Here is a 144,179-nt window from a genome sequence, read left to right as displayed (position 1 = left end):
CGTCTGTAGTTTTCCACAGCCTGTAGTAACTGTATAGCCTCATTTGTTTAGCTTTTTGTTTAGTGTTATTATTCTTGTTTTTTCACCAACAGTTAACTTCTTGTTTGCCTGATGAAGCAGGCTTGACTTGCGAAACGCGTTGCATTTCCTTTGTGGGGTATCGTATAATAAATGTGTATATTTATATAATAACAGGACGTCTGTCTGTTTGTGGAGGCAAGCCCACCACTTCCTCCAAACAATTTTTAAAATTTTTATGAATTTTGTCCTGCTGGCGCCTCTGTACAACACACAAATCCATTGCAATAAACCATGTACAGTTAGTCATTAAAGGTATCACCGGAATCAATGCTTGTTGGGTTGATGTCTGCATTTCTGCTCCTCGACTAACACCGGACAGCCCTTAACTTGAATCTAGTATTTGACAACACGTCAGAAAGCTTATTCTAAAAAGAAGAAATGATTTATGCTGGGAACACACGATGCAATTTCCCGTCTGATCGGCGGTAATCGGGTGATTATTTCTGGCATGTCCAATCCTTTTCCGATCAAGAAAGGGATCGATTTTGTGTAGTTATCATAGGAAAATCAATCCCTTTATCAGTTGGGAGCAATTTGGACATGTACACATGGTGCAACTTCCTGTCCAATCACCCGTCGAAATTGCATTGTGTGTTCCCAGCATTAGGCTAGGTAAAAATAAATCACGGGAAACACTGGCAGAGCTGTTAAAGCCCCCGCCTACCTATCATTTCATAGAGAAAATTAAGGATGGAAAAAAAGATGCTTTAGGACACAATGATAGGCAATGCCTTTTCTGAACATATAGCAAACAGAACAATTTAAACTTGTCTAATTTAGAACATCCAAAAACTTTTATGGATGGTGATAATGGACAAAATAAATTAGTACTAGAGAAATGGAGGCATTAGAGACTTAGTTATTGGAAAAATTCTGGGAAGCTATTAAATAGAAAAGTAACCGAAACCATCTTCAGAAAACATCAGTGTACATTTTGGAAAAACAAATATCTCCAAAAAACATACGCACAGCACTAAATATAATATACACATGTAAAACAAAAAAAAGAGAGAGGTTGCTCTAACCATCGATGCGGAAAAAGCATTCAGACATACTAAGAAATTTCAACCTAGAAAATAACTTTATGGATAGAATTGAAAAGCTAAATGAGAATCAGACAGCAAAGGTAAAAGTGAACTTATATGTAGCAAATAAGCAAAATGTAAACTGGAGTAAGACAAAGTTATGTACTATGTGCAAGCCGATTCAATCTATGCATGGAAAAGCTGATGACAAAGATAAATATGGGTATAGGAGTAAAAAGTATCGAGATGAAGGGGGAAAATATTAAAACGTGAGCGTATGCTGATGACCTATTGGTCAATGGTCGCAACACACGATACAACAAAATGATCTGATTTCACAGCAATTCAATAAAAACTATCATTTCTACAGAAAAACTGAAAGGTTTTTTTTAATTCGAGTGAAAATTCCAATCTGATTTCCTGCCTTTTTTCTTCGATCAGGAGTGGCAGAAGTTTCTGATAAATTTTTGCAAGATTGTATGGTGTGTGGTAGATTGTCAATTTTGTACTGTAGAGACGCATGCAATTTTTTCACAGTTTTAAATAATATTTTTTCATAATTGGGTAAAGATTTAACACACCTGTGTGGTACATTGGTCAGATTTTTCAAATGTTGCAATCAAAATCTTGAATTGAAAAGAAATGTAAAAAATTGTATGGTATCCCTCTGAGAAAAGCTATATATGAAAAAAGAGGTGCTGGCTAGATTCCCCCCGCACTCATAGATAATTCAATCACTCAATTTTGATGATTTTATCCCTGGATTTGCTTCCTGGATTGGTCTCTCTTTAAACAACTCTCTTAAGTACCCCCTACCCCCCACTGTCTGTCTCTACTGTTAAACCCATAAGATATAAATATTATATTATTGTAACAGGCTGCTTTATTGTTTGTAGTTTTAGTTTTTCTGGGTTTAAATCAACTGAAAACATGTTAGGTTCACTGCTAAAAATATGTACACAATACAATAATAATTGTATGTACTTATGATCCTGTATAAGGCCCGGTTCACATTAGCGGCTGCTATCCGGAATCGCCGTGCCGGAGCCGTGCCGGAGCCGGACCGCATGCGGACCGGACGAAACGGACGCACGGCATAGCAATGAAAGTCTATGCGACCGTTCACATGCGTCCGTTTCGTCCGGACCGGAGCCGGACCGGATCCGGACTCCGGCGTCCGTTCCAACATGCGCTATTTTTTGGTCCGGCTGGTCCGGCTGACGTATCCGGACCGGAGCCGGAATGTTGCATCCGGCCAATGGAAACCAATGAGAACCGGAGAGCGCACAACACACTGGCTATAAAAACCGGATGTTGTACCACACTTCCTATGCTGACTCTATGGTATGGTGGCCATTTTGGATGGGGACCACATGGCACCAGCGTTCACAGAGTGGAGCAGCAGTGACTTCATGCTGGAGCTGTTTGGCAGCAATATGGAGCAGGATCTGTCTGATAGCGAGGGGGTGAGGCCCTACACATCAGAAGACCTCATCCTACAGGTGCAGCAGGTACCAGCCCTGTGGGACAAGGGGGATGCGGACCACAGCAACATCAAAAAATGCAGAGGCCTGTGGAAAAAAATTGCCAAGCTGTATGTGGAGGACTTTGAGAACTTGAGCAAGAGACAGCAAGGCACAGAGGGTATGTTGACTAGAAGTTTTTTTGGGGGGGGCTTGTGGTTTAAGCTTGTGATGTATTCAACTTTTGCTATGGATTTGTGTCACCCACGTGTTGCCCACCCACCCGTGGCCCACCCACCTGTTCCCCACCCACCTGTACCCCACCTGTGATGTATCCCACCCACCTGTACCCCACCTGTGATGTATCCCACCTGTGATGTATCCCACCCACCTGTACCCCACCTGTGCTGTATCCCACCCACCTGTGATGTATCACACCCACCTGTACCCCACCTGTGATGTATCCCACCTGTGATGTATCCCACCCACCAGTACCCCACCTGTGATGTATCCCACCCACCTCTACCCCACCTGTGATGTATCCCACCCACCTGTACCCCACCTGTGATGTATCCCACCTGTGATGTATCCCACCCACCAGTACCCCACCTGTGATGTATCCCACCCACCTCTACCCCACCTGTGATGTATCCCACCCACCTGTACCCCACCTGTGATGTATCCCACCTGTGATGTATCCCACCCACCAGTACCCCACCTGTGATGTATCCCACCCACCTCTACCCCACCTGTGATGTATCCCACCCACCAGTACCCCACCTGTGATGTATCCCACCCACCTGTACCCCACCTGTGATGTATCCCACCCACCTGTACCCCACCTGTGATGTATCCCACCTGTGATGTATCCCACCCACCAGTACCCCACCTGTGATGTATCCCACCCACCTCTACCCCACCTGTGATGTATTCCACCCACCTCTACCCCACCTGTGATGTATCCCACCCACCTCTACCCCACCTGTGATGTATCCCACCCACCTGTACCCCACCTGTGATGTATCCCACCTGTGATGTATCCCACCCACCTGTACCCCACCTGTGCTGTATCCCACCCACCTGTGATGTATCCCACCCACCTGTACCCCACCTGTGATGTATCCCACCTGTGATGTATCCCACCCACCTGTACCCCACCTGTGCTGTATCCCACCCACCTGTACCCCACCTGTGATGTATCCCACCCACCTGTACCCCACCTGTGATGTATCCCACCCACCTGTACCCCACCTGTGATGTATCCCACCCACCTGTACCCCACCTGTGATGTATCCCACCTGTGATGTATCCCACCCACCAGTACCCCACCTGTGATGTATCCCACCCACCTCTACCCCACCTGTGATGTATTCCACCCACCTCTACCCCACCTGTGATGTATCCCACCCACCTCTACCCCACCTGTGATGTATCCCACCCACCTGTACCCCACCTGTGATGTATCCCACCTGTGATGTATCCCACCCACCTGTACCCCACCTGTGCTGTATCCCACCCACCTGTGATGTATCCCACCCACCTGTACCCCACCTGTGATGTATCCCACCTGTGATGTATCCCACCCACCTGTACCCCACCTGTGCTGTATCCCACCCACCTGTACCCCACCTGTGATGTATCCCACCCACCTGTACCCCACCTGTGATGTATCCCACCTGTGATGTATCCCACCCACCAGTACCCCACCTGTGATGTATCCCACCCACCTCTACCCCACCTGTGATGTATTCCACCCACCTCTACCCCACCTGTGATGTATCCCACCCACCTCTACCCCACCTGTGATGTATCCCACCCACCTGTACCCCACCTGTGATGTATCCCACCTGTGATGTATCCCACACACCTGTACCCCACCTGTGCTGTATCCCACCCACCTGTGATGTATCACACCCACCTGTACCCCACCTGTGATGTATCCCACCTGTGATGTATCCCACCTGTGGTGTATCCCACCTGTGATGTATCCCACCCACCTGTGATGTATCCCACCCACCTGTACCCCACCTGTGATGTATCCCACCCACCTGTACCCCACCTGTGATGTATCCCACCCACCTGTACCCCACCTGTGATGTATCCCACCCACCTCTACCCCACCTGTGATGTATCCCACCCACCTCTACCCCACCTGTGATGTATCCCACCCACCAGTACCCCACCTGTGATGTATCCCACCCACCTCTACCCCACCTGTGATGTATTCCACCCACCTCTACCCCACCTGTGATGTATCCCACCCACCTCTACCCCACCTGTGATGTATCCCACCCACCTCTACCCCACCTGTGATGTATCCCACCTGTGATGTATCCCACCCACCTGCGATGTACCCCACCTGTGCACATAAAACATACACAATGACCAATTATTATACATCAATTTATTGTAAAAAATTAATACATTTAAAATCACTCAAACTTGAAACTCCAAAATAAACACATTCCAACAAAACATATTAAAAACCAAACATTCACCCTCGTCCAGGTGGTGTGGTCAAATAAAGTCTCAGTTGGTCCCTGTTCCGCAGTGACACTACCCTTGGCCTGGTTGCATACCTCCGCAGGGGCATTAGTGGAAGCACATTCGGGGGTTCCGGAGTCTCTCTTTCCTCCTGCCGCACAAAGTTGTGGAGGATGCATGCTGCCTTCACCACGACAACTGCGTTGCCCGGTTTCAGCAGCATGGGCGTGTGGAACACCCTCCACTTTGACACCAGGATCCCAAATGTGCACTCCACCATTCTCCTTGCACGGCTCAACCGAGCATTGAAGTGTAGCTGGCTGGCATCAAGTCCCCTGTCTGGGTACGGACGCATTACATGGTCGGACAGGGCGAAGGCCTCGTCCCCCACAAACACATAGGGGTAGGCCAGTGCCCTTGTCCCAGGCCAGGGTCTGTCACGGGGGAGACGCAGTCTGCCTTCCTCCATCAGCCGGCAAAGGGTCGTACGCTGGAAAATTCCAGAGTCATTGGAACTACCGTACGACCCCACGTCCACGTACACAAACTTGTAGTCCGCATCTGCCACTGCCATTAGAACAATGCTGAAGTATTTTTTATAGTTGAAATAATGGCTGCCACTCCCCACGGGTTTCTGAATCCGGATGTGTTTCCCATCCAGTGCGCCAACACAATTAGGAAACTTGCACTCGGTCCAGAAGCCCTGGGCGATCTCCTCCCATTTCGTGGTGTCCGGCACAGGCATGTATCTGGCCCTCAGTCGCGTCCAAAGGATCCTCGAAGTCCTCACGACGATGCCTGCCACCGTGCTCTTCCCAATACGAAATGTGACATGTAGCGATGTATATGTTTGTCCAGTTGCGATGTACCTACAAGAGAAATAATCGAAATCAATTTTTCATGTCGTTACAGGAGAAAGGTACAAGACAAGGTGGCGCAATATACGGGATGCATATGTGAAATGGCTACGGAAGAAAAAACTTGCCGAACGAAGTGGCAGTGGCGGGGGAAGGCGACAAAAAGACTACCAATTTGCCAAGCAATTGTCTTTCATCAATGCAAGCCTGGAACCTAGACTGTAAGTACCACTACTGTGGGCAGGAACTGAGAGCTCATTTACCATGACTTCGGCCATGTATTGCTATGGCCTCAATTCCCATGGCTAGCGAACTTTTCTCACAAGCTTTATCAAATGTTGGGTAGAAACGGGTGATAAAGTGATTGCTAGTGTTTGCTAGCTCTGTGAATTGACGCCACATGCTGTTTGGCACACCAATAAATATTTTTTTTATCTACAGGACTGAAGACAATTTGGAGCAAGAGGAACCGACCCAGGAGGCACGGTTCAGCAGTGAGGAGAGCTTGGTGGATGATGACGTCGCCGATGTAACCTATTGCCCCGAGGCGAGGAGTAGGAGGAGGGAGTCCTTAATCACAACTCCGTCCTTTGATGATGACTTGGCAGAAGAGAGCTTGGATGTTGAGGTTGCAGGACCGAGTGTGGAAGAAGCTGAACCTCCACAATCGACCGCTATGGAAGCTCCAGGGGAACAAGAACAAAGTGAGGAGCACCGAGAGACTGCAGCACAACCAGCGCGCAGGGCAACCCCGACACAGGCCAGAGGACGGGAAGATGCTGCCACACCACCAGTGAGGACCACCACACCAGTGAGGCGTCGAGGTACCCTCCCCCCAACAAGGAGAGAGACAGAGTCCGAGATGTCCGGGGCTGTCTCCGGACTTCTCGGGATTCTTCAGAGCCACCAAACTCTCATAACCCGGCAGTTGCAAGATGAGGACAGGGGCCATATCATGGAGCAGTACAAGTCCCACATCACTACACTGCAATGTGAGCTCGACGCTGTACATGGGCACTACAGGGACGAGCTTAAAATGATGCATGAGATGCACAGAGGAGAAATCGACCAACTGCGTGCGCAGCATCATCAGTCGGTGGGCCAGCTGCAGAACATGATGCAGCAAATGCATCAACAAAGCAAGGAACTACTGAAATTGCAGGCACACCCGTGTTTTCACACTGTGATGTCTCTAATACCATATCTTGAAAAGGTGCCTTCACAAAACCTGATGGCGTGCCATTCCAATTTGCTGGAGGTGATTAAACAGCACATGGACACGCCATTATTGCAACCACCAATTTTTAGACCCCCACAACCAACAGCGGTGCCCACCTGGCAATCATCACAGATGTACACCGGCTACAGAGGCAGTCAATATGGGCCACCGCTGTCAGGGTCCAGCTCATCCACGACCAGCACCCAAGAGAGTCCAGATTTCCAGGCAGCAACTCCCACCTTTTCTAGTAGTGGTGCCGATACAATTTGAAAAAAAAAGTCAAATTGTTCCTGGACATGCTCCTCTGAATACCTCCGATCCTCGGAGGAAGGATACCATCACAGGGCTTTTTAACTTTTGGTTTTGCTGGACTTGAACTTTAGGGCCTGGTGTCCCCGAAAGACACTACCTGGGTCACAACCTTGTGCCTGTTGCACTGCACCTGTAGTCCTGCACCTGTGCCTTTGATTCCTCTTGTTCCTTACTTTGTTGATCCTAATCACTTGCACAAGACCCTTGGAGCCATGGGTGAAGGACACCTTGACTGGTCGGTGAGAGGCCTAGCCTTTTCACTGCCCTGTGTCCTTCATCCATGGCTCAGAGGGTCATGTGCCAGTCGTTAGGTTTTAGAAGCACTAATAATTTAGGGCCTGGTGTCCCCGAAAGACACTACCTGGGTCACAACCTTGTGCCTGTTGCACAGCACCTGTAGTCCTGCACCTGTGCCTTTGATTCCTCTTGTTCCTTACTTTGTTGATCCTAATCACTTGCACAAGACCCTTGGAGCCATGGATGAAGGACACCTTGACTGGTCGGTGAGAGGCCTAGCCTTTTCACTGACCTGTGTCCTTCATCCATGGCTGAGAGGGTCATGTGCCAGTGGTTAGGTTTTTAAAGCACTTCAATTTTAGGGCCTGGTGTCCCCGAAAGACACTACCTGGGTCACAACCTTGTGCCTGTTGCAGTGCACCTGTAGTCATGCTCCTCTGCCATCGGTTCCTCTTGCTCCTCACTTTGTTCTTGTTCCTAACCACTTGCACAAGACCCTTTGAACCATGGATGAAGGACACCTTGACTGGTCGGTGAGAGGCCTAGCCTTTTCACTGACCTGTGTCCTTCATCCATGGCTCAGAGGGTCATGTGCCAGTGGTTAGGTTTTTAAAGCACTTCAATTTTAGGGCCTGGTGTCCCCGAAAGACACTACCTGGGTCACAACCTTGTGCCTGTTGCAGTGCACCTGTAGTCATGCTCCTCTGCCATCGGTTCCTCTTGCTCCTCACTTTGTTCTTGTTCCTAACCACTTGCACAAGACCCTTTGAACCATGGATGAAGGACACCTTGACTGGTCGGTGAGAGGCCTAGCCTTTTCACTGACCTGTGTCCTTCATCCATGGCTCAGAGGGTCATGTGCCAGTGGTTAGGTTTTTAAAGCACTTCAATTTTAGGGCCTGGTGTCCCCGAAAGACACTACCTGGGTCACAACCTTGTGCCTGTTGCACTGCACCTGTAGTCATGCACCTCTGCCATCGGTTCCTCTTGCTCCTCACTTTGTTCTTGTTCCTAACCACTTGCACAAGACCCTTGAAACCATGGATGAAGGACACCTACACTGGTCGGTGAGAGGCCTAGCCTTTTCACTGACCTGTGTCCTTCATCCATGGCTCAGAGGGTCCTGTGCCAGTGGTTAGGTTTTTGAAGCACTAATAATTTAGGGCCTTTTGTCCCCAAAAGACACTACCTGTAGTCCTGCTCCTCTGCCATCGGTTCCTCTTGCTCCTCACTTTGTTCTTGTTCCTAATCACTTGCACAAGACCCTTGGAGCCATGGATGAAGGACACCTTGACTGGTCGATGAGAGGCCTAGCCTTTTCACTGACCTGTGTCCTTCATCCATGGCTCAGAGGGTCATGTGCCAGTGGTTAGGTTTTTGAAGCACTTCAACTTTAGGGCCTGGTGTCCCCGAAAGACACTACCTGGGTCACAACCTTGTGCCTGTTGCACTGCACCGGTAGTCATGCACCTCTGCCATCGGTTCCTCTTGCTCCTCACTTTGTTCTTGTTCCTAACCACTTGCACAAGACCCTTGGAGCCATGGATGAAGGACACCTTGACTGGTCGGTGAGAGGCCTAGCCTTTTCACTGCCATGTGTCCTTCATCCATGGCTCAGAGGGTCATGTGCCAGTGGTTAGGTTTTTGAAGCACTTCAACTTTAGGGCCTGGTGTCCCCGAAAGACCCTACCTGGGTCACAACCTTGTGCCTGTTGCACTGCACCTGTAGTCATGCACCTCTGCCATCTGTTCCTCTTGCTCCTCACTTTGTTCTTGTTCCTAACCACTTGCACAAGACCCTTGGAGCCATGGATGAAGGACACCTTGACTGGTCGGTGAGAGGCCTAGCCTTTTCACTGCCCTGTGTCCTTCATCCATGGCTCAGAGGGTCATGTGCCAGTGGTTAGGTTTTTGAAGCACTTCAACTTTAGGGCCTGGTGTCCCCGAAAGACACTACCTGGGTCACAACCTTGTGCCTGTTGCACTGCACCTGTAGTCATGCACCTCTGCCATCGGTTCCTCTTGCTCCTCACTTTGTTCTTGTTCCTAACCACTTGCACAAGACCCTTGGAGCCATGGATGAAGGACACCTTGACTGGTCGGTGAGAGGCCTAGCCTTTTCACTGCCATGTGTCCTTCATCCATGGCTCAGAGGGTCATGTGCCAGTGGTTAGGTTTTTGAAGCACTTCAATTTTAGGGCCTGGTGTCCCCGAAAGACACTACCTGGGTCACAACCTTGTGCCTGTTGCACTGCACCTGTAGTCATGCACCTCTGCCATCGGTTCCTCTTGCTCCTCACTTTGTTCTTGTTCCTAACCACTTGCACAAGACCCTTGGAGCCATGGATGAAGGACACCTTGACTGGTCGGTGAGAGGCCTAGCCTTTTCACTGCCCTGTGTCCTTCATCCATGGCTCAGAGGGTCATGTGCCAGTGGTTAGGTTTTTGAAGCACTTCAATTTTAGGGCCTGGTGTCCCCGAAAGACACTTGGGCAGCTATGCCCTACAACTCTTCCAGCACAAAGTTGGTGGTTGGTGTTCCTTAAAACTGACCGGGCTATACCATAGATATGTTAATTTTTTGTCTTCCATGTTGGAAGAATGTTTCCATGTTGGAAAGTGGTTGTTTTTGCAATAAAAAAATTTGTTTTTACATACCTCAGTGTGATGAGTAGTTGTTCTTGTGGTGTGACTGCTCTCCTGAACGTGGTATCCTTCTTCCTAAGGTCATCCTTCACCATCTCCAAAAGGGTATCAAACCTGTCAGGAGATGTAAAGGAAGAAGCTGTAAAGTATGTTGTGGGACAAGGTGTTGGGTGGAGGATGGGGGAGGTGTGTTTACAGAGGTTTGGGAGTGTTGTGGAGGGTGGGGGTGTAGTGTATAGCTAGGTATACAGGGGTGTGGGGGTCAGGGTGGTGTGTTTAGCTAGGTATACAGGGATGAGGTGTTGTGGGGGTGAGGGTGGGGTGTTTAGGAATGGTGGGGGTTGGTGTATTTAGGCCTATATACTTACAGGGGAATAGACATCCGAGTGTAGCTGTAGAACTTCTGTGGGTGTCGTCTGAGGTCCCGGTAGAGGGCCTGGAACTCTCCCTTCCTCTGCCTCCTGGCTAGTAGAGGGTGCACCCACCATCTCCTGCGAGGAGCACGCCTTCTCCCCACATAGTAGTAGGTAAACAACAGGAAGGAGAGAATTCCCAGGTAATAAGCGTAAAAAATGACTGGATCCATGGTCCCAACTGCTGTCTCTGTATCCAAGGATGGTCTCCACACGTCCAGCTGTCTCCAACAATGACCCCAGAGCTTCTGCTGACCTCCCAGAACCCCAGGTATTTATACAGGTTGTTATCTCTTTAAGAATCCGGATCCGGACCGCAACCGTGTTCATACCGCACGGAAACCGTATGCAACCGGACCGGATCCGGACAGGAACCGTACGGTTCAGGTCCGATCCGGCTCCGGTGCGGTCCGGACATCCGGTGCGGTTTTTGCAAAACCGCAAGTGTGAACGGGGCCTTACTGATACTGTTGTAATATGTTTTTTATTATCAATAAACTTGACTTCCTTTAAAAAAAAATTGTATGGTATGTTACCACCTACACAGATCCACTAACTTCAATACAAAGTTGTAAAGAAATTCGGTGAAGTTTTAGCAAATGTTTAGACTTAAAAAAAAAATAAAAAAAAAAAGGTAAAAAAGAATGCAGGATGCAGTTACGACAATAAAGTAAAATAATGCTTTGGCCAATAATTTTTTTTCCTGTTAAAAATACTCAAATACCTGGGGATTCATTTTATTTTTTTTTTTATTTTAATTGTAATCTTGTTGTGATCTGGATGAGCTATTCTTTGCTAACTTTTCAAAATCAATAAATGATATTAAAAGAAAAAAAAAAAAGCTAAGAGTGTGACTGCTCCTATTTCAACCACCTGGTCAGGTCAGCTATTATTAAAATGTCCATGCTGCCATAAATGCTATTTATCATGCAGAGTCTGCCTAGTACCCACCCCAGGACATGGTTTAAAGAGAGGAATAAGATATTCCTTGCCTTTCCGGGGTTAGAGTGAAACAAAAAATAAGCTTTTCGGTAATCGCAAGAAGTAAATGGGATGAAGTTGGTCAGAACCAGATATGCAACTTTATTACAAAAGCATTTACCTCACAAGGGTCTTAGACTGGAAGATAGCAGCAGCAAAAAAAAAAAAAGCCCTGGAAAAGGCATGGTGGCCCCGGGCAACACGGTGGCGTAGTGGTTAGCGCTGGGTCCCCGGTTCGAGTCCCAGCCAGGTCAAAATCTGCAAGGAGTTTGTATGTTTTCCCTGTGTCTGTGTGGGTTTCCTCCGGGCATTCCGGTTTCCTCCCACATCCCAAAAATATACAGATAAGTTAATTGGCTTCCCCCTAAAATTGTCCCTAGACTACAATACATACACTACACAATACATACATAGACATAGGACTATGGTAGGGATTAGATTGTGAGCTCCTCTGAGGGAAAGTTATGTGACAAGATAATATACTCTGTACAGCGCTGCGGAAGATGTCGGCGCTATATAAATACTAAATAATAATAATAATAATAAAAGGCATAGCCACTACTTGAAGCTAATGAGGTAAACTTAAAGTGAGTCTGAAGCTATTTAAATAAAAATAAAATAAAACATATACTTACACAAGGAGAGGGAAGGCTAGGGTCCTATAGAGCGTTCCTGATCCTCTCCTGGTCTCCTCATTCTACTGCTGGCTTCCCATTAGTAGTTTTCAACCTATGGGTCAGAGAACGTTCTCTGCTGCTTCAGTAGGATTCAAAAGTCCAAGTGCTCCTGAAGACCGGCGGCTCTGTACTGCGCATGCACTAGTGCACGAGAGAGCATGCTCGCTCATGTGCAGTATGGAGTGGCACGTCTTCAGGAGCACTCGGGCTCCCGAAGACTTTTGAATCCTACTGAAGCAGCAGAGAACATTCTCTGACCCATAGGTTGGAGACTACTTATGGGAAGCCAGTGTTACAATGAGGAGACCAGGAGAGGAACGGGAAGGCTCTATAGGACCCAGACTGATTTTTTTTCATGGATTCCAGATAATATATGCAAATATGCAAAGCTATAACACACCCACTGATTAAGCCAGCCCTGAAAACTTTGCACTTAAAGCGGAATATAACCCTGCATTTCAACTTTGCTCTAAAACATTATTTACAGCATATTATATGCAACCAGCATTTTTTTTTTTACTAGACCAGCATTGGAAGGGTTACACACAGAGTTTTAAAGTTCCTGGAGAGAAATGCAGACGCATCCGAAGTTTAAATAGATACATTTTGTTTACTTAAATGTATCTAAGTGTGGAATGTGACTCACTCTCTCTGACTGTGCAGGAGCTGGAGGACAGCCAAAGAGTGTGTAACATTCACCACTTGTTACATTCTGTTTAGTTAAATGTATCTATCTGAACTTCGGATGCGTCTGCATTTCTCTCCACGGAACTTTAAACCTCTGTGTGTAACCCTTCCAATGCTGGTCTAGTAAAAAAAAAAAAATGCTGGTTGCATATAATATGCTGTAAATAATGTTTTAGAGCAAAGTTGAAATGCAGGGTTATATTCCACTTTAACTATCTGCCTCCGTCAAGAGAAATCTGGTATCTCACCCCTGACCACCCGTACAGATAATCAAATCTTTCCAGCAGCTATCTCAGAGCAATGGTTTAGGAAAAATGATCTACATAAAGATACCCAAATAATTAACTTATTAGAGGTAGGAATTAATAGCATACTAAATACTAAAGATACAAAGGGAAGTGGTAGATAAATCAGACTCAAGGCTATTTTTTCACAGTGCAAAAGAAGATATGGAAAGAGTAGAAAAAAATCAATCCATTTGGAAAAGTTCATATAACAAGAAACAAGTCCAGAAAAAACTGCATTCAGTGTTCTACAACTTTTTAAGGAATAGCGTATGGAAAGTCTCCCTACCCTTCAAAATGGAAAGAAGTTCTTGGAGGGAAGACGGTAGAAATTTAGAAAGTGATCTGGAGCATCCCAGACACACAATTAAAACTAATTCAACTCAAACTCATCACCAGATGGTATATAACACCTGCACTTAAAGTGGACCCAAATTAAAAATACAAGATTTCAGAAATAAAATCTATTTTCTAAATTATAATAATAAATAGCAGCCTTTTTTCAGCTGCATGATGACAAACATAAAATATTTTACATTTATTGGAGAAACCCCTCCCTTCCTTTCATATTGCCGGGACAGAATCTGGAAAACTGGTGAAATAGCAAAGGAGGAATTGCTAATGGCTGCCACCTGAATAACCCTAGTTATAGAAAGAGAAGGGTGAAAAGTATGCACTGAAATGCTCATAGGCTTGAAGGAGTGTTTATTTATCTTTGTATGTGTCAGAGTGGTGCAACTAAATATTTTTAATTAAAAAAATGTTTGGTTTGGGACCACTTTAAATAGAATGTTGCTACCTGCAAGTGATCTATGCTGTAAATGTAACACACATTAAGGATCAGAACTTCATATGTGTTTGAGCTGTTCAACCATTAAAACATTTTGGTCAGAAATAGACTTTGGTAATACATTTAATGAGAATAACTTTAACTTAACAACAAGGCCAGATATCTTCAGTATATTAGAAGGGGAAGAAAAAAGTACAACTAAAGTATGCAAGGAAATCGGGCGATGATAGCTAGGAGCCTGATTGCAGAGAAATGGAAAAAGACAGAGGCACCTACAGTCATGGAATGTATCAAAAATATGGCAAGTTTCTTTGAGAGTACCTCTGATGGTCGGGGACATCTGCCAATGAGAGCTACAGAGTGGAAACACGCATGGGAAGAGGTCTTAGCTAGAAGCAGAAGAGAAGGGAATAGCAGTAGAAGGAATGAAAGGGAGGTACGGCATGAAAAGATGGGTGAAATGTGGTGATTGTACGAGGAGTGGATAGGTGACAGAGGCTATAGGGTCAGTATTCTTTCGGTTTGGCACTCTTTTTCTTTGAAAAACAAAATCAATTGTTTACTACTCATACAACAATAAAGGAATCTAGATAACGACATGCCTTAATGTTAGCCATTGGTGGTGGCTACGGTCCTGCACTTCAGGTGTTTGACACCATCACAGTAGGTTTATTTAGGTATCCATAATGGCTGTTTCACACCAAAAGCATGTTTCTGTGATTTTCTGATCCCTGCCATTTTGAAAGGGGTTTGGTGAAAGGACATTCGAGGTGAAAATAAACTGATGAGAAAAACAATTTTATCTATCCTCCTTCTCCTAAAAAATACTTTTTTAGATATCCCACAGTTTTATTTTAGATTTAGATCTAGTTTTTAAGTTTTTACTGTTTCATTGTCTCTGTTCAATGACACCTTCATTGAAGTATGCCAGAGCTAAAAGCTATGAATAATTGACCCTTTTTATCTCTTTCCTGCTCCGGGTAGCCATTTACTGACAGGAAAGTATTTTATGGCTGTAATTACTAATCAGTGATGGTTATGCTATAATCTGACCCAGTCCCGACCCAGATAGAAACTGGCACTTGCATACCTGATTTTTAACTCTTTTAGCCAAAGAAAGAAAAAAAGGAGCACAGCATAGGTATTAGTGTGCTAGGCACTGTACATACACATGTCTATCTCATCATGTCACATGTCACCTCGGTTGTCCTTTAAAGAAACTGGTGGCTGGATAGTGTAATGGTTAAGGGCTCTGCCTCTGACACAGGAGACCAGGGTTTGAATCTTGGCTCTGCCTGTTCAGTAAGCCATCACCTATTCAGCAGGAGACCTTAGGCAAGTCTCCCTAACACTGCTACTGCCTATAGAGAGCGTCCTAGTGGCTGCAGCTCTGGCGCTTTGAGTCCGCCAGGAGAAAAGCGCTATACAAGTGTTTGAGTTTGTCTTTATGGTGGGGCCGGCTGCGCCCAAATCTTCCTGCGCTGAAAAAAACTGCTCTGGGAAAAAACTCTCGGGAGTGGGGAGCGTCTGGCTCCTAATGAGGCTTCCCCATCCTCCTCCGTTCTGGCAATCCAGCGCTGGAAGCCCCGAACACCGAGGAGGGCCGCGATCCAGTGCAGGCGCAGTCGAGGTTTTCCGATTGGGCTCAGGCAGAAATAGCTGCATGAGCCCGATCGTAAAGCCACTACTGCGCCTGTGCTGGAGCCAGGGAAAGGTAAATATTGTGGGCGCCGCTGCGCCTGCACCACAGCCGAGATCCTTGTTGGATGCGGTGTTGGAAGCTTTCAGTGCTGGATCGACGGGACGGAGGACAGAGGAGGAAAGAGGTAGCCTCATTAGGATCCAGAGGCTCCCCTCCTGAGGTAAGTATCCCTCAGGCCTCTTGCACACTACATGTGATTCCGATTTTTTTATGTGATCTGATTTTTGATTTTGATTAAAAAACAGCATGCTGCTACCTTTTTTAATCGGAATAAAAAAATCGGACGTATAAAAAAAATCAGAATTGCATATTGGGCTTGATTCACTAAACCGCGATAGCTCATATCACGGCCGTTTTCGCATGCATTTTCACATTTGCGTGCGATCACGAATTTTCACATGCAATCGTGAATTTTCGTGCGCAATTGCGAATTGTCATGGAAAAACTCTATCATCTTTGTGCGAAAAATAGCGCTTGCGCGCAAAAAGTCGTGATCACCGCAAACGCAAAAATGCATGCGAAAACGGCTGTGATATGAGTTATCACGGTTTAGTGAATCAAGCCTGAAGTGTGAAAGAGGCCTTACAGATTATTAAGGTAGTCATATGCACTATTTCACACTGGAATGAATCGTATTTTCAAAAATTGCGAAAGCACAGCATGTGGCATTTTTGCAGTGATTGCAATCCTGTAGTAAGTACAGAGAAGCAAAATCACTGTGAAAATTACTCTGAAATCTCTTGCTAAAAATCACTCCAAAATCCCTAATTGCAATCACTAGTGCTTTTTGGTGTCAAACAACTTTTAGGACCCCCCGCCTTGGCCAAGAGTGTGATATGTGCACAGCCTGAGGCTAGTACAAGGTAGACCTGGGAGACTTTTTCAAAACATTTGTGATAAACTTGAACAGCACCACGGAATATGTTGGCATTTTATATATCAATAAAAAAATAGACAAAATACGGAGACAGATAAACATACATACAGATATCTACATACCTGGCAGCAGGAAGAGGCAGCATGCAGTGATTATATGGCAGAGTAGTTGGGCCATCATGTATGCAGTCAGTACACAGGACAGGCCAGTGTCACATATACACACCATGTATGACAGACACTCTGTGTGTAGTCTGCGCTTGGTGTGTGCAGTGTATGAGGCAGGTTCAGGATATGACACGTTCTGGTCACATGTTGTATGGAAATAGGTATATATGGACACCTCTGCAGTGGACAGGATGCTCTGCACCTCCCACACCAGCTCTGACAGTATTTGTCATTTTGTAACTCTGTTGTGTGGTTTCTACTAAGTCTCAGAAGATGAGTGTGATGATATATACTGTACTATAAGAAACTGGCAAAGGCTAATATACAGTAGAAAGGGCTCAGCTTGTATTGGCCCACAAAACTGATAATTTCTGCTCACTACATCATAGCATGCCACAGACTGTCTGAGAGGAGGAATCCAAAGTAACAATCACAGCACTATATGTCACAGCATGTCAGCATGCCACAGACGGAGGGAAGAATCCATAGCGACAGTCATTGTACGCTATGTCACAGCATGCCACAGACTGAGAGGAGGAATCCAAAGTAACAATCGCTGCACTATATGTCCCAGCATGCCACAGACTGAGAGGAGGAATCCAAAGTAACAATCGCTGCACTATATGTCACAGCATGCCACAGACTGAGAGGAGGAATCCAAAGTAACAATCGCTGCACTATATGTCACAGCATGCCACAGACTGAGAGGAGGAATCCAAAGTAACAATCGCTGCACTATATGTCCCAGCATGCCACAGACAGAGAGAAGAATCTATAGTGACAGTCGCTGCACACTACATCACAGCATGCCACAGACTGAGAGGAAGAATCTACAGTGACAACTGCTACACACTATGGCTTCATGAAGAAAGAAGAGAGACGGGCACTGCTGCATAAATCCCTTTATTGTGGCCGGGTTACAGAGTGGTTGCAGTGGGGGGAGAGGGTTGCCTGACAGCTGTTTCGCAGGTATGCAACCTGCTTCTTCAGAGGCTAAAAGACAACTGCAGGAAATTTCATATTTATACTTTAAGCCATCACACTCACCATTCCATATGATCGTCGTAACCAGCCTGAGGCGCACGCCAGTGCCGGCCACTTCCTAGTCACGCCCCCCTCCTCGTCTGTTCAGCATGTGAGCGGCTCCAGCCAATCAGCGAGCCGCGAGTCTCCCCGCCAATCTGCTCACTGCTCAGCTCACGTCACTGGGGGACGATCCATGAAGAGGCTCATAGCGTCTAGCGGGTCACCATGGTAACCCCATCGCGGCTCACGCTGGCTGCGTATTGCGGATTTACCCCTGTGTTCCCAATGAAGGTACCTCCGTGGACCAAGTTGGATATGCGGTGTCACCGCTATTCCATACAAAATGGTCCTAGTCATCGGGACTCGTCCACTGGGGCATCAGGGGTAGTTCACATAGTATGAGTGATCATCTGGCTCTGAAAAATAAAAAGATAAAAATACAGATAGTAAATATGCATACATCTATGCTTAGCATCCTGCTACATATTGCATAAAAGTTGTTATTCCACAATTTGGAAAAAGAGAAAAGGAAGTGAGAAGGAGGACAAAAAACCTTTTGGACATTCCAACAATTATTAAACCCATAGCTAAGGGCAGGGAGATGTTATACATTGTTGCATCAATTATACTTATTTAAAAAGCAGTGCAGCTCATTCCTGTCATTCAATCCCAAAGGGCCACAAGCTTTAGTGACCGAGATTATCCTAGCTTCCTGCTGCAGCAACATTTGTTCCCGATCCCCACCCCTCCGGGGTACTTCCACAGTCATGATACCAGCAAAGCTCAGGCATGTAGCATTTCCATTGTGATTCTCCCTTACATGTCGAATGAGTCTACCTGCTCCTACACCTGTTCTTACCGAATTGACATGCTCTTGAAACCGAGTACACAGCATCCGAGTTGTTTGGCCAATGTAGAAACTGCCACACTGGCATAAAATACAATAAACAGTAAATTTGCTCCGGCAATGCAAAAACTGCTTGATAGGTAAAACTTGACCTCCCAATCTGATGCTGCGTCCCGCTATATATTGGTGGCAATGATTACAGTTGCCACATCTAAATCCTCCAGTGGGTATAGATCTCTGTAACCATCCAGGTTCCTTAGGGGCAGCATATTCACTGTTGGTTATGACATCTCCCACAGTGCGAGCCCTCCTGAAAGATATAAGTGGTCTCTGTTTAGAGATGGTGGCAAGGCAGGGCTCACCCTGCAGGACATGCCAATGTCTATACAGAATTGTTTTAATCTGGTCTGCCATTGGTGAGAAATCAAAAATACAAGTAAACCGCTCATCCACTTTCTGCTGTTGTCTAATCCCTCCTAATGCTCTTTGGCTGTGTCGCTTTCTCTGTTTATTCATGACAATATCCTCCCTATTCAGAGAGTCTGCTTTTTTGAAAGCTTTATTGAGGTCCTGCAAGGTGTATCCCCTATTGGCCAATCTGACTGCCAATTCTTGGCTTTGTTTAACAAAATCTTCATGTTTAGAGTTGTTTCTTTTCAATCTCACAAATTGGCCATAGGGGATAGACCTTATTGTATGAGCAGGATGATAACTGGTGCTTAGGAGCATGGAATTTGTGGCCGTGGCTTTCCTATGGCCCTTGGTCTGTAGACAGCCCTCCTCAACAAAGATCTCCAAATCCAAGAACTCCAAACGATCACCACCCATCACACCAGTGAATTGCATGTTGTAATCGTTGGAGTTCAAGAACCCGAGAAAGCTAGCAAATTGGTCATCAGACCCCTTCCATGTGAGGAAGACATCGTCCACATATCTGTACCAGTGGCCAATAAGGGATTTGAATGGGTTGGTGTCATTCAAGATCACCTTGCTTTCCCAACTCCAGAGAAACAGGTTGGAGAAGGTGGGGGCCACAGGTGTCCCCATCGCTACTCCAGAGCACTGACGATACCACCTGTTGTTAAACATGAATGCATTATGAGAAATGACAAAATGTAAACAGTCACAAATATACTGGACCCATGGTTCATCTTTTCCTTGTTTTTCCAGTAGTTCACCAATTACCCGGGTGCCTAGATCCTGTGGAATGCGTGTGTACAGGTTGACAACATCCACTGATGCCAACCGTACCCCCTCCCCAAGTGCCACCCCCTCCAGTCTCGACAGAGGTTCAGTTAAAGAACCCCTAGCTGACACAATCGGACGCCCCGGGGGGCGGACAGGGTCCTTGTGGACCTTGGGGAGGAAGTACCACACCGGTTTCTTGGGAAATTCAGGCAAGAGTCCCTGCCCTAACTGTTTGGACATATACCCACATTCTACACCCCTTCTAAGCAATGATTGTAAGGTAGACTTGAATTGATTGGTAGGATCCCCCTTAAGCTTAAGGTAAAACTGTTCTGGGCCTTCAAGCTGTCTAAGGGCCTCTGATACGCACAGATGCAACAAGTTGAAGCTGAGACCCCGAGTACCTCGGGAACACAAGAAGCGACAGCTACAACCAGCACTACACGCTTGTTGGCAGGTAGATCGGATTGGACTACATTTTTTACAGATACAGCAAGTGGTTCTGAATCCAGCAAGGCAGTGGGGGTGAAGGTCATCGAGCAGGACATCAGTCGGTTGTCTGAGAAGGAGGTCAAACTATTTTGGACCGTTGCTTCATTGAAGCGATATGATGACAAGCAGATAGCTTCCCGGGGGTTCCGCAAGTACACAGAAGCCAGTGAATATAGGAATGATCCCGACTTTATGAAAGAGTGGGATCAGGAACATCTGGATCACTCCCTACGTCTACAAGCCATTGTGTTGAAACGGACAGAGGTTGAATATCATACCACTGTGGGTGAAATAACCAAAAAGAAAGACGAATATCGGAAATTGGCAGATAACACACACTTGCAGAAATTGGAAACAAAAGTTGACAATCGATTGGTCACAATTCAGGACGAAATCAAAGAGAGAAAACTCCGCAAATTTAAAAGAGATCAACAGGACTTCAAAGAAGGAAAGATCTTTGACTGGGGACAACCAGCCAGGAGACATAGAAATAGAAGAAAAAAACCGAATAAGGATCCTAAAGACTACTGGACAACAGATTCAGGGTCAAACTCCAGTCAGGAAGAGGACCCTGTACAAAAAAGACCTAAGAATAAGCCCTCACCTAAACCCATCATTAAAAGTCCAAAATGTGTCGAGACCCCTTTAGACGGATCCGACGAGGACGAGGTGGAAGAGCCCACCCACAAGAAACCTTATCTGAGGAAAGTTACGTGGAGCAGGGGAACATATGGGAGGGGCTATCGAAAGAGAAAGTGAATGAGCTTTTTTTGACGGAGCAAAAACAGGAACTGCAAATCATTAATATCTCTGGAATCTCCCTACCGGATGGTTGCGCCTCTGTTTTAAAGAAGGGACTTAATTTCTCTTTGACAACGGATTTTGATAACTTCAAATTCGAAATTGACTGGTACAAGAGCATTCGGAAATTGAATATTCTAATGTGGCAGAACAAGAAACAGGAGGAAGATTGCACTGAGATACGAATTAACAAACATGTCACAATAAGTAACCTGGGCTACATGGTCCCTAAATTGGACAGTCCGACTGACTTGAAAGCTCTGACAGACTTACAACAATTATTAGCAGAGAACGATATCGTGGAACAACCAGACTCTGAGGATGCCATTAGACAGGACTTTAGGGCATGCAAGTCAGTAAGGGAGTTCTCCACGTCACCAGGATCTGTAGTTGATCTCCTCAATCAGAAAGTATTAACAGACATGCAGGCCCTCATATACCCCCAGGATAAACCCAACTTCAACCCTGACGAAAAGAAAGCACTGGACTGGTTAAAAAATAACAAAAGCTTAGTACTCAAAAAAGCCGACAAGGGTGGAAACCTAGTGGTTATGTCGGCAGAATACTACGTATCAGAGGCCCTTAGACAGCTTGAAGGCCCAGAACAGTTTTACCTTAAGCTTAAGGGGGATCCTACCAATCAATTCAAGTCTACCTTACAATCATTGCTTAGAAGGGGTGTAGAATGTGGGTATATGTCCAAACAGTTAGGGCAGGGACTCTTGCCTGAATTTCCCAAGAAACCGGTGTGGTACTTCCTCCCCAAGGTCCACAAGGACCCTGTCCGCCCCCCGGGGCGTCCGATTGTGTCAGCTAGGGGTTCTTTAACTGAACCTCTGTCGAGGTATCTTGATTACATCCTCAGACCATTTTTAAGAGTGGTCGAAACCCATCTGGCTGACACCTTGGACGTCCTGGGGAGACTGGAGGGGGTGGCACTTGGGGAGGGGGTACGGTTGGCATCAGTGGATGTTGTCAACCTGTACACACGCATTCCACAGGATCTAGGCACCCGGGTAATTGGTGAACTACTGGAAAAACAAGGAAAAGATGAACCATGGGTCCAGTATATTTGTGACTGTTTACATTTTGTCATTTCTCATAATGCATTCATGTTTAACAACAGGTGGTATCGTCAGTGCTCTGGAGTAGCGATGGGGACACCTGTGGCCCCCACCTTCTCCAACCTGTTTCTCTGGAGTTGGGAAAGCAAGGTGATCTTGAATGACACCAACCCATTCAAATCCCTTATTGGCCACTGGTACAGATATGTGGACGATGTCTTCCTCACATGGAAGGGGTCTGATGACCAATTTGCTAGCTTTCTCGGGTTCTTGAACTCCAACGATTACAACATGCAATTCACTGGTGTGATGGGTGGTGATCGTTTGGAGTTCTTGGATTTGGAGATCTTTGTTGAGGAGGGCTGTCTACAGACCAAGGGCCATAGGAAAGCCACGGCCACAAATTCCATGCTCCTAAGCACCAGTTATCATCCTGCTCATACAATAAGGTCTATCCCCTATGGCCAATTTGTGAGATTGAAAAGAAACAACTCTAAACGTGAAGATTTTGTTAAACAAAGCCAAGAATTGGCAGTCAGATTGGCCAATAGGGGATACACCTTGCAGGACCTCAATAAAGCTTTCAAAAAAGCAGACTCTCTGAATAGGGAGGATATTGTCACGAATAAACAGAGAAGGCGACATAACCAAAGAGTATCAGGGGAGACTAGACGACAGCAGAAAATGGATGAACGGTTTACCTGTATCTTTGATTTCTCACCAATGGCAGACCAGATTAAAGCAATCCTGTATAGACACTGGCATGTCCTGCAGGGTGAGCCCTGCCTTGCCACCATCTCTAAACAGAGACCACTTATATCTTTCAGGAGGGCTCGCACTGTGGGAGATGTCATAACCAACAGTGAATATGCTGCCCCTAAGGAACCTGGATGGTTACAGAGATCTATACCCACTGGAGGATTTAGATGTGGCAACTGTAATCATTGCCACCAATATATAGCGGGACGCAGCATCAGATTGGGAGGTCAAGTTTTACCTATCAAGCAGTTTTTGCATTGCCGGAGCAAATTTACTGTTTATTGTATTTTATGCCAGTGTGGCAGTTTCTACATTGGCCAAACAACTCGGATGCTGTGTACTCGGTTTCAAGAGCATGTCAATTCGGTAAGAACAGGTGTAGGAGCAGGTAGACTCATTCGACATGTAAGGGAGAATCACAATGGAAATGCTACATGCCTGAGCTTTGCTGGTATCATGACTGTGGAAGTACCCCGGAGGGGTGGGGATCGGGAACAAATGTTGCTGCAGCAGGAAGCTAGGATAATCTCGGTCACTAAAGCTTGTGGCCCTTTGGGATTGAATGACAGGAATGAGCTGCACTGCTTTTTAAATAAGTATAATTGATGCAACAATGTATAACATCTCCCTGCCCTTAGCTATGGGTTTAATAATTGTTGGAATGTCCAAAAGGTTTTTTGTCCTCCTTCTCACTTCCTTTTCTCTTTTTCCAAATTGTGGAATAACAACTTTTATGCAATATGTAGCAGGATGCTAAGCATAGATGTATGCATATTTACTATCTGTATTTTTATCTTTTTATTTTTCAGAGCCAGATGATCACTCATACTATGTGAACTACCCCTGATGCCCCAGTGGACGAGTCCCAATGACTAGGACCATTTTGTATGGAATAGCGGTGACACCGCATATCCAACTTGGTCCACGGAGGTACCTTCATTGGGAACACAGGGGTAAATCCGCAATACGCAGCCAGCGTGAGCCGCGATGGGGTTACCATGGTGACCCGCTAGACGCTATGAGCCTCTTCATGGATCGTCCCCCAGTGACGTGAGCTGAGCAGTGAGCAGATTGGCGGGGAGACTCGCGGCTCGCTGATTGGCTGGAGCCGCTCACATGCTGCACAGGCGAGGAGGGGGGCGTGACTAGGAAGTGGCCGGCACTGGCGTGCGCCTCAGGCTGGTTACGACGATCATATGGAATGGTGAGTGTGATGGCTTAAAGTATAAATATGAAATTTCCTGCAGTTGTCTTTTAGCCTCTGAAGAAGCAGGTTGCATACCTGCGAAACAGCTGTCAGGCAACCCTCTCCCCCCACTGCAACCACTCTGTAACCCGGCCACAATAAAGGGATTTATGCAGCAGTGCCCGTCTCTCTTCTTTCTTCAAGACGCTTCTGCATATCGGTGCACGTTGCAGGTAAGCCCACCTGTGGCCGTTCCATCCCTGCTGCATACTGGTGCCAGTTTTTTCTGTTTTCTTTTTCTCAACACTATGGCTTCAATTCACAAAGCATTACGCTTACAGTAATGCAAAAAACAGCTGATTTTCACAAACATTTTAGTGAAATGTCAATTCACTAAAGCTGTTACCACATGGCAAGCTGGAATTTCCAGGTAAATTACTGACTTGTGTGGTAAATACCTCAACACATGTCAGTAAATTCACAAAGATTTGTGCATGCGGTAAAGCCAAGGGAGATGTTCAGTATTTACCTCCAGCTCTGATCTGTCGAAAACCAGCAAATAGCATGCAAAAGCATCGACAGACAGCAGAGAGCAGAAAGCAGAGAGCCAATAATAAGAGCCACCCTCTCCTGCTTATCACTCCATTTGATCCGATGCACTTGCAGGCAGGACTTCAGAATGGCAGAGCAGGAGAATGAACCATTCAAATTGGCTTTTCTGCATCACTTTAGATGTGCAGATCTTTATAGTTATAAACAGAAGAAAGAACTCTAGTGGCATGGCATGTAAGCACATCTAGGGCTTGATTCACTAAACCGTGATAAGACAAATATCACACGCTATCAAAGTTATCACAAAGTTATCACACGCTATCAAAGTTATCACAAAGTTATCACACGCTATCAAAGTTATCACAAAGTTATCACACGCTATCAAAGTTATCACAAAGTTATCACACGCTATCAAAGTTATCACAAAGTTATCACACGCTATCAAAGTTAAAACGCCTTGGGCTTGATTCACAAAACCGTGATAACTGATATCACGGTTGCGCTAGAGTTTTGTGCGTTTTCGTGCGCAATTGAAGTTTCTCGCAAGAACGTCCGCATTTTTTTGTGAAACTTTGCGATTGCGCGTGAAAACATGCATGAAAACGATAGCACGGCCGTGATATCAGTTATCACGGTTTAGGGCCCGTTTCCACTTGTGCGGTGCAAATTAGTTGCAGAAAACGCGAAAACGAATTTGCATGCAGATGCAAATTTGTACGCATTGGTATGCAAATTTTACTGTGAATTCGCGTACGTTTTCGTGCATTTTCGTAAGTATGCAAATTTAACCATGTCAGTGCCTGTGTGCTTTTACATTGATTTTAGGCGAAAACGTACACAAATTTGCATGGAAAATTCGCATAGCGAAAGCGCATGCGAATTTCCTATCAATTACATTGCATGCGAATCGCACACTTTATAACTTTGTGATATTTTTGATAGCGTGTGATAACTTTGCGATAACTTCGAAAGCGAGTGATAACTTTGTGATAGACTGAGAGCAGGAATCCACAGTGACAATCTCTACACACTATGTCCCAGCATGCCACAGACTGAGAGCAGGAATCCACAGTGACAATCACTACACACTATGTCCCAGCATGCCACAGACTGAGAGCAGGAATGCACAATGACAATCACTACACACTATGTCCCAGCATGCCACAGACTGAGAGCAGGAATCCACAGTGACAATCTCTACACACTATGTCCCAGCATGCCACAGACTGAGAGCAGGAATCCACAGTGACAATCACTACACACTATGTCCCAGCATGCCACAGACTGAGAGCAGGAATCCACAGTGACAATCTCTACACACTATGTCCCAGCATGCCACAGACTGAGAGCAGGAATGCACAGTGACAATCACTACACACTATGTCCCAGCATGCCACAGACTGAGAGCAGGAATGCACAATGACAATCACTACACACTATGTCCCAGCATGCCACAGACTGAGAGCAGGAATGCACAGTGACAATCACTACACACTATGTCCCAGCATGCCACAGACTGAGAGCAGGAATGCACAATGACAATCACTACACACTATGTCCCAGCATGCCACAGACTGAGAGCAGGAATGCACAATGACAATCTCTACACACTATGTCCCAGCATGCCACAGACTGAGAGCAGGAATCCACAATGACAATCACTACACACTATGTCCCAGCATGCCACAGACTGAGAGCAGGAATGCACAATGACAATCACTACACACTATGTCCCAGCATGCCACAGACTGAGAGCAGGAATGCACAGTGACAATCACTACACACTATGTCCCAGCATGCCACAGACTGAGAGCAGGAATGCACAATGACAATCACTACACACTATATCCCAGCATGCCACAGACTGAGAGCAGGAATGCACAATGACAATCTCTACACACTATGTCCCAGCATGCCACAGACTGAGAGCAGGAATGCACAATGACAATCACTACACACTATGTCCCAGCATGCCACAGACTGAGAGCAGGAATGCACAATGACAATCACTACACACTATGTCCCAGCATGCCACAGACTGAGAGCAGGAATGCACAATGACAATCACTACACACTATGTCCCAGCATGCCACAGACTGAGAGCAGGAATGCACAATGACAATCACTACACACTATGTCCCAGCATGCCACAGACTGAGAGCAGGAATGCACAATGACAATCACTACACACTATGTCCCAGCATGCCACAGACTGAGAGCAGGAATGCACAATGACAATCACTACACACTATGTCCCAGCATGCCACAGACTGAGAGCAGGAATGCACAATGACAATCACTACACACTATGTCCCAGCATGCCACAGACTGAGAGCAGGAATCCACAGTGACAATCACTACACACTATGTCCCAGCATGCCACAGACTGAGAGCAGGAATCCACAATGACAATCACTACACACTATGTCCCAGCATGCCACAGACTGAGAGCAGGAATCCACAATGACAATCACTACACACTATGTCCCAGCATGCCACAGACTGAGAGCAGGAATCCACAGTGACAATCACTACACACTATGTCCCAGCATGCAACAGACTGAGAGCAGGAATCCACAATGACAATCACTACACACTATGTCCCAGCATGCCACAGACTGAGAGCAGGAATCCACAGTGACAATCACTACACACTATGTCCCAGCATGCCACAGACTGAGAGCAGGAATCCACAGTGACAATCACTACACACTATGTCCCAGCATGCCACAGACTGAGAGCAGGAATCCACAATGACAATCACTACACACTATGTCCCAGCATGCCACAGACTGAGAGCAGGAATCCACAGTGACACTCATTACACACTATGTCCCAGCATGCCAAAGACTGAGAGGAGGAATCCGCAGTGACAATCGCTACACACTATGTCCCAGCATGCCACAGACTGAGAGCAGGAATCCACAGTGACACTCACTACACACTATGTCCCAGCATGCCACAGACTGAGAGCAGGAAAGCACAATGACAATCACTACACACTATGTTCCAGCATGCCACAGACTGAGAGCAGGAATGCACAATGACAATCGCTACACACTATGTCCCAGCATGCCACAGACTGAGAGCAGGAATCCACAGTGATAATCGCTGCATACTATGTTACAGCATGCCATAGATTGAGAGGAGGAATCCACAGTTACAATTGTTACACACCCATCACTACCACCCCTGAACCCAGGCCATGTCCCCATCCTTTCCTTGCTTTGCCTGTATGAATGAAGGCAATGCTTCATTTTTATTTGATTTAAATTGATGATCATATGGAAATAGGTACAGGTAGATATATATAAATAAATATATGGAAATATATACATTTCACTAATATTATAAATGTGAAAGTTTGGATGTTTGTTTCTCAATCACGCAACAATGGCAAAAGGGATGTGAATGAAATTTGGCACACACATAGTACATTACCTGGAATAACACATAGGATACTTTATATCCCCATAACCAAAAACTGGGCGGAGACAAATAGAAATTTCACTGGGAAAATGTAAACAGCAGCCATTCTTACACTATTAATTGTAGGGTTCTCAAACTCCGCACAGTTTGTCACTGGGTGACTGGGATTAATATTCATAAAAGTGGGTGGGGCCTACAAAAAACAATCAAAATTCACCTATTGATTTTCAAGGGGAATATTTAATCACTGCCATTCTTGCACTGTTAATGGCACAAGCCTCAAACCTGGTACAGTTGGTCATTGGGTGACTGGGGTTCAAATTCAGAAAAGGGGGTGGGGCCACAAACAGCCAATCAGATTTGTTTTATTTCTGTCCAAATTATTGATGCCAAAGACCGCAAAGCTCATAAACTTGGTTATTGAGTAATTGTGTGTTAGGGGTAGAAAAAGGAAGGGCAGCAAACACCAGCCAAATACATACCCGGGCAACGCCGGGCAATCAGTGGGCGGAGACAAATACAAATTTCATTGGGAAAAGGTAAACTGCAGCCATTCTTAGGGCTTGTTCACACTAAGGGCGTTTTCCGCCTTTTTTCTAGAGCAGACGATTTTCAAAATTGCCCACAAAATGCTTGTGCAATGATTCTCTATAAGAAGGTTCATATCAGCGCGTTTCGTCAGCTTTGCGCTCCGCAAAGTGGTGCCTGTACCATTCTTGGGGCGATGTTGCTCTAATAGAAGGTATAGGAAGAGCTCTAAATGCTCACAAAATTGCTTTGTTCGGCAATTGCGTTCACGATTTTAAGTATAAATACATTGTATTTATTATTTTCCGGGTGAAAGAGTTCCCCTCCTGACTTGTGTCAGGGAGTGAATTAAAAAATCGCTCTGCAAAAATGCTTTAAAAAAGCGCTTAAAAAAACCGCAGCATGCAGGCAAGCTTCGGGAGGCCCTAAACAAATTGCGCACAAGTTTGCAATTTCGATTTTAGATGTGAACAAAGCCTTACACTGTTAATGGCAGGGTTCTCAAACTTTGCACAGTTGGCCACTGAGTGACTGAGATTAATATTCAGAAAAGTGGGTGGAGCCTACAAAAGCCAATCAAAATGTACCTATTGCTTTTCAAGGGGAATATTTAATTACTGCCATTCTTGCACTGTTAATGGCACAAGCCTCAAGCCTGGTACAGTTGGTCAATGGGTGACTGGGGTTCAAATTCAGACAAAGGGGTGGAGCCACAAACAGCCTATAAGATTGGTTTCATTTTAATGCAAGTTATGGATGTCAAAGACTGCAAAGCTCACAAACTAGGTCATCGAGTAATTTAGGAATTGTATGTTAGGGTTAGAAAAAGTGGGCGGATTCAACACCAGCCAAACACATACCCGGGCAACGCCAGGCCATCAGCTAGTTATAGATATAAATAGATAGACATAACCACCCACATTAGTCTGGTTTGTGTTGGCAACTCTAAATCTATTTGGTTGGCCAATAAAGCTTTTTTTGAATTTGAATTGTACAGATCGATAGATAATATATGAAAGTGGATAGATAGATAGATAGATAGATAGATAGATAGATAGATAGATAGATAGATAGATAGATAGATAGATAGAGAATAAAGGTGGCTATACACTGATAGATTTGCAGCAGATTCGACCATCAAATAGATTTCTGTCAGATGCCTGTCAGGTCAAATCTGACAGGAATCTATCTGACGTGTGCCACACACTAGGAACAGATTTCCAATAGATTTCAGAATGAAATCTACTGGAAATCTATTGAACATCGATCTAAAGGCATTACTGCACCATTAGATCCAATGCAACTCTATGGACCATCGATCTGCTGCCTGCAGCAGTTCGACCTAGATTTTCCATCCTGTCAGATAGATCAAATCCATTGAAATAGGACGAAAATTGATCGATCGCCCGTTCGATCGTGCATCGATTTGCGATCCATTGATCGAATGCTGAAATCGACCAGTGTATGGGCCCCTTAACAGATAGATAGATAGATAGATAGATAGATAGATAGATAGATAGATAGATAGATAGATAGATGGGTCAGCGTCACGTAAACACCTTATATAACAGACTCTGTCTATGTGGTCTGGACTTGGTGTCTGCACTGTATGTGGCATGTACAGGATATTATTATTATTATTATTATTATTGATTTATAAAGCGCCAACATATTCCATAGCGCTGTACAAAGTGAGAAACAAACATGGGGTACATAATACAGACAATGGTGTACACTAAAATACAAGATACATAATTAGTGACAAAATACAAAAAATGATACAGCATACAGAATACAACATACAGAAGTGGTAATGACAGTGATAAAAGTAACATGATGAATAAAATGTACAATGATTTTCAAGACACAAAAGGGGGAGAGAGCCCTGCCCTTGCGAGCTTACAATCTAAAGGGAATGGGGGGAAACAAGAGGAGGGGTAGTATACGATAAAATATATAAAGGCAGTGTGTTTTAGGATACCTAGTAGGAGTGCAATTTGGTCTTAGGACAAAGGGAAGTGACAAAGGGATATGACACATTTCAGTCACACACTGTCTAGAAATAGGAGTATATGGTCACCTCACCTCTGCAGGAGACAGGAAGCTCAGCTCCTTCCTCATTCGCTCTGACAGTATTTGTCATTTTGTAACTCTGTTGTTTGGTTTGCAGGGGTGCTCATCAGGACTCTCGAATGCGAATCTACCCGAAAATTCGGGTAGATTTTCAGTCGAAGCCGAACCCATAGGTTATGCGTCATGCGGCCAAAAGTCCTCCAGCCGAGGCCCTGGCAACCCTAGCAACCATTCAGAGGAGGGGAGCCTGGCCCTCCCCTCATCTATATAAAGCGGTGGCCATCTTGCGGAGCCCCGTCCTTGCTTTGTGACTGAGCATACTGAGAGCATCTCCAGTGCTGCTGCGTGTCTGAGCAAGTGCATTCTCGTGCTAAACCTAGCGTTTTGCTTCCTAATCACCTCCTAAACACTTACAGTGATGTGAAAAACTATTTGCCCCCTTCCTGATTTCTTATTCTTTTGCATGTTCGTCACACTTAAATGTTTCTGCTCATCAAAAACCGTTAACTATTAGTCAAAGATAACTGTCAGAATCCGTTCTGTTGGTCTTGATTCCCTGGACTGTTTGGTTTCTGGCAGAATCTGCTCTGCTGGTCTTGATTCCTTGGACTGTTTGGGTTCCTATGCTGGTTACATAGTGCAGTCCAGGGAAGGGAGACCTCTTTGTCAGCTTGCAAGGCTGACTGATTTGCATTCACTTATCTGGCAATCTGCTTGTCTGCTTCCTTTGATGGTTTCCAGTATAAATGTCACTTCCTCCCAGAATTCCTTGCTTGTCATAGCTTCTGTTTGGTAGCCTTGCCTTGAGCCTCAGTCTGTTCGAATCGTAGTGTATATATTCTAGTGTAGTTAATTCCTGGGGAGTGCACCTAGTACTCCTATTTAGTGCAGTCAGGTTGTGTATAATCTGTATTGCCTATTCTGTCTTGTCTTGTCCGTGCGATTGTACTGTCACCAGCGGTTGGCGATAGTGAATCGTTCTGTCCTGAATCTGGATCACATTCGCCCGAGCGTTAGAGGCGGTGGATCTTCCTAGTCTGAACCTGGGAGTATAACCTTAGCTGCGGTTGCTACTGGTTACTCCTTCTGTCTGTCTTGTCTGGATCTCTTGTCTGAACCTGGGAGTACAACCTTAGCTGCGGTTGCTACTGGTTACTCCTTCAGTCTGTCTTGTCTGGAATGAACGCTTGGTGTTGTCTGGTGTGAGGTAGAGTGACCAGACGTCCCGGATTGCCTGGGACGCGTCCCGGATTCGGGGTCCGCTGTCCCAGGCAGCATGAGGTCCCGGGAAACGTCCCGCTTTCAGCAGCGGGACGTCCCGGCCTCGGGACTCTGGCCACTCTCTCCTCATGAACTGGCAGCGGCGTCTATTGACGCCGTGCCAGTTCATTACCTGCAGCCCCGCTCCAGCCTCCTCTTCCGGTGTCTGTTCCGACACCGGCAGGCGAGCAGGGCTACGGCAAGATGGCTGCCGAAGCCCTGTACTGGAGACTATTTGTGTCTCCAGTACAGGGCTTCGTCAGCCATCTTGCCGTAGCCCTGTCAGCGCGGGAGACCAGAGCAGGAGGAACAAGACGGTCCCGGGACGGAGCAGCGCGCCAGAGGAGACTTCTGCCAGGTGAGTAAATGCTTGTTTTCCAGGTGAACTTTGCCCGCATTGCGTTTCTTGTCTGGTGAAATGTTTGCCCACATTACGTTTCTTGTCTGGTGAAATGTTTGCCCGCATTGCGTTTCTTGTCTGGTGAAATGTTTGCCCGCATTGCGTTTCTTGTCTGGTGAAATGTTTGCCCGCAGTGCGTTTCATGTCTGGTGAAATGTTTGCCCGCAGAGCGTTTCTTGTCTGGTGAAATGTTTGCCCGCATTGCGTTTCTTGTCTGGTGAAATGTTTGCCCGCAGTGCGTTTCTTGTCTGGTGAAATGTTTGCCCGCAGTGCGTTTCTTTTCTGGTGAAATGTTTGCCCGCATTGCGTTTCTGTTCTGGTGAAATGTTTGCCCGCATTGCGTTTCTTGTCTGGTGAAATGTTTGCCCGCATTACGTTTCTTTTCTGTTGAAATGTTTGCCCGCAGTGCGTTTCTTTTCTGGTGCAATGTTTGCCCGCATTGCGTTTATTTTCTGGTGAAATGTTTGCCCGCATTGCGTTTCTTGTCTGGTGAAATGTTTGCCCACATTACGTTTCTTGTCTGGTGAAATGTTTGCCCGCATTGCGTTTCTTGTCTGGTGAAATGTTTGCCCGCAGTGCGTTTTTTGTCTGGTGAAATGTTTGCCCGCATTGCGTTTATTTTGTACTGACATGTTGCCCGCATTGCGTTTATTTTGTACTGACATGTTGCCCGGCGCATTGCGTTTATTTTGTACTGACATGTTGCCCGCATTGCGTTTATTTTGTACTGACATGTTGCCCAGCGCATTGTGTTTATTTTGTACTGACATGTTGCCCGCATTGCGTTTATTTTGTACTGACATGTTTGCCCGCATTGTGTTTATTTTGTACTGACATGTTTGCCCGCATTGCGTTTATTTTATACTGACATGTTTGCCCGCATTGCATTTATTTTATACTGACATGTTGCCCGCATTGCGGTTATTTTGTGCTGACATGTTGCCTATTGCATTTATTTTCTGGTGTCCGGGGTAACTGTTACTGCATTTATTATTTAATGGTCATAGATGGTTTGCTGCTTTGTGGTTACGGTATACTATTAGCATCACACAGTTTCTGCACACCCATGATGCAAAGTCTCGTTTGTCCACATCATGGTGTAAGCACTGCTTTCTTATGCCTCGCTGTTACATCATTACGTTAGCTCCGCCCATACAATGTCATGGCCACGCCCATTTTTCGCCGCGGCGCAGCCCCCCCCCAGTCTTCGTCGCTGCGCCCTCCTCAGTCCTCCCACTTTTCGCCACGCGCCGCCCCGCCCCCCTCCCCGTCCCAGGTTGGACCCACAAAAATCTGGTCACTCTATGTGAGGCAACCGATTAGCAGGCGTTCCTCTCTTGTCTGAACCTTGGAGTATAACCTTAGCTGCGGTTGCTACTGGTAACTCCTACTGTCTGTCTTGTCTGGAATAAACGCTTGCTGTTGTCTGCTGTGAGGCAACCGATTAGCTAGCGTTCCCGTCATCTGTCTGTCTTTGTTCTCTGTGTTCATTTGGTTAGTCAGGGGTGGTACGCTTTGTCGCTGTTGCGCTTCTCGTGCGGTGATCGTACTGTTAACGCGCTTTGTCGCTGTTGCGCATAACATGCGGCGACCGTGTTTAGCTATTGTGTTTGTTATTTTCCTTGGCGTTCTGATTGTACTTATTTGCTGTGTCTTCCTTACTTAGTTCATGCTCTGTCTTTGCTCAGTCTTGTGTTGCTGATAGCAATTGCCTCTCTTGCGATTAGCTTTCTTTCTCTGGTCTGTTTTGATGTGATATGTCTACCGTCGCGGGGTGACGATTAGATTGGTAGACATTCACATAGTCTGTCACTGTTCTTGCTTTCTTCTGAGTTGTTACTTTGTTGTCCAGTCCTGCTTTAGTCGTGCAATCTGTGGCTGTACACAGGACTTATTCCCCTGTACTCCACAGCTCCATCTGCTGGTTGGAATTCCCCTCTACATATACTGGGTACTCTACTTCTGTGTCTGTGGGAGATTCCCATCTGCTTCAGCGCACTGGCGTGCGCTGACTAGGGAAATCGCCCGCAGATCATTACAATAACATAATTGAACACAAAATGCAGTTTTAAATGATGGTTTTTATTATGTAGTGAGAAAAAAAACTCCAAATCTACATGGCCCTGTGTGAAAAAAAAAATGCCCCCTGAACCTAATAACTGGTTGGGCCACCCTTAGCAGCAATAACTGCAATCAAGCGTTTGCGATAACTTGCAACGAGTCTTTTACAGCGCTCTGGAGGAATTTTGGCCCACTCATCTTTGCAGAATTGTTGTAATTCAGCTTTATTTGAGGGTTTTCTAGCATGAACCGCCTTTTTAAGGTCATGCCACAACATCTCAATAGGATTCAGGTCAGGACTTTGACTAGGCCACTCCAAAGTCTTCATTTTGTTTTTCTTCAGCTATTCAGAGGTGGATTTGCTGGTGTGTTTTGGGTCATTGTCCTGCTGCAGCAACCAAGATCGCTTCAGCTTGAGTTGACGAACAGATGGCCGGACATTCTCCTTCAGGATTTTTTGGTAGACAGTAGAATTCATGGTTCCATCTATCACAGCAAGCCTTCCAGGTCCTGAAGCAGAAAAACAACCCCAGACCATCACACTACCACCACCATATTTTACTGTTGGTATGATGTTCTTTTTCTGAAATGCTGTGTAACGGGACACGCACCTTCCAAAAAGTTCAACTTTTGTCTCGTCGGTCCACAAGGTATTTTCACAAAAGTCTTGGTAATCATTGAGATGTTTTTTAGCAAAATTGAGATGAGCCTTAATGTTCTTTATGCTTAAAAGTGGTTTGCGCCTTGGATATCTGCCATGCAGGCCGTTTTTGCCCAGTCTCTTATGGTGGAGTCGTGAGCTTAATTGAGGCAAGTGAGGCCTGCAGTTCTTTAGATGTTGTCCTGGGGTCTTTTGTGGCCTCTCGGATGAGTTTTCTCTGCGCTCTTGGGGTAATTTTGGTCAGCCGGCCACTCCTGGGAAGGTTCATCACTGTTCCATGTTTTTGCCATTTGTGGATAATGGCTCTCACTGTGGTTCGCTGGAGTCCCAAAGCTTTAGAAATGGCTTTATAACCTTTACCAGACTGATAGATCTCAATTACTTTTGTTCTCATTTGTTCCTGAATTTCTTTGGATCTTGGCATGATGTCTAGCTTTTGAGGTGCTTTTGGTGTACTTCTCTGTGTCAGATAGCTCCTATTTAAGTGATTTCTTGATTGAAACAGGTGTGTCAGTAATCAGGCCTGGGGGTGACTACAGAAATTGAACTCAGGTGTGATAAACCACAGTTAAGTTATTTTTAACAAGGGGGCAATCACTTTTTCACACAGGGCCATGTAGATTTGGAGTTTTTTTTCTCACTAAATAATAAAAACCTTCATTTAAAACTGCATTTTGTGTTCAATTATGTTATCTTTGACTAATAGTTAACGGTTTTTGATGAGCAGAAACATTTAAGTGTGACAAACATGCAAAAGAATAAGAAATCAGGAAGGGGGCAAATAGTTTTTCACATCATAGTATATTGTACTCTTATACAATAGTTAGCTAGTAATTTGATTGTTTGTAGTCAGCTAGTGTATAGTGTACTGTGCTAGGCTAGGGTGCAGGCTAGGCCTGCTAGCCTAGGGCAGCCTTAGCCTACTACTAGCTTAGGTAGGTTAGGGATTATAGTTAGTTGTGTACTAGTACTAGTTTAGTTAATTTGTACTGCTGTAGTCTGTTAGTTTATTAGCTTCAGTACTGTGTTAGTTAATAGTTAGTTACTGACTGTGTACAGGCCAGCATCTGTTGTGATCTGTGACAGACAGTCATCTGCCCGACCCTATTGATTGCGTCCGACCGTGTGTGACCGACTTTAATTGTCACTCACTGTCTGCCACACGACTTAGTTATTGTGTAGTACACTAGGGATTTATAGTTACTTGCGTACTACTACTACCACTACTTCTACTCGTTCAGTTAGTTTCTACTGTTAGTCTGTGTGAGTTTATTAGCTTCTGTACTGTGTAAATAATAGTTACTTCACAGGCCAGCATCCGTTGTGATCTGTGACAGTCATCTGCTCGACCCTATTGATTGATTGCGTCCGACCGTGTGTGACCGACTTTAATTGTCACCCACTGTCTGCCACACAACTTAGTTATTGTGTAGTACACTAGGGATTTATAGTTACTTGCGTACTACTACTACCACTACTCGTTCAGTTAATTTCTACTGTTAGTCTGTGAGTTTATTAGCTTCTGTACTGTATAACCAGCAAAGGACCGGCACCACACAACGTATTGTACAGCTCTTCTTAGTGCTTTATTGAAATAAGCATGATAGCAACAATAGACGCTGTTTCGGCCTCCTTAGGCCTTTTTCAAGTTGCTTAGTGATCATCAAATAACATAGTGCAATACACACACATATATACTATAACACCACTCCTCCCAATAGAATCAAATGACCATTCGGAAACGCCAAAATCTGGAGGACCTGATGGGAGACTTTGCCATAATCAAACAGGCCAATAAGATTCATACATTTCAAAACACGTCTCACCTATCAGACAACCAGGAAGGTGCCCCAGCTGTAGCCATCTATGGAGTAAGCAGTGACGGGTGCATCTTGATACAAAAAACGCCGCCTCCATCCATGGAGGCAAGCGGTATGATGTCATAGTCACATGAGGAGTCACATGACACACTCAGCTGACCGACGCCTACCAATCACTTGCGTCCATTTCTCCGCATAACAGCATGAGGCCACGCATAGAACCGGCAGGTGGTGCTAAAGCGGCCAAAAATCCGCATGACCAAACAGCCTATGCGTACATACAGAGGGCGGTACTCAAACCACGCAAAGTCCACCCCTGTAACCTAGGATACAAAACACACCACAAGAGTGTGTAAGCTGCAGCACTCATCCAACCGTTCTGAATTTAAGGGGAACTCTCCTGTTACTCCAAGTTGGCCTTTTCCATTGATCTATAAAACAAAAATGTTAAAAATAAATTAAAAACAATCCCAATGAAGCTGTAAGAAGATATACAGATACACATCAATATTGTAAAAGAGGCAACAGCAGTGACTATGTAATTTAAATGCAGAACCCCAAATCTAGCTCTCTATTAAGCCCCGCCTTCCCCATGGCGTCCATTCGCCTGATCCAACCCGCCTCTCTACGTAGCAGCTCTTTCTGCCTATTGCCTCCCTTCCACTGGGGAGACACCCCATCGATAACCATTACCCTCAGCTGAGAAACGTTATGCCCACAAGCCTTAAAGTGTTCTGCCACTGCCTGTCCTGCCGTGCCATTCCTAATAGCAGATTTATGAGCAGAAATCCTAGTCTTAAGACTCTGAGTCGTCATGCCTATATAACTGTAACTACATCTTGTGGTGTGTTTTGTATCCTAGGTTACAGGGGTGGACTTTGCGTGGTTTGAGTACCGCCCTCTGAATGTACGCATAGGCTGTTTGGTCATGCAGATTTTTGGCCGCTTTAGCACCACCTGCCGGTTCTATGCGTAGCCTCATGCTGTTATGCGGAGAAATGGACGCAAGTGATTGGTAGGCGTCGGTCAGCTGAGTGTGTCATGTGACTCCTCATGTGACTATGACGTCATACCGCTTGCCTCCGTGGATGGAGGCGGCGGTTTTTGTATCAAGATGCGCCCGTTACTGCTTACTCCATAGATGGCTACAGGTGGGGCACCTTCCTGGTTGTCTGATAGGTGAGACATGTTTTGAAATGTATGTATCTTATTGGCCTGTTTGATTATGGCAAAGTCTCCCATCAGGTCCTCCAGATTTTGGCTTTTCCGATTGGTCACTTGATTCTATTGGGAGGAGTGGTGTTATAGTATATATGTGTGTGTATTGCACTATGTTATTTGATGATCACTAAGCAACTTGAAAAAGGCCTAAGGAGGCCGAAACAGCGTCTGTTGTTGCTATCATGCTTATTTCAATAAAGCACTAAGAAGAGCTGTACAATACGTTGTGTGGTGCCGGTCCTTTGCTGGTTATACTGTTGTGACCCCTTGGTACCGGGGTGAGGACCACGGCACACCGTTTTATCTATTTGAGCCTGCAGTGTTGCTCTTGGGCGCTTGGAGAAGAAGCTTCTGTACTGTGTAATAAATAATAGTTACTTCACAGGCCAGCATCCGTTGTGATCTGTGACCCTATTGATTGATTACGTCTGACCATGTGTGACTGACTTTAATTGTCACTGTCCATCACACAAGTTAGTTAGTACAGTAGACTACACTACTGTTACTAGTACTACTATTTAAATAAAAATAAAAAAACTTTCATTTTTTGTTGTCACTCAACACCAGTCACCACCAACCCAGACTTTATTAAAGTTTACACCCTTTCCCGCCCTTTTCTACGCATATATATTTTTATTGTATTTCTATATTATTGCACAATGACTGGCAGAGGTAGAGGGCGAGGCACCACCAGGAGTGGCAGCGCCATTGCAGCAGCCACTGCCAGCAGCAGCAGGTCTGGGACTGGTCCACCGCCAGCCACTGACCGCAGAGTTGAGGAGGAGGGAGCAGAGGCGCAATAGCAGCGTGTTGCACCCATCTTTGAGACGGGTCGTCGCCCCCGGCCCATTGCGGAGAGTCAGGCACAAGCTGTGGTGGAAATGATGGCGGAGCAGCAAGCCACCGTTTCCAGCCAGACCTCCAGTGCCAGTGAGACCAATGCCACCACCACCAGTGCTCCGATCCACAGCAGGCCTCCACCACCGCTTGAGGTCACAGTCACAGTGACCCCAGCGACCAGCCTGCCCTTACTGAGCTCGCTCTTCACCCCAGGGACTGCGAGCGTTTACAGGGATGTGGTTGCCCAGTTTGAGGAGGAGATGACGGGGGCATGCGAGGAGGAGGGAGGAGGAGTATGAGGTGGAGAAGTTTGTTGTTGGCGCTGAGGAGAAGGAGCGTGATGCAGGGGATCCCCCCTTTGAAAAGCCTGGGTTTGCCCCTGGGGGTAGAGGAGTTGGTTGAGGCAGGCTCAGAGGAGATGTTTGGGGATGATGATGATGATGTGCAGCTGGATCCTTCCTATGTGCCACCAGTACCATCAGCACACTTGCTTGAAGGCAGCTCGTCATCAGAGGAGGAGGCGTCTCTGGTGCAGAGGCGCGGCAGCAGCAAGGCGGCCAGCACAGGGTGTGGAAGGCAGAAGCCACAGCCTGCTGCTTCAACCGCTACCACCACCTGCAGCAAACCTCCAACCAAACAGAAAAAAGCACAACCCTCCAAGGGCCAAAAAAATCCCCAGCCCTCAAGCTCGAAGGGCAAGTTGAAGTCCTCAGTCTGGCGGTTCTTCACTAAGAGCATAGTGGACAAGACCTGTGCAATTTTCAACAGTTGCGGTGTCAGTCTCAGGACAGGAAGCTGAAGGACAGTGGCAGAGGCAGTGGTCAGAGCCAGACAGCCACTGCACAGACTTCAGCAGCAGCAGCAGCATCCCACCCTTCTGCCCATCCAGCAGCAGCAGGAGCTCAGCACAGCAGCAGCAGCAACTCACTGTTCCCCCCCCCCCCCCCCCCGGGCAGCCAGTCCTCAGTGGCCTCATCAGCTCCCTCCACAGTGGCCTCCTCATCCTGCCAGGCAGGCAAATGCCGCCAGACCCTGCTCAGCGAGTCATTCCCTGGTGTGACCAAGGTGCTGCCTCCCACCAACAGGCGCATCCGGGTGCTGAACGGGTTGCTTGCCCGGGCCATGTGCTCCCAGCTCCTGCCATATTCCTTTGTGCAGGAGGGGAGTGACATGAGAGCACTGCTGCAGTTTGGGATCCCGGAGTGGCAAGTCCCCAGCCGCCACTATTTCTCGCGCACGGCGATCCCAACACTGCACCGATTTGCAATAGCGAACGTGGGCCGCGCGCTCGATCACGGCGTGAGTGCGTGGATCCACGTCACCATGGATTCGTGGAGCAGCCGTTTTGGTACAGACCGCTATCAGTCCTTTACGGCCCACTGGGTCAGCCTGGTGGGATGCCCGAGCAAGGAAGCAGCAGGTCCATCCTCGGGTGCATCAGCGGCAGCAGCGGCACCAGTCGCCCACTATGTGGTGCCACCGCGCTGGGTCAGGGTAGAAGCAACAGCTCCCGCCAGCAAGCGAACCCATCTCAACAGCAGCGTGAAGGCCCCCCACTGCCAAGCGCTGCTGGAGATGAAAAGCCTTGGGAAGACCCAACTGACGGCAGCCAACATCCTTCTCAAACTCAGGGAGCAGGAGAAGATGTGGCTGACCCCCAGAGTCGGAATGGTGGTGTCCGACAATGCCGCCAACCTGCTAGCTGCCATCAGAAGGGGAGACTTGGCCCATGTCCCCTGTTTGGCCCACGTCCTGAACCTAGTGGTGCAAAAGTTCATGCGCACCTACCAGGGGATGGAGGAGCTGTTAGAAGCGGCGCAGAAAATTGTGCGCACTTTCCGCCGCTCATCTGCTGCCGCAGCAAAACTGGCAGACATCCAGCAGTGTGAGGGCCTGCCACCACACCGCCTAGTCATCGATGTGCCAACTCGCTGGAACTCCACCCTGGCGATGTTGAAGCAGCTGCTTGAGCAGAGGAGGGCTGTCAACCGCTACACCAAACTCCAGATCCTCACCAATGCACGGGGTGGAGATGCTGCAGGCCTGCTTGGAGTTGGCTCCCTTCCTGCAGGGAACCAACCTGGTGAGCGAGGAGCGGGCATCCCTCTGCCAGTGGGTACCCTTTGTTTGTCTGCTGGACAGGGCACTTGGCGATTTGGTGGATTTGGGAGAGGAGGCCCTGAACCAGCTGGAGCAGCAGCCGCCTGCGCAGTCCACTGCTGCGCAGGTATTTGAGTCCCTGGAGGAGGATGAGGAGGAGTTGGAGGTGCTGGACGTTGCTGCTGAGGGGGAACAGCGGAGCGCAGCAGCAGTGGTGCGAGGGTGGAGAGAGGAGGAAGAGGCTCAGGGGCCAGAGGAGGAGGAGAACGCTGACCCTGATGTCTCTGCTGGACTGACCACCCTGTTCCTCATGGCAGCGCGCGTGCTGCGCTGCCTGCGCACAGACCCCGGGGTCAAGCAGATACAAGCGAGGGAAGACGCCTGCATAAGCATGATCCTGGACCCATGGCTGAGGGGGAGGTGGGCTCAGTTTCTGAGTTTCTGCCTGCTAGAGACCGTGAGCAGCGAACAAGGGAGTTGCAGGAGATCCTTGTTCGGCGATTGGAGGAAGCCTTCCCCCAGCCTTCCACCCCCTCTGTCCCTGTCCAGCCAGCACAGCGGCCGGTGCCTGCAGCCAGCAGCAGCGACAGGCGCCCAGGAGACCTGCTGTCATTGACTAAGGCGCTCTACATGACGGTAGAGCTGCCGAGAGAGGAGGTGCGTGCAGCAGCCACCTCCTCTCAAAGTCACAGCCAGCACATGACCAAGATGGTGGCCGACTACATGGGGTCCTTCAGCGGGCTTGACACCGGCAGCGTGGACCCCATGGAGTACTGGGTGGAGCGCTTGCACATCTGGAGTGAGCTAGCACAGTACGCCCTGGAATTTCTGTCTTGCCCCCCTTCCAGTGTGCTGTCCGAGAGGTGCTTCAGTGCGGCCGGTGCCGTGGTCACCGAGAAACGCTCTCGTCTGTCCACAGAGGGCGTGGACAGACTCACATTCCTTAAGATAAACCAGGCCTGGATTGAAGGCACATTCCAGGCACCTGTTGTTGGCGAGAGGAGGACATGAGGTGCCTGGGAATTATTGTTTGACATCAACCTTCAGTCCCTGGGTCCTGATAATTTGGCCTGGTTTTTCTTTAGTTGCTGTGGTACTAACGCTAGGTACCATGGCCCGTGACATGCCTGCTGCTGCCACATGTCACTCCTCCTCCTGCTGCTGCTGTATTTATTTATTTATGTATTTATTTATTTATGTATTTATTTATTTATTGTATTTATAAAGCGCCAACATATTACTCGGCGCTGATTTTCATCCTCCTGCTGTCTGTGTTCTGCTGCTGTATTTATCCTCCTGCTGTCAGTGTTCCACCGCTAGGGTCCACAGAATGCATTGCCTGCTGCCAAACATCACTCCTCCTCCTGCTGCTGCTGTATTTATCCTCCTGCTGTCTGTGTTCCACCGCTAGGGTCCACAGAATACATTGCCTGCTGCCATACGTCACTCCTCCTCCTGCTGCTGTTGCTGATGTATTTATTTATTTATGAATGTATTTATTTATTAATGAATTTATTTATTTATTGTATTTATAAAGCGCCAACATACATGCTTGGTAGGTAACTCTCTTAACCACTATACCACCACCAACACTACATATTGAAGCCAGCCTAGCATGTACCATTATGATATATCCAAGAGAAAAATGAGCTTGCTTAAAGATTTGTAGTATGTCAAAAGTCAGCTTACATACCTTAGCCAGGAATTGAACCCAGGTCTTGGCCGGGAATTGAACCCAGGTCTGAGTGCTTGGTAGGTAACTCTCTTAACCACTATACCACCACCAACACTACATGCTGAAGCCAGCCTAGAATGTACCATTATGATATATCCAAGAGAAAAATGAGCTTGCTTAAAGACTTGTAGAATGTCAAAAGCCAGCTTACATACCTTGGTCGGGAATTGAACCCAGGTCTGAGGGCTTGGTAGGTAACTCTCATAACCACTATACCATCACCAACACAATATGCTGAAGCCAGCCTAGCATGTACCATTATGCTATATCCAAGAGAAAAATGAGCATGCTTAAAGATTTGTAGTATGTCAAAAGCCAGCTTACATACCTTGGCCGGGAATTGAACCCAGGTCTGAATGCGAGGTAGGTAGCTCACCTCACCACTATATCACCACCAACACTACATGCTGAAGCCAGCCTAGCATGTACCATTATGATATATCCAAGAGAAAAATGAGCTTGCTTAGGGAATTGTAGGATTTCAAAAGCCAACTCACATTGGCCAGGAATCGAACCCAGGCCTACCGCGTGGTAGGCTGCTATCCTAACCATTATAACACCAACACAACACACTACAATGCTACATGCTGAAGCCAGCCTAGCATGTACCATTGTGATATACCCAAGAGAAAAATGAGCTCTCTCTCTCTCTCTCTCTAGGACTTGATGCCATTGAAGTGAATTTTCAGCTTAAAACCATCAACGGATACCAGCAGAACTTTATGGGGATGTATGTGTGTCTTTTGGAGGGAGGAAGTAAATCTGCTCCAAGAAGTTTCAGCATGTAGTATTGGTGGTGGTATAGTGGTGAAGTGAGCTACCTACCACACATTCAGACCTGGGTTCAATTCCCGGCCAAGGTATGTAAGCTGGCTTTTGACATACAACAAATCTTTAAGCAAGCTCATTTTTCTCTTGGATATATCATAATGGTAAATGCTAGGCTGGCTTCAGCATGTAGTGTTGGTGGTGGTATAGTGGTTAAGAGAGTTACCTACCAAGCACTCAGACCTGGGTTCAATTCCCAGCCAAGACCTGGGTTCAATTCCCGGCTAAGGTATGTAAGCTGGCTTTTGACATACTACAAATCTTTAAGCAAGCTCATTTTTCTCTTGGATATATCATAATGGTACATGCTAGGCTGGATTCATCATGTAGTGTTGGTGGTGGTATAGTGGTTACGAGAGTTACCTACCAAGCACTCAGACCTGGGTTCAATTCCTGGCTAAGGTATGGAAGCTGTCTTTTGACATACTACAAATCTTTAAGCAAGCTCATTTTTCTCTTGGATATATCATAATGGCACATGCTAGGCTGGCTTCAGCATGTAGTGTTGGTGGTGGTACAGTGGTTAAGAGAGTTACCTACCAAGCACTCAGACCTGGGTTCAATTCCCGGCCAAGACCTGGGTTCAATTCCTGGCCAAGGTATGTAAGCTGGCTTTTGAAATACTACAATTCCCTGGAAGACAAGACCCTCCTCCCTCCGGGAGAAGGGAGGAAGGGGGGATTACACTTCCTGATGTTGTAAAGCAGTGTAGGCCTGCAATTGAACATTCAATGAGATTTCTGACCTTAAAATACTGCTTTGTGTTGAATTCAGATTTTTTTCTGGGACTTTTGATGTGTATTTCACTTAATCATGTCTTCCTCCAGGTATTAGACCCCTTAAAACATGTTTTCTATCATTTTTCTAGTCAGCAGGAGTTTAAGAAAATTTTAAAGTTCGCCTCCCCATTGAAGTCTATTGTGGTTCGCGAACGTTTGCGCGAACCGAACCTTTCGCGAACGTTCGCGAACTGGGCTCGCGAACCGAAAATCGGAGGTTCACTACATCTCTATTTAGCTATGCTGGTGTTGAAGATAAAATTTTACAACAGTAGAGTTCTGTAAGGGGAAAAACATTAAGTTGGGTTCAAGAGGAATAATGAGAACGCAAAACAGAAAAAAAAAAGATGGTGGTGGTGAAGAAGAAGAAGAAGAAGAATCAGGTGAAGAAGAAGAGGTGAAGAAGAAGAACCAGGTGAAGAAGAAGAAGAACCAGGTGAAGAAGAAGAAGAACCAGGTGAAGAAGAAGAAGGAGAAGAACCAGGTGAAGAAGAAGAAGAACCAGGTGAAGAAGAAGAAGGAGAAGAACCAGGTGAAGAAAAAACAAGTGAATGTAACGATCGGTGAAGCACAGAGAGAATCTGATTACCGGTGATCTGCAGTATCACGGGGAATACAGATGTATACCAGATTATAAGTGATCTGCAGTATCACCGATAATCCGATATACTAGCTAACCTCTGTTCACTTGAGTAGAGTGTAGTGTTTGGTGCAACAATAACACTTAGAGGACAAAGCCTCAGTGCAGCAAGGAGTACTGCACTAATTCCTTCCGCAGACCTGAGCTCTCCAAGACGGGAGGAGTCAGACTGACAGTAGGAAGGACAGACTGAAAGTAACCTTCAGGAGGAAGGATCACTAACAGAGCGAGGAACCGCCTCTAACAGTAAGGTCGGTTCTCGAGGTCGGACAAGCCAGGTCGTACACACACAGGCAGATAAGGTACAAGATCAGGAGGCAAAGGCGGAGTCAAAGTACAGGCCGGGTTCAGCAACGGGGTATCAGATATATTGAGGCACAAAATCAGGAGGCGGAAAACAGAGTCTAGAGACGAGCCGGGGTTCGGCAACAGAGTATCAGAAATATCGAAGTACAAGGTCAGAGTTCAGGAGAATGGTCAGGCAGGCAATAGGTCATAACAGATAATCACAATCAAACTAGTACTTTAGCTATCAACAGAATCTAGCTAAGTGTAGGATTACAGCTCCAGCTGGTCCCGGCACACTTGCGGATCTGACTACGGATCTGGGTGCTCCCACATATGTGATCGCAACGCCAGACACCCGAGAAATGACCAGCCAGCAGTATATATACACATCTCTCCCCCCAGCACCTCCCACAGTGCTGGACCAATGGGGAGTGAAGCCAGAGTCAGCTGACCAGCCTGGTCAGCTGACTACCTCTGGCTGCCATATAGGCCCTGCCTGAGTGCGCGCGCGCGCGTCACTCTAAATCTCGGGGGACTACATGTCCCAGCCACAGCAGCCCCGCTCTGCGTCTCTGCAGCGGGAGTATGCGCGCTAACCGCCACGTCCAACGCGGCGGTTTCTCTGCGCTCCGCAACCCTCTGCACGGAGACAGCTGCCTCATGTTGAGAGGAAGCGGCTGCCTCTCCGTGTGTGTGGCCAGAGTGCGCGGAAAGAGCCGCCTGCCGCTGGCTCATGGCGGCGGCTCTTCCGCGTTTTCTCACAGTACCCCCCCCCCCGAGGAGTGGACTCCGGACAGCTCCTTCCAGGTTTTTCTGGGTGCAAAGTGTGAAACTCCCTCTTTAACTCGTCTGCATGCATGCGTGTCCCAGGTACCCATTGTCTCTCCTCAATGCCGTACCCTTTCCAATGTACGAGGTATTGTACCGAGTTTTGTACAGTGCGTGAATCTAAAATCTTTTCCACCTCGTATTCAGGTTGGTCATCTACCAACACAGGAGGAGGAGGAGGAGTGGGACCCACATGGACTGCTGGTTTAAGCAGTGACACGTGGAACGACCTTACGCCTCTCATGCTGGCAGGAAGATCAATGGCGTAAGTGACGATATTAATTCTTTTGGTCACGGAAAATGGGCCCACAAATCTGGGACCCAGTTTGGCAGATGGCTGCTTCAGGGTCAAGTGACGTGTGGAGACCCAGACTAAATCCCCTGGCTGAAACTTCCATTCCACGGACCGTCTCTTATCTGCTTGACCCTTCTGACTCTGGAATGCCTTCTGCAAATTCCCCTTAACAATTCCCCAATTGTCCCTGAGTGACCTCTGCCAATCTTCCAGTGCAGGAAATGGAGACGAGACAACTGGAAAAGGGGAGAACTTGGGTGACCTCCCTGTCACTATCTGGAATGGAGAAAACCCAGACGAGGAATTCTTTAAATTATTTTGGGCGAATTCCGCGAAAGGCAAAAATTTCACCCAGTCACTCTGTGCCTCCACAACGTAACATCTCAGGAATTGCTCCAGAGATTGGTTAATGCGTTCTGTCTGCCCATTAGTCTGTGGGTGGTAGCCTGACGAGAAAGATAATTTCATGCCCATTTGGTGGCAAAATGCCCTCCAGAATCCAGACACAAACTGGACTCCCCTGTCAGACACAATGTCTTCCGGAATGCCATGCAGCCGGAAGACGTGAATGATAAACAATTCGGCCAGTTCCTGAGCCGAGGGGAGTCCTTTCAGGGGCACAAAATGGGCCATTTTGCTAAACCGGTCGACTACCACCCAAATAACCGACATACCTTCAGACCTGGGCAATTCCCCCACAAAATCCATGGACAAGTGGGTCCATGGCTCACTCGGGGTGGGCAAAGGCTGCAACCTTCCTACAGGTGCCAGCCGGGAGGGTTTACTCTTGGCACATACCGCACACTCCCTGACATACTCCTTGCAATCTGTTGCCAAGGAAGGCCACCAAGCACACCTGGCAATCAGATCCTGCGTTCTGGCAGCTCCAGGATGACCAGCATTTTTATGGGCGTGGAAGAGTTGCAGAACTTGTAACCGGAATGGCAGTGGGATAAACAAGACCCCTTCGGGTTTCCCTTCAGGAATATCCCGCTGAAAGGGACCCACTATCTCTGTCAAATCCTCCCAAGTCTCCGTGGCGGCTAACACTAGTTTCTGCGGGATGATGGATTGAGGAGCGGGGGGCTGTGCTGTCTCTGGTTCAAAACACCTGGAGAGGGCATCAGCTTTGACGTTTTTGCTGCCTGGAGTGTACGTGATTATGAACCTGAACCTCGTAAAAAATAAGGACCACCGGGCCTGACGGGGACTCAGCCTCTTAGCCCCCTCGATGTATTCCAAGTTCTTGTGGTCGGTGTAAACAGTGATCGTGTGCTCTGCCCCCTCTAACCAGTGACGCCACTCCTCAAATGCCAACTTAATGGCCAGAAGTTCTCGGTTGCCTATATCATAATTTTTTTCTGCAGGTGAAAACCTGCGGGAAAAATAAGCACACGGGTATAATCTGCCCTGCAACCCAGACCGTTGAGACAGCACCGCCCCCACCCCAACTTCTGAGGCATCAACCTCCACAATAAAGGGAAAGGACGTGTCAACATGCCTCAAAATTGGTGCTGAGCAAAATAATTTCTTCAATTGAGCAAATGCCGCCACGGCTTCAGGAGACCAGTGGTTGGTATCCGCCCCTTTTTTCGTGAGACTGGTAAGGGGGGCAACTAACGTGGAGTACCCCTTAATGAACCTCCTGTAATAGTTTGCGAACCCTAGAAATCTCTGTAGGGCCTTCAACCCCACTGGCTGCGGCCACTCCAACACGGCTGTGACCTTGGCAGGATCCATTGAGAGGCCCGAGGTGGAAATTACGTATCCCAGGAACGTGACCGTGGTCACTTCAAAAATACACTTTTCCACCTTAGCGTAGAGCCTATTTTGTCTTAACTTGTTCAGGACAAATTTCACGTGGTCCCTGTGTTCGGAGAGGTTATTGGAATAAATTAGTATATCATCGAGGTATACCAGTACGAATCTACCCAATACCTCCCGGAATACCTCATTGATTAGTTCCTGGAAGACGGCTGGCGCATTGCACAACCCGAAGGGCATCACCAAGTACTCGTAATGCCCATCGGGTGTGTTAAAGGCCATCTTCCATACATCGCCCCTTCTAATGCGGATAAGGTTGTATGCCCCCCTCAGATCCAACTTAGAAAAGATCTTTGCAGTAGTGACCTGCGTGAATAAGTCGTCTATCAATGGTAACGGATAGCGATTCTTCACCGTGATTTTATTGAGACCTTGGTAATCGATACAAGGTCGAAGACCCCCGTCTTTTTTCTTAACGAAAAAGAAACCGGCCCCAGCAGGTGACCGGGAGGGCCGAATGAACCCCTTGGCCAAGTTGTCACGAATATATTCCTGCATAGCCATCTTCTCGGGACCGGACAAGTTATACAGGTGACCCCTAGGGGGCATACAACCAGCACGGAGATCAATGGGGCAATCGAACGGGCGATGAGGAGGTAATTGATCAGCAGACTTGGGACAAAATACATCAGAAAAATCGGAATATACCTCGGGAACACCCTCCACGTAAATCTTGGTCTGACCCAATGTCACCTTCCCCAAACACTGTTGGTGACAATGATCGGACCATCTGGTTACCTGACCCGTAGCCCAGTCTATTTGTGGAGAGTGGGCTTGTAACCATGGCATGCCTAGGATAATAGTGGAGGTTAACATATGCAAAACGAAAAACTGCAGTTGTTCCCCATGCAGTACCCCTATCGTGACCTTCACCTGCGGGGTCTGTGACAGGGGACGATCCCATTGCAGAGGGGAATCGTCTACTGCCGTGACCTGAATGGGGGGACTTACTGGAGTGAGAGGAATACCCAACTCCTGAGCAAATTCAACGTTCATAAAATTGGCCGCTGAGCCAGAATCAATAAAAGCCTCAGTGGCTACAGACTTATTATCCCATGTAATCGTACAGGGGAGAAGTAACTTCTTCTCTTTTTGGGGTGAGAATGAAGTGCCTAGGGTGTCACCCCCCACTACTCCTAGGCAGACCCATTTCCCGACTTGTTAGGGCAGTTTCGCACCCTATGCCCTGCTTCTGCACAATACAGGCACAGTTGTTCTGTTATTCTCCGCCTACGTTCCACCTGGGTCAGTTTTGATCGACCAATTTGCATTGGCTCGGGTGGAGGTAAGGCCGGAGAGGGTGAGACAGGCGGAGATGCCGTTACTGAGGATGCAGCAGAAGGTGCCGCGTACGAAGTCACCCTGACACGGTGACTGCCCCTAGTCTGCCTCTGATGGCGTAGTCGACGATCGACTCGGATGGCTGATGATATGGCCTCATCGACTGTCTTGGGCTCGGGTAAGGTTAACATCAAGTCAGAGACCTCCTTCGACAACCCAGACAGGAAATAATCCATCAGAGCAAAATTGTCAAATCTGGCGGTAACAGACCACCTACGAAATTCTGCCGCGTAATCCTCGACCGACCCTCTGCCTTGCCGCAAAAGTTTGAGCTTCCGCTCAGAGGTTGCCGCAAGGTCAGGGTCATCGTATATCACGGCCATGGCCTTAAAAAATTCCTCTACTGAGGTCAGATCTGTATCTGTGGAAGGCAGGTTGTATGCCCAGGACTGGGACCCACCAGTTAACAGTGTTTTAATGAAAATGACCCGTTGGGTCTCAGTCCCCGAGGATCGGGGTCTCAACTCGAAGTATGACAACACTCTACTCTTGAAATTCCGGAAGTCAGACTTGTGGCCGGAAAATTTGTCTGGTACAGGCATACGTATGTAATCGCTAGGAGGGGATCGCACTGAATCAACTGACGTCTGGAGGGTTCGCACAGAGCCTGATAGGGAATCAATTAAAGCTTTGTGCTGGCCCAGTGCTTGATGAATGCTATCCACCGAAGTGGCAAGCACAGTTAGAGGGTCAGTGCGTGCGTCCATCTGTTTATTGGTCTGGCGTTCTGTAACGATCTGTGAAGCACAGAGAGAATCTGATTACCGGTGATCTGCAGTATCACTGGGAATACAGATGTATACCAGATTATAAGTGATCTGCAGTATCACCGATAATCCGATATACTAGCTAACCTCTGTTCACCTGAGTAGAGTGTAGTGTTTGGTGTAACAGTAACACTTAGAGGACTAGGCCTCAGTGCAGCAAGGAGTACTGCACTAATTCCTTCCGCAGGTCTGAACTCTCCAAGACGGGAGGAGTCAGGCTGACAGTAGGAAGGGTAGTCTGAAAGTAACCCTCAGGAGGAAGGGTCACTAACAGTGCGAGGAACCGCCTCTAACAGCAAGGTCGGTTCTCGAGGTCGGACAAGCCAGGTCGTACACACACAGGCAGATAAGGTACAAGATCAGGAGGCAAAGGCGGAGTCAAAGTACAGGCCGGGTTCAGCAACGGGGTATCAGATATATTGAGGCACAAAATCAGGAGGCGGAAAACAGAGTCTAGAGACGAGCCGGGGTTCGGCAACAGAGTATCAGAAATATCGAAGTACAAGGTCAGAGTTCAGGAGAATGGTCAGGCAGGCAATAGGTCATAACAGATAATCACAATCAAACTAGTACTTTAGCTATCAACAGAATCTAGCTAAGTGTAGGATTACAGCTCCAGCTGGTCCCGGCACACTTGCGGATCTGACTACGGATCTGGGTGCTCCCACATATGTGATCGCAACGCCAGACACCCGAGAAATGACCAGCCAGCAGTATATATACACATCTCTCCCCCCAGCACCTCCCACAGTGCTGGACCAATGGGGAGTGAAGCCAGAGTCAGCTGACCAGCCTGGTCAGCTGACTACCTCTGGCTGCCATATAGGCCCTGCCTGAGTGCGCGCGCGCGCGTCACTCTAAATCTCGGGGGACTACATGTCCCAGCCACAGCAGCCCCGCTCTGCGTCTCTGCAGCGGGAGTATGCGCGCTAACCGCCGCGTCCAACGCGGCGGTTTCTCCGCGCTCTGCAACCCTCTGCACGGAGACAGCCGCCTCATGTTGAGAGGAGGCGGCTGCCTCTCCGTGTGTGTGGCCAGAGTGCGCGGAAAGAGCCGCCTGCCGCTGGCTCATGGCGGCGGCTCTTCCGCGTTTTCTCACAGTGAGGAAGAAGAAGAAGAAGAACAAGGTGAAGAAGAACTAGATGATGACAAAGAAAAAGAAGAACTACAGTGGTGTGAAAAACTATTTGCCCCCTTCCTGATTTCTTATTCTTTTGCATGTTTGTCACACTTAAATGTTTATGCTCATCAAAAACCATTAACTATTAGTCAAAGATAACATAATTGAACACAAAATGCAGTTTTAAATGATGGTTGTTATTATTTGGTGAGGAAAAAAACCTTAAAATATACATAGCCCTGTGTGAAAAAGTGATTGCCCCCCTTGTTAAAAAATAACTTAACTGTGGTTTATCACACCTGAGTTAAATTTCTGTAGTCGCCCCCAGGCCTGATTACTGCCACCCCTGTTTCAATCAAGAAATCACTTAAATAGGAGCTATATGACACAGAGAAGTAGACCAAAAGCACCTCAAAAGCTAGACATTATGCCAAGATCCAAAGAAATTCAGGAACAAATGAGAACAAAAGTACTGTAATTGAGATCTATCATTCTGGTAAAGGTTATAAAGCCATTTCTAAAGCTTTGGGACTCCAGCGAACCACAGTGAGAGCCATTATCCACAAATAGCAAAAACAGGGAACAGTGATGAACCTTCCCAGGAGTGGCCGGCCGACCAAAATTACCCCAAGAGCGCAGAGAAAACTCATCCGAGAGGCCACAAAAGACCCCAGGACAACATCTAAAGAACTGCAGGCCTCACTTGCCTCAATTAAGGTCAGTGTTCATGATTCCACCATAAGAAAGAGACTGGGCAAAAACGGCCTGCATGGCAGATATCCAAGGCGCAAACCACTTTTAAGCAAAAAGAACATTAAGGCTCGTCTAAATTTTGCTAAAAAAAACATCTCAATGATTGCCAAGACTTTTGGGAAAATACCTTGTGGACCGACGAGACAAAAGTTGAACATTTTGGAAGGTGCGTGTCCCGTTACATCTGTAGTAGAAGTACCACAGCATTTCAGCAAACGAACATCATACCAACAGTAAAATATGGTGGTGGTAGTGTGATGGTCTGGGGTTGTTTTGTTGCTTCAGGACCTGGAAGGCTTGCTGTGATAGATGGAACCATGAATTCTACTGTCTACCAAAAAATCCTGAAGGAGAATGTCCGGCCATCTGTTCGTCAACTCAAGCTGAAGCGATCTTGGGTGCTGCAGCAGGACAATGACCCAAAACACACCAGAAAATCCACCTCTGAATGGCTGAAGAAAAACAAAATGAAGACTTTGGAGTGGCCTAGTCAAAGTCCTGACCTGAATCCTATTGAGATGATGTGGCATGACTTTAAAAAGGCGGTTCATGCTAGAAAACCTCAAATAAAGCTGAATTACAACAATTCTGCAAAGATGAGTGGGCCAAAATTCCTCCAGAGCACTGTAAAAGACTCGTTGCAAGTTATCGCAAACGCTTGATTGCAGTTATTGCTGCTAAGGGTGGCCCAACCAGTTATTAGGTTCAGGGGGCAATTTCTTTTTCACACAGGGCCATGTAGGTTTTGAGTTTTTTTTCTCACTAAATAATAACAACCATCATTTAAAACTGCATTTTGTGTTCAATTATGTTATCTTTGACTAATAGTTAACGGTTTTTGATGAGCAGAAACATTTAAGTGTGACAAGCATGCAAAAGAATAAGAAATCAGGAAGGGGGCAAATAGTTTTTCACACCACTGTAGATGATTGAAGAAGAAGAACCAGATGATGAAGAAGAAGAACCAGATGATGATGATGAAGAAGGAGAAGAAGGAGACGAAGAAGAACCAGGTGAAGAAGAAGATGAAAAACCAATTGAAGATGAACCAGGTGAAGAAGAAGAACTTGAAGAACCAGATGCCAGTGAAGAAGAAGATGATGAAGATGATAGTAATGATTGATGACAAGAAAGAAGATGGTAAAACAGAAAAAGAAGACGGTGAAGAAAAAGATGGAGAGAACAAAAAGAAGAAGGTGAAGACGGTGAAGAAGAATAAACAAGAAATGCAGAAAAAAAGTTTTCCATTAAATTTTTTTTTAATTACACCTATTTAAATGTGATTTCCCTTTAAAAAAAAAAACACCCGAATTCGCGTACACAAATTTTTTTTGCGAATTTTGTTACCAATCATGAATCGAATTCGAATTGAATTCGGTGATCGCAATCGAATTTGAATCCAAATTTGCCCCGACCCGAATTCGAATGTACTCAAATCGAATTTGGGTACATTCGAGCATGCCTGGTGGTTTGTACTAAGATGCAGAATATGAATGTTATGATATATACTATAGGAAACTGGCAAAGGCTAATATGGAAAGGGTTCAAGTGTTTTATTATCCCACAAAACTACTGGGATTTGTGCAACTGTGATGTTCCAGCAAAAGAAAATGTCAATCTCAGATAAGCATGAAAGTGAAATGTCTCTGCTAACTTCCCCACCAGTCTGGCTTCCGCTCTCCCCAATTCACAGAAATAACACCCCTGTCCCCTTGAGGGTGGGGGGACTGCACATAGATTTTCCAGTATGTGGGACCACAATCTGTATGCCAACTAGATGAGGTGCAGGTTAAACAGTAGGGATGGTCGCTGCATTCCGCGGAATTATAAATTCCGCGATTCCGGACGGAATTTGGTGATTCCGGTTCCGAAGCGACGGAACGGATTTGCTATAGCCCTATTTCGGAATTTCCACGGAACAAAATGAAATTCCACGGAATTTTAATGTTTTCCCCCCTAACTGATTTCTACCTAATAGGAAGTATTTCTACTCAATAGACTCCCTTTCTCTCTCCTCCCAGAGGGAGGAGGGTCTCATCTTCCAGGGGATTGTAGGATTTCAAAAGCCAGCTTACATACCTTGGCCGGGAATTGAACCCAGGTCTAGTGCTCGGTAGGTAGCCCTCTCCACCACTATACCACCACCAACACTACTTGCTGAAGCCAGCCTAGCATATACCATTATGATATATCCAAGAGAAAAATGAGCTTACTTAGGGAATTGTAGGATTTCAAAAGCCAACTCACATACATTGGCCAGGCCCAGGAATTGAACCCAGGCCTACCACTCTGTAGGCTGCTATCCTAACCATTATACCACCAACACAACACACTGAAATTTTACATGCTGAAGCCAGCCTAGCATGTACCATTGTGATATATCCAAGAGAAAAATGAGCTTGTTTAGGGAATTGTAGGATTTCAAAAGCCAGCTTACATACATTGGCCGGGAATTGAACCTAGGTCTAGTGCTCGGTAGGCTGCTATCCTAACCATTATACCACAAACACTACATGCTGAAACTTCTTGGAGCAGACTTATTTCCTCCCTCCAAAAGACACACATACATCCCCATAAAATCATTCAACAGCAACTGCATGCACAGTCTTTGCGGTACACAGTCTCTGTGGCACAAACTGGTTAGTGCGTTTGGCTGTTAACTGCAAGGGGTGAGGGAAGGAGGAGAGAGAAAAAGGACTAAGGGAATAGTTAAAGTGGACCCAAACCAAACTTTTTTTAATTCAAAATATTTAGTTGCACCACTCTGACACATACAAAGATAAATAAACACTCCATTCAAGCCTATGAGCATTTCAATGCATGCTTTTCACCCTTCTCTTTTCATAACTAGGGTTATACAGGTGGCAGCCATTAGCAATTCCTCCTTTGCCGGACACCTGCTATTCCACCAGTTTGCCGGTTTCTGTTCCGGCAATATGAAAGGAAGGGAGGGGTTCCTCCAATAAAAGTAAAATATTTTATATTTGTCATCATGCAGGGGAAAAAAGGCTGCTATTTATTACTATAATTTAGAAAATAGATTTTATTTCTTTTTATAGGGTTTTATAGGGTCCACTTTAATAGGGTCTATGGGCTACAATATAGCATAAAAAAGTCAGTGATGACTCGCGCCGCTCGAATTGGCTGATTGCTGAGGAGCGTGGCGGTGAGCTCTCCTCGGCTTCTTAAGCCTGCGCTGGTCATTGGCAATTTGTCTGCTGTTGAGAATACATCTCGTGTCAGCACTCAGACCTTAGACTAGTATCCAGGTGTTGAAACCAAGGACTTCACACCAGACTAGGAATTGTTATATTGTATTTGATTACCTGTGTATGATTCTGGCTATACTCTGACTTTGCTATTGCTTACCGATTCTGTACTTTTGCCTATCTGACTAGTTGCTGAACTTCTGCCTGAAACTCACTATTCTTCTGCCTCCTGATTCTGTACTGAACTCGCCTCTCTGTTGCCGAACCTTGCCTGTCTGACCACTCCACTCACCGGTGAGCCCTTGTCACTGGTGAGGTTTGTCTATAGTACCCACCAGCTCCTCTGGTGAGGTTCAGTTCAGTTATTGTGTACTTATAGTGCCCACCAGCTCCTCTGGTGAGGCCTTGCTATTTCTCTGTTACTGTTGCACCAAACACTACATACCTTGTACTCTGTCAGCAATACTTGTATTATTGGTGATACTGCAGATCACCACATAATCCGGTATAGCGTCTGTATTATTGGTGATTCTGCAGATCACAAATAATCAGACGTCTGAGTTGCAACACCCAATCATTACATCCAGTTGTTAAATGTTCTTCTGTGACCTGGCAGATCAACTGGATTAAGATGATAAAGTTTATTTTCTGGCATGTCCTTATTTTTATTTATTTTTTCTTATAGCTAAAACCGGTTGTTCTCAAACTTGGCACACTTGGTCACTGGGTAAATGAGATTAAGATTCAAAAAAGTGGGTGGAGCCTACAACAGCCAATCAAAATTCACCTACTGATTTTCAAGGGGAATATTTAGGCAGGTTTTACAGTGGGACGTTAAAGTCTCACGTTACAGCAGCCTGTAACGCAGCCTAACTCACAGCAAGGATAAATCAATGGGCTGTTCACAGTGCCCACATTGCGTTACATAGTAACGCTGCACGTTCTGGGAAAGTGCAACATGCAGTACGTTATACTGGGCTTTAGCTAGGCTGACCAGATGTCCTTGTAACGATCGGTGAAGCACAGAGAGGATCTGATTACCGGTGATCTGCAGTATCACTGGGAATACAGATGTATACCAGATTATAAGTGATCTGCAGTATCACCGATAATCCGATATACCAACTAACCTCTGTTCACCTGAGTAGAGTGTAGTGTTTTGGTGTAACCGTAACACTTAGAGGGCAAAGCCTCAGTGCAGTCAGGAGTACTGCACGGATTCCTTCCGCAGACCCGGACTCTTCAAGACGGGAGCAGTCGGGCTGACAGCAGGAAGGATAGTCTGAAAGTAACCCTCAGGAGGAAGGGTCACTAACAGAGCGAGGAACCGCCTCTAACAGCAAGGTCGGTTCTCGAGGTCGGACAAGCCAGGTCGTACACACACGGACAGATAAAGTACAAGATCAGGAGGCAAAAGGCGGAGTCTAAGTACAGGCAGAGTTCGGCAACAGGGTATCAGATATATCGAGGTACAGAGTCAGGAGGCAGGAACAGAGTCTAAGGACAAGCCGGGGTTCAGTAACAGAGTAGCAGAAATATTGAGGTACAAGATCAAAGTTCAAGAGGAGAGTCAGGCAGGCAAAAGGGTCATAACAGATAATCACAATCAAACTAGTACTTTAGCTATCAACAGAATCTAGCTAAGTGTAGGATTACAGCTCCAGCTGGTCCCGGCACACTTGCGGATCTGACTACGGATCTGGGTGCTCCCACATATGTGAACGCAACGCCAGACAAAGAGCAAGTGAACAACCAGCAGTATATATACACACTTGCCTCTCCAGCACCTCCCTAAGTGTTGGACCAATGAGGAGAGGAGCCAGAGTCAGCTGACCAGCCTGGTCAGCTGACTACCCCTGGCTAGCCCAAAAACCCTGCCTGAGTGCGCGCGCGTGCGTCACTCGAAATCTAGAGGGACTACATGTCCCAGCCACACCAGCCCCGCTCTGTGGTACCTCTGCGGCGGGGGCATGCGCGCTAACCGCCGCGTCTGACGAGGCGGTTTCTCCGCGCTCCGTATATCCCTGCATGGAGACAGCCGCCTCATACTGAGAGGGGGCGGCTGCCTCTCCGTGTGTGGAGCCAGTATGCGCGGAAGGAGCCGCCTGCCGCTGGCTCATGGCGGCGGCTCTTCCGCGTTTTCTCACAGTACCCCCCCCCCCCCGAGGAGTGGACTCCGGACAGCTCGTTCCAGGTTTTTCTGGGTGCAAAGTGTGAAACTCTCTTTTTAACTCATCGGCGTGCATGCGCGTCCCTGGTATCCATTGTCTTTCCTCAATGCCGTACCCTTTCCAATGCACGAGATACTGTACTGAATTTTGTACTACCCGAGAGTCTAAGACCTTCTCGACTTCATATTCAGGTCGATCATCTATCATCACAGGAGGAGGAAGACCTACATGAACTGCAGGTTTAAGTAGGGATACATGGAAGGATCTTACACCACGCATGCTAGCAGGGAGATCAATGGTATACGTGACATTGTTGATCTTCCTTGATACCCGAAATGGACCCACGAACCTGGGTCCTAGCTTGGCTGAAGGCTGTCTCAAGGTCAAGTGGCGGGTGGACACCCAGACCAAATCTCCTGGTTGAAATCTCCACTCTAAAGAGCGTCTTTTGTCAGCTTGACCTTTCTGATTCTGAAATGCTTTTACCAGGTTATCCTTTATGGTCCACCACATGTCCTTGAATGACCTTTGCCAGGCCTCCAAGGCAGGAAATGGAGTGGACGCAATCGGCAAGGGCGAGAATTTAGGCAGTTTCCCGGTTACTATCTGAAAAGAACAGAAACCCGAGGAAGAACTCTTTAAGTTATTGTGCGCAAATTCTGCGTAAGGTAAGAATTTAACCCAATCATTCTGCGCTTCGGCAACCTAACATCTTAAAAATTGCTCTAGCGATTGGTTGACCCTCTCAGTCTGACCATTCGTCTGTGGATGATAGCCAGACGAAAATGACAGACTCATGCCCATTAGATGACAGAATGCCTTCCAAAACTTTGAGACAAACTGGACTCCCCGATCGGATACTATGTCTTCCGGAATGCCATGCAAACGGAAGATATGGGTGATGAATAAATCAGCCAGTTCTTGGGCCGAGGGGAGTCCCTTCAGGGGCACGAAATGGGCCATTTTACTGAAGCGGTCAACCACCACCCAGATGACTGACATGCCCTCAGACCTAGGAAGCTCACCCACAAAATCCATGGACAAGTGGGTCCATGGCTCACTCGGGGTGGGCAACGGCTGCAGTGTACCTACAGGTGCCAGCCGGGAGGGCTTGCTTTTTGCGCACACGGCACATTCCCTGACGAACTCTTTGCAGTCAGCTGCTAGAGAGGGCCACCATGCACACCTGGCCACGAGATCTTGCGTTCTAGACGCCCCAGGATGTCCCGCATTCTTGTGTGCGTGGACCATCTCCAGGATCTGGAGACGGAATGGTAACGGGATAAACAAAACCCCATCTGGTTTCCCTTCCGGGATATCCTGCTGGAAGGGACTCAAGGTCTCCTTCCAGTCCTCCCAAGTCTTGGTAGCGGCTAACACCAATCTTCGTGGAACAATGGTCTCGGGGACAGAGGGCTGTGCTGTCTCCGGCTCAAAATACCTAGAGAGTGCATCCGCCTTAGTATTCTTACTACCTGGAGTGTACGTAATCAAGAATGTGAACCTCGAGAAAGATAGAGACCATCGAGCCTGCCGAGGGCTTAACCTTTTAGCCCCCTCGATGTATTCCAGATTCTTGTGGTCGGTATAAACCGTGATCGTGTGCTCTGCTTCTTCTAGCCAATGACGCCATTCTTCGAAGGCCAATTTGATGGCTAAGAGCTCCCTGTTGCCTATATCATAGTTTCTCTCCGCCGGAGAGAACCTCCGGGAAAAATAGGCGCACGGGTGTAATCTACCCTGAAGACCTGAACGTTGAGACAGCACAGCCCCCACCCCAACCTCTGAGGCGTCTACCTCAACTATAAACGGGAAAGAAGTGTCCACGTGTCTCAGTATGGGCGCCGAGCAGAACAACCCCTTTAAAGTAGAAAATGCCTGTAAGGCCTCGGGAGGCCAATGAGTGGTGTCTGCCCCTTTCTTTGTAAGACTGGTGAGAGGTGCGACTACTGTGGAGTACCCCTTAATAAACCTTCTATAATAATTTGCAAAACCCAAGAACCGTTGTAAAGACTTCAACCCTACCGGCTGCGGCCACTCCAGGACCGCGGAGACCTTAGCAGGGTCCATAGACAGGCCCGAGGTGGAGATTATATATCCCAGAAAGGCAACCGACCAGACGCGGAGCTAGGGGTGGTCGGGGTAGGACAAGTGCCCCCGGGCGCTAGGTCACCTAGGGCGCCCCCAGCTCAGCTGCAGTGTTTTTTTTTTTTTTAATTCATTTATTGTATTGATACGCTGCTACGCAGCGCTCACCGCCGGGCCGGATCTCCTCATCCCCACTCAGCGAGTGACGTCACTGACGTCACACGTCATGATCGGCGCACCGCCGCGCAGCGTCCATACAGAAGTGGAACGCTGCGCAGAGCGGCAGAAGAGGCGCCGCCAGCCAGCCAGCCCAGCCCACTGGCCCCTGAGCCCCAGACCAGCCCAGCCAGCCCCATCCCTCTCTAGAGGCTAAACAGTCAGGCAGACAGCGTGGAGGATGTTCCGTGCGTGCGTGGAGCTGGAGCCCAAGGTCAGGTAGGGGCCATTTGTGGCTGCCCAATTCACCCCAGGGAACCTAAGTCTGCTGGAGGGGACAGTGAGGGAGGGAGAGCAGCTTTCCCTCTTCTCTGAGCTGCTCCCCTCCTGCTGGGGAGGGGGACATCTGGCTACCTACTCTGGGCACATATACCCCTGCCTACATATACTGGGCATATATACCCCTGGCTACATATACTGGGCATATATACCCCTGGCTACATATACTGGGCATATATACCACTGGCTACATATACTGGGCATATATACCACTGGCTACATATACTGGGCATATATACCACTGGCTACATATACTGGGCATATATACCACTGGCTACATATACTGTGCATATATACCCCTGGCTACATATACTGAGCACATATACCCCTGACTATATATACTGGGGACATATACCCCCCACTACATATACTGGGCACATATACACCTGGCTACATATACTGGGGACATATACCCCTGACTATATATACTGGGGACATATACCCCTGACTACATATACTGGGGACATATACCCATGGCTATATATACTGAGAACATATACAACTGCCTACATATACTGGGCATATATATCCCTGGCTACATATACTGGGCACATATACCTCTGGCTACATATACTGGGGACATATACCCCTGCCTACATATACGGGGCACATATACCCCTGGCTACCTGTTCTTTGGACATCTCTACCCCTGACTACCTGTTCTGGGGACATCTATACCGCTGGCCACTTATTCTGGGGACATCTATACTGCTGGCCACCTATTCTGGGGACACCTATAGAACTGGGGATACCTATTTTTGGGCAACCACTGCTGTCAATTGAGTGTATTTTGGGGAACTGCTGCCAGGTGAGATGTGTCTACCATATTAAGGGGGCATTCTGCCTATTTATGTCAAATGCTGTCTATTTATGTGCCTCATGACTGCTGAATTTGTTTTGTTTGGGGCCTCATGGTTACTGAATTTGTCTTGTTGGGGGCCTCATTATTTGTTGGGGGCCTCAAGATCACTGAATTTGTCTCGTTGGGGGCCTCATGATTGCTGAATTTGTCTTGTTGGGGGCCTCATGATTGCTAAATTTGTCTTGTTGGGGGCCTCATGATTGCTGAGTTGGTCATGTTGGGGGCCTCATGTTTGCTCGTGATTGCTGAATTTGTCTTGATGGGGGGGGGGCTCATGATTGCTGAATTTGTCTTGGAACATGCTGGAATGTACATACTGAGGGAGGGTGGGTGAGCGTGAGCCTGCAAACCTCCATGTACATTTGGCTCCACCCATAACCGCAACCTTCACCTTGGGGGGGCGCATTAATAGTCTTTGTCCCCGGGCGCTGAAAACCCTAGCTACGCCTCTGCAACCGACGTAACCTTGAAAATGCATTTCTCAAGTTTAGCATATAACAAATTCTGCCTGAGTTTGTCCAATACCATTCTGACATGGGTTCTGTGTTCAGCGAGGTTATTAGAAAAGATAAGAATGTCGTCTAAGTAGACTAAAACGAACTTCCCTAACACCTCCCGAAAGACCTCATTAATGAGTTCCTGGAAAACGGCCGGGGCATTACATAACCCGAAGGGCATGACCAGGTACTCGTAATGCCCATCAGGTGTATTGAAGGCCGTTTTCCATTCATCGCCCCTTCTTATACGCACCAGATTGTATACCCCCGTAAATCTAGTTTCGAGAATATCCTAGCATCCGTGACCTGTGTGAATAAATCGTCTATTAATGGCAACGGGTAGCGATTCTTCACTGTGATTTTATTAAGGCCCCGGTAATCAATACATGGCCGTAAGCCCCCGTCTTTCTTCTTAACAAAAAAGAAACCCGCCCCAGCCGGTGACCTGGACGGGCGAATGAAGCCCTTGGCCAAGTTTTCACGGATATACTCCTGCATGGCTAGTTTTTCAGGGTCAGATAAATTATACAGATGGCCTCGAGGAGGCATACAACCAGAACGGAGGTCAATAGGGCAGTCGAAGGGGCGATGCGGGGGTGTAACGATCGGTGTCAGCAACAAGAGAGAGAATCTGATCCTTGGCGATCCGCAGTATCCCCAAGAATACAGATATACCCGATTATTGAGGATCTGCGGAATCGTCAATAATCAGATATGTCTAACCTCTAGACACCAGGGAGGTGTAAGTGTTTGGTGCAACAGTAACAACTCTGAGTAAAGACCACCAGAGGAGCTGGCGGCCTATACTCCCGAGGAATTCACCCCTGAGCGGTGGGTGATATTCCTGTAGCCTGTGGACCCCTGAGCGAGGGACCAAGGCTGGGACGCAGGAAACCCTGCTGCTAATATGTAAGGCTTTGCCCTGAACTGGGCTAACATAACACAGTAATAACACAACCTAGTCTGGGTGTGAGGTCCGTATTCATAACACCCTGGAACTAGTCTGGAGCATAACATAAATGATAATACAGTTCCCTAGTCTTGGGTGTGCGGTCCGTATTCACAACACCCTGGAACTAGTCTGGAGAATACACAGAAGATACACAGTATTCCTAGTCTGGGGTGTGAGGGCCTTGATCTCAACACCCTGGAACTGGTCTAACAAATAATACCATACAATTAGTACTTTAAGCTATCAAGAATCTGACTCAGTGTGGATTCCCAGCTCCAGCCGGTTCTGGCACACTGTCGGGTCTAGCTAAGGTCTGAGTGCCTTCACGCAAGTGTTAGCAATGGCAGACAACCAGCAACTGACAAGCAGCAGAATATATAGTTGCTGGACTCTGCTGCCCCGCCCGAACCATTCAGCCAATCATGAGTCCTACAGGAGTCAGCTGACCTTCCTGATCAGCTGACACTTCCCCTGCTTGTATAAAGGTCCTACATTCAGGCCCGCGCGTGCATAGCTCTCCATCTGTCTAGGTGCACTAACAGACCCAGCCACACCAAGCACACGCCGCCGCATGCAAGCAGCCGCTTTGCTGTCAGGACATGCGGCGGCTTTTCCACATTCCACCATACTACCAGACGCGTGTCCATGCGTGCAAACCGCCGCTTTGGACGCGGAATCAGCCGCCTCGTTCTTGGCATATGCGGCGGCTTTTCCGCGTTTTCTCACAGGGGGCAATTTATCCGCAGCCTTAGGACAAAACACATCGGCATAATCCGAGTACTGTTCAGGTACACCTTTCACCTGTACCTTGGTTTGACCTAGCGTCAGCCTCCCCAAACACTGCTGGAAACAATGAGGTGACCATGCTGTTAACTGCCCAGTGGCCCAATCTATCTGCGGTGAATGAATTTGTAACCATGGCATGCCCAGGATGATAGTGGAGGTGGACATGTGTAAAACAAAAAACTGCAATAGTTCCCCATGAAGTACCCCATTAGTGACCTTCATCTCTGGAGTCTGTGACAGAGAACGATTCCGTTGCAAGGGAGAATCGTCCACTGCCGTGACTTGGATGGGAGGTTTCACTGGGGTGAGGGGAATACCCATTCTTTTAGCGAATTCCAAACTCATAAAATTAGCCGCTGAGCCGGAATCCACAAAAGCTTCAGTGGCTATAGAATTGTTCTCCCATGTAATAGCACAAGGGAGAAGCAACTTTTTCTCTTTAAGGGGTGAGAATAGAGTGCCTAGGGTGTCACCCCCCACTACTCCTAGGCATGCCCGTTTCCCGGCTTCTTGGAGCCATATCCTGGTTTGTTGGGGCAATTACGTACTCTATGACCCTGCTCCGCACAATATAAACATAACTGTTCTGTCATTCTGCGTCTCCACTCAACCTGAGATAGTTTTGACCGACCTATCTGCATAGGTTCCGGTGGAGGTAAAACAGGCGTAGGTGGCGTCTCAGGAGGAGCTGCGTAAGAGACAAGTTTAACCTGGTCTTTACCCCGGTTTTGTCGCTGATAACGCAATCTGCGATCAATCCTGATGGCCGCCGAGATGGCGCCATCAAGTGTCGTGGGCTCTGGCTGACTCAACATGAGGCTGGAGACCTCGTCCGACAACCCAGATAGGAAACGGTCCAACAGGGCGAAGTTGTCCCACCTGGTTGTCACTGACCACCTCCTAAATTCAGAGGCGTAATCCTCGACTGGACCCTTGCCTTGGCGTAATAACTTGAGCTGCTGCTCTGATGTTGAGGCAATATCTGGGTCATCGTAGATTACCGCCATTGCTTTGAAAAATTCGTCAGCAGACGTTAAGGCTAAGTCACCCTCAGATAAACTGTACGCCCAGGTCTGAGAGTTGCCAGTCAATAATGTTTTAATAAATGTGACCCTTTGGGCCATCGTGCCTGAGGATTGGGGTCTCAACTCGAAATACGACAACACTCTACTCCTAAAATTGCGAAAGTCAGATCTGTGGCCGGAAAATCTCTCGGGTACTGGCATACGTATATCAGTACTAGGAGGGGATCGGACCTCGTCTATAGCCGTCCGGAGGGTTTGTAATGACCCGGACAACGAATCAATCAGTGTCTGGTGCCCTCCCAGCATTCGATTGATCTCGTCCATTGAGGAGGCCATTGCTCCCAGACGGTCAGAGTGTCCGTCCATATAGGTTTAGGTCTGGCGTTCTGTAACGATCGGTGAAGCACAGAGAGGATCTGATTACCGGTGATCTGCAGTATCACTGGGAATACAGATGTATACCAGATTATAAGTGATCTGCAGTATCACCGATAATCCAATATACCAACTAACCTCTGTTCACCTGAGTAGAGTGTAGTGTTTTGGTGTAACAGTAACACTTAGAGGGCAAAGCCTCAGTGCAGTCAGGAGTACTGCACGGATTCCTTCCGCAGACCCGGACTCTCCAAGACGGGAGCAGTCGGGCTGACAGCAGGAAGGATAGTCTGAAAGTAACCCTCAGGAGGAAGGGTCACTAACAGAGCGAGGAACCGCCTCTAACAGCAAGGTCGGTTCTCGAGGTCGGACAAGCCAGGTCGTACACACACGGACAGATAAAGTACAAGATCAGGAGGCAAAAGGCGGAGTCTAAGTACAGGCAGAGTTCGGCAACAGGATATCAGATATATCGAGGTACAGAGTCAGGAGGCAGGAACAGAGACTAAGGACAAGCCGGGGTTCGGTAACAGAGTAGCAGAAATATCGAGGTACAAGATCTAGCTAAGTGTAGGATTACAGCTCCAGCTGGTCCCGGCACACTTGCGGATCTGACTACGGATCTGGGTGCTCCCACATATGTGAACGCAACGCCAGACAAAGAGCAAGTTAACAACCAGCAGTATATATACACACTTGCCTCTCCAGCACCTCCCTAAGTGTTGGACCAATGAGGAGAGGAGCCAGAGTCAGCTGACCAGCCTGGTCAGCTGACTACCCCTGGCTAGCCCAAAAACCCTGCCTGAGTGCGCGCGCGCGCGCGTCACTCGAAATCTAGAGGGACTACGTGTCCCAGCCACACCAGCCCCGCTCTGTGGTACCTCTGCGGCGGGGGCATGCGCGCTAACCGCCGCGTCTGACACGGCGGTTTCTCCGCGCTCCGTAGATCCCTGCATGGAGACAGCCGCCTCATACTGAGAGGGGGCGGCTGCCTCTCCGTGTGTGGAGCCAGTATGCGCAGAAGGAGCCGCCTGCCGCTGGCTCATGGCGGCGGCTCTTCCGCGTTTTCTCACAGTCCTCTTTTCCCCGGACAGGTCCTCCCAGGTTTTTGAAATGTCCCGGGTTGATCCGGATCTTTTTTGTGAGTCGAATCATCCGGATCATTCTGTTCATTGTAATGATCCGGATGATTCGACTCACAAAAAAGATCCGGATCAAAGATCCGAATCATTCATGATCCAGACAACACTACTGCCCAGCTGATAGGCTCTGGGGAAAACACTGGACTGAGTCTTGGCTGTTTGGCTCTCTGTCTCTTCAATCGGCTCTTCTGACTCGCTCTGTGTTTGGCTCTCTTCATCCAAGACATTTCAAAAACCTGGGAGGACCTGTCTGGGGAAAAGAGGACATCTGGTCAGCCTACTTTAGCTGCATTACACTGTGTGCACATGCTCAGTAATGTTGGAGGAGGAGGTCTCCCTTCCTCCTCCGAGGCCAGCCACATGGCTAATTAATATTCACTGCACTGTGGTGACTCCTGGTAGGACTGTAGTATTGTCCGGATCATGAACGAATCGTTCATTTGATCCGGATCTTTTTTGTGAGTCGAATCATCCGGATCACCACAATGAATGATTCGGTTCACAGTGGATGTCTGTCTGGAAAAAAAAGGAACATACAGAATGTACAGTGCAGGGAAAGTCCTGTCCTGCTAGTCATTTCACCCAGTCTGCTTCCCTAGTAAAATGATTCAAATGATTCGGTTCAAAGATCCGGATCTTTTCAATGATCCGATTCAAATGATCCGAATCCTTAAAAAGATCCGGACTTCCTATCACTAACCTGGAGCGGCTGCTTTGAGAGCTGTATAACGCAGCTCAATCTGACGTCCAACTTCAACACCACCATGCGTTGCGTTAGGGGCACGTTATGCGACCTTAACGTCCCCTAAAACGCAATGTCTTGGTGGGAAAGTAGCCTTAAACTGCTGCCATTCTTACACTACTTGTGGCAGAGGCTTCAAACTTGCTACAGTCGGGCAATGGGTGACTGGGGTCCAAATTCACAAAAAGGGCGGGGCCACAAACAGCCAATCAGATTTCCTTGGTGGATAACCTGCTTCTCTTCACACATTTTTGATGTCAGCAACCCGAAAGCTCACAAACGTGGTCATTGAGTCGCTGTGTGTCCAGGTTATAAAAAGTGGGCAGAGCAAAAAATACAAATTTCACTGGGAAAATATAAACTGCAGCCATTCTTACACTGTTAATGGCAGGGTTCTCAAACTTTGCACAGTTGGTCACTGGGTGACTGCAATTAATATTTAGGAAAATGGGTGGAGCCTTCAACAGCTAATCAAAATTCACCTGTTGATTTTCAAGGGGAATATTTAAATTGCTGCCATTCTTACACTGTTAATAGCAGATGCCTCAAACCTGGTAGAGTTGGTCACTGGGTGACTGGGGTTCAAATTCAGAAAGGGGTGGCGCCACAAACAGCCAATCTGATTTTTTTTTTAATTTTAATGGGAATATGCAAATTATTGATACCAAGGAGCCCAACGCTCATAAATTTGGTTATTGAGCGACTAACTGAATGTCAAGGTTAGAAAAAGTGGTCCCAACTAAATTTTTTACATGGGAAAATATAAACTGCAGCCATTCTTACACTGTTATTGGCAGGGTTCTCAAACTTGACACAGTTGATCACTGGGTGACTGGGATTAATATTCAGAAATGTGGGTGGAGCGTACAACAGCCAATCAAAATTCACCTATTGATTTTCAAGGGGAATATTTACATTGCTGCCATTCTTACACTCTAAATGGCAGAGGCCTCAAACCTGGTACAGTCATTCACTGGGTGACTGTGGTTTTGTAAGGGCTAGCGGACCCGCTGCCAGTATGCATGTGGCAGCGGGCTCCGCTTCCCAGGCTCGCACCTCTGGTGTCCCGCCGAGTGGGGCAGTGCGGACGGCGGAGTCCGCATGCTCGGCGGACTCCGCCGCGCAGTTGCTTCCTGTGGGGTCCCCTTCACCGGCCCTCAGTCTCCGCATTACGCGCGCACGCGCGAGGAGGCAAGATCTTTATGCCTCTAGACGGGGAGTCAGCTGACCAGGCCGGTCAGCTGACTCAGGCTGCTCAGTTGATTGGCTGGGACTCTGGGGCGGCGCTGGGCAGCTCTCTGGCTACATATAGGACTTGCTTGTCAGTAGCAAGTTGTCTGCTGTCGTGAATACATCCGTGTTAGCGCTCAGACCTTAGTTCTGTTCCCTGATGTTGATGCTAAGGATTTCACACCTTAGTTTAGGATTGTATTTGATATTGTACCTGTGTTTTGACTCTGGCTATCCCTGACTGTTCTCTGTGCTAATCGCTATTGTACCTCTGCCTATCTGATTCTTGTTGCCGATCCTGCCTGTTTACCGACTCTGCTCTTACCTTCCGTTCCTGTACTGCTGCCGCCTTCTCTGTTGCCGAACCTTTGCTTGTCTGACCTTTCTCCCTTCAGTGGAACGTCTCCCACTGGAGGGTTATCTCTGAGGCTTGCCTCTCCGAGACGCCTGCCCTAGCAGACGAATACTGCTAGTGGCTGAGATTCCTCGATTCTGCCTGGTTTGAGGATCTCACGCTCGGGGTTCCCATTCAGAGGTAACCACATCTCTGAGGAATCGCCAGGTGGTGGATATTTCCACGGTCTTGTAATTACTCACTGTATTTATTGTCTTTATTGCTTAGGTGTCCAGAGGTTAGTCACACTTGTATTATTGGTGATTCTGCAGATCATCAATAATCAGGTTACATCTGTATTCTTGGTGATACTGCAGATCACCAATAATCAGATTCTCTCTGTTCGCTGACACCAATCCTGACAGGTTTAAATTTACTAAAGGGGGTGGAGCCACAAACAGCCAATCAGATTTGTTAGATTTATTTCAGCCATTCTGTTATTGACATGGTTCTCAAACTTGACACAGTTGGTAACTGGGTGACTGGGATTAATATTCAGGAAAGTGGGCAGAGAAAACAACAGCCAATCAAAATTCACTTATTGATTTTCAAGAGGAATATTTAAATTGCTGCCATTCTTACACTCTTAATGGCAGAGGCCCCAAATCTGGTACAGTCAGTCACTGGGAGACTGGGGTTTAAATTCAGAAAAGGGGGTGGGCCACAAACAGCCAAACAGCCAATCAGACTTGTTTAATTTCAATGGGAAAATGCAACTTATTGATGCCAAGGACCTCAAAGCTCATAAACTTGGTCATTGAGTGACTGTATGTCAAGGTTAGAAACAGTCGGCGGAGCGAAAAACAACTAACTTTTTACATGGGAAAATATAAACTGCAGTCATTCTTACACTGTTAATGGCAGGGTTCTCAAACTTCACACAGTTGGTCAATAGGTGACTGGGATTAAAGAGAAACTCCGACCAAAAATTGAACTTTATCCCATTCAGTAGCTGATACCCCCTTTTACATGAGAAATCTATTCCTTTTCCCAAACAGACCATCAAGGGGCACTGTATGACTGATATTGTGATGAAACCCCTCCCACAAGTAACCCCTCCCACAAGAAAAGTTCGAACTTTTGTGGGAAATAGCTGTTTACAGCTGTTTCCAACTGCCAAAAACCATGCAGCAGCTACATCACCTGCCAACAGTAAAATGTTCACTGGAGTTCCTCTTTAATATTCTGAAAAGTGGGTGGAGCCTACAGCAGCCAATCAAAATTCACCTATTGATTTTCAAGGGGAATATTGAAACTGCTGCCATTCTTACACTGTTAATGGCAGAGGCCTCAAATCTGCTACAGTCATTAAAGAGGAACTCCAGTGAACATTTTTACTGTTGGCAGGTGATGTAGCTGCTGCATGGTTTTGGCAGTTGGAAACAGCTGTAACAGCTATTTTCCACAATGCAACAAGGTTCACAGACAGGAAACTGACAAAAAAAGTACGTATTTTTCTTGTGGGGGCGGTTTCTTGTGGGAGGGGTTTCACCACAATATCAGTCATACAGCACCCCCTGATGGTCTGTTTGTGAAAAGGAATAGATTTCTCATATAAAAGGGGGTATCAGCTACTGATTGGGATAAAGTTCAATTTTTGGTCGGAGTTTCTCTTTAAGTGACTGGGGTTCAAATTCACTAAAGGGGTGGGGCCACAAACAGCCAATAAGATTTATTTGCTGGATAAACTGCTTCCATTCACACAATTTTGATGCCAGGAACCCGAAAGTTCACAAACTTGATCATTGAGTGACTGTGTGTCAAGGTTACAAAACGTAGGTGGAGTCAAAAGAAGATTTCCCTGGGAAAATGTAAACTTCAGCCCTTCTTCACTGTTAATGGCAGCATTCTCTAATTTTGCACAGCTGGTTACTGGGTGACTGGGATTAATATTCAGAAACGTGGGTGAAGCCTAAAAAAGCCAATCAGAATTCGCCTGTTGATTTTCAAAGGGAATATTAAAATTGCTGCCATTCTTGCACTGTTTATGGAACAAGTCTCAAACCTGGTACAGTTGGTCATTGGGTCACTGGGGTTCAAATTCAAAAAAAGGGCATAGCAACAAACAGCCAATCAGATTTGTTTCATTTCACTGGGAAAGTCCAAATTATTGATGCCAAGGACCCCAAAGCTCACAAAATTGTTCATTGAGTGTTTGTGTGGTGGTAGGGTTAGGAAAAGTGGGCAGAGTCAACAGCAGCCAAATATATCCGGGCTTGCATGCATTAAAGGAATACTGTAGGGGATCGGGGGAAAATGAGACATCCTGTGCCCGCGCAGCCACTCACCAATGCTCCAGCCCTGCCTCCGGTTCACTTCTGGAATTTCAGACTTTAATGTCTGAAAACCACTGTGCCTGCATTGCCGTGTCCTCGCTCCCGCTGATGTCACCAGGAGTGTATTGCGCAAGCCCAGTATGGTCTGTGTCTGCACAGTACACTCCTGGTGACATCAGCGGGAGCGAGGACACGGCAATGATGGCGCAGTGGTTTTCAGACTTTAAAGTCAGAAATTCCAGACGTAAACCGGAGGCGGGGCCGGAGCATCGGTGAGTGGCTGCGCGGGCACAGGATGTCTCATTTTCCCCCGATCCCCTACAGTATTCCTTTAATATGAAGGCATACGCTATGATTATTGTAGCAACAATGTATGGGGTAAAACCCATGAGATCTGATAGGGTGTTGCAAATATTATTGTTATTTTATAAGTCTGCATATATTTTTAATGAACATGTAAAATTTTATTTGTAAAGTCCGTCCACGGATGGAAGAGGGCGGCACTCGGTGGGTTAAATGTAGCGTCAGCTCAGCGTGCTACCAGCCCCTGAATGAGTCACTTATGACGAAACACGTAGGAGGGAGCCGGGAACACGCTGATGCTGCGAGCAGGAAGGAGGCAAGCCTGAGTGGACACATTACCCTGTGTTCTGTGGCCAGGGTGTACGGTCTGTGATGTATCAGCTTGAGGTGCAATAAAGTTTTTTACCGGATTCCTGCGCCTGCCTGGAATGCTTTACAGATTCATATCTGTTATATGCAGAGTTACAACAACCACTCTGGTGAGTTTATTCACAAAGGGGGAGAGCTGCTCAGTGCATCTGATCGGTGGGGGCACGTCCCTGCGGAGTGCAGCACACGGTGTGATCTGTGTCTTTTAACATACAGTATTGAGCACTATGTGCGCTATTTTGTTTGTATTTTAGGATGCTGTCCATATTACATATAGTAAGAAGGACTGTTGGAAGTGCAGTTATCCTTGGATTTGTATAAAAACAAGAGAAAAACTGATCACAGATGATAATTACCCCCCAAATTAATGGTGTCACATAAACCACTAAGTGTAAAGAGAACATATTCACTTTAATTTTCATACATAAAATGGCACAAAGATATTATGACAAAACAACTAGAGAAAAATGAGCAGAGTCAAATCAACCAACACAAATCCATAGCTATGGAAGTAAAGTCAAACAAACAATCTCCGAGGAAGCCCTAGGCGTGCGAAACGCGTGAGTAGTGGTACATCCTTGGGTAAGTGGTCTTTTCCCTGCCAGGGCCAGTTTAAGCAACAATGGGGCCCCAGGGCAAAATAAACCTGGGGGCCCCCCCCAACAGATACCCCGGAACAAAAATCGGCATTAAGGGACCTTTTTTGCAGCTGGTATAGTCAGGGTGTGAAGGCTCAATCGGTCGGAGCTCCACATTCTGGCTACCCCAGCCTGCATGGGGTACAAGGGGTTAAAAAGTCTTAGGAGGGGGGACCCCACATAATTTTTTTTTTAAATTCCCACACATTAAACATAAAAAAAAAAAAAAAAAAAATGGGAAAATAGGAAAAAATGCCAGGGTTCTTCATACAGCCATATTGCGGCTGTATAGCGATCCCTGGCCAAAGCGCTGCGGCTGCGTATAGACCCCCTGGAAACCCCGTCAGGAAATGTATTGCTCTTTCTTTTGATGCATGTAAAATTACACTACCGTTAGGTTTGCTACTAAAAGTGACATTTACCGTATTTAAAAGTATACTTTTTTCCTTCGTAACTTTAAAATCGATTTTCTCAAAAACTATAAGGTCTTTTTGAAAAATAGTTTTTTCTTATTCCCAATGATCTCCTTAACATATCCTGCAAATTTAGGGTTTCTAGAATTTAAGGGGGATTTGCTATTAGCCATTAAAGTCGGCGGGTTTTTAAATGTGTATTTTTTTTCCTTTGAAACTTTAAAATCGATTTTCTCAAAAACTATAAGGTCGTTTTGAAATTTTTTTTTTCCTCTTGTAGCCACTGGGGGCCCCTACAAGCTCTGAGGCCCTGGGGCAACTGCCCCCCTTTGCCTCTATGGTAGCGCCGGCCCTGTTCCCTGCATGCATCTTTTATATTTGTATACTCTTTGCTATTGTTCTACATGATGCCCATACTGCAGGCTACCACTACTGGCCGTTCTATTGAGTGTGTATATGTACTTTGCTGATTATTACTGCTATCCAGATAGCCACTACCAGGTTGACCTATGCATTATTATATATTTGGATCATGATTATATGCCATAGTGTCTGACCGCTTGCTGCCCTTGTTTTTAATTGTTTTTACTTATGGGATAACTCCCTAATAAAGGTATTACATTACATTGTGGATACTAGCCAGTGCAATTTTTGCTATGTTTAGCCATGGTTGTCTTATTTACATTATGACAAAACAACCCTTTCATTAAGAATTCCATTAAAAGTCCCAAGTACATCAATTAAAATTACTTTGGGGCTAATTACTGACAGACAATTAATAATAATAATAATTAATACTCAGTGTTTGTGCTGTTGCATGTTTCACGACCAAATGCCTACTACTTCTATGTTATACACATTGTAGTTTGTCAGCATCAGTTATGTTCTTGCCTTGAGGCCTACTCTGCTGAAGGACCGATCTCAGATATGACTTGTATTACGGAATTCCCTTTTAGAAAGAAGCTAGTGGCTTATAAAGAAGTTCCTGCTCAATCAGAAAGATTTATATACAGGATCTTCTCAAAAAATTAGCATATTGTGATAAAGTTCATTATTTTCTGTAATGTACTGATAAACATTATACTTTTTTTATATTTTAGATTCAAATACACACAACTGAAGTAGTTCAAGCCTTTTATTGTTTTAATATTGATGATTTTGGCATACAGCTCATGAAAACCCAAATTTCCTATCTCAAAAAATTAGCATATTTCATCCGACCAATAAAAGAAAAGTATTTTTAAAACAAAAAAAGTCAACATTCAAATAATTATGTTCAGTTATGCACTCAATACTTGGTCGGGAATCCTTTTGCAGAAATGACTGCTTCAATGCGGCGTGGCATGGAGGCAATCAGCCTGTGGCACTGCTCAGGTGTTATGGAGGCCCAGGATGCTTCGATAGCGGCCTTAAGCTCATCCAGAGTGTTGGGTCTTGCGTCTCTCAACTTTCTCTTCACAATATCCCACAGATTCTCTATGGGGTTCAGGTCAGGAGAGTTGAGCACAGTAATACCATGGTCAGTAACCCATTTACCAGTGGTTTTGGCACTGTGAGCAGGTGCCAGGTCGTGCTGAAAAATAAAATCTTCATCTCCATAAAGCTTTTCAACAGATGGAAGCATGAAGTGCCCCAAAATCTCCTGATAGCTAGCTGCATTGACCCTGCCCTTGATAAAACACAGTGGACCAACACCAGCAGCTCAAACTTTAGTGAATTGAGGGTAGGCACACCAATTAATCACTTGTGTCGGGTGCTTGGTATTATGGCATAGGCAGCCAACCACAATCGATAACATCCAAGTATACCAGCACACCGTCTTCTTAAATAAACAAGCTCTTTTATTGAGCCATCATATCCACATATACACCGACAATTGTTTCGGGGGCCTCGCAGGGTCCCCCTTCATCAAGGCTTGTGGTTAGTGGATGTCAACACCAGCAGCTGACATGGCACCCCAGACCATCACTGACTGTGGGTACTTGACACTGGACTTCAGGCATTTTGGCATTTCCCTCTCCCCAGTCCTCCTCCAGACTCTGGCACCTTGATTTCCAAATGACATGTAAAAGTTGCTTTCATCCGAAAAAAGTACTTTGGACCACTAAGCAACAGTCCAGTGCTGCTTCTCTGTAGCCCAGGTCAGGCGCTTCTGCCGCTGTTTCTGGTTCAAAAGTGGGTTCATGCTTCCATCTGCTGAAAAGCTTTATGGAGATGAAGATTTCATTTTTCAGCACGACCTGGCACCTGCTCACAGTGCCAAAACCACTGGTAAATGGTTTACTGACCATGGTATTACTGTGCTCAGTTGGCCTGCCAACTCTCCTGACCTGCACCCCATAGAGAATCTGGGGGATATTGTGAAGAGAAAGTTGAGAGACGCAAAACCGAACACTCTGGATGAGCTTAAGGCCGCTATTGAAGCATCCTGGGCCTCCATAACACCTGAGCAGTGCCACAGGCTGATTGCCTCCATGCCACGCCGCATTGAAGCAGTCATTTCTGCAAAAGGATTCCCGACCAAGTATTGAGTGCATAACTGAACATAATTATTTGAAGGTTGACTTTTTTTGTTTTAAAAACACTTTTCTTTTATTGGTCGGATGAAATATGCTAATTGTTTGAGATAGGAAATTTGGGTTTTCATGAGCTGTATGCCAAAATCATCAATATTAAAACAATAAAAGGCTTGAACTACTTCAGTTGTGTGTAATGAATCTAAAATATGTGAAAGTCTAATGTTTATCAGTACATTACAGAAAATAATGAACTTTATCACAATATGCAAATTTTTTGAGAAGATCCTGTATTTTCAGTGGACTTTGACTTCCATGCAGTCAGCCGAAACTCAGATAATATCGTGGTTTTGGCCTTTTAGGGTGACTCAGGTGTATTGAGAAGCAAAACAATGGATATGTTAATTTCCATTGGGTTGAACCAATGATTCAAACCAATCAGTGTTATGGTGCCCATACACAGTACAATAAAAACATTTGATTTTCCTGTTTATTTGACTAAATCGATCAAATCGAATGAAAGTAAAAAATAATCTTTTTTTTGATCAAGAAAAACAAACGATTATCCCGTTTTTTCAATAAACAGCTGATTGGACATGTTATGGTACTCATACACGGTACAATTAAAATGTTAGATTTTCCCATTTTTTTGACCAAAACAATCGAATCGAATGAAAGTTGAAAAGAATCTTTTTATTTATCAAGAAAAATGAACGATTATCCCGTTTTTTTCTATAAAAATCCAATCAGACATGTTGGAAAAATCTTTATATTCGATCTAACGGGATAATCAAACTAAATTATCTAATAAAAAAAAATGAAAAAATTGTACCACGTATGGGCACCTTTGGAAAAATCTTTATATTTGATTTAATGGAATAATCGAACAAAAATTTTCTAATCGAAAAAAAAATGAAAAAAATTGTACCATGTATGGGAACCAATATCCAGTATAATGTCTCCACCTATAAGTGGTATGTATTCTGTAAATATTCTGTAAATAAGTAATTAATATATGGTATGAAAATGAATGCTGTATAATTCTGTAGGAGATATTGAATGTTTGTCAGACCGTTCCATCAGCAACCAGCAATGCATGTCTGTCCGCAATGCTGCTAAGAATGAAAGGATTTTATAAAAGACTTCCTGTTCTCTGGCTGATCAACCGAATATTCTGATCCAACACTATGATTTCCTGACATATGCTATAGTAGCTTCTTATGCTACGGGTTTACTGTATATCAGGAATGGGAGACAATATTATTTGGCTGATTTACGAGATAATATCCACACAGTAGAAGAGATAATAAAAAGCGTTGATGCAATTATCCATCGTATCCATCTCCAGACTTTCCAGGCTTCAGCATACAAGGGAGGCCTTTCTGAAAATACAAAGAGAGAGAAGTGAGAGAGTATTGTGGAAGGTGGGTGAGGCGGGACTGGATTTAAACATTAGGAGTCTAGGCAGTGTTCCCCAACCCTGTCCTCAGGGCCCACCAACAGTGCATGTTTTGTATAAATCCATAGAGGTAATTAATCAGCTCTGCTGCGACATTAATTACCCCACCTGTGAATGTGTGTTTTCCTGCAAAATATGGGTGGGCCCTGAGGACAGGTTTGGGGAATTCTGGTCTAGAGGCACTAAACATTCCAGAACCTTAAAGAGGAACTCCAGTGAAAATATTGTAGTAAAAAAAGTGCTTCATTTTTTACCATAATTATGTATAAATGATTTAGTCAGTGTTTGCTCATTGTAAAATCTTTCCTCTCCTGATTTACATTCTGACATTTATTACATGGTGACATTTTTACTGTGGGCAGGTTATGTAGCTGCTCCTAGCTGTTTTGGCTGTTACAGACAGCTGTGAACAGCTATTTCCTGTCTGTGAACATTGTTCCATTGTGGCAGTTTGCCAGAGTACCGCGGTACTCAGAGCTTCTTGTGGGAGGGGTTTCAGCACAAAATCAGCCATACAGCGCCCCCTGATGGTCTGTTTGTGAAAATCATTATATTTCTCATGTAAAAGGGGTATCAGCTACTGATTGGGATAAAGTTCAATTCTAGGTTGGAGTTTCTCTTTAAACCCTGCCCATCAATACACATCCTGCCCCAACCTGCTTCCTCGTTACACAACTGGCAAACTCATCCTGACTCAGGCCTGGTGCACACCAAAACCCGCTAGCAGATCCGCAAAATGCTAGCAGATTTTGAAACGCTTTTTGTTATTTTTCTGTAGCGTTTCAGGTAGCATTTTGCGGTTTTGTGAAGCGTTTTTTGGTGTAGTAGATTTCATGTATTGTTACAGTAAAGCTGTTACTGAACAGCTTCTGTAACAAAAACGCCTGCAAAACCGCTCTGAACTGCCGTTTTTCAGAGCGGTTTGCGCTTTTCCTATACTTTACATTGCAGGCAGAAACGCCTCCACAATCCAAAAAATGCCTCACCCCGGGAGTATGCGTTTCTGCAAAACGCCTCCCGCTCTGGTGTGAACCACCCCATTGAGATGCATTGACCAAGCGGATCCGCAGCCGCAAGCGGCTGCAGAAACGCTGAAAAAGCCGCTCGGTGTGCACTAGCCCTGAGTTAGTAAAATGTCTAGCTTATATGCGACACAAATCGAAAGGATGGGAGCACCGAATGGCAAAAAGTGAAAAATGGTGTGCCCAGACCCAAACCCCAGTGCCTCCTGGGGAGCAGCTAAGTATCAAAAACAGAAGGGTCGGCACCACCTGTATTATTAAAGCTCTTTTATTCCATCAAGTGTATCGGCAGCAGTGACAGACCGCTGTTTCAGGGCAAACTCCCTTTCTCAAACTGCACAAGCCTAAACTGACAGTGAAAACCACACCCCTGAAATACCCCCAGACCAGACCTGATGGGAGACTGCAAAATAGTAAAAAAACATTCACCTAGCCGTTATGCTTTCAGGTTTAAATGGTGGACAAATGATGAATAACCAATCTACACTGTAGTGCCGTACAAGCCACGCCCACAGTGTCCACATGGTGCTCGGCATGCCAATCGCACATCTTGCCACTATTGTAGAAGCGTCACCTCTATCCGCCCAGCGTGTGCAAAAGACACACGCCCCCTTGCTGGAACGCAAAACGCACCCTCCTGAAATGCAGCATTCAGAGTAACGTCATTGGAAGAGGAGACCAATCAGCTACACAAGGGCGGCACCATCACGCGGAAGGAAAACATCCCACCGTCATAGACGTGTTCAGGGCCGGATTTACTATAAGGCACTGTAGGCATGTGTCTACAGGCGCCTGATGATGGAAAGGCGGCTTCCTCTCTCCTTCCCTATTTAGAGTCCCGAGTGGAGTGTAAATGAGAGGTTACTCACCCAGCTCTCAGCATTCCACTGACTCCCTCCAGCCTGGGGGCACCTCCAGCTGCCAAATACTTGGGGGTACCACTAGCTACTCAATACCGAGGGTACCTCTGGCTACCTAATGCTAAGGGACACCTGTAGCTACCTATGAGGGGCAAAAGAACTAAGGGAGAGGTGAAAGCCAGCACGCTTGCCATGCAGTTTGGTGAGGGTTTGTAGGTTCATGGAGGGCGGAGTCTAGGGTGCCAGGACATCTGTGCCTATAGGCTTCTGTGATGTAAATCCGGGCCTGCATGTGTTAACGCGCCAGCCTATCGGAAAGCTCATAAAATTTAAAGGAGAAAACTGAAGGAAAAAGTGCATAACTTTAAAAATAAGCGCATAGCTTAAAAAGAACCGAGATGGCATAAAGTAATCCTAATAGGACTCAGAGGCATGTCGTGTGCACAATGACATGCCTCTAGGTCATTGCATCGCCGCGCAGGGTGGGCTGGTAGCGGCGGTACAATGACCCAGAGGCATGTCACTGTGCACACGACATGCCTCTGAGTCCTATTAGGATTAATATTTGCCACCTTGGGTTCTCTTTAAGGTAAATACCAGAACAATTTATTAACAAAGCACAATGCAGTCAATGTCTCCTACCTGGTCCGCTGACTGTTATACATCATTTGTCCACCATTTAAAGAGGAACTCCAGTGAAAATAATGTAATAAAAAAAAAGTGCTTCATTTTTACAATAATTATGTATAAATGATTTAGTCAGCGTTTGCCCATTGTAAAATCTTTTAAATCCCTGATTTACATTCTGACATTTATTACATGGTGACATTTTTACTGTTGGCAGGTGATGTAGCTGCTGCATGCTTTTTTGGCAGTTAGAAACAGCTATTTCCCACAATGCAACAAGGTTTACAGACAGGAAACTGCCAGGAGTACCACGGTCCTCAGAGTTTCTTGTGGCAGGGGTTTCATCACAATATCAGTCATATAGCGCCCCCTGATGGTCTGTTTGTGAAAAGGAATAGATTTCTCATGTAAAAGGGGTATCAGCTACTGATTGGGATAAAGTTCAATTATTGGTCGGAGTTTCTCTTTAAACCTGAAAACATAACGGCTAGGTGAGTGTTTTTTTTACTTTTTACTATTTGGCAGTCTCTCATCAGGTCCGCTTTGGGAGTATTTAAGGTGTGTGGTTTTCGCTGTAATTTTAGGCTTGCGCAGTTTGAGAAAAGGAGTTTGTCCCGAAATACTGAAGAATATTTCACTGTCATTTATATATCTTTGTGATGTTCTCAATTTTTTTTTTTAGCTTCAGGGGTAGGGATGGATGAACTAGTTCTGCAACAGTAAGTTCCTGGCAAACAGCGGCCATTCGCCATTTTCTTTTCACCATGAATTTTCATGTCCAACATTTGCATTCTCATTTAACATTGAAGTCAATGACTGCCGTACATGCTATGCTAGAATCATTGCAGAACGGGGGCATTTTTACCATTGGGCGCGGGGGGAGGGGGGGGGGCGTGTCACCACAACCCCCCACAGCAGCAGAGCAGGAGGGGAAGCAACGCTAGAAGGAGGGGCAGCAGGGACAGCGGCGGAGAGGGGGGCCAGAACCCCCCTCCCTTACCTGGGTCCCCTCCTTCTGCTCTTTCCCCTTCTATGCGGGCGGCAAGCAGGTGTGGCGGGCGGAGAATTACTCACCTGACTTCCGCATTCCAGGCGCTGGAGATCAGGGTTACAGTTGCCACAGCTCTATGCCTTCAATGCCGCCCACTGTGCTTCCTGATTAGCGGAAGGTATAGGTGTATAGGTATAGGTAGCCAGGTATAAGTGCCAAGATAGGTATCTAAATATAGGTCCCCCAGTATAGGTAGCCAAGTATAGGTGCCACCAATATAGATATCCAGGTATAGGCCCTTCCAGTATAGGTAGCCTTGTATAGGTGCCACCAATATAGGTATCCAATATAGCCCCCCCCCCCCAGTATAAGTAGCCCCCCCCCAGTATAAGTAGCCAGATATATGTGCCACCAGTATAGGTATCCCTGTACGGGTCCCCCCAGTATAGGTAGCCAGGTATAGGTGCTCCAGTATAGGTAACGAAGTATATGTAGCCAGGTATAGGTCCCCGCAAAATAGGTAGGCAGGTATAGGTTAGCAAGGTATATGGTGCGCTTAGTAAAGATAGCCATTATAGTTGTCCCTAGAATAGGTATGCAAGGAACAGGGGACCCCATTAAATTTATCTACCTAGATCAGGTAGTATGGGTGCCTCCCAGCCCCTGATACAACACCCCCCCCCCCCCGGTGATCCCTGGTGCCATTATTCACCAAGCGCTGATCGCAGCAGCTCCAATCACAGCTGCTGCTGCCGCACACAGCCCATTCTTCTGTGCGGGGAGCATCGGCAGTCGGCATCATGACATCACAGGCTCCGCACAGAGAAGAAGGGGTTGTGTTTACGGCGTCAGCAGCTGTGATCGTATCAGTGTGGGTGAAAGGCTTGGTGAGTAATGGCGCCAGGGATCATTGCGGGGGGGGGGGGGGGGGGGATCAGGGGCTAGGGGGGACCTATACTACCTGATCTATAGATAGATACATTTAGTGGGGACCCCTATTCCTTGCTAATCTATTCTGGGGGAGAAAAAATCATTAGAAATCCTCCTGAGTGGCATGCCCAACACTGCGTCGGGCATATCGCTTTTAGATTTTTTTTTCTTGCCCGACACAGTGGCGAGCATACCAATGAGGAGGTCTTTTTTTGTGGTTTCGGTTTGCAAGTGGTGACTGCTGCTGGCAAATGGCAGCTGCTGCCAGGGAGTGGCTTCTGTTGCTGGCGCGTGGTGGCTGGCCAGTGGTGGCTGCTGCTGCTGGGGAGTTGCAGCTGCTAGCGAATGGCGGCTCCTGCTGGTGAGTGACCGCTGCTGCTGGGGAGTCGCATTTGCTGCTGGCAAGTGGTGGCTGGCCATTGGTGGCTGGGGAGTACACAGAAAATCACGTTGGTGGAGGCGCCCAAGATGTGTATTTTTTATCAGAGTTACATAGGTGTAAAACAAAAAAATTAAAACTATAATAAATAAAGGAGGTCTCTTACCTCCAAAGAAGACTCACTGGGTGGAAAAAGGAGTCTTTATTATAATACTGTATACAACGCGGGAGGTGGTGGCTACTGCTGGTGAGCGAGGGCTTCAGCTGGCGAGTGGCAGGTGCTGCTGGGGAGTGGCTGCTGCTGCTAGTGAGTAGCAGTTGGTGAGTTTCTGCTGCTGGGGCTTCTGCTGGCAAGTGGAGGCTTCTGCTGGTGAATGGGGGCTACTGCTGGGGAGTGGCTGCTGCTGCTAGCGAGTGGGGGCTGGTGATCATCAGTGGTGTAGCTAAGGAGCTGTGGGCCCCGATACAAGTTTTACAATGGGGCCCCCCAAGCTCTTTATACATAACAATTGCAAGCACGCTATGTATAACAATTAATATGGAGCACCAAAACTTCCTAATGGCAACTGCAGTGTCAAAGGTGCAAGAAGGGGATGGGGAACAGCTAGTTAATGATCACTACTATTCAAAGTATCTATAGAAGTGATTATTATGAGCATAGGACCAATATAGAGCTTATACTGTAGTTGCGGAAGGGCCCTTCGGGACCCCTCTGGCCCAAGGGCCCCGATGCAATCGCAACCTCTGCAACCCCTATTGCTACGCCCCTGCTGGTGAGTGGTGGCTCCTGCTGGCGAGTGGTGGCTCCTGCTGGCGAGTGGTGGCTCCTGCTGGTGAGTGGCAGCTGCTTCTGAGGAATGGTGGCTGCTGGTGAGCAGCTGCTGGTAGTGAGTGGCTACTCCTGCTGGCACAGTGGTAGTTGCTGCTGGCTGCCCCTTCACCCACCCTTTACTCACTATTTCCCACCCTTTACTCACTATTTTTTATTTTGTGTTTTCTGTTCTCTCTTCCTCCCTCTGTAGAGCCGTGGGAAAGAGAGGAGGGATGGGGTGGGGGGTAGGTCAGACAGCAAGGCCCCCTTCCAACTTGTGCACTACACCCACTGCTCTGCTTCCCCCTCTGCTCCTATGTACTGTTGTCCGATAGAAATTGCTATATGACAACAGAAAAATGGCTGCCGGAGTCCACATTTGCAGACATGTTTTTCTCCAACGGCTATTTTTCTGTAGATCTATAGTAGTTGTGACTACCATACATGCAAGTGGAGGAGGAGGCAGAGCAGATGCCTTGTGGTACAAGCCCCGCTCTCAGACCCGCCTTCTTCAACAACTCATCCAATCCTGGAATGGCTCTGGAGGGAGAGGAAGACAAAAAAAAATTGCTGTGCAAAGGGGGCCTGTTTGCCGGTCCCCAGTCACACTTGGGCCCCATACACCAACCCCTCCCGTGATGCCCTGATGGTAGCCATGATAGCCGTTAAATAATTTTTGGTCATTTATTAAAAAGCGCATATAGATTACAGTGTATATGTTATAATTAACAAAATGAGCAATGTAGCAATAGATCAAAATAAAAAGAGGATAAAAATCGTGAGAAAAAGGGTACTTAAGTTCAGGTAAGCATCCTTTGTAGGAGTACAATCTTAGGTGATTAGGAATCCCCAGCATATAGTGAGGCGGTGGGGTGTCCGGTACACCCTAGGGAGAACAATGACACAGAGACAACAGGGGCCCAGATAGTGTAGTAAGTTAATGGCTTAGATGTGATATAAAGAGTGAGCAAACACTACTCAACAAGGTGGGTTGCAGGGGGGAGGGGAAGGGGGGATGGCAAGCAACCACTTGGGACAGGTGGAGAAATAAACCAGACTCCATTCAGGGTGTTCCAGTGGGGACAGGATACAGTCACTCTCTAGATAAGGGGTCAGGAACCTTTTTGGCTGAGAGAGCCATAAACGCCACATATTTTAAAATGTAATTCCGTGAGAGCCATATAATATGTTTCAAAGTGAGACAGTAGGGCTCATGATCCTGTTGCCATGGTGATGTGCACACAGTTGATACTCTGGGCAGCGGAAGTGTCATACACGTCTTCAGCTTCTCTTGGGTTTCAGCAACATCAGCAATTTTCCCAAGAACCAGACAGGAGAAATACGGACTAACAGCTTGTACAATTAGCTAGCTGACTTGGGGGTCGATTCACTCTGTAGGACAAGATCACTGCACTTTGGCCCAATAGGCTGCTCATCAAGTGATAGGCAGCCTATTGGGCCAATCAAAGTGCGGGGATCTCGTCCTACAAAGTCACTGAACCTGACAGGATCCAGAGTGGGACAATTGGAGCAGCTGTTCGTTTTGGGGTAGCGCGAGTACGTTAGTAGTGCATGCTACAACAGTAGCGTGCCTACTCTGAAAATGTTACTTGTGCTGCCACACTAAGCTGTCCTTTAAGAGTGCATTGAGGCAGCCCTTGAAACTGGATAGTATACTAGTGGCTGGATAGTGTACTCGTTAAGAACTCTGCCTCTGATGCTGGAAATACACGGTACGTTTTAGTACCGTGTATCGAGCCGCTGATGGCTCGATTGATAATTTCCGACGTGTCCGATCACCCGCCGGATCGATTCCCCGCTCGATACCGCGGGCGGGACAATAGGAAAAAACGAGCAGAAGATAAAAAGTGCCCGCGGGGACCAGCGGGAATCGATTCGGGCAGCCGCGGGGACGAGCGGGGACCAGTGTTGCCAACTTTTCATTTTATTTTTTACTGACAAAGGATTTCTTTTACTGACAAAATCCCCTGAAAAATGGGCGTGGTCACGCAACAGAATGTGGGCATGGTCATGGGTGGAGCCGAATATACATGATTTTAGTAGTGCTGTAAAAGGTCTGCCAGGGAAGTTTGAGCTCTGCCATAGTGTTCCCCCCCCCCCTTCCCCCAAAATACATGTAATCTTACAGCATTTCACCAAAAATCCACGTAATCTGGCAGAGGTTCTTCCAAAATACAGATAATATGGCAGTGGTTCCCTAAAAATAGATGTAATCTGGCAGCAGCAATTACCCCAACACACACATAATCTGGCTGCAGTTCCCCAAAATACACTTAATCTGACAGCAGTGGTTCCCCAAAAATAGGTAGCCAGGTGTCCCCAGAATAGGTGGCCAGGCGCTTAGATGTCCGCCAGAACAGGTAGCCAGGGGTAGAGATGTCCCCCAGAACAGGTAGCCAGGGGTAGAGATGTCCCCAGAACAGGTAGCCAGGGGTAGAGATGTCCCTAGAACAGGTAGCCAGGGGTAGAGATGTCCCTAGGACAGGTAGCCAGGTGTAGAGATGTCCCTAGAACAGGTAGCCAGGGGTAGAGATGTCCCCAGAACAGGTAGCCAGGGGCTTAGATGTCCCCCAGAGCAGGTAGCCAGGGGTAGAGATGTCCCCAGAACAGGTAGCCAGAGGTAGAGATGTCTCCAGAACAGTAAACCAGAGGCAGAGATGTCTCCAGAACAGGTAGCCAGGGGTAGAGATGTCCCCAGAACAGGTAGCCAGGTGTCTCCTCCCCCCCCCCCCCCCAGCAGGAGGGGAGCAGCGCAGAGAAGAGGGAGCGATCATGGGCACAGCTGTGCGGAAGGAGGGACGTCCCCCCCCCTCACCTTAGGGCTCCCGCTCGCTCGCTCTTCCCTCCAGAACTAGTCTTGTGTGGCGGCTGGCAGCGGGCAGAACTTACCTCTGTCTTGTTGCAGGCGCGGGATGGTCTCTCTGCATTTGCCGCTAGTCTGGTCTGGTCTAGAGCAGAGCAGCGGCACCAGAACTTCCGCCGCTTGGAGCGAGATGGAGGTAAGTTCCGCCCGCTGCCAGCCGCCACACAAGACTAGTTCTGGAGGGGAGAGCGAGGGAGAGAGAGCCCTAAGGTGAGGGAAGGGGGGGGTGAGCGTCCCCTCTTTCCCACAGCTGTGCCCACCGCTCTCCCTCTTCTCTGCGCTGCTCTCCTCCTGCTCACAGGGCGGCTGATTGGCTGTGCTTACGGACGCTGCTGAATTCCTTACGGAATTCACGGGCAGCTAAATTTGTAACAAAATTTACGGTATGCAAGTAAATTTACGGACGGTTGGCAACACTGCACATATACAGCCCAGGGATTCTGTGGCAGGAGGATAATGGAGGAGACTTCAAGCAATAGCATTTTACCTGATTTCTGGGTATATGTGATGCATGCCAGACCTTCCAGGAAGCATCAGCCTGGGAAGGAGGAGAGGCTGGGCACTGATGCGAGGAGAGGCTGGGCACTGATGCGAGGAGAGGACTTGGAAATACAGTCACAAAGCAGTGTCTGCAATATAGACAAGTAAATGCCAGTCTAGGTGGGGATGATGAGGAACCAAGCAGAGGAGAGACACTTTCAGACAGGGAGAGACAGTTCTCCCTGCTAGCAGCACATGGGGTCACTCAGAGATTCAAGAAGGGGCTGGGGAAGGTGCATATAACAAACACAAAACAAAGCAGCTTAGCACAGATAAGAGGGGAGAGGAGTCCTCTCCAGTTACTGAGGAGAGCACAAACCTCTCTGTGCTCGGGTGTGTTGCTCATGTATCTCTCTTGCTGTGTGCCACTGTTTTCTCTTCAATGCATTGCTGGGCATACACGGCTCGTTCATGCGCCGGTATCGAGCTAGCGGCTCAAGGCCGTCGCGTCACCGTTCGTCCGCGCGGATCGATTCCCGCTCGTCCCCGCGGGCGCTTCTTATCAGCGCTTCGTTTTTTTCTATTGTCTGCCCGCAGGGATCGAGCGCGGTATCGATCCGCCGCGGTGATCGGACAGGTTGGATCTTATCAATCGAGCCATCAGCGGCTCGATTGATAAGAACTATCTAACCGTGTATGCCCAGCATAACTCCGAAGTCCATATGATACTGGGGGTGGAGCCCAGCCCACGGAAGAAAGGAGAGGCTGGGAGGGACAAAAGCTGGGCTGCTGTTGGATGGCTGAGGGGCGGGACTGGAGTCTCTCTACCTCTCGGCCAGCTCTGTATCTCTGTCAGCTGTGTGGCTGGCGGCCCCGCCCTCCCCCCGCTGGGATGTATTTTTACGGATGCCACCCTGACCCTTACGGACTTCACGGGCAGGCAAAATTACCTTTATATTTACAGCCAGCCCGTAAATTAATGGACGGTTGGCAACACTGGCGGGGACGCGCCAGAATCGAGCCACGTACCGTGTATTCCCAGCATAACACAGAAGATCTGCGTACAAATCTTGTCTCTTCCTGTTTGGTTAGCCAGCACCTATTCATTAGGAGACCTTGGGCAAGACTCCCTAGTGGCTGCAGCTCTACCACTTTGAGCCTGCCAGGAGGAAACCACAATACTGTATAAATGTTATTTGTCTTTGGAAAAATCCATAGTGTTCCTACATGGGCCAACTGATTTGCAATTTCTCAGTTCTGCCATGGCAACTACTGCTTTCCAAGCCTCTGCCTGAGCCCAGCTCTGTTGTTCATCTGTTTATGCTAAGATAGATAGAAAGATCCTAGATAGATTGATAGATAGAGAGTCATGATGGATGGAAATAATATAGAAGACATACTGCCTAATTTTGTTATTTGGGATAAATGGCTTCCTAATCTAGTCACATGATGATCAGTGAGTTGCAAATAACTGCAGCTTACATGCATATGTGATGCAGGCCAGACTGCATGCAGCTGGGAATTGGGACATTCATAATATAATTTGCATTACGTTTTGCAAAGTTAAAGTCATGCAAGGCAGAATTTTAAGCATTTCTCTGATTATCTCCATATGGGGAACATGGTTTGCGCTTTATAAATCCACATTAATAATAATAATAATTCTGTTATTTGGGGATGTGCTGTTTAATTGGGATCTAAGATTTAGAAATAAGAAGAGTTTATTGTGGATTCGGAACACACTGTGCAACTTATAAAGGGGTTGATTCATTAATGGAGTTATCACGCAATAATACATAAAATAAGGGCTACTTACCCGGGGCTTCGTCCAGCCCCAAGCTCCCAGCATGTCCCTCACCGCAGCTCTCCCCGCAGCCGTTCGCCGCATCTGCCTCCCGGTCCGCGGTGATGACGTCAGGCCGACCTCCTGGTTGGCCTGTACTGCGCCTGAGCGAGCAGCACTGTCAATCACCGCCACATGGAGATCATTGCCTCGCGCTGCTGTCGTTAAGCTGCGTTGCTGTAGCAGTGCAGCTTAATGAATCAACCCCTATACGTCCTATGGGTAGCACGGTGGCGTAGTTTTTAGCGCTCTAGCCTTGCAGCGCTGGGTCCCCGGTTCAAATCCCAGCCAGGTCACTATCTGCAAGGAGTTTGTATGTTCTCCCCGAGTCTGTGTGGGTTTCCTCCGGGCACTCCAGTTTCCTCCCACATCCCAAAAACATACAGATAAGTTAATTGGCTCCCCCCTAAATTGGCCCTAGACTACGATACATACACTAGACGATATAGACATATGACAATGGTAGGAATTAGATTGTGAGCTCCTCTGAGGGGCAGTTAGTGACAAGACAATATATATACTGTACAGCGCTGCGTAAGATGTTGGCGTTATATAAATACTAAATAATGATAATGACTGTTTACATTGTAGTTGGGAGGCATACAGCTTTCTTTGTTATAGGGGATCAAAATATTTTAGTTGGCAGCCCTGCTCTTTCCATTTCTATTCTTGGAGCTAGAACTAGAATACCTCCCCCCACATACAGTCACCAGTGTTACTGGCCTCTATGACATGCGGTATAACGTCAGCTCTCCCTATAGAGTACAATGGAGGTTAGAGGGAAGTGTGATGCAGGATATGGGCTCTTACCCAGCACACGGATGGCTGTAGGACAGGACTTTATCTCCAGCACCGCGATCCCGGACCTCATACACACAGGAGTCTCCCCTCCCAGCCTGGGGGAGGGTCCAGCAGCCCCTCCCCCACATACAGTCACCAGTGTTACTGGCCTCTATGACATGCGGTATAACGTCAGCTCTCCCTATAGAGTACAATGGAGGTTAGAGGGAAGTGTGATGCAGGATATGGACTCTTACCCAGCACACGGATGGATGTAGGACAGGACTTTATCTCCAGCACCGCGATCCCGGACCTCATACACACAGGAGTCTCCCCTCCCAGCCTGGGGGAGGGTCCAGCAGCCCCTCCCCCACATACAGTCACCAGTGTTACTGGCCTGTATGACATGCGGTATAACGTCAGCTCTCCCTATAGAGTACAATGGAGGTTAGAGGGAAGTGTGATGCAGGATATGGACTCTTACCCAGCACACGGATGTATGTAGAGGACAGGACTTTATCTCCAGCCCCCCGATCCCGGACCTCATACACACAGGAGTCTCCCCTCCCAGCCTGGGGGAGGGTCCAGCAGCCCCTCCCCCACATACAGTCACCAGTGTTACTGGCCTCTATGACATGCGGTATAACGTCAGCTCCCCCCATAGAGTATAATGTAGAGATGGGAAGTTCGGATCTTTTCAATGATCCGGATGATTCGAATCGGATCATTGAAGAGATCCGGATCTTTGATCCGAATCTCGGATCATTTTACTACCGGAAGCATTCGGGGGTGAAATGAACAGCAGGACAGGTCTGTGGACAGAAGAAGGGGAGGGAGTGGACACACAGAGAAGGGGAGAAGATGAACAGAGGGCAGGGAGTGGACAGAGAAGGGAGGAGGGACGAGCAGAGAGCAGAAATGTTTGCACGTAATACCCACATGCTGCAATCATATGCTTTACATATATTTCACCTACATGTTCATCTGTATACCTTGAATGCAAATGTCGCACAGTGAAAGAAACCATTCCCAGAAGATAAGTGCAGCTGTTTAGTGCCGAGAGCAGAGGAGGATTATATTGCCTTTCAATCACACTGTCTGCAAAGTTACTGAGCTGTGCTGTGCTGAGCCAAAAGCTTCCCATGTGTTCACTGTGTACAACTACGGAACAGCCAGCCTATAATGGGCAGCACGTTATAGCCAGTATGTGTGCTCTACACATATCTGGCAGTGGCACCCATGTCCCCTCTCTCTTATCTACCTGCTGTCCCTGCAAGGCTGCCTCCCATACAACAGAGCGATCCATCTCTGCTCTGCTTCCAAGACCCCGCTGCCCGCTGAGAGGGGGCGTGTCGCTCCTGGCCCCGCCCCTTTTGCGATCCGAATCACTCATTTTGATGATTCGGATGATCGACTCATAAAATAGATTCGGATCAAAGATCCGAATCGTTCATGATCCGGACAACACTAGTATAATGGAGGTTAGAGGGAAGTGTGATGCAGGATATGGGCTCTTACCCAGCACACGGATGGCTGTAGAGGACAGGACTCCTTTACTCCAATCCCAGACCACATACACACAGGAGTCTCCCCTCCCAGCCTGGGGGAGGGTCCAGCAGCCGCTGTCTGTGTCCAGGTGGAGTCTGGTCTTCATATGATTTATCAGAGAGTTGTTATGGCAGAGATATTCCATCATCAGCATCTCCTTCTCCCTTCCACATTGCCTGGAGAGGTGCAGGATGGCGATGTCATCAGGGCATATCATACCACAAGCAGTGATGTCTGATCCAATCTGTACATCCTTCATTTCTGGTGTTAGGAAAAATAACAGTTAGTGCTGAGAAAGAGAAGTTTATGACTCATGTGTCATCAGCACTGATATGTGAAATAGATTGCTAGCTCCTGTGCCCACACTGCCCATGTGATCTGTAGCCCATCCCCCACATACACTCCCTATCAGTCATGTGACACCAGCACAGAGACATGGCATAAATTGCTAGCTCTTGTACCCACAATGATCATGTGATTTGTAGCCCCTCCCCCCATACACTCCCCATCAGTTATGTGACACCAGCACAGAGACATGGGATAGATTGCTAGCTCTTGTACCCACACTGATCATGTGATCTGCAGCCCCTCCCCCACATACACTCACCATCAGTCATATGTCACCAGCAGAGAGACATGGGATAGATTGCTAGCTCTTGTACCCACACTGATCATGTGCATACCTCCCAACTTTTTGAGATGAGAAAAAGGGACACTTGAGCCACGCCCCTGCCACACCCCTGGTCACGCCCTCACCGCGTCTCTAGTCACGCATACCATAAAGATTTCATAAAAAACATATGTTGTTTTATAATTCAAACCACACTGGTCCTTTCTATCCTGGTTCATTTTCCTTCATAGTAACATTTTAAAATTAGTAATATATCAATTTAAAGGTTGGGAATAAAGTTTAGAGTCAAACACGCACATTTTTTAGTAGATAAATATATATATTTACATAGAAAGAGAGACAAATGAGAGTGAAAGAGGGACAGAGGGACAGGGCTCCCAAAAAGGGACTGTCCCTCCGAAAAAGGGACAGTTGGGAGCTATGATCATGTGATCTGCAGCCCCTCCCCCCACATACATTACCCATTAGTCATGTGACACCAGCACAGAGACATGGCATAGATTGCTAGCTCTTGTACCCACACTGATCATGTGATCTGCATCCCCTCCCCCACACACACTCCCCATCAGTCATGTGACACCAGCACAGAGGCATGGGATAGATTGCTAGCTCTTGTACCTACACTGATCATGTGATCTGCAGCCCCTCCCCCATATACACTCCCCATCAGTCATGTGACACCAACACAGAGACATGGGATAGATTGCTAGCTCCTGTACCCACACTGATCATGTGATCTGCAGCCCCTCCCCACATACACTCACCATCAGTCATGTGTCGTCAGCACTGAGACATGGCATAGATTGCTAGCTCTTGTACCCACACTGATCATGTGATCTGCAGCCCCTCCCCCACATACACGCCCCATCAGTTATGTGACACCAGCACAGAGACATGGGATAGATTGCTAGCTCTTGTACCCACACTGATCATGTGATCTGCAGCCCCTCCCCCACATACACGCCCCATCAGTCATGTGACACCAGCACAGAGACATGGCATAGATTGCTAGCTCTTGTACCCACACTGATCATGTGATCTGCAGCCCCTCCCTCACATACACTCCCCATCAGTCATGTGTCACCACCAGCACAGAGACATGGCATAGAGTGCTAGCTCTTGTACCCACACTGATCATGTGATCTGCAGCCCCTCCCCCACATACACTCCCCATCAGTCATGTGTCACCAGCACAGAGACATGGGATAGATTGCTAGCTCTTGTACCCACACTGATCATGTGATCTGCAGCCCCTCCCCCACATACAGTCACCAGTGTTACTGGCCCCTATGACATGCTGTGTAATGTCAGTTCCCCCATAGAGTACAATGGAGGTTAGAGGGAAGTGTGATGCAGGATATGGGCTCTTACCCAGCACACGGATGGATGTAGAGGATATTTCATCTTCATGAACCCGATCCCGGACCTCATACTCACAGGAGTCTCCCCTCCCAGCCTGGGGGAGGGTCCAGCAGCCACTGTCTGTGTCCAGGAGGAGTCTGGTCTTCATATGATTTATCAGAGAGTTGTTATGGCAGAGATATTCCATCATCAGCATCTCCTCCCATCCACATTGCCTGAACAGCTGCAGGATGGCGATGTCATCAGGGCATATCATACCACAAGCAGTGATGTCTGATCCAATCTGTACATCCTTTATTTCTGGTGTTAGGAAAAAATAACACAGTTAGTGCTGAGAAAGATAAGTTTATGACTCGTGTCACCAGCACAGAGACATGGCATAGATTGCTAGCTCTTGTACCCACACTGATTGTCCCTACGGCACGCCAGCAGAGACAGGTTCTGAAGGGGTTTGACCAAATCGAGAGGGGGAGCAGCCTTAGCTGTCACCCGAGGCAGAGAAACACTGTGTGTCTTATCTATGTTACAGAAAGCATTCCTAAAGACTTTGTTTTTAATGGACCATAAAGAGTTACATGAACATGGGCAATAAATGTTTTTTGGGGCCACGGGGCCCTTGACCTTTTACTAGATCAAAGCAACTGCCTCTGTTGCCCGGTGGATAATCTGGCTCTGCCTCAACCACACTTTACAAGACTCAGCCACCACTAGCAGTCATCTGCGACGATACTGCTAGACACCATACACACACAGATTCCTGTACTGAAGGAGATCTGTCCCTGTCTATGGCAATTAGGATAATTTTATGCACTGCTGTTGAGCTGTATGCACTCAGACTGGTGTTCGTGTATCCTGGGTCAGCCACGGGCTTTAGGCTAAAACTACGGGAATGACACACACACACACACACACACACACACACACACACTGTACACACACTGTACACACACACACACACACACACACAGTACACACACACTGTACACACACACTGTACACACACACTGTACACACACACTGTACACACACACTGTACACACACACTGTACACACACACACACACACTACAGAGTACTAACACATACACTGTACACACACACACACACACACACACACACACACACACACTGTACACACACACACACACGAACACACACACACACACACACACACACACCAGTCCGAGCATACAATACGGCACTGAACTGTTACACAATTACACTGTAATCTCTCTCTAATGGTGCCCATACATGGTACAATAAAAACGTTACATTTTCCCGTTTATGCGACCAAAACGATCGAAACAAATGGAAGTTTACAAGAATCTTTTTTTTTCGATCAAGAAAAAAGAATCGATTATTCAGATTTTTCAATAAAAATCCGATCTGACATGTTGGAAAAATCTTTATATTCATCTAACGGAATAATCGAATAAAATTATCTAATAGAAAAAAGAAGGAAAAAGTTGTACCATGTATGGGCCCATAGGAGATGTCAATTCTCTGCTTAGTACACAGAAGACGGACTTATTAAATAAGGATTTAACCCTCTGGGCGATACAATTATATCGCCCAGGAGGTGGCGCAGCACTATTTTTTATTTTTTTTTATTTTTTAAATCATGTAGCGAGCCCAGGGCTCACTACATGATAGCCGCAGCGCAGCGGCATCCCCCCACCCACTCCGATCGCATTCGGCGATCAGAGTAAGCAGGAAATCCCGTTCAGAACGGGATTTCCTGCTGGGCTTACCCGGTCGCCATGGCGACGGGGCGGGATGACGTCACCGACGTCATGGACGTCGTGACGTCAGAGGGAGTTCCGATCCACCCCTCAGCGCCTTATCTGAGGTTAGTGTGCCTTATCTGAGGTTAGTGTGCCTTATCTGAGGTTAGTGTGCCTTATCTGAGGTTAGTGTGCCTTATCTGAGGTTAGTGTGCCTTATCAGCAGTGTGCGATTTAGCTTTGTGCATCTTTTAGTGTGCACAAAGCTATTTAGTGTGCACAAAGCTACTTAAGGTGCACTAAGTTAAGATAAGGCACACTAACTCAGATAAGGCACACTAACCTCAGATAAGGCACACTAACCTTAGATAAGGCACACTAACCTCAGATAAGGCACACTAACTCAGATAAGGCACACTAACCTCAGATAAGGCACACTAACTCAGATAAGGCACACTAACCTCAGATAAGGCACATTAACTCAGATAAGGCACACTAACCTCAGATAAGGCACACTAACTCAGATAAGGCACACTAACCTCAGATAAGGCACACTAACCTCAGATAAGGCACACTAACCTCAGATACTAAGGCACACTAACTCAGATAAGGCACACTAACCTCAGATACGGCACACTAACCTCAGATACGGCACACTAACCTCAGATAAGGCACACTAACCTCAGATAAGGCACACTAACCTCAGATACTAAGGCACACTAACTCAGATAAGGCACACTAACCTCAGATATGGCACACTAACCTCAGATAAGGCACACTAACCTCAGATAAGGCACACTGACCTCAGATAAGGCACACTAACTCAGATAAGGCACACTGACCTCAGATAAGGCACACTGACCTCAGATAAGGCACACTGACCTCAGATAAGGCACACTAACCTCAGATAAGGCACACTAACTCAGATAAGGCACACTAACCTCAGATAAGGCACACTAATTTAGATAAGGCACACTAACTCAGATAAGGCACACTAACCTCAGATAAGGCACACTAACCTCAGATAAGGCACACTAACTCAGATAAGGCACACTAACTCAGATAAGGCACACTAACTCAGATAAGGCACGCTAACCGCAGATAAGGCACACTAACCGGCTTAGGCCCGGTTCACATTAGCGGTGGCCATCTGGAATCGCCTTGCCGGAGCCGGACCGCTTGCAGAAAGGACGGAACGGACGCATGGCATAGCAATGAAAGCCTATGCGTCCGTTCACATGCGTCTGTTCTGCCGGACCGGAGCCGGACCGGATCCGGGGCGGATCCGGACTCCGGCGTCCGTTCCAACATGCGCTATTTTTTGGTCCGGCTCCTCCGGCAGCCGTATCCGGGGCGGAGCCGGACTGCACCATCCGGCCAATACAAAGCTATGAGAACCGGAGAGCGCACAACACACTGGCTAAAAATCCGGATGTTCTACCCCACTTCCTATGCGTATTGAAGCGGCGATTTTGGATGAGGACACATGGGCAAGCATTTTGGAGTGGAGCAGCAGTGATTTTAAACGTGCTGGAGATGTTGGCAGTATGTCGGAGGTGGAGGTGAGTGCTAAACAGCGGAGGGCCTGATTCCACAGGTCCACCTTCTGCTGACCTCCCAGACCCCAACATTTTTATTCCTTTTCTACTATCTTTTGTCAAACGGATCCGGATCGCATCCTGATGAACACCTGATGCAAACTGACCGGATCCGGATCCGGATCAGAACCGTACGGTTCCGATCCGGATCCGGTCAGGTCATCCGGTCCGTTTGGCAGAGAACCGCAAGTGTGAACCGGCCCTTAGCGCCAGAAAACTCTTTTTTACTCCGGCGCTAACACTTAGCGCCGGTTAGTGAATCAAGCCCTTGATTACAAAATTAATTGATTGATTACAGCGTATGATCCAAACCCTGGTGCGGGAGATCGCAATTCTGATGATAGATCAGGGCATTCCTAGCGTAGCACTATCTCTGGGGAAATACACCTACTCATCCTATGAGCATCTATTTTATAGCCCAGAATGTAGCTCTAGGCTAGAAAAACAATTTCTTGTGGAAATGCTTTTAAGTTATTGAATTACAGCCTAGTAACTAACTACAAGCACCCGGTCAGGCCCGGACTGGCCTGGGGGGAAGGGAGGTGTTTTCCCCCCAGGCCACCGGGAGAGCTGAATGATGGCTCTTAAGCTGCCACTAAACTCCCCGGTGGCTTTAAATACTATTCCCCCACAAGTCATTGCAACTTGGAGGGAGGTGTAATTTGGGGTACGGCGATCACCAGAGCCCCGAATTACCCTTACCTGCCCCGCGCAGCATATTTTTTGCTGCTATGGGGCTCCTGGTTTGGGTAACCGGTGCTGGCACTGTGCACCAAAACCACCTGCTTTGCCTTCTCTCTCCTCTCTCCAATCATAATGACTTATTGCCCGCTTCCTCATTTCTAGTGGGCTATTAAATGGTGTCTGGCTAGGTGTTATGTTTACATGTCATTGTAGGCAAACTTCAAAGGAGATGTAAACATTTACTCTCTGCATAGTAGATGAATGTCCAGCGCTCTCTCCAAATGAAATATAGGGATGGCGGACAGTTCCCAGTGATTATCGGCCGTTCGCCTGTTCGCTTTAATGCAAATCTTTTTGTTAAAAATTTGCGTTCGGATTTATCATTAAAGGAATCATCAGCCATAAAATGGAGCCCCCTGATATACTTACCTGGGGCTTCCTCCAGCACCTTGCAGCCAACATGCCCCACGTGGCATCTCAGCTTGTAGCCGCTGACCCGGGGTCCCCGCCAGTGCAGAGGGTGACCTCGAGGTCATCTCTACTGTGCCCTCCAGAGCGCCGCTGTCAATCAAGCCCACGTTGTCTGCAGTTTACTGTGCAGGTGCATAACTACTACATCTGCACAGTACACTGGACAATGTGGACTTGATTGACAGCGGCACTCACGCAGGCGCACAAGAGAAGGTCAGCTTCTACACCAGCGGGGGCCCCGGGCTGGTGGCTGCGAGTGGAGGTGCAGTGTGAGACTAAAGGTTCATACACACGTCAGATTTTTTTAAACGACCCATCGTTTGGACGTCCCGTTGGTCAGTCGTCCGGACATCAAATCGGGCGTGTGTACAGTCCGTCGTTCAGCTGATAAGACTGGTCTTGAGCGATCCGCCAGGCGGATGAAAAGAAAGAAAGAAATATAAAATTACATAATTATATAAATAATATAATAAAATGGTACTTTAGAGAAACTGAGCTAGTAATCAAGTATTTAGCACCATCTAGTGGTCACTTAGAAAATGACATGCATATATAAGCACAATAAGAGAAAATGTGCAGAATATTTTATGGGGGGTGTGTAATCATGTAACAAATCGCAAAATCATAGTTGCAATTATGATCTTGCGATTTGTTACATGATTACACACCCCCATAAAATATTCTGCACATTTTCTCTTATTGAGCTTATAAATGCATGTCATTTTCTAAGTAACCACAAAAATCAATTAACCCTTCGCACTCTCACATGCAAATGTTCAAACAAATGCATTCACAGATTCACTCATCCAGGCACAACTGTTATCCCTACAGCTAAATTAAAAGCCGGGGTTTTAGTTCACAGAAGAATGCATTCTTATGCTTAGTCACCTATACTGCGTAGAAGTACCCAGGTAAACATAGGTGTCCTAACTCTGGCCCTGTAACATGCATAGTGCAGACATGCAAACACATTCATTGCATCAAACCTATCAATGGATTAGGAGCGTGCGAAGGGTTAATTGATTTTTGCTGTTTCTAGCCACACCCCCTTCAGCACCTCCCTTTCCCTAATAATTTATTAGGTACTTATCCGTTAGCCGGGCGCATCCGGCAGGTGGCGCTAATTACTATTCCCCCTCCAGGCCGACATGGATAGTAGGGAAAGATGTAACTCTGATGGAGTTTTGTCGCCACCTAGAGGATGCGCCCGGCTAACGGATAAGTACCATTTATTTAATGTTAATTTAATGTCCTAACTAGAGGCGATGTGCCTGGATATATGTATTTTTATTCTTATCATTGACCCCTGTGGCTAGGGTCCAATTCGGTGCACTCCCTCCTTCCCCTGTATGTGTTTGTCAGCATGCACACAGCTTATGCTGATGTATGTGCATGGTGCCTATGGATATATAACGTTAGCTCCCTTGTGCGATTGGTAAGATGCGCTATCTGTCCCAGGAGAGGACGTCAGGATGTATGCTCCTAATCCATTGATAGGTTTGATGCAATGAATGTGTTTGCATGTCTGCACTATGCATGTTGCAGGGCTAGAGTTAGGACACCTATGTTTACCTGGGTACTTCTACGCAGTATAGGTGACTAAGCATAAGAATGCATTCTTCTGTGAACTAAAACCCCGGCTTTTAACTTAGCTGTAGGGATAACAGTTGTGCCTGGATGAGTGAATCTGTGAATGCATTTGTTTGAACATTTGCATGTGAGAGTGCGAAGGGTTAATTGATTTTTGCTGTTTCTAGTCACACCCCCTTCAGCACCTCCCTTTCCCTAATAATTTATTTAATGTCCTAACTAGAGGTGATGTGCCGGGATATATGTATTTTTTTTTCTAAGTAACCACTGGATGGTGCTAAATACTTGATTTATATATTGCTGTATTTCTCAGATAGCATACTTGTGATACTTTATCTTGAGATTGCCTTATGGATGGCTTTTCTTCTCTTTATGTATGGTCAGTTGTTACATCCTAGGCGATGTTTATTATTTGGCTCATTTGTTGTGTTGAGCAGCGTGGGGCATGTCGGCTGCAAGGTGCTGGAGGAAGCCCCGGGTAAGTATATCAGGAAGCAGCATTTTATGGCTGATGATTCCTTTAAAGTCAATGCCCACCAACTTTAGCGGTTAATAGAAAAGCCCCATACATGCTAAAAACACCAAATATACAGGGTATATTAAGGAGGAGAGTGGGAAAATTTTTTTCTAAAAGACCTTGTAGTTTAACCACTTGCCGACCGCCCAGAGTCAGGACAAGGTCTTCCAGCCCCCATGGCTGACACACCAAAGTGCGCCCCTCCATCCCTCCTACCCATCACACACTGATTGCTATTGGACTAAGAGGCACCCCAGGGCTCCAACACTTTAATCTCTAGTTATCTGGCTTGCAGTCCCTGCTATGTAACCACTTTTCTTATTTATCTTTGCTGCAAACCCAAAAGGGGAATGATATAGCTGAGTGAGTTGTGCGCCCCCTCCTAAACTGCGCCCTGAGGCTGGAGCCTCTCTTGCCTCTGCCTCGGCACAGCCCTGCGACCACCCACTGCCTATGGGCGTCGGCAAAGTGGCATGCCTAGGACCACGGAACGCCGATGGGCGTCGGGTCCTGGGACTGTATCTGGCTGGGGATCACGCTCATCCACCGGCAATAGGCTCCGCCCACCCGCGACGTCAACCCGCCGGCTGTTGTTAACCCCTCGATCGCCACGTTAGAAGCGTATAATACACTTTGTAATGTATACAAAGCGTATTATACAGGCTGCCTCCTGCCCTGGTGGTCCCAGTGATCGAAGGACCACCAGGGCAGGCTGCAGTCCTCCCTGTCTGCACCCAAACACACTGATCTGCCCCCTGATCGCCCACAGCACCCCTCAGACCCCCCCCCCTGCCCACCCCCCAGACCCCTGTTTGCACCCAATCACCCCCCTAATCACCCATCAATCACTCCCTGTCACTATCTGTCAACGCTATTTTTTAGATCAGGTCCTAAACTGCCCCCTGGGGGCTCCTGATCACCTCCCACCCCCTCAGATCCTCCCCAGACCCCCCCCCCCGTGTACTGTATACATCTATTCTCCCCTGTAATCACCTGTCAATCACCTGTTATTCACAAATCAATCACCCCCTGTCACTGCCACCCATCAGCTCAGACCATAACCTGCCCCTTGTGGGGACCTGATCACCCGCCCACACCCTCAGATTGCCCGCAGACCCACCCTCAGATCACCTCCGAAAGTGCATTGTTTACATCTGCTCTCCCCTCTAATCACCCAGTGAACACTCATCAATCACCCATCAAACACCCCGTCACCACCTGTCACTGCTACCCATCAGATCAGACCCTAATCTGCCCCTTGCGGGCACCCAATCACCCGCCACACCCTCAAATAGCCCCCCAGACCCCCTCTGATCAACTTGCCTGTGCACTGCTTGCATATATTCTCCCCTGTAATCACCTACTGATCACCTATCAATCACCCCGTCACCACCTGTCACTGCTACCCATCAGATCAGACCCTAATCTGCCTCTTGCGGGCAACCAATCACCCGCCCACACCCTCCGATAGCCCCCCAGACCCGCTCTGATCAACTCACCAGTGCATTGCTTGCATATATTCTCCCCTGTAATCACCTACTGATCACATATCAATCACCCCGTCACCCCCTGTCACTGCTACCCATCAGATTAGACCCTAATCTGCCCCTTGCGGACACCCAATCACCTGCCCACACCCTCAGATAGCCCCCCAGACTCCCTCTGATCAACTCGCCAGTGCATTATTTACATCTGTTCTCCCCTCTAATCACCCCCTGTCACCACCTGTCACTGCTACCCATCATACCCATCAGATCAGACCCTCATCTGCCCCTTGCGGGCACCCAATGACCGGTCCACACCCTCAGATCACCCTCAGATACCCACGATCACCTCCCCAGTGCATTGCTTGCCTCTATTGCCCCCTCTATTCACACCCATCAATCACCTCATGTCACCCCCCCTAGCACACCTACCCATCAAATCAGGCCCTAATTTGCCCCGTGTGGGCTCCTGATCACTCGGCCAAACCCTCAGATCCCCCTCAGACCCCTTTCCGATCACCTCCCCAGTGCATTTATTGCATCTATTCTCCCCTCTAATCATCCACTGAGACACCCATCAATCACCTCCTGTCACCACTTGTCACCCCCTAGCACTCCTATCCATCAGACCAGGCCCTAATCTGCCCCCCTGCAGGCTTCTGATCACCCGGCCAAACCCTCACCCGCCCCACTGCAGTGACAGAATTTTTTTTTTCTGACCACTGCTGGTATGACTTAATTGTGGCGAGACCAACCGTTATGCCACACAATACGCAACTGCCAATCCAAGAAGCTACTATGCCCAGCCTTTTCGGTGGAAGCCACTCCAAGATTCCGAATGTAACATTTTTTGGGGCCTTCTCCTTAACATGGGTCTAGTCAAAAATAATGTATTGCGGTTAGAGTTGGGCCGAACGGTTCGCCGGCGAACGTGGTTCGCGCGAACTTAGGTGGTTCGCGTGCGGGTACCGCACGCGAACGTTTTGCGGAAGAAGTTCGGTTCGCCCCATAATGCACCTGAGGGTCAACTTTGACCCTCTACATCACAGTCAGCAGGCCCAGTGTAGCCAATTAGGCTACACTAGCCCCTGGAGCCCCACCCCCCTTATATAAGGCAGGCAGCGGCGGCCATTACGGCCACTCGTGTGCCTGCATTAGTGAGAGTAGGGCGAGCTGCTGCAGTCTCTCATATAGGGAAAGATTAGTTAGGCTTAACTTCTTCCTGGCTGCATACCTGTTCTGTTCAGTGAGCCCTCAGCCCACTGCATACCTGTACGGTGATCCTGCCACTGCATACCTGTTCAGTGATCCTGCCACTGCATACCTGTTCTGTGAACCCACCCACCACCACTGCATACCTGTTCAGTGATCCTGCCACTGCATACCTGTTCTGTGAACCCACCCACCACTGCATACCTGTTCAGTGATCCTGCTGCCACTGCATACCTGTTCTGTGAACCCACCCACCACTGCATACCTGTTCAGTGATCCTGCCACTGCATACCTGTTCTGTGAACCCACCACTGCATACCTGTTCTGTGAACCCACCCACCACTGCATACCTGTTCAGTGATCCTGCTGCCACTGCATACCTGTTCTGTGAACCCACCACTGCATACCTGTTCTGTGAACCCACCACTGCATACCTGTTCAGTGAACCCGCCACTGCATACCTGTTCTGTTCAGTGGAGTTTGGTGTGTCAGTGTGAAGCAGTACCTTAATTACACTACCTGATTGATGTATACACATGCAAGATGTTTTAAAGCACTTTAGGCCTGTCATTTAGCATTCAATGTGATTTCTGCCCTTAAAACGCTGCTTTTCGTCAAATCCAGATTTTTCCCGGGGACTTTTGGCGTGTATCCCACTCCGCCATGCCCCCCTCCAGGTGTCAGACCCCTTGAAACATCTTTTCCATCACTTTTGTGGCCAGCATAATTATTTTTTTTTTTCAAAGTTCGCATCCCCATTGAAGTCTATTGCGGTTCGCGAACTTTAACGCGAACCGAACCTTCCGCGGAAGTTCGCGAACCCGGTTCGCGAACCTAAAATCGGAGGTTCGGCCCAACTCTAATTGCGGTCTTATTGGTCTACGCACCCAATACATCACATGCCTATGTTCTCTGCTGCCATGTCCAGGTCATGATTTGAGAACATCCTGCGCTTCCTGCACTTCAGTGCCAATACAACCTGTCATCTAAGAGGCCAACCTGCTTATGACTGGTTCCACAAAATTTAGCCCCTCATAGACCACCTGTCATCAAAATTTGCGGATGCTTATACCCCTGAACAGTCATTTTGAGGCATTTGGTTTCTAGACTACTCCTCACGGTTTTGGGCCCCTAAAATGCCAGGGCCGTATAGGAACCCCACAAGTGACCCCATTTTAGAAAGCAGACTCCCCAAGGTATTCCGTTAGGTGTATGATGAGTTCATAGAAGATTTTATTTTTTTGTCAAAAGTTAGCTGAAATTGATTTTCATTGGGTTTTTTTCCCTGGCATTTTAGGGGCCCTAAACCGTGAGGAGTAGTCTAGAAACCAAATGCCTCAAAATGACCTGTGAATAGGACGTTGGGCCCCTTAGCGCACCTAGGCTGCAAAAAAGTGTCACACATGTGGTATTGCCGTACTCAGGAGAAGTAGTATAATGTGTTTTGGGGTGTATTTTTACACATACCCATGCTGGGTGGGAGAAATATCTCTGTAAATGACAATTTTTTTGATTTTTTTACACACAATTGTCCATTTACAGAGATATTTCTCCCACCCAGCATGGGTATGTGTAAAAATACACCCCAAAGCACATTATACTACTTCTCCTGAGTACAGCGGTACCACATGTGTGACACGTTTTTGCAGCCCAGGTGCGCTAAGGGGCCTAACGTCCAATGAGTACCTTTAGGATTTCACAGGTCATTTTGAGACATTTGGTTTCAAGACTACTCCTTACGGTTTAGGGTCCCTAAAATGCCAGGGCAGTATAGGAACCCCACAAATGACCCCATTTTAGAAAGAAGACACCCCAAGGTATTCTGTTAGGAGTATGGTAAGTTCATAGAGGATTTTTTTTTTGTCACAAGTTAGCGGAAATTGATTTTTATTGTTTTTTTCACAAAGTGTCATTTTCCGCTAACTTGTGACAAAAAATAAAATCTTCTATGAACTCACCATACTCCTAACGGAATACCTTGGGGTGTCTTCTTTCTAAAATGGGGTCATTTGTGGGGTTCCTATACTGTCCTGGCATTTTAGGGGCCCTAAACCGTGAGGAGTAGTCTTGAAACCAAATGTCTCAAAATGACCTGTGAAATTCTAAAGATACTCATTGGACTTTGGGCCCCTTAGCGCAGTTAGGGTGCAAAAAAAGTGCCACACGTGGTATCTCTATATTCGGGAGAAGTAGTATAATGTGTTTTGGGGTGTATTTTTACACATACCCATGCTGGGTGGGAGAAATATCTCTGTAAATGGACAATTGTGTGTAAAAAAAAATCAAAAAAATCTAATTTACAGATATATTTTGTCCCACCCAGCATGGGTATGTGTAAAAATACACCCCAAAACACATTATACTATTTCTCCTGAGTACGGCGATGCCACATGTGTGACACTTTTTTGCAGCCTAGGTGCGCTAAGGGGCCCAAAGTCCTATGAGCACCTTTAGGCTTTACAGGGGTGCTTACAATTTAGCACCCCCCAAAATGCCAGAACAGTAAACACACCCCACAAATGACCCCATTTTGGAAAGTAGACACCCAAAGTATTCAGAGAGGGGCATGGTGAGTCCGTGGCAGATTTCTTTTTTTTTTTTTGTAACAAGTTAGCAGAAATGGAAACTTTTATTATTTATTTTTTTCGTCAAAAAGTGTAATTTTCCGCTAACCTGTGACAAAAAATAAAATCTTCTATGAACTCACCATGCCTCTTAGTGAATACTTTGGGATGTCTTCTTTCCAAAATGGGGTCATTTGGGGGGTATTTGTACTATCCTGGAATTCTAGCACCTCATGAAACATGACAGGTGCTCAGAAAAGTCAGAGATGCTTCAAAAAGGGAAAATTCACTTTTGGCACCATAGTTTGTAAACGCTATAACTTCTACCCAAACCAATAAATATACACTTATTGGATTTTTTTTATCAAAGACATGTAACACAATAAATTTGGACAAAAATGTATATAGAAATTTTACTTTATTTGAAAAATATCAGCACAGAAATTCATTTTTTTGACAAAATTCATGTCTTTTTTGATGAATATATGGTAATAAAAACTAAAAATCGCAGCAGCAATCAAATAGCATCAAAAGAAAGCTGTATTAGGGACAAGAAAAGGAGGTAAAATTCATTTAGGTGGTAGGTTGTATGACCGAGCAATAAACCGTTAAAGCTGCAGTGGTCTGAATGGAAAAAAAGTGTCTGGTTCTTAAAGAGAACCAGAGATAAAGCACCCTCATGTATTTTATTACATTTATCAGTGGGAACATGACAGTAAACACCTACCCTGCTTTTAGTTTTATTCTTCTCAGTCTAATCTATCTGTTATCAACTGTGATAAGAATCCACCGACTATTCAGTCGAGGTTTGACCTGGAATCATTATACCTGAGTCACTCTTCTGTGAAGTCTTTTCAAGCCCAAGCCTGCCACCTCCTGGATCAGATTTCATACTCAGAGCTGTTGACATGGGAGGGGCTGCTGCTGCCGAGAAAGAAGCTCTGAAACAGTGTATCTGTGTGCAGTGTGCAGCCAGTCATTATCTACTACTGTATGCAGTTTCATTCCTATGAGAGACACTTCCTACAGGCAGCCACACAGCATACCAGAATAATAAAGTTGAAAGCAGACAGATGAAAGGCTGCAGCATCCCTGCTTGTCTAGAGTCTCATATAGCCTAGACCGCACATCCAGAACAGCTTATAACCTGGAAACAGAAGGCATATGAGCCGGCAGCCATATTGGATATTTCCTGGAGCAATAATGGATAAAAAACACTCAAAAAGGCACACCAGAGTGGCGAAATTATCAGGTAGAGCATTTATTCTTTACAAGCTATCAACTGATATGTTTATTTTGTGTGAATCGTTCATCTCTGGTTCCCTTTAAGGGGTTTTATGACCGCAGTCCTTAAGTGGTTAAGAGAAAATCAATTTTAAAGTTAGTGGAAAAAAGATGACAGATAATGTATTAACATGCATAGAAATGGCTCAAACCTCCGATTCTCAGTTCGTGAACCTCTAAACCGAACCACCGCAAAAAGTTCGGTTCGCGCAAACTTTTCGAACCACAATAGACTTTAATGGGGATGCGAACTTTAAAAACTAGAAACACTTATGCTGGCCACAAAAGTGATGGAAAAGATGTTTCAAGGGGTCTAACACCTGAGTTTTTTCATGGTGGAGTGGGATACACGCCAAAAGTCCCGGGGAAAAATCTGGATTTGACGCACAGCAGCGTTTTAAGGGCAGAAATCACATTGCAATGCTAAATTGCAGGCATAAAGTGCTTTAAAACATCTTGCATGTGTATACATCAATCAGGTAGTGTAATTAGTGTACTGCTTCACACTGACACACCAAACTCACCATGTAACGCACCGCAAACAGCTGTTTGTGTAGTACCGGCCGTGCTGAACTGGTGCGCACCATGGTGAGAGTGCAAGCCCATATGGTCGCCGGGCTGTGGTAGCTCAATGATGGACCAACAGTGACTGTCCAGCTGATCAAATTTGGTCTGTCCACAATGAAGCAACAACCTTATTATCTTGGGTCAGGTGTGCCCCCCAACACTTTCATATAGCCAGCGGTCATTGCTTCATTGTGATACGCAAGCCCCTTCACCGCAGCAAGGTAACGATCATGAAGGGGAATTGACACATGTACATGCCTTTAGTTTTGTTGTTGCAGCTGCAGTGCAGCCAGAAAAATTAGGCAGGCATGTACACACACCCAAAAAATTACTATAGCAACCGCTGCTAGCAGCGGCCTTAAAAATTCAGGAATCCGCCTGGAGTCCTGGACCCTGTTGGTGGTGGCGGAGAAGGCAGTCAAGTGGCCTGCAGACAGAGATGCTGTGTGGGGAGCGACTTCGTCTTGGGGCAGGCAGTCACACGGCGTGCAGGCAGAGATGCTGTGTGTGGGGACTGACTTAGTCTTGGGGCAGGCAGTAGCCCTCCGGGATCCAGGCCTCATTTATTTTGATAAAGGTGAGGTACTGAACACTTTTGTGACCTAGGCGACTTCTCTTCTCAGTGACAATGCCTCCAGCTGCACTGAAGGTCCTTTCTGACAGGACGCTTGAGGCAGGGCAAGACAGAAGTTGGATGGTAAATTGGGACAGCTCTGGCCACAGGTCAAGCCTGCGCACCCAGTAGTCCAGGGGTTCATCACTGCTCAGAGTGTCTACATCCGCAGTTAAGGCCAGGTAGTCGGCTACCTGCCGGTCTAGGCTTTGGTGGAGGGTGGATCTGGAAGGGCTAAGGCGTTGGACTAAAGAATGTTCGCATGTCCGACATAACCATGAGATCGCTAGAGCGTCCTGTCCTTGCCTGCGTGGACATGGGAGAAGGATTACTGGCAGTGGTACCTTTATTGCGTTGTGCTGTGACATCACCCTTAAACGCATTGTAAAGCATAGTTGCCAGCTTGTTCTGCAAGTGCTGCATCCTTTCTTCCTTCTGGTGATTTGGAAACATCCCCTCCACTTTGTGCTTATACCGAGGGTCTAGTATCGTGGCCACCCAGTACAGTTCATTCCCCTTGAGTTTTTTTATACGGGGGTCCCTGAACAGGCTGGACAGCATGAAAGACGCCATCTGCACAAATTTGGATGCAGACGTACTATCCATCTCCTCTTGCTCTTCCTCAGTGACATTAGGTAAGTTCTCCTCCTCCCCCCAGCCACGAACAATACCACGGGAAAGTTGAGCAGCACAAGCCCCCTGCGACGCCTGCTGCAGTTGTTCTTCCGCCTCCTCCTCCTCCAAAAAACGACCTTCCTCATCATCTGACTCCTCTTCCTCACACGACTCTTCCTCCTCCCCCCTCCTGTGTGCAGGTGTTGAGGAAACATCTGGTTCGGAGAATTGATCGCACAACTCTTCCTCTTGTTCCTGTAACTGTTCCTGTTCACGCTCCTCCACAGCTTGATCCACCACTCTACGCACGGCACACTCCAGGAAGAAAGCATATGGGATCAAGTCGCTGATGGCGCCTTTACTGCGACTCACCAGGTTGGTCACCTCCTCAAACGGCCGCATGAGCCTGCAGGCGTTTCGCATGAGTGTCCAGTACTTCGGCCAGAACATCCCCATCTCCCCACAGTGGGTCCTTCTACTGTAGTTGTAGAGATACTGGTTGACGGCTTTATTCTGTTGTAGCAGGCGGCTAAACATAAGGAAGGTTGAATTCCAGCGATTCGGGCTATCGCAAATCAAGCGTCTCACCGGCAAGTTCTTTCTCCGCTGAATATCGGCCAAGCATGCCATGGCCGTGTAAGACCGGCTGAAATGCCCACACAACTCCCTGAACTACTTCAGGGCGTCCTGTAAGCCTGGGTACTTACACACACATCTCTGAATTATTAGATTGAGCACATGGGCCATGCAGGGCACATGTGTCAACTTTCCCTAATTGAAAGCCGAAATTTGATTGCTGCGATTGTCACACACCACGTTGTGGATCTCTAGTTGGTGCGGGGTCAGCCACTGATCCACCTGTTTGTTAAGAGCAGCCAGGAGAGCTGCTCCAGTGTGACTCTCCGCTTTGAGGCAAGACATGTCTAAGATGGCGTGACACCGTTGTACCTGGCATGCAGCATAGGCCCTGGGGAACCGGGGAGTGTGTAGCTGGAGAGGAGATCGCAGCACCAGTAGAGTTGTACAGCCACTCAGCCAAGGAGGAGGAGGACGACGACAGTGAAGAGGATGTAGCAGGAGGAGTAGGAGGAGAAAGAGAGAAGGTGGCAGGAGGCCTGCCTGCAAGCCGTGGAGGTGTCACAAGTTGGTCCGCTGCACAGCCACGTACTCCCTGTTTGCCAGCGGTCACCAGGTTGACCCAATGGGCTGTGTAAGTAATGTACCTGCCCTGACCATGCTTGGCAGACCAGGCATCCGTGGTCAGATGGACCCTTGACCCAACGCTGTGTGCCAGAGATGACACCACTTGCCTCTCAACTTCATGGTACAGTTTGGGTATCGCCTTTTTAGAGAAATAATTGCGGCCTGGTATCTTCCACTGCGGTGTCCCAATGGCCAGAAATTTACAGAAAGCCTCAGAGTCCACCAGCTGGTATGGTAACAGCTGGCGTGCTAACAGTTCCGCCAAGCCAGCTGTCAGACACCGGGCAAGAGGGTGACTGGCAGACATTGGCTTCTTCCACTCAAAGATTCCCCCCCCCCCCCCCGGACACCTGGCTGCTGCTGTGGGCAGAGAAACATGAACCGCTCAAGGTGAAAGGTGGAGTGGAGGAGGGTGGCTGTGATTGTGAAGGTGCAAGGGAGAAAGAGGCTGAAGATGATGCACCTGAAGGAGAAGGAGGATGGCTTTGCTTTTGTGTGCTGCTTTTCCTCAGGTGGTCTTGCCATTGCAGTTTGTGCCTTTTCTCCATGTGCCTTCGTAAGGCAGTTGTCCCTATGCGGGTGTTGGCCTTTCCACGGCTCAATTTTTGGCGGCAGAGAGAACAGATGGCATTGCTCTGATCTGAGGCAGACGCATGAAAAAAATTCCACAAAGCTGAACCCTCCTGGGGTGTTGGCACTATGGTGGCATCAGCAGCTGACGTTGAAGGGCATGTTGGCTGGCTGTCCATAGGTGGCGATACATGGCGCCGGACACTGCCACCAGCTGTTTCTGACAACGAGCTCCCTCTGCTTCTTTCAGCAACTTATCTCCTCCTACTCCTGTCTTACTCCCCCTCTGAACTGTCTCCCTGGTCATGATGTCTATTAGGATCCCACGTGACATCTATGCCAGCCAGTATCATAATCATAATCATTGTCATAATCATGCTCCACAGCTTTGCTTGTAACAGACACCTCCAAAACTGCACCAACAGCAGGTACTTCATCATCCTCCTCCTCACACCTTACGTCCATAGTGACGCCTAACTCAGATATATGAGGTGGTGTAACTTGCTTAGCGCCTTACTCTTGTTGTAACAATAGTGGCTGTGAATCAGTTAATTCCCCACCAAATAACTCCTGCGAAGTGACAAATGAAACGGATGTGGTGCTAGTAGTAGCGCTGGTGGCTGCGGAAGATGAGGTGTTCTGTGTTAAATAGTCAACTACGTCCTGACAATCTTGGGAGTTGATGGGACGTGCCTTCTTCTGAGCACTATACTTTGGTCCAGGACTGCACAAAATCACGTCAGCACGACCTCGAACAGACCTGCTGGGTGGCCTGCCTCTGGGTCTGCCTCTGCCTTTTTTGTTCATATCGGGGGGGGGGGGGATGAAGTGAAAGGTATGCACTGACTTGACTAATACAATGTGCAGTCACACAGGTGCAGTGAAAGGTATGCAGTGATTAGTATTACAATACAATGTGCAGCTGTCACACAGGTGCAGTTAACAGATATGCAGTGACTGGTATATTAAACAGCGAGCGCTCACGTAGGTACTGTGAACAATTATGCAATGACTAGTATTACAAATGTGCAGCTGTCACACATATACACACACACACACAACAGGTACCATGAACAGGTACAGTGACTGGTGGTATTAAATATCACACTGCGTGCGCTCACGTAAGTAGGTGGGTGCACTGAACAACAGGTAGGTATATGCAGTGATGGGGGTAGGTATATGCAGTGATCGGTATTACAAATGTGGAGCTGTCACACACACACAGGTACCGTGAACTGGTGGTATTAAATATCACACTGCGTGCGCTCACGTAGGTAGGTGGGTGCACTGAACAACAGGTAGGCATATGCAGTGATGAGTATTACAAATGTGCAGCTGTCAGACACAAACACACAGGTACTGTGAACAGGTACAGTGACTGCACTCACGTAGGTAGGTGGGTGCACTGAACAACAGGTAGGTATGCAGTGATGGGTATTACAAATGTGGAGCTGTCACACACACACACACAGGTACCGTGAACAGGTACAGTGACTGGTGGTATTAAATATCACACTGCGTGTGCTCACCTAGGTAGGTGGGTGCACTGAACAACAGGTAGGTATGCAGTGATGGGTATTACAAATGTGCAGCTGTCTCACACACACACAGGTACCGTGAACAGGTACAGTGACTAGTGGTATTAAATATCACACTGCGTGCACTCATGTAAGTAGGTGTGAACAACAGGTAGGTATATGCAGTGATTGGTATTAAAAATGTGCAGCTGTCACACACACACACACAGGTACCGTGAACAGGTACAGTGACTGGTGGTATTAAATATCACACTGCGTGCGCTCACGTAGGTAACAGGGTGCACTGAACAACAGGTAGATATGCAGTGATGGGTATTACAAATGTGTAGCTGTCACACACACACAGAGGTACCGTGAACAGGTACAGTGACTGGTGGTATTAAATATCACACGGCGTGTGCTCACGTAGGTAGATGGGTGCACTGAACAACAGGTAGGTATGCATTGATGGGTATTACAAATGTGCAGCTGTCACACACACAGGTACCGTGAACAGGTACAGTGACTAGTTGTCACGGAACAGCCGTGAGAAACGCAGGCGAATTGGAAGGAGCAGCGTAGTCCAATTTCTGATCGCTGTCTGGCTAAATTTGTGCAGCCATTACAGGAAGCAGAACGGACATTCCTGGTTTTTTTTAAAGTACAAGTTTTTCTCCTCTGCCCTGGACGTAGATGCAGGATGTCTTTTGATGTGTTAATTAGCTTAGAATGTTTATCTTTCATTACCTCTCTAGTCACCAGCTGGGGACTCTATTTAGAGAAGGCTTCCCTCCCCAGCAGGGGGCTACTCCACACCTACGTTCCCCCCAGACTTCTTGGCACCGATGAATGGCCAATCTGAAAGCCTGGGTGGTATGATTTCCTGTCGGTATACGAAAACCGAATGTCGCACAGCTATGAAATTCATATAGTCTTATTCGGTAAAATCTGGCCATCATGCTGATATTCATTGTGATGGCCCGTCCGGTTATTGAGGTATGACCCTTCTCAAGAACTGGGTCCGCTGCACTAGCCATGTCTGATGTCATATTAATCTGTATTTTCCGACAAGTATGAATCTGTTATCCCCCTAAATATAACGTGAATCGTTCATGAGTTACAGCATTTTATAAGTTTAGCCCTAAAATCTCTCAGAGGGAATAAACTGTCATTGGTTGGTAATTCAGAGGGGGCTGGCATTGCCACACCCCCAAACCAGCTTCAGCAAAAGTATCTGCGAGGGGCCCTCCCCTCAGTCCTCCAAATTTCATCTTCACAAAAGCATACTGCCAGCCAGAGGACACATGGTTGGCGGCCATCTTGCTGAACTTTGAGTTTAGCTCTGGAACAAAGAACTTTGCGGAACTTGAAACCAAGGACTTTATGATTCTTCCCACAAAAGGACATCTTTCCAGGAACTAAGTATTTTTTCTCCCTTTCTTTTATTTTTCATACCAGCTATTAATTTCTCAATAATTGTTGATTTTAATAATTGTCTGTATATATTAATTATTTATATTGCTTTCAATAAACCGATGCTATCGTCAGTTGATGTTCTAGCTACCCTATTATTCAGCATACACAGAAACTGATCCCAGGTCTCTGAGGAGACGCTACTATTGTATTGTGGTTAACTAGACAGAATAGAGTGTGTTTAACCGTTTTATTTGTAGATCTGGGCTCAGACAGGCAGCGGGCTCCTCTGTCCCATGGTAACAGAGGTGGTGGCAGTTATACCCTGAAATCGTGTGTAAGTTGTAATTACCGTACCTCACAGGCTCCCTTCTGGTTGGTCTGCGGCCAATTCCCAACGGTTCCTGCGCATTGACTGTGACCAGAGTTCGCACGAACCGTGCGCTGGCACCGTTTGGAAGGCAATTTGCGGTCTGACCACTAGGGCTCCTGTGACACTAGTGGTATTAAATATCACTCTGCGTGCACTCACATAGGTAGGTGGGTGCACTGAACAACAGGTAGGTATATGCAGTGATTGGTATTAAAAATGTGCAGCTGTTACACACACACAGGAACCGTGAACAGGTACAGTGACTGGTGGTATTAAATATCACACTGCGTGCGCTCACGTAGGTAGGAGGGTGCACTGAACAACAGGTAGGTATGCAGTGATGGGTATTACAAATGTGCAGCTGTCACACACACAGGTAGTCACTGAATGTGCTGGGCATGGCTGGCAGTGGCACAGTAGGAATTACCAAGGGGCCAAGGTCCAGCAGCTGCGACTGACTGACAGAGCTGTATATGCAACACAAGTGTCAGTGGGACACACACAAAAAATAGATCACAAGGACAACATTAGCTCTCAAAAGAGCTGTTGGGGATGAGGAGTGATTTTTAGCAATAAGTAGCATGAAGGAGCAGCCTAACAAGCCTAACTTTAGCCTAACTAAGCTTTCCCTAATGTCTCTGCAGCACCTCTCCCTTCTCTAATTACTACAGCCACATGAGTGAGTGAAATGGCTGAAGCTGCCTGCTTTTTATAAGGGGTTGGCTGATTGGCTACCCTGTGTCTGCTGACTGTGATGTACAGGGTCAAAGTTGACCCTAATGATGTAGTATAGGAGGCGGGTCGAACTCGCATAAAGGTTCGCGGTTCACCCCGAACGCGAACCACCGAAGTTTGCAAGAATTCATTCGCGGTCGAACCGTTCGGGCCATCTCTAAACATGTATATAAATGTATTTATTTATTTTAGATATTTTCAGAGTGTGGGAAATAAATAAATGATGTGGGATCCCCTCTCTGGAGCCTCTTTAACCCCTTGTTCCCCATGCAGACTGGGATAGCCAGAATGGAGAGCCCCAGCCATGTGGTGCTTTGCACACTGAGTTATACCAGCCCGAGGAGGAGAGGAGCGGCCAAGCCTTCCCCTCCCCCCCGGAGCTCTTGTTCAATCCTTGGACAAGGGGCTCTTCCTAACCTACGGTGCTCTAGGAGGAGGTGGGGGTCGGCGATGCCCTAAGGGGGTTTCATGGTGGCTTCTGGGAATTCCATTTTAGGAAGGGGACCCCCAGATGCCAGCCCCCTCCCTAGGAGAAATGAGTATAGAGATACAGAGTAGATCTCTGCCGGTCACCACACACAACTGCTTCCTGCCGCACTGCACCTCTCAGCTATACTTAGTATAGCTGAGAGCCACGTCCCTCTTGTGGCACGGCAGAGAGTGGCTGTGTGTAGCGGCGGCCGATAGAGATCTTGAAGCTACCAAACATGAACACATGCTAAAAAAAAAGTGACAGCAAAAAAAAGATGCAAATAGTTACCTTAGGGTCTGAACTTTTTTTAATCTGTATGTAATGAGAGTACATTACTTATTATTTTAGCAAATGAATACTTAATTATTGCAAGGGTACAAAAGACACAAAACAGAAAAAAAACACCTTCTTTTCCAAATAACATAGTCGCCATACACTGTACAAGGAACTATGTGATAGCTGGGACAAATGGTCAAATAAAATGTGTGGGTTTTATCTATAGTAGCATTGATTATTTTAAAACCATAGAAAATGGAATTGGTGAATTGGTGTATTTCTTTTATTTTTTTCCTTGTATTTCCCTATAAAATGCATAGAAAAAAAAGTAAGTATTGAAAACAAGTATCACTCCCAAAAAGCCTAATTTGTGGCATAGATAAAACATAAACTATATACATAATTTAAATGGGATAAGTAGTGATAGGTCAGCATCTTCTGCGCCTGCGTGTGTGGCACTCACGCTCACGTGGTCTGGAGTGTTCTGCACAGATGCAGAACACTCCAAACCACAGGAGTGCAATCACGAGCGGTGGTCATGCAGGTGCAGTAGATGCCAGTCAGCATATGCAACAAAGAGGACTCTGGGACACCAGCTGGAAGTGGAGCTGCAGTGAGGGACATATCGGCTGCCAGGGGCTGGAAGAAGTTCCGGGTAAGTACATCTCATTTTTTTAAATGCAGCTTGGATCTATCCTTTAAAGGGACCCTGAGCAGTGAAAAAAAACGAAATCGGAACTTACCTGGGGCTTTCTCCAACCCACCGTAGATCGGGAGGTCCCCCGGCGTCCTCCTGGCTCCTCTCCCGGTCCCGCTGCACAATCCATCACCGGCGACACCCGGGCTGAGTGTCAGGCTAGTCGTCATCACAACGGTCGGCATGACAGTACTGTACATGCGCAGTTTTCTAACTCTAAACCACACATGTGCAGTACTGTCACTCCGGCCGCTGTGACAGTAGGCAGTGGGCTGGAGAAAGTCCCAGGTAAGTTCCGATTTTGGTTTTTTTTCACCGCTCAGGGTCCCTTTAAGGTGAAAACAACCTGTGGGCTGTAGTGGTTACAACATGGCAGCTGAGCATACATTTCTATATGTGGGGGAATAGTGAATAAACACAGCTGGATACAGAGAGCAGCTTACCATATAATCTATATGCGTTGTGACCGGAGGAACAGATGGTTGACGTGACCTCACAGGAGTATTTCCCGGCGTCACTCCACTGAGTGTCTCTTATCTGCAGGGTGAGCGGATCCCGGAAGGAGAATCTGGAGTCGGAGAAGTTGGAGAAGACCCCATATCGTGTATCGCTACTAAATAGCAGAAAGTGAGAGTGATTGTGTTTCCTCCATGTGATCTGTGATATACTGTCTCTGGGAATTGTGGGATCACATCTCTCCAGGCAGCGGATGGTCACTGTGTCCCCTGCAGAATATCCCCGAAAAACACCGTAGACACGCTCCGGATCTGAAATCATACAGAATTGTTTTCACTTCAGTATCAGTAATACAGAATGTTGTTCATATTTTTATACTATGATAGATAGATGGATGGATGGATGGATGGGTGGGTAGGTAGATAGATAGATAGATAGATAGATAGATAGAACCTGCTGTAGATAGAGACAGAACCTAGATAGAGTGATAGACAGTCTATAGAAAATAATTTGTGCTGGAGGAAATAGAAAGGGGCGGGAAGACACCGGGAGCCCAATCTGGTGCAGTATCACACAACTAGATTTTTCTTTAGTAAGTAAGAGATCGTATATACTCACAAGGCTTGGTTGCATATAAAGCAACCACTGTATCAAGCGTGTGGGGAAGTACCGTCCCCACTCGGCCTTGTGACGGGATGTTGTCGGTCGCAGCTCCTTAGAAAAAATACCACCTGCCAAGGTGGTGGCCCCTGGTCCCAGGGGAGGTAGTCAACACGGGAGGGTAGGAGGCGCCCTTGGAGGTACTTCGGATCGCACTTTGGGTTTAGTACATCTATTTATGCATATAACAATTCTATAGGTTTAGATGAGAGTTAGATTCATATATTCCAATTTTGGAACTGCCAGTTTCTCTAATTGTTGTTTCAGAAATATGGAAAGATCCTACCTTAATAAGTAGTCACTCTCATATGATTGGGTAAAATGAGAATTTATTGTAGCACTTTAAAATGACAACGCGTTTCGCGGTATACAACCGCTTCATCAGGTCGTGCACGAAACACGACCTGATGAAGCGGTTGTATACCGCGAAACGCTTTGTCATTTTAAAGTGCTACAATAAATTCTCATTTTACCCAATCATATGAGAGTGACTACTTATTAAGGTAGGATCTTTCCATATTTCTGAAACAACAATTAGAGAAACTGGCAGTTCCAAAATTGGAATATATGAATCTAACTCTCATCTAAACCTATAGAATTGTTATATGCATAAATAGATGTACTAAACCCAAAGTGCGATCCGAAGTACCTCCAAGGGCGCCTCCTACCCTCCCGTATAGAAAATAATTGTTATTTAGGGTACATGGCTGCTTGTTTTTGTTACATAGAGGTAGAGATGGTCGATACGTTGCAAATAATTGCAGCTTATATGCAAATGTGATGCACAGGGCCGGATTTGTACATTCCATCACCCTAGGCCCATTGTTACCAGCAGCCGCCCCACGGCCAATCGCTATCTGTGTGGTCACGGTGGAGTAGTGGGTTAGCACACTGGCACACTTGCAGCACTGTGTCCCTGGTTCATATCCCAGCCAGGGCACTATCTGCAAGGAGTTTGTATGTTCTTCCCTGTGTCTGCATGGGGTTCCTCCATGCACTCTGGTTTCCTCCCACATCCCAAAAACATACAGATAAGTTAATTGGCTTCCCCCTAAATTGGCCCTAGACTATGATACATACAATACATACGTATACTTTGACTATGGTATAGATTAGATTGTGAGCCTCTCTGAGGGACAGTTAGTGACAAGACAATATACCCTGTACAACCCTACAGAAGATGTCAGAGCTATATAAATAATAAAGATTTGATTTTCATATAACCAATAAATGGTTAATTTAAATTGTAGCAGTTCAATGCTAAAGAAAAGCTTGTGGCAGCAGTCAGTATCAGAGCTGGGACAAGGTCCTCCAGCACCCAAGGCTGAGACACCAAAGTGTGCCCCTCCCACCTGTCACACACTGATTGCTAAGAGGCACCCCAGGGCCTACAACACCCCTAACACCTTAAGCTCTAGTTATCTGTCTTGCAGTCACTGCCATGTATCTCCTTTTCTTATTTCTCTCTGCTTTAAACACAATAGGGGAATGATAGGTGAGAGTTGTGCGCCCCTCCTACACTGCGCCCTGAGGCTGGAGCCTCTCTTGCCTCTGCCTCGGCATGGCCCTGGTCAGTATCTCCTGTCCTGGGAATAAATACAACACACACTCCAAGTCCTGTTGGCATACTATACCCCAATCCACAGGTCCTACATGATCTGGTATCCCTTTGATGTCAGAAGTGCAATTTCCAGCACGTAGGCAAAGTGGCCAGTGGGTTTGTAGAGCAGCGCTTGAAGATCTGGGCAGCATGGCATGGCTGTTTCTGAAAGTCAGGATCTCCGTGTAGGCAGCGCGAGAAAAGAAATCCTGCAGCTGAAAATGTGAGTCTGCTGCCAATCACAGTGGCGATGCTGGGCTGGAGTTGCAGATGTGGGTGGGCAGCGATGCGGTGAATGCAGAGCCAGCATGTCAAGAAGCCAAGCTGGGAACACCGGGCTTTGTTTGCAGTAGACTTTTAATCATAGTCACACTTGGCGCCTGACCCATCAGCCCCAGCAGCGCAGCATGACCACCCTTCATGCAGAGCACAGTTCAAATACCGAAATCCTGCTCTGCACCAATAGGCTGGAGAAAGAGGAAGGGAGGAAAGTGGGTAGTGATTGGCTGCTGCCCGCTGACTATTGTGACACAAGCCTCCCTGTTTGTCATGCTGCCACTGTTGTATTTGCTTCCGTCTTGTCACAGACTGTGCAATGTACAGCGGCAGCACAGCAATTGAGAAGCGTGGCGAGTGGCAACTCTAACTGCCTGCTTGGCAAGCGCCCCAGCCCTCCTTCCGCCCTAGGCCATGGCCTAGATGGCCTGTGCTTAAATCTGGCCATGGTGATGCAGGCTACATGCAGTCTGGAACTGGGACAATCGAAAGCACTTAGGGCTTGATTCACTAAAGTCTGATAACTGCTATCACGGCAGTTAAAACACAATCTGGCACGCGCAAAGGTTTGCGGCGCGTGTAAAGGATTACGTTCGCGTGATCAATGAAGGTTTGAGCACGATCACGCGTGCTTTCACGAGCAAACCTTTGTTTACACGCGAGCGTAATCCTTTACGCGCACAAAGCTTTGCACGCGGCAGATCGTGTGATAAATGCCGTGATAACAGTTATCACACTAGTGTTAAAGGAATACTTAAGTTTAGAAAAAAAAATGACATTTACTCACCTGGGGCATCCCTCAGCCCCCCGAAGCTGGATGGTGCCCTCGCAGCCCCGCTCCGATCCTCCTGTCCCCGCCGGCGGCTACTTCCGGTTCGGCGACAGCCGCCGACAGGCTGGGAACGCGGCTGATTTTCCGCGTTCCCAGCCGCTGCTATCACTCTCTATGCTGCTAAAGCATATATATATATACGCTATAGCAGCATAGAGAGTGATAGCAGCGGCTGGGAACGCGGAAAATCAGCCACGTTCCCAGCCTGTCGGCGGCTGTCGCCGAACCGGAAGTAGCCGCCGGCAGGGACAAGACGATCGGAGCGGGGCTGCGAGGGCACCATCCAGCTTCGGGGGGCTGAGGGATGCCCCAGGTGAGTAAATGTCATTTTTTTTTCTAGACTTAAGTATTCCTTTAAATCTCATTGACCTAATTCCAGTCTGCATAGTATTTACATTAAGTTTTCATGCAAGTTAGAATTTTTTGGTTTTGTATTTATTTCCCCCTGATTTTTTTTCCCTCTAAACCCAGGTGCGTCATACAGTCCGGAAGGTCTCATAGTCCAGAAAATACGGTACTATATTCAGGAATGGTGACACAGCTGGATACAGAGAGCAACTCACTTACCTGGCGCATGAAGGGTGTGATGGGAAATACAGGTGCCTATCAGTGATGTGACCTCACAGGTGTAATTCCCAGAATCACACCGCTGAGCATCTCTTATCTTCAGGGTGAGCGGATCCTGGAGGGAGAATCTGGAGCCATAGAAGTTGGAGAAGGTCTCACCCCGTGTATCAGTACTGAATAGGAGAACATGAGTTGTGTTGTATCTCCTCCATGTGATCTGTGTTATATTGTCTCTGGGTATTGTTTCATCACATCTCTCCAGGCAGCGGAGGGTCACTGTGTCCCCCACAGAATATCCCACATGAAGGATATCAGGCACCTGATCTGAAATCACAAAGCATTATTTCCACTTCAGTTTTACACAATTCTGTTCATATACTTAAAGGGGAACTTCAGCCTAAACAAACATACTGTCATTGAGTTACATTAGTTATGTTAATTAAAATACATAGGTAATATGATCTCTTACCCACCCCATTTTAAAAGAACAGGCAAATGTTTGTGATTTCATGGGGGCAGCCATCTTTTTGGTTGAAAGGAGGTGACAGGGAGCATGAGACACAGTTCCAACTGTCCTGTGTCCCAGCTGCGCGCGCTAGGCTTCAAATCTCAAATTCAAAAAAAAATTTGCACCAAAACAGCAGAACGAGAACAACAACATCAGAAATCCCATCATGCTTTGCACAGCATCAGGGGAAAAATGCCCGGGCAGTTTTCTTCTGTGCAGCTAAAAATGAGGCTTGGGTAAGAAAAACAAAGTTCTGATGCTGTGAAACTGTTAAAGAAACACCAAGCCTTTTCAGTTCTGCTGAGTCGATTTTTAGTCTGGAGGTCCACTTTAACTGGGTCGATCGAAAGCTCTTCCTGCTGAATCTCATTGACCCAATTCCAGCCTGCATACAATGTGCATTAAGTTTTCATGCAAGTTAGAATTTTTAGCATATCACAGATTATTTGGGGGGCATGGCTGCCTAATTTTGTTATATGAGGGATGTGCTGCCTAATTTGGATTTAAGTACTTGTTATGGAAACAGGACACACAACCTACAACTTATTATGTGTCATATGATTGTTTGGATGGTGGTTGAGGAACATACAGTACATTTTTCCTTGCTATAGAGGGGTCCAAATATTTCAGATGTTAACCCTGCTCCATTTCCATTCTTGTAACTAGAATACCCACCTCCTCCCTACATACAGTCACCAGTGTTACTGGCCTCTATGACATGCGGCGTCAGCTCTCCCCATAGAGTACAATGGAGTATAGAGGGAAGTGTGATGCAGGATATGGACTCTTACCCAGCACACGGATGAATGTAGAGGACAGGACTTTATCTCCAGCACCCCGATCCCGGACCTTATACACACAGGAGTCTCCCCTCCCAGCCTGGGGGAGGGTCCAGCAGCCCCTCCCCCACATACAGTCACCAGTGTTACTGGCCTCTATGACATGCGGTATAACGTCAGCTCTCCCATAGAGTACAATGGAGGTTAGAGGGAAGTGTGATGCAGGATATGGACTCTTACCCAGCACACGGATGGATGTAGAGGACAGGACTTTATCTCCAGCACCCCGATCCCGGACCTCATACACACAGGAGTCTCCCCTCCCAGCCTGGGGGAGGGTCCAGCAGCCGCTGTCTGTGTCCAGGTGAAATCTGGGGTGGAATCGGTCAGTGTAGCGGATGTGACAGATGAGCTGCAGCAGCCTCTCCCTCTCCTCCCCTCCACATCGCCTGGAAAGCAGCAGAGTGGGAAGGCCATCAGGACACTTCATATTACACCGAGTGATGTCCGATCCAGTCTGTACATATTCCAGTCCTGATGACACTGTTGGGATAATATAACATTCTGAGTTCTGTGGTAGGTAATATGATGAATATAATAATGTGAAAACATCAGTTACTACCAAACCAAGAGTCGAAAAAGATGTCTGAAATGGTGCATTTTTTTCCATATCTGCATCCAGCCTTTCCCAGACAATATACAGTTGTCTATACAGGGTTACCCACTCTGCTATGTGATGCTATTAATCAAACCAGACCTCCCTTTAGAGCACACCTGAAGCGAGAGATTTAAAGAATGACATATTTTATTTCAAATTGCCTGACTGTCCTGCTGGCGTACAGCCAAAAGTGGTGCCGAGAAAAAATGGCGCACGGTGCCACCGATAAAGTGCATAAGATGCTATTTAGCATTTTCATTATATTACCGTTTTTTATATAGCGTTTTAGTGCAGTATCACAATATATGACTTTAAAGGTCATAGGCGCAATGACATAAAAATGCAAAATAGCATTTTAAGCACTTTTTCAGCGGCACCGTGCGCCATTTGTTTCTATTCTATACTATATTCTATACTATATTTGTTTATATATGTATTTTTCTCCCCCACTTGCTAGGCTGCAGCAGCAGCATCTACTCCCGTCCTCCTTGTAGTGCACAGTGTATACCTTATGTCAGGTCAGGAAAATATGGCGTGGGGAAAAAATGGCGCACAGTGATAAATCTTTTAAAACAGTATTTATAGTTTTAAAGATGTGCAGTAACTTTAAAACGTTATTTATCGTTGGTCTGGGGTCCGCCCCTCATGTCCTGCGGTGTCCCCCGATTCCTGTCTTCTGCCTACCCCCGCACGTCCAATTTTGTCTCCCAGTGATTTCATCTCTGCCCCGGACTGGAGTGTAATGCTACAACAGTCCTACCTAAGCAGATCTTACGAACAGCTGGTGGATGTATCTGCTCGCTGCCGCTGAAGACTTTCTGATCCACCAATCACGCGGGGGGGCGCTGCTCCAGAACTGCCAATCACCGCTGCTCATTTCTCTGCTCCGTCTGCTAATTGGACCTAATGCTCCCGCCTCCGAGACCATCGCGTCCAATTAGCAGACAGAGCAGAGAAATGAGCAGCGGTGATTGGCAGTTCTGGAGCAGCGCCCCCCCGCGTGATTGGTGGATCAGAAAGTCTCCAGCGGCAGCGCGCAGATACATCCACCAGCTGTTCGTAAGATCTGCTTAGGTTGGACTGTTGTAGCATTACACTCCAGGCCAGGGCAGAGATGAAATCACTGGGGGACAAAATTGGACGTGCGAGGGGGCGGGGGAGGCAGAAGAAAGTAACCGGGGGATACAGCAGGACAGCTGAAGTGAGGAGAGTAGCACAACGCTGGACAAGGAAGTTACAGTGTGCTCTGCAGGGGAGCAGGAAAAAATGTATTGTACCGGCAGTGCGCCCTAATTTCCTCCCTGTACTTCAACAGCGGCAGTGCGCCAGAATGTCATACTTTAAAACAGTAAATTATATATATCCATGCTTTTTAATGGCACGCCGGAAAGTTTCTATTGACGTATGTGCCATTTTTTCCTTCTCCGGTCCTGCCGAGCTAGCATGCAGATCAGAGGTTTCTGACTCAAGTCTGGTGGGATTAGCCACATTCTTTTTTTTAGGTGTGTGATTCAGAAAGTACTGTAGCCAAAGAGATCAGCAGGACTGGCAGGCAACTGGTATTGCTTAAAAGGAAATAAACATGGCAGCCACCATGTGCTTCTCATTTCAGGTGTACTTTAAAATGATTGTACAGTATGTCTACCTACTCCAATTTAAAAAAAAATCCATCACCAAAAGCCATGTGCAGCCACCTAGATCAGAGGCAGAGCTAGACCCTCACCATCCTTACCTTATTATGCAGAACTCCTTGGGCACTAAAGATATGTAGTTTAGTCACTACTAGCTGGTTGCCCGGGTATGTATTTGGCTGGTGTTGGCTCCGCCTACTTTTTCTAACCCTAACACACAAACACTCAATGACCAAGTTTGTGAGCTTTGGGGTCCTTGGCATCAATAATTTGTATATTCCCATAGAAATGAAACAAATCTGATGGGCTGTTTGTGGCTCCGCCCCTCTCCAGCATTGAAAACCCCAGTCACCCAATGACCAACTGTAGCAGGTTTGAGGCATCTGCTATTAACAGTGTACAAATGGCAGCACTTTAAAGAGGAACTCCAGTGAAAATAATGTAATAAGAAAAGTGCTTCATTTTTACAATAATTATGTATAAATGATTTAGTCAGTGTTTGCTCATTGTAAAATCTTTCCTCTCCCAGATTCACATTCTGACATTTATTACATGGTGACATTGCTACTGTGGGCAGGTTATTTAGCTGTGTCTAGCTGTTCTGTCTGTTACAGACAGCTAATAACAGCTATTTCCTGTCTGTGAACATTGTTACATTGTAGCAGTTTGCCAGCAGTACCGCGGTATTCAGAGGTTCTTGTGGGAGGGGTTTCAGCACAAAATCAGTCACACAGCGCCCCCTGATGGTCTGTTTGTGAAAATCATTGTCTTTCTCATGTAAAATGGGGTATCAGCTACTGATTGGGAAAAAGTTCAATTCTTGGTTGGAGTTTCTCTTTAAATATTCCACTTGAAAATCAACAGGTGAATTTTGATTGGCTATTATAGGCTCCACCCACTTCCCTTAATATTAATCTCAGTCACTCAGTGACCATCTGGGCAAAGTTTGGGAACCCTGCCATAAACAGTGTAAGAAGGGCTGCAGTTTACGCTTTCCCATTGAAATTTGTTTTTGGCTCCGCCCACGTTTTGTAACCTGGACACATAGGCCTGGTGCACACCAAAACCCGCTAGCAGATCCGCAAAATGCTAGCAGATTTTGAAACGCTTTTTCTTATTTTTCAGTAGCGTTTCTCCTAGCATTTTGCGGTTTTGTGAAGTGTTTTTTTTTGTGTAGTAGATTTCATGTATTGTTACAGTAAAGCTGTTACTGAACAGCTACTGTAACAAAAACGCCTGCAAAACCGCTCTGAAGTAGCGTTTTTCAGAGCGGTTTGCGTTTTTCCTATACTTAACATTGGAGGCAGAAACGCCTCCGCAATCCAAAATCTGCAGCAGCCCGGGAGTTTGCGTTTCTGCAAAACGCCTCCCGCTCTGGTGTGCACCAGCCCATTGAAATACATTACCCAAGTGTTTCCGCAGCCACAAGCGGATCGAAAAACGCTGCCGAACCTCTCTGATGTGCACTAGGCCAAAGTCACTACTCAATGCCTAAGTTTGTGAGCTTTGGGGTCCTTGGCATCAATAATTTGTATTTTCCCATGAAATGAAACAAATCTGATTGACTGTTTGTGGCTCTGTCCCCTTTTCTGAATTTGAACCCCAGTGACCCAATGACCAACTGTACCAGGTTTGAGGCTTGTGCCACTAACAGTGCAAGAATGGCAGCAATTTTAATATTCTCCTTGAAAAGTGACATGTGATTTTTGATTGGCATATTAGGCTCCACCCAGTTTTCTGAATATTAATCCCAGTCACCCACTAACCAGCTATACTAAGTTTGAGAACCCTGGGCCTGCCATTAAAAGTGAAGAAGGGCTGCAGTTTACAAACCCAGAAAAATCTGTTTTTAACTCCACATACTTTTTGTAACCTGGACACACAGTCACTACTTAATGACCAAGTTTGTGAGCTTTTGGGTTCCTGGCATCAAAATTGTGCTAATGGAAGCAGTTTATCCAGCAAATAAATCTGGCTGTTTTTGGCTCTGCCCCTTTACTGAATTTGAACCCCAGACACTTAACGACCGACTGTAGCAGGTTTGAGGCCTCTGCTATTAATAGTGTGAGAATGGCTGCAGTTTCAATATTCCCTTTGAAAATCAATAGGTGAATTTTGATTGGCTCTTGTAGGCTACACCTACTTTTCCAAATATTTATCCTAGTCACCCAGTGACCAACTGTGTGAAGTTTGAGAACCTTGCCATTAACAGTGTAAGAAAAGCTGCAGTTTACATTTTCCCATGTAAAAAGTTAGTTGTTTTTGGCTCCGCTTACTATTTCTAATCTTGACATACAGTCACTTAATGACCAAGTTTATGAGCTTTGGGGCTGTTTGTGGCTCCACCCCTTTAGTGAATTTGGACCCCAGTCACCCAATGACTGACTGTATTAGGTTTGAGGCCTCTGCCACTAACAGTGTAAGAATGGTAGCAATGTGAATATTCCCCTTGAAAATCAATAGGTACATTTTGATTGGCTGTTGTAGGCTCAACCCACATTTCTGAATATTCATCCCAGTCACCCAGTGGCCAATTGTGTAAAGTTTGGGAACCCTGCCATGTGAAAAATGTTATTGTTGGCACCGCCCACTTTTTCTAACCTTGACATACAGTCACTCAATTATCAAGATTATCAGCTTTGGGGTCCTTGGTATCAATACTTTGTATATTCCCATTGAAAAATAAACAAATCTGGCTGTATGTGGCTCCGCCCCTTTCTGAATTTGGACCCTAGTCACCCAGTGACCAACTGTACCAGGTTTGAGGCATCTGCTTTTAATAGTATAAGAGAATGGTAGCAGATGAAATATTCTCTTTGAAAATCAAAAGGTGAATTTTTATTGGCTGTTGTAGGCTCCATCCAACTGTGTCAAGTTTGAGAACCCTGCGATTAACAGTCTAAGAATGGCTGCAGTTTACATTTTCCCATGTAAAATGAACGGCTGAAATTTGATTGGCTGTTTTATGCTCCGCCCACTTTTCCTGGATTTGTAACCTCGGTCACCAAGTGACCAACTGTGCCAAGTGTGGGGACTCTGGCTTGATTACTCTGAGAATGGCAGCCTTTTATATTTTTTCCATTGACTTGAATGGGTGAAATCTGATTTGCTGTTTGTAGCTCCGCCCAGGTGTGCAGGGAGGACGCGAGACCCCCAGAACATATCATCCCAGGTAGTAAGGGATCTGTATACCAAGTTTTGTTCAAATCGGTCAAGCCGTTTTCGCGTAATCGCGACACACACACACACACACACACACACACAACACACACACAACACACACACACACACGCTACCATGATACTATGTAGCCATCTCATTCTCAGCCGCCCCCTCCTCCTTTTGCCCTTGACCTTTCCCAGGATTAGGGTCTTCTCCAAGCCGTGCAGGGCCGGTTCTAGACTTTTTGCCGCATGAGGCAACCTTGTGAGAATGCCCCCCCGATAGGTAGTATAATTGCCCCCAGTATAGATAACCTGGAGGGAGTAGCAGGAAGGAAGGAGGGCAGCGGTACAGTGGTGGGGAGGGGATTGGACCCCTCCTCCCTCACATGGGTCCCCCATCCCCTCTCCCCTCCATCTATGAGCGTGTAGGCAGCCAATATAAAACTTGCATCGGGGCCCACAGCTCCTTAGCTACACCACTGTTTCTACTCTGCACTTTCCATCAGGTGACACTGAATATGGTTAGATGGATATGTGGAATGACATCGTTCCAACTTGACTCACAATATTTGTGACCTGCTCAAAGTGTGCTGGGACTTTGGACAGTGTTTCTCTGCAGACACTGTCTGTATTTATAAAACCAGTTTGTATTATCATATTTGCATCAATCAGTGACATCTGTGGGGAGGAGTCGCTTAATTTGGTGGTAACACACCTTTGGTCATTTTTTTTAAAAAGTTAGGTGTTTAATATTATCGGGTGACAGCCACGATCTATTATCAGTGACCACACTGCCAGAGGCGTAGCTAGGGCTTTCAGCGCCTGGGGACAAAGACAATTAATGCGCCCTCTAAGAAGGGGTGGCACCAAAAATGGGGCGTGGCCATGCAACAGAATGTGGGTGTGGTAATGGGTGGGGCCAAATTTACATGACCTTAGCAGTGGTGTAAAAGGTCTGCCAGGGAAGTTTGAGCTCTTCCATAGTGTTTCCCCCCAAAATACATGTAATCTGACAGCATTTCACCAAAAATCCATGTAATGTGGCGGAGGTTCTTCCAAAATACAGATAATATGGCAGTGGTTCCCCTAAAATAGACATAATCTGGCAGCAGCAATTACCCCAACACACACATAATCCAGCAGCGGTTCCCCAAAAGTACAGTTAATCTGGCAGCAGTTCCCCCAAAATAGGTGCCCCCAGTATAGGTAACCAGGCCTATAGGCGTCCCCAGAATAGGTATCTAGGTGTATATGTGTCCTCAGTATATGTAGCCAGGTGTATATGTCCCCAGTATATGTAGCCAGGGGTAAAGGTGGCCCTGGAATAAGTAGGCAGATTCCTGGTGCCGGGTCCCCGCCTCTTGACTCAGATGGTCCACTGTGGCCTCTTTTCTCGGCATTGCACTTAAAGCCTCAGCTTGGTCACAAATGACCATTCACTTTCACGAACTAGCTCACTGAAGGTGCTCCTCTGAGCTTTACCACACTCCTACCATTCTCAGGTCCCAGGTCCCGAGTCTGCCTCCTGTCAGGCTATGCGCAGCTCTCCCAACACCTCCAGCTATGCAGTCGCTGTACTGCCTGTCACTTGTTGCCTATCTTGCCTGTCCTGTCTGCAAGCAGCCTGTCTCTTGTCAGTCTCTGCCAGACACAATGTACACAATCCTCATTCCTTCTACACAACTGCGACCAGCACAGCCTGCAGAACAACATGCACAACCATGTGCTGTCCCCAAGCCACAGGCAAGTAATCTATGCTTGGATAAAAGTGAGCTCATTATTTTTCCGTCCCCGTGCTGCACTACCCCTTCCGGATATTCAACAGCACTTCCATTCACCCTAACTCCCAGGCCCACTGCCTGGGTGTCACCCTAGACCAGGCATGGGCAAACTTGGCCCTCCAGCTGTTAAGGAAATACTAGTCCCACAATGCATTTGCCTTTATGAGTCATGACTGTGGCTGTCAGACTCCTGCAATGCACTGTGGGACTTATAGTTCCTTAACAACTGGAGGGCCAAGTTTGCCCATGCCTGCCCTAGACTCTGATCTCTCCTTCAGCCCCACAATCCAAATGTTACCAGAGACTAGAATTTCCACCTTTGCAACATCTCCAAGGTCCTCCCCTTTCTGATCCCTGACACTACCAAGTAGTGTTGGGCAAACAGTGTCCGCCACTGTTCGGGTTCTGCAGAACATCACCCTGTTCGGGTGATGTTCGAGTTCGGCCGAACACCTGATGGTGCTCGGCCAAACCGTTCGGCCACATGGCCGAACTAAGAGCGCATGGCCGAACGTTCCCCGAACGTTCGGCTAGCGCTGTGATTGGCCGAACGGGTCACGTGGTTCGGACCCCGAACGCGCTCTGATTGGCCGAACGGGTCACGTGGTTCGGCCCGAACGCGCTCTGATTGGCCGAACGGTCACGTGGTTCGGGTAAATAAATACCCGAACCACGTCATATCTCCGCCATTTGTCTGTGGGTTTAGCTTTGGGTAGGCAGGCAGGGTAGTTCGCGCTCCAGCCACGCTAGCCAGGGTCCCCCCAGTCATTGTGTGTCGCTGCTGGGAACAGTAGTACACCGCTCGCTCAGCCACACTATATAGCATTGTGTGTACTGCCACTGTGTACCTCGCTCAGCCACGCTATATATAGCATTGTTTACTGCCACTGTGTGTACACGGCTCAGCCAGACTATATAGCATTGTGTGTACTGCCACTCTGTGTACACCGCTCAGCCAGACTATATAGCATTGTTTACTGCCACTGTGTGTACACCGCTCAGCCAGACTATATAGCATTGTGTGTACTGCCACTCTGTGTACACCGCTCAGCCAGACTATATAGCATTGTGTGTACTGCCACTGTGTGTACACCGCTCAGCCAGACTATATAGCATTGTTTACTGCCACTCTGTGTACACCGCTCAGCCAGACTATATAGCATTGTTTACTGCCACTCTGTATACACCGCTCAGCCAGACTATATAGCATTGTGTGTACTGCCACTCTGTGTACACCGCTCAGCCAGACTGTATAGCATTGTGTACTGCCACTGTGTGTACACCGCTCAGCCAGACTATATAGCATTGTTTACTGCCACTGTGTGTACACGGCTCAGCCAGACTATATAGCATTGTTTACTGCCACTCTGTGTACACCGCTCAGCCAGACTATATAGCATTGTTCACTGCCACTCTGTATACACCGCTCAGCCAGACTATATAGCATTGTTTACTGCCACTGTGTATACACCGCTCAGCCAGACTATATAGCATTGTGTGTACTGCCACTCTGTGTACACCGCTCAGCCAGACTATATAGCATTGTTTACTGCCACTGTGTGTACACGGCTCAGCCACACTATATAGCATTGTGTTTACTGCCACTCTGTGTCTGCTGGGAACAGTAGTACACCGCTCACCCGCCACTGTATAGCATTGTGCTCTGTGTCGCTGCTGGCAATAGTGGTACACCGCTCACCCACCACTGTATAGCATTTCTGTACTGCCACTGTACTGCTGCCAGTCAGCGTGTACTTTAAGGATAAGTGAAATGAGGAAGAAATCCGGTGAAAGAGGGAGGGGCAAGGGAAGAGGTGTTTCCCCTGACGGTTCACGTACAGGCCCAAGAAAACCCACTCAATACCGCCCATGTTGTCCAGGACAACAACCCTCACAGATCCAAAAGAACAGGACCAGATAATTACTTGGATGACCTCTCAAGCGTCCAGCAGTGGGTTAAGCAGCACCAGCACATCACGCACGAGGTCCGAGTCCTCAGCCAGTTACAAGGAGCCAGTGGGCACAAAGCTGACACAACCGGCAGCGACACCACGCACACAACTGCCAGATAACCAGTCCGATGAATTACCTCAGGACACAATGGGGTATTCGCAGGAGCTATTCCCAGGCCAACAAACTTCCACCTTTGAAAGGTCAATGGAGGAACAGCCAGAAATGTTGTGCCCGGATTCACAACCATTAACTGTGGGAAATGCACCGCGCACTGAAATACAACAAGGCGAGTCCGAGGACTTTGAAACCCAAATCCCAGAGCAAGTTGGGCAGGAGGGGTTGCAATTGCAGGAGGTCGGCCGAGAAGCTCTGGAAGACGGCGTTGGAGTGAGCTGCGCAGAGGTTGTTCTGGGGAGCTCTACTCCACGGCGGCGGCCCCCCACAATGGCATATGACGAGTTTGAGGAGATGGAAGAGGAGGGTATGGACAATGTGGACATAGACCCAGATTTTGTTTGTGAACGAGAACATCGCTGTCGTAGCAGCAGCACAGATGAGTCTGTTGAAGAACCCACTGCTGCACGAGTTCGCCTTGTGCCACAAGGTAGGCGGCGCGCAATTTCAGGCACCACAAGCGTGGAAGTTCAAGTGAGAGGCAAAAGAGGCGCAAACAGAAATCGACAGCAAGGCAGGTGCTCCAAAGTCTGGGCTTTCTTTGAAGACTGCACTGAGGATGTTACCATGGCGATTTGCAAGGTGTGCAAGACCCGCCTGAGCAGGGGGAAAAGTATTAACAACCTCTCCACCACCAGCATGAGCCGCCACATGCTATCCAAACATCCCACTCTGTGGGCAAACTAGACAGGACAGGGTACCAGCAACACTGCCTCCCTTGGGTTCACCAGACTCACCTCCAGACCCGCTTCAGCAGCAGCAGTAGCCCAGCCATTGCGTGGTTCACAACATTCACAAACATCAGACGACGCTGACACTGTCACTTTCCGGAGTAGTGCTCTTGAGGTCTCCCAGTCTTCATCAAACACAACAACCAACAGCCCTTCAGTGTGCAGCCCTACGGTTCAGTTGTCTGTCTCGGAGATGTTTATTGGTAGGTGAACAGAGGCGCCAGAAGGATAAAAGTACATAAAAATTTTAAAAAATTGCTGGGAGGAAGTGGTGGACTCGCCTCCGTTAAAGCAGACACCAAGGACTGTAAATATATTGATATACACATTTATTGAAAATACCCCAAAGATGCAACGCGTTTCGCGGGCACAGCCCACTTCTTCAGGCAATAAGCAGGGGATAAACAACAGCAATTCAGTTATAGCAAGCAGAGCACCTCTGAGAGGTGCTCTGCTTGCTATAACTGAATTGCTGTTGTTTATCCCCTGCTTATTGCCTGAAGAAGTGGGCTGTGCCCGCGAAACGCGTTGCATCTTTGGGGTATTTTCAATAAATGTGTATATCTATATATTTACAGTCCTTGGTGTCTGCTTTAACGGAGGAGAGTCCACCACTTCCTCCCAGCAATTTTTTAAAAATGTTATGTACTTTTATCCTTCTGGCGCCTCTGTTCACCTACCAATATATTTGAGTCCACCCCAGGTGGAGGGGTGATCTACCCCCTTTCTTCCTATCTACAGAGAGCGACTTCTTAATCCTGAGTGAGGACAGGTCTAATCTCCTCACCTGCCTAATGAGTGGTTACCTAGGTGGTAACCCGTGTCGGAGATGTTTGAGCGCAAGAGGAAATTGCCAGCAAAGGACCCCCGGGCCGTGGCACTAACAGCCAGCATAGCCAAGCTTCTGGCCTGCGAAATGCTGCCATATCGAGTGGTGGAGACAAACAGCTTCAAGGGCATGATGTCAGTGGCCATCCCACGTTACGTGGTTCCCAGCCGCTACCACTTTGCGCGCTCTGCAGTGCCTGAGTTGCATGAGCACGTGGTCAGCAAAATAACCCGAAGCTTGAAGAATGCCGTTGCCTGCAAGGTTCACCTCACCACTGACACCTGGACGAGTGCGTTCGGCCAGGGTCGATACATCTCCCTTACCGCGCACTGGGTGAACCTTGTGGAGCCTGGCAGCGATTCCTCACCTGCTACGGCGCGGGTGTTGCCCACGCCGCAAACAGCTGCACCGCCGTCCCTCCCACTGGATAACAACAGCAGCACCTACCTCTCTGACTCCTTCTCCTCCAACGCATCTCAAAGCTGTACCTCATCCGGAAACGCGAACCCAGCACCAGCAGCAGTAGGATCGTGGAAGCAGTGCAGCACAGCTGTTGGCATGCGTCAGCAAGCGTTGCTGAAGCTGATCTGCCTTGGGGATAAGCAGCACACAGGGGAGGAAATTTGGAGGGGAATAAAGGAACAGACGGATTTGTGGCTGGCACCGCTGGACCTGAAACCGGGCATGGTTGTGTGTGATAATGGGAGTAATCTCATTCGCGCTTTAAGGTTGGCTAAGCTGACACACATCCCTTGCCTGGCGCACGTGATGAACCTAGTAGTTCAGCGGTTCCTAAAGACATACCCAGGCGTGGCCGATCTTCTGTTGAAGGTGCGACGAGTGGCCAAACATTGTAGAAATTCAAGTACTGCTTCGGGGGCACTCGCCAAGATGCAGGAGCGCTTCAATCTCCCCACCATCGCTTGCTGTGTGATGTCCCTACGCGCTGGAATTCTACGCTGCACATGCTAGCCCGCTTTTGCGAGCAGAAGAGTGCAGTGGTCCAGTACATGACGGCGCAGTACCGAGGCGCATCCGGCCAGCTGCCAAGCTTCTGTGGATCCGATTGGGCCAACATGTTGGACCTCTGCCAAGTCCTCCAAAATTTTGAGCAATCCACGTTGCTTGTGAGCAGTGACAACTCTTCAGTCAGCATTACCATACCACTGCTGTGTTTACTGAAGAGGTCAATGTTGAAAATCAAGGAAACAGCTGTCATGATGCAACTGGGGGAATCTGAAGGAGAAAACGATCAGCGTGATGGTACCAACATCAGGCCATCCGCCTCAGGAAACGCTGGCCCCAGCAGCTATGACGAAGAAGAGGAGGAGGAACAGCTGGAGTTGGAGCAGGAATTTCCTGCCACCACTGACGAGGGCCAGAGCGGTGCACGTTGGACTTGCACAATTCAGCGCGAATGGTCAGCAGAAGCAGACCAGGAAGAAGGTGACGACTATGATGCATCACAACAACTATCACAACGCTCACAAGAGGATGATGAGGATTCTGGTAGGACTCTGGCACACATGGCTCAATTCATGCTAGACTGCATTGAACGCGACCCACGCATTGTGCGCATTCTGGACAACACCAATTACTGGGTTTATACCCTTCTGGATCCACGGTACAAACACAATGTTCCAAAACTGCTTGAAGAAAGAGTCAGACAGGTCAAAATGGAAGAATACCAGCAGGCCCTTGTGGAGACTTTAGAGAGGAGATTGACATCCTCCCCCTCCTCTAGCCAGTTGTACGCCGACAGACTGACTTCCGCAAACCCAGGACGACCAGGAGGGCAGCAAACAACACAAGCCGCAGCTAGTGCCCAAAGGGGAATGGTATCGGCAGTGTCCTTGGAGTGGGAAAATTTTCTGACACCCATGCAGCAGCAGCCCACTGAACAGCAAGTGTGCAGATCCACCTCCAACACCGATCGCCTGGAGAAGATGGTCAAGGACTACATGTCAGATGGCGTAGCTGTGTCGAACAATCCATCTGCACCCTTCAACTATTGGGTATCGAAGCTAGACACCTGGCACGAACTGGCAATGTACGCAATAGAGGTGCTGGCTTGCCCGGCAGCCAGCGTTATGTCGGAACGCTGTTTCAGTGCTGCCGGAGGCATCGTCACAGATCGGCGTATCCGCCTCTCCACAGAAAATGCAGACCGTCTGACTCAAATTAAAATGAATCAATCCTGGATTGGAAACGACTACGCAACACTCCAGGACCCCAACCAAGTAACATGACCAATGAACATCTGGGATGGTTTAGCGTTTCCGGTCCCTGTTTATTGAACCTCTCATCTGTATTACATTTATGACTGCATGGCGGCAAAAAGCATTGCTGCTATATCCGCACGCTTTTTGTCCTCATGCAAGGCCTGGGTTGTTGTGTCTCAAAAAGCATGGCCTTCTCCTCCTGCGCCTGCTCCTGTTCCATCACGTGTGCTGCTGCTGCTGGGTTAGCGTTGCCGGTCCCTGTTTATGGAACCTCTCATCTGTATTACACTTATGACTGCATGGCGGCAAAAAGCATTGCTATATCCGCACGCTTCTTGTCCTCATGCAAGGCCTGTGTTGTTGTGTCTCAAAAAGCTTGGCCTTCTCCTCCTGCGCCTGCTCCTGTTCCATCACGTCTGCTGCTGCTGGGTTAGCGTTGCCGCGTGGTCCCTGTTTATTGAACCTCTTATCTTTATTACATTTATGACTGCATGGCGGTACAAAGCATGCTATCCGCACGCTTCTTGTCCTCATGCAAGGCCTGGGTTGTTGTGTCTCAAAAAGCGTGGCCTTCTCCTCCTGCGCCTCCTCCTGTTCCATCACGTGTGCTGCTGCTGCTGCTGGGTTAGCGTTACCGGTCCCTGTTTATGGAACCTCTTCTCTTTATTACATTTAGGACTGCATGGCGGTAAAAAGCATGCTATCCGCACGCTTCTTGTCCTCATGCAAGGCCTGGGTTGTTGTGTCTCAAAGCGTGGCCTTCTCGTCCTGCGCCTCCTCCTGTTCCATCACGTGTGCTGCTGGCTGCTGCTGGGTTAGCGTTGCCGGTCCCTGTTTATGGAACCTCTTCTCTTTATTACATTTAGGACTGCATGGCGGTAAAAAGCATGCTATCCGCACGCTTCTTGTCCTCATGCAAGGCCTGGGTTGTTGTGTCTCAAAGCGTGGCCTTCTCCTCCTGCGCCTCCTCCTGTTCCATCACGTGTGCTGCTGCTGCTGCTGGGTTAGCGTTACCGGTCCCTGTTTATGGAACCTCTTCTCTTTATTACATTTATGACTGCATGGCGGTAAAAAGCATGCTATCCGCACGCTTCTTGTCCTCATGCAAGGCCTGGGTTGTTGTGTCTCAAAAAGCGTGGCCTTCTCCTCCTGCGCCTCCTCCTGTTCCATCACGTGTGCTGCTGCTGGTGCTGGGTTAGCGTTACCGGTCCCTTTTCCTGGAACCTCTTCTCTGTATTACATTTATGACTGCATGGTGACAAAAAGCATGTTACCTGTGCAAAGAAACATGACATTTTCCACATTTAAAAGACAGTTTTTCCTTCGAAACTTTACAATCAATTTTCTCAAAAACTATAAGCTCTTTTTCAAATATTTTTTTTCCTCTTGTACCCACTCCCAAGGTGCACATACCCTGCTAATTTGGGGTATGTAGCATGTAAGGAAGCTTTACAAAGCACGAAAGTTCGGGTCCCCATTGACTTCCATTATGTTCGGAGTTCGGCGCGAACACCCGAACATCGCGGCGATGTTCGGCGAACGTTCTCGAACCCGAACATCTAGGTGTTCGCCCAACACTACTACCAAGCTTCTAATCCATGCCCTTGTCATCTCCCGCCTTGACTACTGCAATGCCCAACTGTCTGGCCTCCCCTTGAAATGCATTGCATGAATGCAGCAGCTAGACTCATCCATTCTTCACACCGCTCTGCTTCCACTTCTCCCCTCTGCAAAGCCCTACACTGGCTCCCTATCTGCTTCAGGATTAGTGTTAAGATTCTGTTCCTGGTCTACAAATCTGTGCACAAGACCTGCCCAACCTACATCTCTGAGCTCATCCCCAGATATATACCTGCCTGCACCCTCCGGTCTTCCAATGATCTCCGTCTGACCGCCCTACTCATTTCTCGCTCCCTTGCATGCCCACAGGACTTCTCAAGACCCACCCTCACCCTGTGGGACTCCCTTCCACCCCTCCCCCCCAGACTTGCCCCTTCCTTCAACACTTTCAAGCATGCCCTCAAAACACATTTCTTTTAAATGGCCTACCCCCCCCCCCCCCCCATCTACCACACTTTAGCTCTCCCCACTGAGCACCTTTTCCACAGCCCTACCTTATGTGTCCCTCCCCCACACTTTAGATTGTAAGCATTTGGCCCCTGCCTACTTCCAACCCCCCTTCCCCCCTTCGTGTGTACTTCTTGATCTTGCAACCACAGCTATGGCACCCTTTTCATGGACTATCTCAGACTTGAATTTCTGGGTCTCTTTAAAGAGACACTGAAGCGAGAATAATTCTCGCTTCAGAGCTCATAGTTAGCAGGGGCACGTGTGCCCCTGCTAAAACGCCGCTATCCCGCGGCTAAACGGGGGTCCCTTCACCCCCAAACCCCCCCCCCCCCCTGCAAAATCATCGACCAACTTGGTCGTAGATTTTGCTCTTCCTGGAGGCAGGGCTAACGGCTGCAGCCCTGCCTCACAGCGCGTCTATCAGACGCGCATCGTCGCCTCTCCCCCGCCCCTCTCAGCGAAGGAAGACTGAGAGGGGCGGGGGAGAGGCGGAGGTACGCGTTTGGCACCACTGGTGGGGGGTTAAGGAGGGTTAGGCACCACTGGGGGGTGGTTAGAGTTAGTCACCACTGGGGGGGGGTGGTTAGGTACCACAGGGGGGATTAAAGCCAGGCACCACCGGGGGGGGGGAAGTGGTTAGGGTTAGGCACCACCAGAGGGTTAGGGTTAGGCACCACTGGGGGGTGGTTAGAGTTAGGCACCACCGGGGGATGGTTAGGGTTAGGCACCAGGGGGGGGGGAGTTAGGGTTAGGCACCACCAGGGGAGAAAAAGATTGATGAGTAGACTACACAGGAGGTAAGTATGTTTATTTTGACTTTTAATTTTCAGTCCAGGTTATCTTGAATGGTATGTGGCCTTTACTGTCACTAACTGGCACTTGTAGAAACATAGAAACAATCCGTGACCTGTTATCAGTTACATGAGCATCACCTGATATCATCAATACTTATTGCAAATTAGCTGTAACACACAGAGGCGGAGCTTCTTTATTTGCTCTGGCACACAGACACCCAACCCCTTGGATACAATCAATTTGCCGGACCGCTGAGATTGGGCCTAACAGTCAAATGGGGGGAGGGGGGGGGGGTATTCTAAACACATAAAGCAATGCAAAATTATTTTAGATAAAAATGACCATAGCTTGGAACAACAATCAGTGGCAGATGCTCTAAAATGTAAGAACAGTCGAGAGAAAGAGTCAAAAAAGTGTAGACTGGAATAGATAATAAAATGAGAGCAGTATTTACAAAAAAAAAAAAAATTTCAGTAGCAAAAACAGTACAAAACACCAGGGCCCCTATGCAATTCATTTTTCTCCTGAGTTTTCTCCAGGGTGATATTTTTAAACTTGTCAATAAAATGCATTTTCAGCCACCAGAAAGCAAAAAAATACTCAAAATAAGTTTGGTAGTACTTTTTCACCTACTTTTAGGTACCTTTTTAGTTGAAAAGTGCTGGAAAATATTTTAAATCAAAGATGAAAAATTATCTCCTGGGAGAAAACCTGGGAGAATACCCAATAAATAAAATGAATAATAGAGGCAACTAGCTGATTGCCCGGCGTTGCCCGGGTATGTATTTGGCTGCTGTTGGCTCTGCCCACTTTTTCTAACCCTAACACACAAACATTCAATGACTCAATTACCTAGTTTGTGAGCTTTGGGGTCCTTGGCATCAATAAATTGCATTTTCCCAGTGAAATGAAACAAATCTGATTCACTGTTTATGGCCCTGACCCCTTTTCTGAATTTGAACCCCAGTGACCCAATCACTGTACCAGGTTTGTGGCTTGTGCCATTAAGGCTGCTTTCACAGTGGGACGTTAGACTTCCACGTTACAGCAGCCTGTAATGCAGCCCAACTCACAGCAATGATAAATCAATGGTCTGTTCACAGTGCACACGTTGCATTGGAGAGTAACGTTATCTGTGCGTTATCCTCGTATTTGGCTGCGTTAGACTGCTTGCACATGCTCAGTAATGTTGTTGTTTTTTAAAATGTGCCGCATGCGCCGTTTTCGTTTGATCCGTATGCGTCAAAGTACTCATCACGTACGCATCAAGAGACGCATAACGCAGTGCAATGTAACGTCCAACTTCAAAGCTAACATGCGTTGCGTTGGGGGCACGTTATGCGACCTTAACGTCGCATCAAACGCAACATCTTAGTGTGAAAGAGCGCTTACAGTGTAAGAATGGAAGCAATTTAAATGTTACCCTCGAAAATCAACAGGCACATTTTTATTGGCTTTTTTTAGGCTTCACCCACTTTTCTGAATATTAATCCCAGTCACCCAGTGACCAACTGTGCAAAGTTTGAAAACCCCGACCATTATCAGTGAAGAAGAGCTGCAGTTTACATTTTCCCAGGGACATTTGTTTTTGACTCCACCCACGTTTTGTAACCTTGACACACAGTCACTACACAATGACCAAATTTGTGAGCTTTCGGGTTCCTGGCATCAAAATTGTGTGAATGGAAGCAGTTTATCCAGCAAAGAAATCTGATTGGTTGTTTGTGGCTCCGCCCCTTTAGTGAATTTGGACCCCAGTCACCCAATGACCAACTGTACCTGGTTTGTGGCTTATGCCATTAACAGTGTAAGAATGGCAGCAATGTAAATATTCCCTTTGAAAATCAATAGGTGAATTTTAAATGGCTGTTGTATGCTCCACCCACATTTCTGAATATTAATCCCAGTCACTTAGTAACCAACAGTGTCAAGTTTGGGAACCCTGCCATTAACAATGTAAGAATGGCTGCAGTTTATATTTTTTGTCAGTGAAATTAGTTTTTGGCTCCGCCCACTTTTTGTAACCTTGACACACAGTCAGTGGCCCAGCATGTGAGCTTTCGGGTTCCTGGCCTCAAAAATGTGTGAATGGATGCAGTTTATCCACCAAGGAAATCTGATTGGCTGTTTGTGGCCCCACCCCTTTAGTGAATTTGAACCCCAGTCACCCATGAAAAAGCAAAGGGGATGATTGTAATAGGGGAGGCTTTAACTGATGCTCAAAGCACAATATGATTCCTGAAAAGGAATTAGTCGGATAACAACGTAGGAAATAATTAATCTAAAGACATGACTGAATCTATATTCATTGGTGAACATTTGGCAAATTAAGAACATCTGTGATTAGTGAAAGGGATTTCACTCTTTTTCACAATTTCCCAATTCATGCTCAAAGTTACACATTTTTCTTGATCCCCCAAAAACAAATTCTAGTGGTAGAAGAAGCCAACATTGGAACTTGCGTCTTTTCTGATCATGCACTAGTGCAAATTACAATGAAATCAAGGAATAATGGGGTCAAATAGTGGAAATGGAAGAAAGCACGCAAATGAAGCAAGCGTGTTAAAAAATGAAGATAATAGAAAGATTGCAATCCAGAGACTAGAGGAATTCATTATAGTAGCTATAACACATTTGTACCACCTTTTAAAGCTAATGGGAACCCATTTAAATAAAAAAAAAGTCAAATACTCACCTAAGGAGAGGGAAGGCTCGGTCTTAATGAGCCTCCCCTCTCCTCTCCCGATGCCCCCGTTGCTGTGCTGGCTCCCCCGTTCAATTCCCCCGCCGAGGGGACTTCGGAAGTCTTCGGGAGCCGAGTCCTCCCGAAGACAGGAGGCTCCGCACTGCGTATGCGTGAGTGCGTCATAGAGGGCGCTCAGGTGTGCGCAGTGTAGAGCGGCCCGTCTTCGGGAGCACTTGGGCTCCCAAAGCATTTCCGAAGCCTCCCTTCGGCCGGGAGACAGCGGTATTTGACCGAAACGGTCGAATACTGCTACGGGGGAGCCAGGACAACAGCAGGGACCGGGAGAGGAGAGGGAGTGCTCTATGAAACCCAGAGCCTCCCTCTCCTTAGGTGAGTATCTGACTTTTTTATTTATATATGGGTTTCCATTCTCTTTGAATGTAAAAATACTTCTTCAGTGTTGTATTGAACTCTACTGGGTAGGAATGGTAGAACACTGAGGAAGTTTGCACCTCTTTGCACCTGCCCAGAATAGCGGATCGATCGGGTTTGGCTATCTCCGCTTTAACCCGAATGAAGAGCTGCTAGTGCGCCTGTGCAGGATTGCGGTGGGTAAATATTTACCTCGCCTCAGTTCGGGGGGTCACTGCGCTGGATTGATGAGACACCGAAGGATGGGGGAAGCCTCGTTAAGATCCAGATGCTTCCCCCTCCCGAATCCTGAGGTAAGTACTCCCCAGAGGTTTTTTTTTATTACAAATTTGTTTTTTTTTTTACGTTTGGAAAGCTTGCAATAAACCATGTACAAGTCATTAAAGGTATCACCGGAATCAACGCTTGTTGGGTTGATGTCTGCATTTTTGCTCCTCGACTAACACTGGACAGCCCTTAACTTGAATCTAGTATTTGACAACACACGTCAGAAAGCTTATTCTAAAAAGAAGAAATGATTTATGCTGGGAACACACGATGCAATTTCCCGTCTGATCGGCGGTGATTATTTCCGGCATGTCCAATCCTTTTCCGATTGAGAAAGGGGTCGATTTTGTGTAGTTATCATAGGAAAATCAATCCCTTTATCAATTGGGAGCAATTTGGACATGTATACATGGTGCAACTTCCTGTCCAATCACCCGTCGAAATTGCATCATGTGTTCCCAGCATTAGGCTAGGTAAAAATAAATCACGGGAAACACTGGCAGAGCTGTTAAAGCCCCCACCTACCTATCATTTCATAGAGAAAATTAAGGATGGAAAAAATATGCTTTAGGATACAATGGGGATAGGCAATGCCTTTTCTGAACACTATAGCAAACAGAACAATTTAAACTTGTCTAATTTAGAACATCCACAAATTTTATAGATGTTGATATGGGACAAAATAAATTAGTACTAGAGAAATGGAGGAATTAGAGACTTAGTTATTGGAAAAATTCTGGAAAGCTATTAAATAGAAAAGTAACAGAATTTACAGAAACCATCTTCAGAAAACATCAGTGTACATTTTGGAAAAACAAATATCTCCAAAAAACATACGCACAGCACTAAATATAATATACACATCTAAAACAAAAAAAGGTATAGGAGTAAAAAGTATTGAGATGAAGGGGGAAAATATTAAAACGTGAGCGTATGCTGATGACCTATTGGTCAATGGTCGCAACACACGATACAACAAAATCTGATTTCACAGCAATTCAATAAAAACTATCATTTCTACAGAAAAATTTAAAGTTTTTTTTAATTCGAGTGAAAATTCCGATTCGATTTCCTGCTTTTTTTCTTCGATAAGGAGTGGCAGAAGTTTCTGATACATTTTTGCAAGATTGTATGGTGTGTGGTAGATTGACAATTTTGGGGAAAGATTTAACACACCTGTCTGGTACATTGGTCAGATTTTTCAGATGTTGCAATCAATCAAAATATTGATTGTAAATCTTGAATTGAAAAGAAATGTAAAAAATTGTATGGTATCCCTCTGAGAAAAGCTATATATGAAAAAAGAGGTACTATTACTAAATTTAATAGAATCTGGAAGACCTGGCTAGATTCCCCCCACATTCATAGATGATTCAATCACTCAATTTTGATGAATTTTTTTATCCCTGGATTTGCTTCCTGATTGGTCTCTCTTTAAACAACTCTATTGAGTACCCGCTACCCCCACTGTCTCTACTGTTAAACCCATAAGATATAATTATTATATTATTGTAACAGGCTGTGTTATTGTTTGTAGTTTTAGTTTTTCTGGGTTTAAAGAGAACCCGAGGAGGGGTTCTGAGAATAAAATCCCCATACAGAGGCTGGGTCTGTCTATAGAGCCCAGCCTCTGTTGCTATATAGTTCGCCCCTAAGCCCACCCTGCGCTCTGCAATACCCCCCCCTAAACACAGCCGCGTTGGCGACACGCAGCGTGTCGCAGCGAGCTGTTTTCCTCTCTCCTGTCAGTCTCGCCGCACCCCCGCCTCCTGCATCGCTCCGGTCCCGCCCGCGCCCCTTCCCTCGCCGCTGATTGGAGGGAAGGGACACGGACGGGACCGGAGCGATGCAGGAGGCGGGGGGAGCGGCGAGAGTGACAGGAGTGAGGTAAACACAGCGTGCATAGCGCGGCTGTGATTTATGGGGTATTGTAGAGTGCAGGGGGCGATTAGGAGCGATCTATATAGCAACAGAGGCTGGGCTCTATAGACAGACCCAGCCTCTGTATGGGGATTTTATTCACAGAACCCCTCCTCGGGTTCTCTTTAAATCAACTGAAAACATGTCAGGTTCACTGCAAAAATATGTACACAATACAACTATAATTCTATGTACTTATGATCCTGTATTACTGATACTGTTGTAATATGTTTTTTATTATCAATAAACTCGACTTCCTTCAAAAAAATTGTATGGTATGTTACCACCTACACTAACCTCAATACAAAGTTGTAAAGAAATTCGGTGACGTTTTAGCAAATGTTTAGACTTAAAGAAAAAAAAAAGGAAAAAAAAGAGTGCAGGATGCAATTACGACAAAGTAAATTAATGCTTTGGCCAATCATTTTTTTTTTATGTGCGCTAACTACTCATACAACAATAAAGGAATCTAAATAACGACATGCCTTAATGTTAGCCATTGGTGGTGGCTACGGTCCTGCACTTTAGGTGTTTGACACCATCGCAGTAGGTTTATTTAGGTATCCATAATGGCTGTTTCACACCAAAAGCATGTTTCTGTGATTTTCTGATCCCTGCCATTTTGAAAAGGGTTTGGTTAAAGGACATTCAAGGTGAAAATAAACTGATGAGAAAAACAATTGTATCTATCCTCCTTCTAAAAAATACTTTTTTAGATATCCCACCGTTTTATTTTAGATTTAAATCTAGTTTTTACTGTTTCATTGTCTCTGTTCAATGACCTTCATTGAAGTATGCCAAAGCTAAAAGCTATGAATTACAGACTAACCAGCAAGCTCATGGTGACCCAGAACTCATTGGGGTGTGTAAGGGACTACAATGGTCCTAAAAGCCCCCTTACTAAGATGTTAAGAAAAACAAAAATTTGCTTTCCTAAAACAGAAAGAATTTGCGATAATTCAGGTTGAAGTGTGCTCGAGATGTCTCCCCGAGCACCACTGCTGAATATATGCAAATTAACCATTGTACCCTTAGAAGCTAAACACCAGGGCCGGGCCGAGGCATAGGCTGGAGAGGCTCCAGCCTCAGGGCGCAGTGTAGGAGGGGGCGCACAATTCATTCAGCTGTCATTCCTAATTGTGTATGAAGCAGAAAGAAATAAGAAAAGGGGATACATAGCAGTGACTACAAGCCAGATAACTAGAGATTAAGGTGTTGGGAGGGTGTGGGCCCTGTGGCCCTCTTAGTCTAATAGTAATCAGTGTGACAGCTGGGGTGGGAGGGATGGAGGGGCGCACTTTGGTGTCTCAGCCTTGGGTGCTGGAGGACCTTGTCCCTGCTCTGCTAAACACACCTCCAGAACCGCTGGAATGCAATGATGTGTCAGCTTGTTAATTTGTACAGAGCCATAATAATCCAACATGCATACAGACTGTTTCGGATTGTTTGATCCTCTTCAGTGCATGGCATGGATTAATTTGGCTCTATGGAGTAGGAGTATTTGCATATATTCAGCAGTGATGCACTGGGAGACATCTCAAGCTCACTCCAACCTGAATTATCACAAATTCTTTCTGTTTTAAGAAAGCAAACTTTTGTTTTTCTTAGCATTTTAGTAAGGGGGCTTTTAGGACCATTGTAGCCCCTCACACACTCCAATGAGTTCTGGGTCACCATGAGCTTGCTGGTTAGTCTGTACCTCTCGGTGTTACAAGCCCTATTCCATAGAGCCAAATTAATCCATGCAATGCACTGAAGAGGATCAAACAATCCGAAACAGTCTGTGGCTTCTAGGACTTTTGGCGAAGATCAGGTGGAGGATATTTACTTGGAACGAGGGGTATTCTAAGGGTCCTCCTTGTGGGGGCCCTGGATAAACGGGGAGAGGATGGCAGCTGCGTCGAGTGGAGGAGGTGGAGGAGGCATGCCAAAACTGCGGAACTCAATTCGCTTTGTCGTAAAGACGGATTGGAGGAGACATGGTCCGAAGGCGTTCATCGATAAGGTACTGGTGGAGGGGTTGAAGCTGAATAAGAGCAAGATGTTTGCAATACAAGATTTCCCAGGACAAGGGGCCTATGATATCACAATGCATAATGAGGAAGATGCGCTAAAAGTGCTGGCAGATTATAGAGAGAGCAGGGAAGATTATGTTAATTGGTTGGAGTCGGTCACGCCATTATTTAATGAAAAGGCGAGACAGATTTATGTGCATATGTACAATCCTTTCGTGGAGCCAGATGTGGTCAGGCTGTTCATGCTGCGATATTTTGAGGATGTGAGCTCTGCTGAAAAAATATACAATCACATAGGAGTATACAGAAGCAAAATGAAGTTTATTGTGAAGTTCAAGAGGCAGGAGGGGTGCTGGCATGATGTAGTTCACCCACCCCCTGTCTTCTCTATTGCCGGGGAGAGAGGTTATGTCACGTATCCTGGGCAGCCTCTCTACTGCCGGAGGTGCTATATGTTTGGGCATGGAACTGGAAGTTGTGTCTCGGAGGAGCGGTGCAGACATTGCAAGGAGCCAGTGCACCCTGGCTCCAGCTGCAAGAAGGTGAAAGTGTGTGACCTCTGTGGTGTGGGCGGCCACTTGGCCAAAGATTGTGAAAAGCGTGGTAAAACAAGGATTTACACGTATGCTGCTGCCGCTGGTTCTTATGGTAGGGGCAGGAGGTGGTCACTGGCTCCCCGTGTGGAGCCCCGGGACTCTGAGGCTGTTACTGAGACCCCACTTACTGATGCAGCTGGAGAAGGCACCAGTGTAGTCCATATGGGCCCAACCGCTGCTGAGACCCCCCCTGGCCCCCCTGTGGATGAAGTAACTGATTCCCAGATGCTGCAGGCAGAGGAGTTGCCAAAGCTGCAGCGAGTGAAGAAAAGAAAACTGGGTGAGGATGTGGATGAAAATGATGATGCTGTGGGGAGTGGGGGTGAAGAGGACGCCGTGCCTCTGTCTGCAGAGTTTCCCTGTGATGTGCAGAATGTTGCCGGTCCTGCCTGTAAGAAGGCTGCCGCTGCCAAGTCTGCAGCGAGCAGGACAGGAGAGGCCGATGTATGTGCTGTGACTGAGGTTGCCCCGAGTCCCCCCACTGTGGAGAGTCAGGCTGGGGCTGTGCAGAGTGAGATTGTGGAGGAGACCCCCCCGGAGCAGCTCCCCGAAGATGTGCCCGGCTCTCCAGCAGAGCGGGATTCCCCTGGCGCAGGTGACGTCATCAGCTCAGTTTCTACTGAGCGGGACCCGCAGCGTGAGCCTGGAGAGTGTGCTGAGGCTTCACCGACCCCTGCCACCAGTACCGAAGCCTCCCCCGTGCTTCTCGTGAGCCAGGCAGAGGTTCCTGATGTCTGCACAGACCCCCAGCAGCCTGCCATGGACGCTAGTAGCCGCAGGTCTGCTGGGAGCAGTAGTGCCACAGTTCCTGGAGCCGGCTCAGCCGGCGAGAACAAGAGGAATGCAGGCGGGGAAACAGCTGTGCAGTCAGCTGATCCCCTGCACAATCCTAAGCCTGCCC

General features: G+C 47.1%; 1 protein-coding gene across 1 annotated transcript; it reads right to left on the bottom strand.

Moving 5' to 3' along the window:
- Positions 1–75,898: 75,898 nt before the first annotated feature.
- Positions 75,899–119,859, bottom strand: LOC137545291 (uncharacterized). Its single transcript, XM_068266405.1, has 6 exons — positions 119,595–119,859; positions 118,068–118,391; positions 114,120–114,443; positions 91,508–91,798; positions 89,476–89,766; positions 75,899–76,273 (listed from the first exon to the last, which is right to left on the bottom strand). The coding sequence occupies exons 1-6, from the start codon at positions 119,842–119,844 to the stop codon at positions 76,152–76,154; spliced, it is 1,602 nt and encodes a 533-aa protein (XP_068122506.1). The 5' UTR covers positions 119,845–119,859; the 3' UTR covers positions 75,899–76,151.
- Positions 119,860–144,179: the final 24,320 nt, after the last annotated feature.

This window comes from Hyperolius riggenbachi, chromosome 2 (assembly GCF_040937935.1).
Source record: "Hyperolius riggenbachi isolate aHypRig1 chromosome 2, aHypRig1.pri, whole genome shotgun sequence".
Taxonomy (NCBI): domain Eukaryota; kingdom Metazoa; phylum Chordata; class Amphibia; order Anura; family Hyperoliidae; genus Hyperolius; species Hyperolius riggenbachi.
This window is presented reverse-complemented; position numbering and strand designations above follow the sequence as displayed.

What these genes read in the sequence shown, in the direction of transcription:
- LOC137545291 (XM_068266405.1), bottom strand. Translation starts at nt 119,844, where the DNA reads ATGAAGTGTCCTGATGGCCTTCCCACTCTGCTGCTTTCCAGGCGATGT. An exon ending in CAACGCATATAGATTATATG is followed by an intron (nt 91,799 to 114,119) that starts GTAAGCTGCTCT and finishes TCCTAACACCAG; the next exon opens with AAATAAAGGATGTACAGATT. An exon ending in TACATCCATCCGTGTGCTGG is followed by an intron (nt 89,767 to 91,507) that starts GTAAGAGCCCAT and finishes TCCTAACACCAG; the next exon opens with AAATGAAGGATGTACAGATT.